Raw genomic sequence first — 139683 nt, 5'->3', positions numbered from 1 at the left:
TAAAATATTTTAGGTTTGCCCTTCCCTTTTATCGTCTCTCTTCTCCGTCTTTCTTCACTTCTTTGTTTGTGAATTTTGTCGTCTTTCTTTCTATCATATTCTTCTTTTCCTCTTATTTTTTTTCAAACTGTTATTTGGTTCAAGATCGTATATCAAATATAAAAGATCTAATTTTTTTCAAACTTTTATTTGGTTGTTAAAGATCGTGTACTAAATACAAATATAAAAGACTTGAAAAAAACTAATATAAACAATCATATACAAAAAATAATCAAATATAAACATTCGTGAACAAAAAATTCGTTTAAATTGAGGTAGCCAAATTTAAATGATCGTGTATAAAAAAATAAACAATCATGTAAACAAATCTAAACGATTGTGTACCAAAAGAAACTTAAACAAATTGTCTAAACGATTGTGTACCAAATCTTGAAAAAAAAATTGTTTAGATTTGACTACCAAAATCTAAACGATCAAGCCAAATCTTTTCTCAACTATAAAAGCTGTGTTTTGGCATGATGACCAAAGAACACCTACAGTTTACTTCAACTACAACTGCACGACCTTCATTTTTATAAATATATCTTTTCTCTTTTAGGGTTGAATCATGTGGGAAGCAGGGAGGCCAAACTGAAACTAATTTTTTTTCCCTATCTTTCTTGCATTTTTAGTTTAGATTTACATTTTATTTTGGGTTGTAATTAAGGATTGAATATCCTCGTCTTCCTCCTGTCCCTAAGATGTTGAAGTAATTTATATTTAGTTTTTGGGAGCAAGAAAAACTTGTACTTCTTTTAGATCTTTGTTAATGAATGAATGTAAATTGATTCATGTTTTCCTCGGAATCTATTTTAACTTCTAAATCATGTTTTTGTTATTGGTTATCTTTTATGAAGATGTGTTGTTCTTGCTAATCGATTCATAGATTTGTCACGTTTATTCTAAGATGTGTCTTACTATATTCGATTTAAGGAGTGATTAGTTAACCATATGTTCTGTAGTTTAGCTAGGAATGCATGTCTTAACTAGGTTAAAGGATAACTTGATTAGCTAAATTAGCGCTTACCATTAGCAAATCGCACAAAGGAATCCTAAAGATTAATGCACATGTCAAGACTTGATTGCTTTTTGAACCCAATAGGACTTGTTCTTAGCTAGTTGTTCATCTGTGTAGAGTTAGTTGAGTTTTATTTCCTATAACTCGTGGTTTTGTAAATGCTAAAACATATTATATTATTCAATAAATTTGTGATTAAGGTATTGTTCAATATAGTTATTGTTCAATTGGTGATTTAATTTGTTCATTATAATTTTGAATCTAATAAATTAAGGTCTCGTGGCTATAATATATGTACTTGAACTTTATGTAATGGCATAAGAGTTGATCAAGTTCGATATTATAATAGTCTAAACGGTCTATCGAATATGAATAAGATTGGTTGTCTTATTCTAGGGATACTATAGATATGACCGACTTTGTAATTGATACAAACGATGTGATCCTAAATCTTTCATGTAGATACATGCGAGTGAGGGTGTCCTATAAAAATATTTTGTACAAGATCGGACCATGAAATAATCACTTTTATTTTATAACACCATTTACTATTTAACATTTGACTACTATGAATTTGATGACCTAGGTAACTGATAACATGTAGAAATACAAGTTATTGTGGCCTTTTAGGTAAAACAATTGAGTCAAAACGCAAGATAAATGACCAAAACAATTAGCTTTTACTACAAATTTATAATGTTAAGAGAATGCACCTTACATAAGTCACCATCCCCAATTAACTATGTTTTTAAGTATTTTTACATGCATGATGGCAAAAAGGATAAATGAAACGAATTGCAATAATATCGCGTGCGAGAATTTAGTGATAAGCAAGTTGCTGGTGATTTACAATCATAAGGTGAGATGCCAACACATCACACGAGATGATTTGCTAAAAGACAAGAGTGGTAGGTGGAGTTGATATGACAAGAAATGACTACTGCTGACATTTGTAGGCAAGGACGAATGTGCAACATAGGAAGGACGGATGTGCAACATGCTGTAATTAATTTTACCGCCTAAATATGCTTATAAGTACCCCCCCTCTCTACCTTATACAAAGAGAGAGGCCCTTCCCCCTAGGGAGGCTGGTGGAAGGAAAGTTTTAGAATCCTTCTCCATCGATATAAGTCCTCTTCCTCCACCTCTTCTCCAGTTAACTTCTAAGTGAGAGCTTAGATAGAGATTAGAGAGAGAAGCTCGCTAACCATTTCCCTAACTTGTAAAAGAGCCAACGAATGCATAGTGCATTCTGCGGCTCAACACATTTCTATACTTTCCATTTTGTATCTTTTGATGTATTGTTTGACTATATTATTCTTATAGCCGAGAGACCTACATTTATGAATACAATGCATATTTATCCATTAGTATTCTCCCATCTATTTACTGTTCAGTATTTTAAGTAGTTTGAGTATGTGATTATGTGCTTGAGAAGGATTCTTTAATTATTAGATGCATCGTGTTTAGCCTGAGATTAACTCCATCGCTTGGTTATCTTTAATAAAAGGAATCAACTGCTCAAGAGAGTAAGTAGCAAAGGCCTCTCCAAACACATCCATAAGGAAATTTGGAAACAAACTTCATTCTGGCATTTTACTTTCTATCGTTTATGTCCTGAAAGATTCGAAGTTAAACCCAATAGAAGACAGACCTTTTTCTTGTTCTATTTCGTAATTGAATTACAAAATTAATTTTTGAATATATCATGTTAGGCTCTAACAATGCAACTTGAGTAGGCGACTAGGTTAGGGTTATGCGATAAAAGGGACATAATCCTACCTACATGTTGCTAACTTCGTCAATTCAACATTTTAGTACACGATTTCCTCTCTTGTCCAAATGTAAGCGAAAAGAGAGGTTTCTGGGTAAGCCACAATTGAACATAAGGAATTGGTGATCCTAATGGATCAATTACACATTCTAACCTTATGCAATATCTATATAGTATAGTGATATGAACAATATATATTTTATCCTATGTATTTATACTACTGTGCGATGAAGTAGCAAGATGGAGATGGTGATGAGATGAAATGAAATGTGAACTCAAGTATTGGGCGATGACATGTGGGAATGTTTAACTAATTAAGTGCAATGTAAGAATAATTAATGTGTTGAGGTGATACAAAATATTTATTAACTTCATAATTAAGGTGAGCAACATCTCGGTGCTTTCTTCATACTTGCTCGCCTTTTAGGATCCAAATAGTTAAAGTTAAGAGATGCTTTGTATCTAATCTTTCTTAATGAATTATAAGCAACCTATCTTATATTAAGGCGAGCAAACTCTCATTGCCTTCGCCACACACTCACATTTCTGATATGTATGTTAAGGATAAGTTTGGCAACAACATTGCATTGCTACAATCTTTTCACCGCCTATTTAGCTAAATCCGAGTCATCACGCACCAAGTGACAAAAATTAACACTTTGTTTTTTCTCTCGAATAGGACAAGGCATTAATGGTTGCATTTAATTAAACAAGACAAATAACACAGGCATCCAAGTTCTCTAGTATTAATTACGCCTTATATAATTCACAAATTACTTAAATGTAAATGGAGTGGTGAGATAAGAAAATGGAAGAGTAAAAGTAGAAATGCATCATATTTATAATCAAATCTTTAGGCCTCTCAGCCATGGAGTTTTCATTACAAACTAATACAACGAAATTACAAATGGAAATACACAGAAATGAGGTAAGCCACAGAGTATGATTTCTCGTACTTCTTGGCTCTGATTTTTTGTCTTTTACACTAAGAGAAAGCGGAAAGATCCTCTCTCTATTCTAAGCTCTCACCTAAAACAAAGGAAGGAAATAGAAGATGCAAGTCTGCTTTGCAGTGAAGGTTTTCGCGCACCTATTTTTTAAGAGATAGTCGCTATTTATTTATAGACGAGGTGTGATGAGACGTGACATGGTCAAGGCTTCATTAAAATTTCTAATAAAGCTACTCCATGCGGTAAACGTCCTTTTCATCCTTTCCTAACATTCGCATTAACCATTTTTGTCTACTAGTGCTTTAGAAGGCCTAGCTTCATTCTTCTAGTTGCCATGTTGGTCACGTTGTCTCCTCGCCTGATGTTTTGTCGCCAGACTACTCTTCTACTTTTCGCCTGAAAACTTGCATAAAGACATGCAAAACGCGATAAACAAGGATAAAGCTCTTCTGCACTTCGTAATGCGTAACCTAATCATTTTGTCTATATTACTATGCATTTTCTTCCTATTTTATGTGTTAAGACTTCATTATTCTACCTAAAAGGCTACAATAACTTATATTTCTATAAGTTATCACCTTTTCAAATGATGAAAAAAATCAATGACAATGCCTACCAAATTGATCTTAAAGGTAAATATGGTGTGGATGCTATTTTTAATGTTTTTTACTTAACTCCTTTTGAAGCAGATAACGAGCATGATTCAAGGACGAATCTTTCAAACAGGAGAAAAGATGATATGAACCAAGACGCCCTTGTGTTGCCTTCGGAACCAATCATACGTTCAAGAACCAAGAAACTACAGTCAACATTGAATTCTCACATTCAAGAGGAAGTGATCTCAATTGCGAAGAATCGAGCAACAACAATTAATAAGATTTATAATTTGAGTCAGTTGACACTACATGGAACCAATTGAGCTTTGTAATTTATTTTATTTTGCAAACACGTACCTTATTTTTTTGGTTTTTATATTATTAGACGATGCATATATGTTTATTTGGGTTTAGTTCCTTTGAGTTAGGGGTAGAATGGACTTTTTATGTTCTTTTTAGTGCAGTAGATCGTGTTTAAAGTAGGGAAAAAAATACAACACATTAGTTTTTTATATTTGAAGATTTAAGGTTTTCTATCATTGAAATTCCCTAGCAGATGATAGAGCCTCATCACTATTTTCTTGCAATTCTTGACTCAGTGTTGCATGTCAACAACATTCAGCTAAGTTTGATCACCTTGCTTGTGGAGTGTCCATGTCACACCCTCTCGAACTACCTACTAACTTAGACCGAAAGACGGTGCAAAGTTGATCGATATTGATCTCCTCTAATGATATCTGTCGACTCTGCTGAACTCTTTAACATGATAAACTTGCTAATCCAGTATATAAACTATTATATATGAAACACAACACAACGGAACATAGACTAATCATATACATACATGAAGTGCAGCCCAGAAAAAACTGATTTAGCAAGTAAACCTGATGGAGACACATTAACCAAAAACATAACCAACAAAGGTTTACACAATTGCAACACCTAGAGCTTACACAAACAGTGGAGTATCAATATCATATAAAGACATATACAACATAACAAAACAGACTTTATGTACATCTCCAACCACGTATTGGCAATCGATATGTGAGCTTCAGCAAACTAAGGCAGTCTATCAGGCACTGAGAGCTCGATCTCTACCTAGAAAGTGGGTAAAACATTTTGGATGGGTAAGCTATAAAGCTTAATGAGTGACTCAGTCTAAAACTGCAAATCTAAAGATAAAAGCTCATGAAAACTTTACACATATAAATCACTTTAATCAAGCTGTAAATATAAACATATACTAATAAGAATAGCTTTCTCAAATACTTAGCATGTACGTTATTAAAATCTAACAAGGAATATCAAGTATATCAAAACATTTTAACTAACATGACAAATTATGTTGTGTAGGGCACGCCCATTAGAACCAACATTTACAAGCTCAATGATGTAGTGAGGCTCGCTCAGCACTCTTATCGTGTTTGTCGTAGTGGGACTTGTCCAACACTCACGATAGCATCATTGTTACGGAGTACACAAAACGTCAAAAACAGAATCTAATCTGCATGCACACGGTACCATATAGCCTCAAGCTCAACATCTCAGTCATGTAGTTAACGGAAACATTAGAAAATCATACGAAAACATTAAAACATGTTTGCTATCTTTATCTTTCGTAAAGCTCAAGCTTACTCTAACTGTTTGTGGAAAACTAAAAATTTCAAAACAATACTTTCTTAAAATGTTTTGGTTTCAGCTACTTTTCAAAAAGTCGATAATAATGTGCTCATATATAAATTTCTTCATAAAACTTTTCGCTTGAACTATGCTCGAAACCATTCATAGAAATCATGTACTGTTCATGAAAATATAATTATAGATAACAGTTTAGAAACCGTTCACAGAAATCATGTACTATTTATAGAAATATAGTCATAGATAACAGTTTAGAAATCTATTTTGTCACTCACAGCCTTTGGCTAGTTCCCTGGAGTGTAGACTCGACTTATTTCCTTTTGGTTTGTCAAACGAACCAAAACCGAGCATCAAAACCTTAAATAGTTTGGTGATTTATACTAACTTTTGGTGACGCACAAATGATGACATTCAACTATTCTAAACTTAGGCATAAAAGAGTATTTCTTCTATTTCCCCAGAACTTTCCAGATTTAATAGCTTAACTTCAAACATTCATAACTTTCTCAACACTTCACCAAAATTAATGTACTTTATATCAAACTCTTTGTTTTTAACTATTCTACAACTTACTTGAAGGAAGGAAAGTAAGAATGCTAAAATATAGGTACAGAATTTGCCCGAAACAGAGAGAGTCCAAAAATTGAGTCTTCTGCTATCCCTTGACTTGCTCCTGAAATTAAGGTTACTTTCAGTCGTTTTTAGCTCACGCTTTCTTCATAAAAGTTGTAGAAAAATTCATAAACTTTTCAACCATACCTAATAAAGCTTCTAACACCATCTGTATAATCTGAAAAACTTTAAAAACCAATTCACGAATTCACAATCCAAATTTAAGATCTGAATGCCTCTTGGAAAAACACCAATCTAAATTCAAAATTTGCCCATACTTCCTTCACAAAACTTGTTAGAAATTAAATGAACTTCCCAAAAAAAAATAAACCTCACCTTCTAATTATTTCTGAGGTGTTCAAATCGATATAAAAAACCAGAAGATGTCTCTGTAAATTCAATCTATCCAAAAATTGAATTAAGCTTCGTGTTCCCCATCCTTTTCAACCTTCAAATTGCAGATATTTGCTTCCAAACTTTACAAATATTCTCTCAACATAGAGCTGAAACAGAAGAATCAAAAGTGAGGGAAAATGGGGGAAGAGAGATTGGTGGTGGAGAAGATGAATGAGAAGAAAAAAAAACAAATGATATTTTCTAACTTTCCTTCTTTCTTTTATTTATTCTCTTTTCTTCTTTTTTTTTTTTTAAACAAATATACATACATATATATATATATATATATATATATATATATATATATATATATATATATATATATATATATATATATATATATATATATAATTCCACCTTTGTTTTCTTTTCATTTTTTTAAATTTCAAATTGACTAACACAACTTGAACCAAAAGCTTTGCCATTTTCTTATTCAACAACTCAAATTGAACTTCTTATATTGTATGAAAATAGCAAAGAATCCAAAGAGAATCTCGAGTTTACAATCCAACTTTGAATGAGAAGCTAGTTCTTCTCATCTTCTGATCTTCGACTAAAGGGTAATCCAAATCTAATCCATTATCTTTGGTTGTTGTTAAATTGATTGGGAGTTTTAGAATTTGATATTAGGGATTCACTACTTGAATTCCTAGTGTTTCATATCAGTAACATTGTTATGTATATGGCACAGAGTATTGAGAGCTTCAACCTAAAAGTGAAAAAATAGAGCCTTAGCATGCAACGTAGCCTAAGCCATTTCTTGTAAGGTTCAATTTTTAGATTTCACAGTTCCAATTTGTTAAGGAGTAATAGGTGCAGAGAACTCATCACGAATACCTTCAAGGCTCTATTAGCTAGAAAACTAAGCATTTTCAAATTTTTTCCCATGAATCCATAGAATTCTTGTGATACGAAGGTTTTTCACCCTTTGAAGCTATAAAGATATAGTTCTAAAGGCATAAAAAGCATCAGACTTGTGCTAAAGGAATTACACCGACGCATATTTGAGAGAAGTCCTCAACACAAAGAAGAAGTTTTCCACCTAGACTTTTTACTTGCATTGACCCATGAGAACCATATGTATAAGTTCTAATATTCGTAGTAGTATGAGGTACTAGTTTGTGAGGGGTACATATTTTTTTAGAGGGGGGTGAGGAGATGAACAAATATGGATTTGTCGATATCTCCACATGCACCGCCGTCCGCTCAAATAGGTGAGGGAGGTGAAGAATAATAATATTACTTTTATTAAATGTTTATTTTAATTTTTTATTGAAATCAGGTGTTGAAAATTTTGTAATGCGTTGAGCAATACGGCCATATTGTAGTGTGATGCATTGAGACGCAATGTGTTAAGTCTTTGAGGCAAAGCATTGAGGCGTTACATTTTGACTTGACTGTTAAGCGTTATAGATCTTAGCCACTGCTCTTATGACTGTTGAGGCGTAAAAAAATCGTATTGCTATATATACCCCTCCACTATTCTCATATATATCATCTGAAAAACACTTCTCTTATAAATCATTATCAAAACTTCTCTCTATTTTCGTTTTTCGAGTAAAGTCATTCAGAGTGTATGTTGGTTTTCTAATCGATTTCAATGCAGCTCTGATCAAGTTTCTAGTTGTTTTATCTTGGGAACAACGTGACAATAATAAACTATGTGCACTCTATCAGAGTCACGAAACGTCTTAAAGAAAGTGTGATCCGTGACTCAGCCTTCATCTAATTGCTTTCTGTTTTGCAGTTTGGTGTTCAGTTCAAGCAACCATTAGTCTAGGTGTTCTGTCTAGGCGACCATCAATTAGGCATCCACCAGTTTAGTTTAGGCATTCTTTAGTCTTGGTGTTCAATAGTCTAGGCGATCAGTTTAGGCACCCATACCAGGTGATCAAGTTCCAAAAGTCATCTGATCTAGGCATCCAAACTTCCAGACGCCTAATTGTTGCTTCTTGTACATGCATCACCGCATTCTTCAGCACTTGCACCAACAGGGATTCACCATAGATTGTTTCAATTCATTTTCAACACATAGGAAAGGAAGGTCGATATTTGCATTTTTCAAGACGACTTTTTGTATGGATTTGATATAATGTTGTTTTCGACAAGTCTTCGTTTATGCTCAAATATGCTTATTGCCTTTCTAATATGTTTGATCGAAGCTAGATGATGAGAGCAGTACAATCACAAGACTTCTCCCTTAGGCCCGAGTATAAACCAAAAATGAGGTGTTCTCGGTTAGATATGAGGTCAAAGTTAAGGACTTTAGTAAAATAATAATATGATCTGCTATATAAATTATGGTTTATGCTTTATGTTCACTAGTGGGTTACAAGTGAAGGAAGGATGTTTTTTTTTCTTTTTGTTTTTGCATGAAATCATAAAAAAGAGAACAAGTAGCTAGTGGTAAAGGAAAAAGGTGGGTTGAAAGTAGTTTAACTTGCAAACAACTATTGTTTAAAGTGTGAAAAATCAAAAGGTAAGGTATGGGTTGAGATGAGTATTGAGTAATATTTGTTTCATTGAACATGTTCACAACCTTTAAAGTTCCACCTTTAGGTAAGTGAGCCACATATATAATATGTCTATGATACATGCTTAGTTTATTTGAAAGAAATGACCATGTTTATCTCTAAACACTTTTCTTACTTATCTCAATTATCCAAGATTACTTTCTCTTCTTATTGGTAGTTAACTCTAATCACTTGATTCGATTAACAAATAAAATCAAGAGTTGGATTTTAATACACATTAAGCCACAAGAACGTTTACTTGATCTTATTCAATGAAACAATATTCCTCTCATCCTAAACCTCTTAAATTTTACCTTTAATGGAGTGTTGATGAAAGATCTAGTATATTGAAATACTTAATTTTGTTATAATATGGTCAAATCTAAAGTGAGACAAGAAAATGGTAGCTAATGGTGGATGGAGATGAAAATGGTCGTCGAGGTAGTTTCCTATTGTTGACTGCTTGATGTTTGTTGCTTGTAAACTGTGGTGGAGGAGGTGGAATGTTAGAAGAAGACTCTTGAATTATTCTTCCAACTTCTTCTTCCCTAAACACGACTAACTAATGGACAAACTTAGAGAATGATCAACAACAACCTATTGTCAAAGTTCCTTGGTTTAGGTAGGCAATTTGGATGAGGGAAAATACAACTTGCATACCAACTTGCACGATCCACTTGCATCTTAGATCGACGGTAGATCTAATCATTGGAAGTAGGTAAACATCACTGAAAAGCATGTTAATTTCCCCTTCATGATGTGCTTTTTGCAGTAGACAATTGTTCCCTCCTACTCATTTAGTTACATTCTATTGCATATTTTCTTCAATGCATCTCTTCCTTTCTTACTAATGCAAGGATTCAACTTCTCGAATTTGACTTGGTTTCCTGCAAACATATAAAGTTTAATGATACATATTTCACAAGTCATGATTTGAAATTAATGAACGCATGAAAGTAATTATTTCTCCATTTTCCTACGCTTAAAGGGTTTCCACACCAATTCCTCTACATCCATCCTAACTCTAAGAGGCAATAGCTTATATAGAATACACATCACACCATCAAATTTAGAATAATGCTTGTCTTACAAGATGTCTTCAACCCTATTTCCTTTGCAAAATTTTCCGTATGTGTTGTGACACACCCCCTCCCGGGCTGCCTACTCTCAGCCTAAGAAGCGGTGTGAAGCTAGTAAATCTCATTTTTAGCTACTCAACAACATCTACTAACACTATTTTAACTAAACAACTAAGTCTTCACATGAATTTTACTAATCTCCAAAATTTATTTAGTGGGTCATTGTTACACACAATACTTTTATAGCATTAACATGTCACCAATATTAAGTTCCATTTTACATATTAAAGAAAACGTTATTAACAACTAAACAAACTCTATAAAATCCTAACACAAAAGCAACCTGAAAAACACATCAATAAGACATATGTAACATTCTCGTCCGTAGACATATTTACAACATACAAACTCAGCTTGTAACTACTAACCACTTGACGCCCAAGTGTTAAACACTAGGACTGGCACAACATACTATCGACAACAAGTTAAGCTCAGGGATCACAATCTCCTTTTGGAAAGTGGAAAACTTTTGGACAGGGTGAGCTAGAAGCCCAGTAAGTGACTATTTGAAAACATTTAGCTTAACAAACCATGTTTAAGAAGATTCGGTGAAACAATCATTAACTTGGAAGACTACTAAATAAAACATTTAAAAAGAAACTCTAACAAAGCTATCTTGCTGAATAAAATAATTCTCTATTCCTTTTATACCCTAAAGTAAAATTGGTCACATTAGCTTGACAACTTAATACTACCACGCCTGATAAACTTGGTCATGATATTATCATGCATAAACACGATCAAGATAGCAGAGTAAGATCAATACTATCCTACCTAAATACGGTTGTAGATGGCTAAGTGGTCAGCAAAGCCCCGTACCCTTGATACTCTGTGCACAGTGACCACTTATAACTCGGTGTATAGAAGGAACATGATTTTAAAATTTATTTATGCTTTAAACTTCTTAAAACTAGTAGCTCAATTCTCTTGCATCAGTAGCACAATTCAAAACTAACTATTCTTGAAACATAGATTTCAGATCTCGTGCTTAAATAAACACCTGCTAAAAAATAGCCCGTCAAAACATGCGTAGTGTAAACTTATTTATCAAACTCATGCTTGCAAAGTCCTCTCTAAAACAATAGTTAACACTACTTCAAAAATCTCAAACATTCAAAGAAATCATTTAACTAGAAACTTGCTTTCTTTCCAAAATCTAAGTTCATCCTTGAAAACTCAATTATGTAAACGTAACTTGTTCAAATATTCTTCTCAAAGCGTAATATAGAAACAACTTGGCAAAGCAAGTTAAGAAATCAGTTTGAAAATCATTGTCACTTATTGATGGTAGCTAAATCTTTGGCTCGTAAATTTGTCCAATATTTTCTAGTCCTGAAATAATGTTATTTAAGTCTATATTAACCCCTTACCTTAGAAAATATATAAACTCTACTTAAAAATGGAAAAAACATAAAAAAAGGCTAAAACATGCCCTTTGCAATGGTTGTTGCACAGGATGTCACGAGCATGCTTGTCCAAGGGGTTCCTGGGACAAGTTCGATCTCGTGATCAATCCCCCCATTAAGGAGGCAGTGTCTTTGGTAGTTCAGTTGGCATGATATCAACATATTCATTTAAAACTTTCTGGATCTCTATTGGGATAGTTCCCATTTTTATTTGCTCATCCACCAATGGGATGGCCATGAAGGTCGACTCTTCTCTGCTGAGCCCTTTTTCAGTTGTAGGGCTGAAATCATTATCACCCCACTCGATTGTTTGATTTTTGCTTAGATCATTGTTAGGTTACTGCTCCTTACTATCATACACTGAGATAGAGGCATGAGGATGACTTTATGTTGTAAGAGAAATTCCATACTGAGTACTACGACAAAGTCATCCATATGTCCACGTCTAAGTCAACATCTACTTTCCATTTACCTAATTTTAGAGATACCCTTTTTGATACACCAACAATGGGCAAGGCTTCAAAATTCACAGCTTTCAGCTTGCCTGTGCCCTCAATTTTTAACTCCAACTGATGTGCTTCTTGTTCAGAAATAAAGTTGTAAGTTGCAACTGAATCCACCATGGTGCTATTTGCGGTTTTAGACTTTATGACTGCATCGACAAACATGAGTCCCTTTTCAAAAGCATCCTTTTGGTGAGATGCCTTCTTTTGGATTGGTGATAAGAATTTTAACGCACCCATTCAAGGGGTGTCCTCCTCATCTTCCCTTTCCATTTCTGTTTCTACCTCCAAATCGTTAGAATACGGTAAGGAGGCTTGCAAAGCTATCAACAAGCCTCGAAGCGAGCATTCGGGACTCAATGGGGGCCTTTGCATAAGAAGCAAGAGATGGGTCTTGTTTGATTCGAATTTGATTGGTGTGCTCCTTGAGGAGTACAAGAGCTTGAGGTTTATGGTTTCTTATTGTTTGTGAAGTTTCTTGGGAGATTAGGCTTTGAGATCCTATTCTTGAGATTTAGTGTGGTCACATTCTTCTTTTGGGACTCTTGTTCACCACCATAGTCAAATAGTCTCTTTGTAGCAGCAAAAGCAGAGGTAAGATCTTGAACTTTCTATTCATATAACTTAGTCCTGGCCCACGTCTTGAGCCCCTCTACAAAGCAGAATACTTTATCTTTTTCCGACATGTCCTGAATATCCAACATAATACCAAAGAACTGTTTCACATACTCTTTGATGGTTCTAGTATGTTTGAGTTCCCACAGTTTTCTTCCAGCAATAAATTCAACATTTTCAGGGAAGAACTGAGCCCTTAATTCTTTCTTTAGATCTTCCCACGTGTCAATGGTACATCGACCATTCTGGACGTCGTGCACTTTCGACCTCTACCAGAGTTTTGCATCATCAGACAAATGCATGGAGGCTAATGTCACCTTGGTTTCCTCAGAATCGGTTCCACTAGTCTTAAAGTACTGCTCTATATCGAAGATGAAATTTTCAAGCTCTTTAGCATCGCAGTTCCCATTGAAGGCCTTGGGTTCCCAGATCTTGAGCCTACTCGAAATATTATATATTTGATTCAGGGTCTAGTTCCCCACTGCTTGCATCGTTACATTTACTTGCATTTTCATCTCGACCATCTTGGCCTTGATTATCTCGATTATTGCTCTAAAGTCATCTGACAGGCCACTAAACAACTTTAGCATGATCTTTTGGGAACAGTCAAGCTTTCAACGCGCTTTTCCATGTGTGCAACAGAACTCAAAAAACATCACAAGGATATATTCCAATGTATTTACTCCATGGGAACTTTTATATTCAAGTATGACATTTTTCTCATACACTGTATTTTTTTATGTATAAGGGTATCATAGCAATGACTTGCAATTGAAGCTGTTAGAGTACATAAATATTATTTGAATACCTTAAAAGATGCTAGTGAATACTTAGCATACTCACAATTTACCATCTCTATATATGATATCTACCATTTTCTAACAATCAATTTTTGAGAAATCTAAATTTTTTACTACATAGAAAGTTTTTGTTATATACTTTCACCAGTTGATTAAACCACCAAGCCAAAATTTGAAAACTAGAAAACAAGATTGCAACAAACTCCCCTGTAATAACGCCACATATATTTACAAGATTTTTGGGTTCTTTATATCTTAAACAATTTATTAACAAAATCTATAGTTGTTATTAAATAATACATAATATATATTTTTAATAACAATTTAAAATTATATTTTAGATTAGATTCCTTAATTTCAGCGCAAATTATGTTTATTCATATTTTTTATTGCTTTTTATTTTAAAAAATTCTATTTTGTTGGCAACGCAAATTACGTTTTGATGAAGAAGCTACTCAGCAAGAAAAAAAATCATTTGCTTTGGGCTGAATGTATGAAAGACTTTGAAGAATTTGAGGTTTTAAAGGGGATGAAGCTTTAATCTCCAATCTTTTCTGCAATTGGTGGAAGGCTTTGAAGGAGACGAAGGGTTTCAAGAATTTTTTTTATGGAAGCAGAAGATAGGAAAACCGTAATCTTTTTTGCTTTGAAGAGTTTCAAGGGTTTCAATATGTGAAGAAGGTTCAAGGGTGCTATTTGTTGGGTTTCAAGGGGAAATTAGAATTTTTACAGATTTTAATTGTGGGTAGGAAGTTTCATTTGATTATAGGGTATTTGTTTTTTATTGAATAATTGTATTTTTTGTTTTGTTATTTTATCAATTTAAATAAAAATTTGTAATTTCTACAAAGTAAACATTTTATTTTGCTATTCTTCTTGTCAGCAAATATGAATACCTATATAGTTTGTAATTTGTAATATTAATAATGATTGGAGGATGGGTTCTCAAATTCAAATGGGAAACACCAAGAGCTGAGATCGGCCAGATAGCATATGAACCAGCATTGACCCAGGGTAGATCAGGACCCAGAATGGTATAACAATTTCATGTTTTTTTTTATAATAGAACTGTATCAAAGACGGCTGAAATTGGTAGCATATAACCCGAACTGCTGCTAACAATTATTATATCTATCAACAACCTAAACAGTATCATTCAACCACTCGATTATTCACCTTTCAATGGACAGAGTTTGCCTTGGAATTATTATCTTGTTGTGATGCCTTGGAATTATTATCTTGTTGTGACTTCGGACTTGGGTGTGTTAAACATTAAAAAAAATGGAAAATTTTGAAGTGATATGGAATTGGGAGATTCTAAGAAGCAATCAATACGGCTAACGATTTCTTGGTTTACGAATTAACCAATTACTACCCACTTAACAAAATCTCTCAAAGCTTGGCTTCGATCGGATATGGGCCTCTGTTATTCAATTTTCAAAGTCAGAGCTGTGCTTGGCTATATCTTGCATGATATTCAAATCTGTTGAGCATATGCATTACATTACATTAAAATAACCAAACTATCAATGATTAGAAATCAATTTGTCTTGTAGACTTTAAGATGTGGAACCAATTCGTCTCCACTTTAAGATACATCAGATATATGCTTGCTGACGCTCAGAGTTCAAACAATATGAATATCAGTTATATTTATCTCATTACATAAAAAATAATTAATATATCGAATGTAAGAACTCGAGAACACTAAAACATTCCCCCAACCCACCATCATATCAAAAGGAAAAAAACAAAAAACAAAAAGCGTACATCAACTGCGGATTCTCCACCTCCCTAGCTTCTCTTATGTTTGTTAATAACATAAGAATGAGACGAAAAGGAGACAAAAAATGAGGGTAAGAAAAGAATTTCATATCTTTTGATTTCATGATATCAATGGTATGAATTGAGATGGAAAACTTGACAGCCGGGCTTGTAAGACTGCTTGGATGCTGCTTGCTTAAATTTCTTGGCAGCACCTTCGTCCTCTTCTAAGCTTGTTTGGACAAAAAATCGAATCCACCAAGACGAGCTCCGCATTTTCGCCTTCAAATATCAAGTAATATATATAACCCTTACCCTCTCAAAAATCAATATATCCATTACATTCATGAAATCACACAACCATATTATATTTCTTATCAAAACAAAGAATCATATTATCAGCCTCCAGTATACCATGTAAAACATATGGCTCTAACTACTTCCAGCCTTAATCCATCCAATTTGAGATCAAATCAAGATATTTACTTGCTGTTGATGTTCACTCCATGAAGGTATCTAAGCTTAAAGCATTCAGCAGAGATAAACCTCTTTAATGTACGATTCCTTAAATTTTACTTTACCCCTTTGAATTTCTTTTTCAATCATTCTTTATACATAAAGAAGTTGCTTCCGATGAAAAAATATATATATAATCCTCAAGCCCAAAAGTAAACATAAAAACCATGACTAGGCTCCTTATCCTCTAAACCTTGGGTTGTTCCTTTAAATTCTCACCTAGAGCTTCCAACTCAATTCAAACGTCAAATGTCTGAAACTCAGACTCTTCTATCTATATTTTTCCTCCAAAAAATATTGTCAGTTCATAAATTTATAAAGGTAATTTAACACTATAATTTATAAAAGAATTAACCCATACAATTTCGTTGGAAACAGCTACCTTTAGTTTCTTATATTATTAAGCTTAGTTATTAGCAATGCTTTAAAAATATGACAAGTATAAAGCAGATTATTTCTTTTCATGAAACCTTTCGTTAACAAACAATGAAAAGACAAAAGCAAGGGATATATCCAACCAGAAATCCAAAACAAACCGGAGCCTCCAACTAAATGATATTTAAAAAAGAAAAAACAATTCATTGACCGAAGCTAAATGACAAGGACACAGTGGATCCTCTACTTTCGAACTAGCCAAAAGTCCTTTTACTAGTGAAGATAGTTGTCCTCACTTATATATCTTTCTTTCCCAACCAATATAGGATTTTGTTTGCACTCCTAACACTAAAAAAGCTTAACTTGAAGAGAGATTACAAAAATACTTGTCTTTGGATAAAATGGGGGCACAGAAGTGAGTCAAGGGCAAACCAAAGGGAATACAAATACAAGCTTATCTAAAAAACAGATTATCGAACAGGATTGACGTGTAGGATAAAATTACTAGAAATTGATTGCAGTGTATATATAGTTTCCAAAAACATGAAAAATACAAAATGTACATCCTACAATCAACAGGGGGGCAATTTTTCTAAATTAAAACAACGCAATTCAATCTTAAATAGGCTATGATTTGAGGGGGGGCAATGTATAATTTCATCTAAAGATGGATTCCTCCAGAAATTGTGCAGAGGGGAAAAAAACTTGATTTGTACAGCTTATTGATTGCACTATGACTTAAACCAGAAATATGGCAGCCATATGAGTACGTTGTGAGAGCTTCCTTATTCATTATAGTTCCAGTAGCAATTAGATTGTGAATTCACATATAGGTAATACTTGGTTGCACCCCAAAATGCACTCATCTTTTTGCCTCCCTCTCTCACCACTCACACCAAACAAAGAATTCGAATATTTCAAAAAAGAAATAAGAAAAATTTATCGCATCGAAAATTATAATTGAACAATTTGGTGGGATCACTGGGATGCATAAAGCTAGGTGCTACCAAGGACGGACTTAAGTATTGTTCTTCAAATATTATCCATATTGTATATAATTTTATGTGAGAAACACAAAAACGTTTATGCATGAGCATATCCAATTAAGATGGCAAAAACAAGATTCAAATAACATGCAATAAGTAGTAGCTTACCGGTCGTCCAAACTTTGATAACTCATTTACTTTAGCTTTCTGTTGACCAGGGGAACCTAGACAAGAGAGAGACAGCAAAAGGTCAAGTTCATTATCAAATGGAGTAATATTAACATTGAATAAGAAATCCCTTTCCAGAGAAAATAACATTGAATAAGAAATAGTGAAGACCAGCATCAAAATGTTGTTAGCAAAAGGAATAGGAGAAACAAGAGATGCAATAGCAAAGACTCTTAATTTTATTAGAAGTTATTTTGTATCCATAACGTAGAAACAAGATCTATAGTCCAAATGATTGTGTATGATTGTTATAGTGACAATCAGCTGAAAGGAACTTTCCAATTGGTTCCTTTTGGGTCATGAAACGAAGTGAAACAGTTGAACATTAGTAGCTTCTTGTATCTCAAAACAAAGAAATCCCATCCTCAATGATGGCTCAACTGGAAAATTGTAATTGATTTGAGTTTTCCACCTAGATTCAAATCCTACGTACCCAATTTGTAATGTTAGTAGGAGCAGAGCATCCAACACTGGATGAGGACATTCACCACATGATTGTGGAGTTTCCAGAGTGACAGCGGATACACTTCAAAAAATAGTAACTAATAAAACAGAAAGTGCTTGGTAGTGAAATTATGGTGCAATGAAAAGAAATAGTTATGATGTTGCATAGGGCTTCGAAAAGTTACCAGTAAATATAACAAGACCATCGGAAGAAACCCTTGCAAATTCTGGAAGAGTTTTGTTCAGGTATTTGGGGGATAGATAGTCCAATGCATCTGACACAATAACGTGAGAAAATGACTTTGACCTATAGGGTAGAGGGAATTTGATATCTGCCACACGTACAATGCCTTTGTTCACAAGTGATTTGCAGTTTCCATCAGCATCTTCTATGTCGTATGGTTCTATGCCCCATGCTTCTGTTTCACCTTCTTTCAACAGCTTGGATACCACAGAACAGGTATCGGGACCAACATGCAAAACTTTGCGCATGCTATCGCCGAATGCTTTCTTTAAGATGGGTATTGCTCTTTGCAACTCCAATGTGCATGAAAAATCACCTACAGGTTCAATTTCAATCTATGTGTTCAAATACCTCCTCAGCCAACGAAACTATAATTTTGAAAAGTAAATGCTCATAGAAGCAATGAAATCTTATAGAAACATCACAAGGATTAACCGGTAAAATATTTCCATATTACAAATTGTAAGCACTTGCATATAGTAACTAAGATTGATCAAGATTATCAAACCACCATATGAAATTCTTAAACATTACAGCCTTACAAGTTCGTTAAAAATAAACCATCAAACAAGACATGAGAAATAGGAATGTGATAGCATCTGTCCCCAATGGATCAAGACATGGAGGAAAACAAACAGTATAAAATTGCAAAATTACCTAAGCAAGTTTCATATGAAATTGAAAATAGGCAAACTACATACAATAAGAAAACTGGTGCAAGAATATAAGAAATATCTATCTCCTCGCTTATTTTTCATTGGACTTTTTCAGCCACAACATACTTCACTGAAATAAATTAAACTAGAGCCACAATCCCAGGGTTGTTGGGAGAGAAGATGACTATGGAAGTTGGGCTCCTTGGGTCTTCCTTGGGTCATTTACCAGTCAAAAAATTCTTTGTTCCCACGGGACCTATGAACGGCTCTATGGAAGGTAAAATGTCTAAAAAGAGTAAATACTTAACATGAATTCTAAAGAAAGCGATTTAGCTATTGTTAATTTCAAATTGTTACGGGCTCTGTTTGCAAGCAATGGAAGATGAAGCTCTCTCTCTCTTTTCTTTTTTTCATTGTTCATATGGTTAAAAATGTTGGAGGCATTATTTCACCTCTTTGGATGTTCTACAATCTTCGATCTTACCCAGAGGAAAAAATGTATCAATTGCTAGGTAAGCATAGATTTGAAAACAAAATTAAAATTTTGTAGGTCAATGGAATCAAAGCTTTCACTGGAGGATTATGATATGAAAGAAATCAAAGAATTTCCAAATGCATAAGCATTGCATAAAAAAAATGATACGCCTGTTCCATAAGCGTCAAGGAGGTTAAAGAAAGAAAAAAAAAGCTCATTTTACCTTCAATCTTGCTGACTATCTTGGTGCCTCCAAATAAACCTGTACCCAATAAACCCCATTGTTCATTTCTTCTACTATGATCAAAGTCAGTAAAGATACCATACCAAGGATCCTATCACATGTATTGAGAAGTCTAATGTAAAATCGAATGCAAACCTGGTCCACTAAAAGCATAGACAAGTAGAAGAATTGCTCCCTGTGAAAACCCAGAAAAAATAGCCAAAATTCAAACTATATTTTTCTGAGTGGCAAAACTAACCACACTAATCTACAGAAAACGATATATATATATATATATATATATAACAAATGTGAAGAAAATAATTACGATTACCACAAGGACCAAGCATATAGATAGCAAGGGAGATGATTTTGATTTGGCATTGAGGGCCCCAGCAAATGGAAAGCTTCCATTGCGACGAGTCGAAGTGGGTTGCCTCCGTTGCATGATTAAGAGTTCAAAAGAATATGATTCTGCATTTAACAAGATAGTTAGATTGCATAGCCATTAAATACGCAATATGATTCCATGGAACCAGAACTGAGTTTAAAAATAAAATTTTTTTAAAAAAAAATGTTACAGAAAGTCACCGACACTCGGTGGAATTTTGAGATACTAAAAGTAGTAGAGACCTGGAAACAAAACACAAAGGTAAGAGACATTGAATGGGATCTTAAAAAATCACCTCAGATCAGATCAGAGAAGAAGGAAAGCAGCATTTAGTTTGTGAAAGTGTAGATCTTGGATCTGGAAATTAAAGTTCTCTTTTTGGGGGTTTTATTAGTTCGTTGTGGCGTAGTTACATCCAACAGGATTGATGGGAGAGAGGTAGAGACAGAAGAAAGTGCAAGTGGGAAATAGAAATACAAAGGAAAGGTAGTAATCTCAGCCGTTTGAAGTTTGATGTAATAATTGGAAATTGGAAACGGACAGCATTTCTGTCGGCCGTACTCGGCCCATCCAATACAAACGCACAGGGCCAAGCCCACATGCGTTGTCCACTGTCCCCTCGAAACAACTCTTCACTCCACTTTCATATCAAAATCCCTACCTTTATATAAAAAAAAATATTAATTCTAATTCAACGGACATTTCCCTCTAAATATCCATTCAATTCACTTCCCTTCCCTTCCCTTCCCTTCCCTTCCCTTCTTAGTTGTACAAGTTTATAAATTTATGTTGATAGAACAAAGATTGTTGGGAGCTACTTCAGCTTTATGTTTAACAATGTTTTCTTACACTGTGATCTCATTGAGAAAATATATATGGATCTACCATTAGATTACTAAGCATAAGCAACACACTGTAGATTATACAAAAATCAATATACGGTCTTAAACAAGCTTCTCGATCATGGTTCGACAAATTTTCACGTGTTCTCCCATCCTTGGGATTCTCATAGTCAAAACCTGAATATTCCCTTTTCACTCGCGGCTTTGGAAAAAGTTACTACTTTACGTAGATGATATTGTGATTAATTACTAGTGCATCATCTATTGACATTTCCAACTTAAAGTAACATTTGAATTTGGTTTTTAAACTAAAAGAACTTGGGTGCCTAAAATACTTCTTAGGATTTGAGGTAGCTCGATCCTCATCCAGCCTTTTGATTTTTGAAAGGCACTCTACAATTACTTAAAGACGGTGACCTTTTAGCTTGCAAACCAGCATCTCTATCAATGGATCCAATATTAAACTAAGAGTTGAAGGTAGCAAACTTCTTGAAGCTTCTTCTTCTCACAAACAACTTATTGGAAGATTATTATATCGTATCGTCAGTCAAATCAAACATTATGTTTGCAGTACACAAGCTCTGCCAATATGTGGCCCAACCAAGGCAATCTCATTTGATAGCACCTCATACCTTACTTCGGTATCTCAAAGGAATACCAAAACAAGGACTCTTCCGATTAGAGCTTTTAATGATGCTAATTTGGGCTCTTGTCTTGATACTTGTAAGTCCACAATGGGTTCCTGTCATATATCTAGGTGATTCGTCAGTTTCATAGAAATCAAAGAAGCAAGCAACTGTTTCAATATGCTCAACTAAAGCTGAATACAGAACCTTAGCAACCTTTGTTAATGAGGTTTCTTAGATTGCTCAACTCCTTAAAGACTTACAAGTTACTATACAAGCTCCTCCCTTACTATTCTGTGATAGCTCGGTCACAATACATATAGCATCAAATCCAGTATTCTACGAAAAAACAAAACATATTGAGCTTGATTGTCACTTAATCCAAGACCATGTAACAAAAGCAGACATAGAAGCTTATGACCATTCGAAGTAATTTCTGAGTTGGCTGATATTTCTACAAAGGAATTACCTTCATCTTCTTTTAACCTCTATAATCCAAGATGTCTTAAACATCCTGATAAGAAGTTTTAGGATATTGTTGTAATTGTTGCAAGCGTAATAGGCCCTCACAATACAAATCAAGAAACAAGAGAAGAAGACTGTTCTCTTATTCACACAATTTAGAAGAAATAAGAAATTGAATAATATTTCTTAAACTTCATATATCAATGTATTTAGTGATTAACTATTCCATGTATCTCAACTATTCATGCATATTTAATAATGTAAATTCATGTATTAAGTTTAGATTAATTTAATTTCAACATCCCCTTTAATCTAGACTTGAGCAACTCCAAGTTTTCCTCTGAATTTAACAAATAAGTCAAACTTGAGCGCGTTTGTAAATAAATATTTGTCACTTGATCTTAAGTCTTGCAATATTTTACTATCAGTTCTCCATCTTTAACCAAGTCTCTGATAAAATGATACATGATTCTAATATGCTTGTGTCTTCCATGGAAAACTGGATTCTTTTATAACGCTATGGCAGATCCATTATCACAAAGTAAAACAGTTTCACTTCTTTGAGTACACTTCTGTTGGGGTTAATGCCCTAAGTCTCGTGGTCTTGTAGTTTGTAAGTGTATATATTATACAAACTTTTTATTTATCTAATAAAATAAAGTGTTTTATTTTATTTGACATTTAGTTGCATTAACCCATAAAACCAATAAACTAACATCCAAGGTTATCTTCTATAACCTAAACATGTATGTGGAGACATACAAGTGGGTCATGTTTAAGTGATAACCTAAATGGTCTGTAGTAAATGGATAAGGTTGGATACCTTATCCTAGTGACACTACGAATACGACCTGCTTTGTAGTTGTTACAATTGTTCTAAAGTGCTACAAATGATTTGGTCCTAATCATTCATGTTGAGACACTAGAGCGGGGGTATTCTATACAAAGAGTTTTTATAAGACCGGACCATGAAATGAATAATCTCTCTTATTAACACCGTTATTAGTTGAGACTACATTTCACCAGGATGACTATAGGTGACTTGACCTGAATCTTGAGTGAGTTGTGAACTCCTGCCTATGAAGGCGATCCTTTGATTTGCATGGACAAGAGTGGCCTATGTAGCCGACTCAATATGCCTACCATTTTGAGGATTCGTCTGATTGGGGAGCTGAGAACACAGCTACACAAGAAGGAATCCACTCCTTCTCTATAGATAGAATAAGTAGAGAAATTGCTCTCTTAAGAGCTGATTCCAGGGCTTGAACAATGTGGCGCCACACCTTCTCTTGGTCTGAGAGGAGTTCAGTTATAGTAGGACTATAATTATTGTTCATTAGAGGAATCAATAGTACTTAATGAGTTAGATGTAACTACAGGGGCAAAACGGTAATTTTTGGCCTAGCTGTACTTACGAGCAATTTGTGAAGGGTCATTGCATTGTTGATTGGTTATATCTAATGGACACAAAAATATATCTACAGTAAGAAGAATGCAACTATTAGTTTTTAGTGGAATGACTAATAGTTAATGAATAGAGATTAATTAATTAATAGAGATTAATTTAATTAAAGAGATTAATTAATTAATCTCATTTCATCAGAGCTTCAATCTGTAGGTCCATAAGGTCCCCTTGTTAGCTCAATAAGGATAAATGAGAATAAAATTTATTTTGGTTTAATTTGAATTGTTCAAATTGATTAAAGGGAATAAATTATATATAATATAATTAATATAATGTAAAGTTTTTATGAGAGAAGTTAATATTTGAATATAATTCAAATAATAATAATAATATGAATAAGATTCATAAATAAACTCTAGGTTAAAATTAATATGAATTCGATTCATATTAGAACTATAGATTATATGAGAGATCTAAACCATTGGTTATATTATATATGATATAATATAAAGTTTATATTATATGAGATATAATATAGACTAATTAAATTTATATTAATTTTATTTTTTAATTTAATTAATATTTTTTAAATAAATAAATATAATAAGTCCACGTGGGAAAGAGGGAGGAAGTTATTTCCCTCCATATCAATATCAATGGTTAAGATTTGATATAAAAAGATAAGAGAGAAATTTTATTTTAGAAGCTCTATCTTATTGATCTCTTTGCATTCCAAAAAGAAACATAACTCTCTCAAGATTTTTTCCCTCACCAAAATTACAGAAGTCCACAACTCTCTATGATTCTTTACCTGGAGAATAACAAGGATGACCTTTGTGGTGCTCTTGAAAGCTTGGAAGTAGACTTTTTAAAGGTTCTACAAATGTTAGTTTATTTACACTTTTTCCTCCATAAGAAACATGCTTAGGTTTGAGTTTTTGTTTTTTCTCTGAATTGTTGTTTTTGAGTTTTACAAATTGAATTCCATTTGCACGACGTTCATACCCTTCCGTTTTGGGAATTCCATTTCTTCAACTTCAATTCATTTAACATCCACCTAAGCCTGAATGCTTGACATATATCTGCAGCTAACGAGATATATTCTGCTTCGGTGGTAGAAAGAGCAACAACAGATTGTTTCTTTGAAGTCCATATGAAAAAACACTTGAACCCATACTAAAAACATAACCAGATGTACTTTTATGATCATCCACATTACCGCCCCAGTCACTATCACAAAAACCAAACAATACTGATTCTGAAACTTTCTTGTAATAAATTTCAAAATTAATGGTGGTATTTCCATACGTAATGTTAAGAGGAAACATCTTATTAGCAATCATTTTTACCTTGGTAATAAGAATATCGGTCTGATCTTTGATTGCACATATATCACCTTCAAACGAAACTTTTAAGCTTCACTGAACCAGTTGGCCAATACTCAAAAGATTATGCTTTAGACCTGGAACATAGAACACATCTATAACTCGTTTTGTGTCTTTCTTTGTCTTCACAAGAATATCACCTTGGCCTTTGACTTGTAGTCTAGTATTATCACCAGTCTTCATTTCACTTTGGAAATATTCATCTAAAGTAAAAAATATACTTCTATTTCCTGTCATGTGGTTACGACATCCATTATTAAGATACCATGTAGGCTCTACAACATCGTCTTGAACACTACATGCAAGGAATATAATGTCTTCATCTTTTTTCTTCTGTTCCGTCTTCATCATTTTTCTTCTGTTCTTTATGCATATTCAGGGTGGTATTTCCATCTCCATTTTTTAGTGCTCAACAATCTGCTTGGAAACTACCATACTTTCAGCAATTAAAACATTGAATGAGAGAGAAATTACCACAACCACTTCCTTGGTTTCTGCCAAAGCCTCCTCCTCCTCCGCTTCCTCCTCCTTGAGATAAAGAAGAGCTTTCTTGTGAATTTTCAGAATTTGCATTGCTTCGATTATCATAATTTCTTCCACCTCCTCGTCTTCCACAACCACCACGTCTTCCACGTGCACCGCCTCTGAATGAAGTTTGCATTTGAAAAGCTTTCTTGAGGTTAACATCAAATTGTTTTAATCTAAGCTTATAGGATTGAAGAAAACCCATCAAGTTATTTATAGACAATGTAGACAAGTCTTTTGATTCTTCAATTGCAACGACAATATGTTCAAATTTTCTTGGCATACTTCTAAGAATCTTTTCAAGAACTCTTTGATTGCCTACTTCTTCACCATTTGATCTTAAACTATTAACAATTACAAGAATATGATTGAAAAATTCTTCAATAGTTTCAGTTTCTTTCGTTTTAATGCAATCAAATTCGGATTTGAGAGCTTGTAACCTTACAATCTTTACCTTATCTTCTTCTTGATAGGTAGATTGTAGAATATCCCAAGCCGCCTTTGCAGAAGTAGCTGTTGAAATTCTCTCAAAAATAAATTCATCAACAGCTTGATAAATGAAGAATAAAGCCTTCTTGTCTTTCTTACGATTTTGACTTAACTCAACAAGTTGTTAATTTGTGAGCTCACTTTGATTCTCAACTTCAGTGTATCCTCTTTCAACAATATCCCACAATTCTTGTGAGCCATATAATACTTTCATTTGAATACTCCATTGATTAAAATTTTTTCCGTTGAACCTTGGAAGTTGGGGTTGCAACATGTTACCATTTGAAGTCATATCTAACTGGAATTCTAATACCACTTGTTGGAAACGTAATAGGCCCTCACAATACAAATCAAGAAACAAGAGAAGAAGATTGTTCTCTTATTCACACAATTTAGAAGAAATAAGAAATTGAATAATATTTCTTAAACTTGAATTTCTTATTTTCTTTTTTACATACAAATGAGAAACCTTACATATTTATACTAGTAGAAAAGTATATTAAAAGTCATCAATAATAAATATCAATACATGTGGCTCTTCATATATCAATGTATTTAGTGATTGACTGTTCCATATATCTCAACTATTTCATGCATACTTAATAATGTAATTTCATGTATTAAGTTTAGATTAATTTAATTTCAGCAGTAATTAGTTCCAATTAATTATTTTGTTATTAGTGTGGTTACCTCCATTGGGTCTTTATATTGCCCTCTCCCATTAATAGAAGGTTAAAGCTAGGGGTGAAAAAAACCCACCCGAACCGATTCGGTTCGGTTTGGGTTGGACCGATTAGTAACAACAGTGTTACCGAATCGAACCAAACCGATTTGATTCGATTCGGGTTGGGTCAGGTCGGGTTTAAAATGAACCGATTAGGTTAAAATTATTTCTTCGTCTACAACTTCATTTCCTCTTGTTTCGACTCTTCTTCACCTCTTCGTCGTAGACTCGGCGTCGACATCATCTCTTTGTCTGCAGACTCGATGTCGGCATCATCTCTTCGTCTTCATCACTAATTAGCCACTCCATCATCTTCATCACTTCGCCATTCCATCGTCTTCATTACTTGAGTTTTTGGGAGGTGGGTGTGTTTACCTATTGTTTTTACCTTCCTTTTCGACCTTTTCTGTGTTTACCTAACCATGCCGGCCTCTGATTACAGCTTCCTCAAGCTTTCTCAAGCTTCCTCGTAACCTTCAAGATCTTCAGATTCTCAGGTATTGTTGGGTTTTTTTCTGTTTATTTGGTGTTATTGCATATTGGATGTTCATATAGGAACTTGGATGTTGGGTTTTTTTTTTTTAATTTTTTATTGACTATATAATCGGTAGACTGTGTTGTTTTCTCAATTTGTCATCTGGGTTCTCATAAATTTCTCAATTTCTCCAAGAAAACCAGAATGTTTTAACAGATATAGATTCCTCCACCCAAAGATTTGAACCTACTGCTCTTGTTTTTTCATCCTCAATTTGTTTGACCATCATGTGAAGTGGACCAACTGTATAATGATGAGGATTGGAGAAAGGGAGAGTGCTAGCCACTAATACATCCTTTTCAAGTTCATCATATGTGTTTAATATCATTGCAGTTGTTTGTTGGATAACAATATTATGAAGCAGCCAAATTATCGATTGTATGTCATTCACAAGTTGAAGTCAGTCCGCGTGCTTGATTTCAAGAAAGTCAGAAACAAGGTAACTTTTTTCTGCATTCAGACCTTACTATTTAAGGAATGGCTATAATTCTGTGCTTGTTTCTGCATTTTACATTAACAATCCTGAAACATTTAGAAGATAATTTCAGGTTTATTTCAAAAATTTTAGAGCCGATGGTGTATTTTGAAAATGTTGTAACTTTTAGTATTTGCAAGTATGTAGACCTTGAGTTTTCTTATTGTATTTAATATGATATTTGACTCTAAGTTGTGTTTTGATTGTGTTAGTTTTTAAAAAACCTTTAAGCTTTTTCTATTTTTAAAAATAAGTATATTATGCAATCCATGTTCTATTGTTTATTAGAGACTAAAGAGGACATGTTTCCTGCACATGATAAATGTGCATATGCTCTTATGTTAATACCTGAAGAATTCGAATGAATTCAGTTTTAATGTCCAGCTATTTATTATTAACAATCATGTGCCTGACAATTAATTTTTTGGCTAGAGAAATAAGAAGTAAAAATACTGAAGAAGTGTCTATAAATAGACTTGAACTTTATTCTATTATAGTAGAACATTTGTGGACATCTAGGATGTTCACGTGTAAGAGTCACTATTTTTGGACAAGTAGGGTACCACTCTACTTCATTCAACTCCGATTCGATGTGTATGCTTGGTTTAGAGTCTAATTTTATTCTTGAATCTAATTGGTGGTATATACAAAAATTTCCTGTTGTGACGGACTTTGGGTACTAGTTAACCAATGCCTACTGCATCTCTTCATTTCTAAATGTCGAATGACAGGAGAGATTGGAGGCTAAGAATTTATTTTCATCTAAGGAAGTTGAAGAAGAGGGAAAGAAGGAATCTGTGAAGACATTAATTTCAGGTGAGGTAGAGAAGGAATCCAAACCTGTGTGTACTTTATGAAAAAAATTTAAGTTCACCTGCCCTTTTGTTTGGAGAAAGGTCAAGTTCTAAAACTCCTAGGGTAAAGTGCACTTCCGGTCTAGAGTTCGGAGTCAATTTGCTAGAAAAAAAATTGCTGAAATTTCAAAACAGACATTTTAATTCATGAGGTCTAGTAAATATAGTTCTATATAGTCCTTGACATTTTAATTCATAATGCTTACATGTGAAAATGTTGATTAATCTTTTAAGTGAGATGGGGGGACGACAATGTCTACAGAAGAAAAAGGGAGAATGGAGATAAAGGAAGGGAAATAAAATGTTGCTTACTCATGTCATTTTTCCTTGGTCAATTAATAGTGGTCTTTCTTAAAACTCAAAAGACAAAAATTGTATTTTTCCGAACCTCTTTTGTTGACTACCATTTCCTCATCCCTAAAAGTATAACAAGAAATGTATTTTTAGGGATTAAAAATTCCAATGGTAAATAGTAACATTCCTGATATGGGATCACCTAATATATTAGTGTATGCCAACTCGATTGATTTGTTCTTGGACATTTACGTGACCTTTTCAAATACCAGGAATTAATTCCTTTAGTTTAATCTGGCATTGGTTTATTTGCACTCTGCTTTTAACATCACATGTTTCCTACAACATCTTCTGATCAATCCATTCTTTACGTTACAGGCGGCCATTGTTAATTCCCAAACCCTTGAAGAGGTTGCAAGGTTAGAATAGGTATGCTTCGTTTTTTGTCTTCTACAGTCCCTCCCTCCTCAAAAGGAAAATGGAGGAGAAAAATCAGAGTTGTATGAGAACTCGTAGTTATTGATTTGAGTGTTTTTTTTCTATGTGTTTTGTTTGATGATTATTAGGATGACTTCATTCTCGGTAGACGAGACTTCAAATCAGAGTTGTTCCACTCCAGTGTTAGGAAAAAGAAAACCGATTAAACCACCATCATCGATATGGGGACATTTTATAAAAGTAGAAGGATGTGATCCTAAATATCCTAAGGCTGCTTGTTAAACATTGTGGGGCTTCATATGCTTGTGATTCCAAAAGAAATGGTAGCACTAATTTAAAAAGACATTTAGAGAAATGTAAGGTGTATGTAAATCCATTGGAAGATAATGTTGAAGGAGAGGAAGATTCTGAAAGTAGTTTGATGGCAGCATCATTGACTCAAGAAAATTGTAGAAAAATGCTTGCTAGGATGGTTATCTTGGATGAATTGCCATTTAAGTTCGTAGAAACTGAAGGGTTTCACCAATTTTGTCGGGCATTAAATCCAAAGTTTGTGATTCCATCAAGAGTAACCATTGCAAAAGATTGTTTTCAAATGTATATGAAGGAGAAAAAAAAGTTAAAAAATGCATTAACTCGAAGCGGCCAAAGAGTTTGTTTAACAACGGATACAAGGACTTCTGTGCAAAATATTAATTATATGGTTATAACGACTCATTTCATTGATGATGATTGGAACTTGCACAAAAGAATTTTGAACTTTTGTCAAGTAGCTAATCATAAAGGAGATACCATAGGTAGAGCCATTGAAAAGTGCTTAGAAGGTTGGGGTATTGATAGGCTCTTTACTGTAACGGTTGATAATGCAAGTTCAAATGATGTAGTCATTGCCTACTTGGTTAAAAAGTTTAAAGGCAGAATGGTGTTGGATGGTGAATTTATTCACATAGATATTGTGCCCATATTCTTAATTTAATTGTTAGTGATGCCTTAAAAGATTTGCATGTGTCTATCATTCGAATCAGAAATGCTGTGAAGTATGTTAGGTCATCTCCTGCTAGATTGCAAATATTTAAAGATTTTGCTAAAGAAGATAAGATGTCAACAAAAAATTGTCTTACAATGGATGTTCCGGCACGATGGAATTCTACTTTTACTATGTTGGATTGAGCAATTAAGTGTCAAAAGACTTTTGAAAGATTGGAGGAGCATAACCCTAGTTATTTGCCAAAGGATGATATTCCTACTACTGAAGACTGGGATAATGCAAAAGTGTTTGTAAAGTTCCTAACTTTTTCAGAGGTAACAATGAAGTTTTCTGCATCTATGTCTGTGACTTCAAACATATTTTTTCATGAACTTTGTTTAATCCAAGAAATAATTCGTGAATACTCATCGTATGAGAATGCATTATTGAGTCAAATGACATTAAGCATGCAGACAAAATTCAACAATTATTGGGGTATAACTATAAGTGAGAATACCAATTTATTATTGTACGTTTATGTAGTTCTTGACCCTAGGTACAAGCTAGCTTATGTGAATTATTGTTTTAATGAATTTTTTGAGGAATATTGTGCAAAAATATGGACGAATAAGGTTGAAGAAGCATTTCGTCGATTGTGTGATGATTATTATATGAGAATATCAAAAGAAAAATATTCACAAACACAATCATGTACACCTATCGAAGGATTTGGCTTTCAAAGTCAAAGTGAAATACCTTCTATCTCATCTAGTGGATCTTATAAGGCACCTGCTACTGTTCATGATAGATTTAAACAAAGTAACAAAACATGTCTAGATGACGCTAAAACAGAGGTGGCTCGTTATCTGGATGAGGCTCGTATAGATTGTATGGGCGATGAATATTTAGATTTGCTAACTTGGTGGAAGGTGAATTCCTCTCGATTTAAGATCATTAGCCAAGTAGCTAGGGACATCTACAGTATTCCTATATCAAATGTGCTTTATGAGTCCGCCTTTAGCACTGGAGGACGGGTGTTAGATTCTTTTCGAAGTTCTTTAACTCCTCAAACTCCAGAGGCACTCATTTGTGCTCAGAATTGGATTCAATCTAAACCTTTGGATGACATGACTGAAGAAATTGATGGGACTGAAGAAATTGATGAAGGTAATATTCTTTTTGAAGTACGCATTTAAAATTTTCAATTATCCCATGTAAGCTAACTGTTTGTCATTTTGATCTAGAATTCATAAACATAGGAAAGGAGATGGAAGCTGCATTTGAGAATTTGAATAATGACTCTATGGGTTAAATCCCTACTCTCAAATCTTTATTTACATTTAAATTGTTAACTTGTTAATATCGAATCTTGTTTTTTTTAGAGTCTTGAAGCACAGTGATGGAAGCACTTTGGGTTATACGAACAAGGTGGTCTCGTGAAGATGTTCATTAATTCATACCTTCACAATTGTAAACTCTATTGTTTGCGGAAGGATTTGAAGGGCCAGTAGCTTCTCTACTATCAACTCTTTAATCCCGCTATGTGTGCCCTCAGAAGATTCTTAGTTTATTTTTCTTTGTTTTCTGTTTTCCATTTTTAAGTAATATACTTTATGTGCAGTTTTTACTTTTTATCCAAGTGTAGATATATGTTTTTCTCTCCTAGGTACAAATTAAAGAACTAACTATACTTTATTTAGCTTTTGATTAGAGATCTACCATATTTCCCTTTATGTTCCATTTCTTTTGTCCTTATATTAAGCACATGACAATCGGTAATCTCTTAGATGAGATTACTTAAGAGGAATGAGCAATTTTTGGTGCATACCTGTCTTTCATCGAGGAGAAAGATCTCTTGATATCATTTTGAAATTGTTGGAATTTGATCACTACATATTTTGTGTGGAAAATCATTAGATCTCTTGAAAAAGTGATTTGTTACCGTACGTTAAACAAACTTGAAAAGGTGCAATTCTTTATTACCATGTATTATTTTTTCGTAGCTTTGGAATAATGTTTTTGAATTATGTATTTGAAGAAGAAGGAGGAGGAGGGGAAAAAAAACCCAACCGACCCGAATGTGGGTCGGGTCGGGCTCTGTTTCAGAATTAATCGTACATTTCGGGTTGGGTCGGTTTTGAAGAAAACCTGACCCGACCCGACCCAATTACACCCCTAGTTAAAACAAGTTTTATTTACTCTGAAAGTTTGAATAATAACTAAATTTGATTAATTTAAATCTGGACTTGGGTTATGAACCGGAAGTGCATTCTCATCTTCAAAAACAAAGTACAGAATATGACGTATGTTCAAAGCTTTCTTATGTTGTCACAAACAGTCAATTTGTAACTAAAATCTGTCCATTCTTCCAACTACAATCTTTATATATATATATATATATATATATATATTCATTACTCATTATTAAATTTGCAATTTTTTTTTAAAAAAGTGTGCGTTAGGAGAGTGGTTATAATTCACTAATCTTATAAAAGAGATTTTAAGTAAAAAAGAGAGATACATAGTTAATAAAGTGAAATATAATTGTTTTTACAAGTAGCATGAAACTCTTTGATTATGTGAAATCGAAAGTAAATTTCATATCATTAGTTAAAATAAACTTAACAAAAGATATAGATATTGCTATGAAATTGGAACCAAAACTCAAAGACCACATTTTATTTTACTTACGTTAAGCTTGCCAATTAGAAATGAAGGTGATTATTTATTCTTGAAAGTAAAAATGGATAGAGGCGGCGGAGTTTCATATTTCTCTTTTAGTAAACTTTTATATAAGCATGTATTGTAATTGGTTAATTTGAAGGTTTTCACAGAGAGAAGAAAACAAAAGGCAATGGAGATAAATTAAAGAAGAAATTTTATGCACATATGTGTGCCATGAGGTGCAGAAGGGCGTGAGCTTTTCTAGCCGGAATTGTAGAGAGAGATCACTTTACACAATTTTAATTTCAGTGTGTTATTTTAGCGTGGCAATGAAATATTGAGTCGAGAGTTTTTTGGATGCGTTGCCATTCGAATTCAAATAGTTTTTATTGGATTATTTGGAAAGATAGATTTATAAGCTGTGTTTGGGATGTCTTTTCAATCTCCATTGTAGTAGATAGTCTCAAGTTTGGATTGAATTAATATATTTCGAGAGCTGTATCGATCTCTGTACTTTGATCTTATTATTTGCTTAGCTGATGCATCAAACTTTCACAGTTTCACTTACCTTTGTTAGTATTCTCGGTGAGAACAAGGCACGTAGCTTTTAGGCCAAGTTTACGTAAAAGGTTATATTTGTTTTTCACTAAAAAGCCAAATTTTTCAGGAAGGTCTCAAAAGTAATGTCATTGTACGCTTACTAAATGACTTCCAAAAAGGTTATAGTCATATGGTTGTTGTCGTAAAGAGAAGAAGAAAACCCCGAGAGTCTGTTGACCAAAGTTGAGTTGATGGTAAGCTTTTTGGGAGCGTGGGATGAACAACACAAATAAATAATTAACAAATAGAATTTGTGAGAGAAAGAAATAAAAAAAAAAAAAAAAAAACTTATTTGAAAGGCACCTAAATTAACACTTAGATTAGAGGACTTAGTATATTGCCACGTGTGATTTGATCAAAATTTTGATTTTTAAAACTATCATCCCATTCAATTGAATTGGATGCCTCGGATCTAACACGTGGCTTGCTTGGTAGGAGTAACATGAAAAGCTCAAAATTTTGGGTGTAGTCAATACTCCCATCCCAAATAAAAGGGAAGTTGGTCTATGATCCATTCAATAATAAATAGGAATTTTTAGTTCTACCTCGTGAAAGAAAAACTTATTTCTTTTGTGTATCATGCCTGAATCTGACTAGACAAGGAGATTTGTATTATTTTTCAAACGTGGTTGCTTTTTCAATATACCGTATCAATCCTATTTATAAGATTGTCTAGATCCATAACTTCACACTATTAATTACGTGTAACAATTAATTTCCTACTTAATTTATCAACAGATCTAATTTTAAATAAGCTCAATTAATATATAACTTTTGCATGTCTTAATTTTCAATTGACATTTACCTTCTTTCATTTCTACTTAACTTGGCTTCTTCACTTTGACGATGATATATATAAAACGAATACACATGCAGCAAAAGACAAAAGATGTGCAAGTGGACATGGATGGTGAAAATCAATAACAGAGAAAAGGTTTAAATAGCTAAAGATCACTTAAAGAGACTAAACACATTTGTTACACTATAAGCAATTTGGCAATTTTTTCTGACAAAGTAAAAGGATGTGAACAGAGATATGTTGTGCATTATCGTTTTTGTCGATGAAAGTATATATGTGGACAAAAAATTATGTGGTCTTAAGAAATTCTTTTAACTTGGATATATACAGATGTTTATTTTAGTAAAGGAGCTATTTCAAGAATAATAAAGAAATACAAACTATTTACACTCTACAACAAAAACCATTGAAGGACAAAAACTCATTATATTTGATTTTGTCATTAATTATAAATAGTTTACCAATTTTACCATTTTTATAATTTTCTTTTAGTTTATGGTCATGTATTGTATGTGGTTAGAGATTTTAAATATTCGTCAATGTAATTTATGTGGAAAAAAAACTTTTAATCCACGCAGTTCCTATCGGAAGATCTCTACCGGTAAGAAATGGGTCTAAAGACTTTAACTCAAATGTGTTATGATGAACCTGTCCAAACTCTCTGATTAGTGGGAAGCCATTGGCTTCATAACAATCGAAGATATCATTGAGGAGGTTTTATAGGTATAACACATTCTCTATCTATGATTATGTCTTTCTATCAACTCTTAATTTTTGTTCGCCTAGGAGGAAATCTATGATGAAGCAAATTATCGTACTTAGAGATCATTTGCTAAATGTCGACATGAAGGAACTCAGAAAAAAAAATTGAAGTAGATGATACGAGACATTTGATTTAACTAGATTATAATAACAATTGATATAGGTAATGTTTGATTTCTTCTACTAGAAAAGGCGAATCACATGTTACTTTAGACATGTTCATTTGAAAGTTTATACCTCACCTTTCTACAGACATATGTATAGCATTCGTTTCCTGTTAACCTTCACCACTGTGATCCTATTAGATTTGGAAGAAATTTGCACCAAAGAAAGAGACACCTACTTGGAAGATAGAAACTTTTGTTAAGAAAATTTACAAACAATGGACACCTTTGGAGAGAACACTCTTTTACTTTCAAAGCACTCACTCACTCACTTTCGCTCAAAGTTTTTCACTAACTCTCTTGCTTTCTTTCTTCCTCTTTTGGTTTACTTTGATTGACTTACTTGCTTCACAAATGAAGACACAACTCCTATTTATAGGTGTGAGATCCTTGAAGTCCAAACAAAGGGATCTCTCTAAAATTCTAACTATTCTAGATATTTCATAGTTTATTCTTATCTCAAGGAACTCTCTAGAATTCTTCAACCTAAATAAAATCTAGGTATTTCTAGATTGTTTCTTTTGAGATATTTTTTAACATCTTCACCATAATTTTAGAGAATCTAGTTTACATATTTAATACTTCTAGAACATTCTAGTTAGAGTGGCTACTTCATCTCAATTTCCTCTTGAAGTACATTTTCTCTAATGAAGTGATGAGGTACTTCTATATGCTTGGTCCTTGCATGGAAGACTAAATTCTCAACTAGAACTGCAGATGGATTGTCATAGTATAAAGTTACTGCATGATTACTCTCTTGGTGCAAATTCTTCATTAGTTGCTTTTCCAATATTCTCTTGTGCTACCACGACCGCTTCTTTATACTATGCTTCTACAATAGATAATGCAATTGTTGGTTGTCTCTTGCTACGCCAAGAAACTGTTGTACAACCAAGTTTAAACAAGTAACCAGTGGTGATCATGTGTATCATAATCTCCTGCATAATCAGTATATTAGATGTCTTCTAACTTGCAGTCTTGCCCTTTCTTATATAAAGGTCATATTCATTTTGAGATATCTTAAAATTCTCTAAACTGCTTCAAGATGAGGCTTCTTCAGTTTCTGCATGTTGACTTATGACTCTGACAGAATATGAGATATCGGGTTTGAAAATCCTAGATCTAAGAACCCCTAAGATTTGTGAGAACTTAATAAAGAAAGAGGAAGTTGGAGTTAGTAGAAATATTAAAAAGAATTCTATGGAAAGTTGATGGGTAGGTAAGTGACATGGTTTAAGTGTCAAAGTAGTCAAGGTTGTTAACAAGTTCAAAATGTGGCCAAGTGTTGTAAAGACATTTGGCATACCTCTAGGCGGCCAAAAGAAGGCATGGGAACCTCTAAAGATTAGGAATTGGGTGGCTAAAGGTTGAGTTTTTATGTGGCCGAGAGGTGTCAAGAAGAACCTCTAAAAAGACAAGGTACTTAAGTGTCTATTACTATGTGGGAGCATGGATGGGTGCACAAGGCTTTCTTGTTGGAAATGATTTCATAAGCAAAGTTGAGAAATTTTCAATTCTCTTGTCCCACAGTGAAATATTTAAAAGAAGTGAAATATTTAAAAGAGGTGAGAGAGTATAAATACTAAAGAACTTTAAGAGGGATATAAAGTATGTTAGTGATGATGGCATAACCCTGTGACATTGTTAACCCAGTTTGATGACACATCGCCTACGTCTGAGGGTTCTTGACCCAAAGCTATAGAGATTTTATTATTTTGATATAAAAACCATAACAACAACCTTATGATTGTTAGTACATAGTTTACACAATCAATTTCACTCTATACTTCAAGTGGTACAATTAATTATCTCTCAAACTTTTGATTAAGGTTTAATTCTTCATCATGATGAAACTTTCAATCTTTGTACTAATCGTTTTGATCACGATACTGACAGAGCACACAAAATTTCGACTAAGCACACTCACTTACTCGAGTCTTCGTTTCGATCTTGCTTTTTCAAAGGCTTTCCATAATGCTAGACTTCCTATAATGTGCATACAAAAGAAGATGCACAAAATAGGATATATATAGTTTTTCCACAAACTACCCTATTCCAAAAATATCGTGAATATAAAATCTTGCCAAATAAAATCTTTCCTTTTCGAAAATACTTTTGCAAGATAAAATAAAGTTCTGTAAGAAAATCTTCAAGATCGGAAGCTTCCTTAATTTTACCAAATAAAATCTTCTAAACTAATAAACAAAGGATTCTCGAAAATGGTCCCACTAAATATCCAACAAACTTCCACTTGGGATCCATTCCTTTATTTGTTCATACATGCATAGAAACAGCTGAAATCACTAGAAAACACATGGACTAAATAATTAGATATCATAAAGAGACATGAGCCAAAAAGAACAAGATCATCACAAAACCATTCATGTGCAAGAGAACCAAAATAGTATTGATCAACACAATAAAATAAACAAAATAAGTTAGTAAAGGACAAGCAACCATCGACTGTTGAAGAATTAGGAAGCATGTTTATACTAGTTTGGTGGATTATACTAGTTTGTAAGGAATTTCATGCGATCGAACCGTCGAGGAAGGATGAGATTGCGAGGAAGTCGAAATTGACGACGACAATGACGACGAAGCCGCAGAGTAATTGAATTTAATTATTGATTAATAGTTTCTTCTGGATTTTGCCTCTTCTTGCTGATGATATATGATCTGGTTTTTCATCTATCTATTGATTTCGGGAAGTTTCTTTTCTTCAATTGTTGGCGTTTTTTTTTTTTATATGAATATGATCTCAATGATCTCTCTTCTCTTTACAATGTTGAGTAGCAGAGAATTAAAGTTGTGTAATGATATATATGAATTGAAGATGATCTATATGATGAGTTTTTAACACGAGATTTGAATTTACAACTTGCAAATCATTATAAAAGAGAACACTAGAACAAATATAGCCTTTAATGTCGTTTGGGAAAAATGAAAAAAGACCATTGGTGTCGGTTTTGAAAAAGCGGATCTTTAATGTCGGTTCTCCACCGACATTAAAGACAAAGCTTTAATGTCGGTTTTAAAGCGACATTAAAGGTCCGCCATTTTGAAAACCGACATTAAAGGTCCATTTAAATTTTAGTTTTAATATTTTTATTTTTTGAATAAATTTAGACACTTTAATGTCGGTTTTCCACCGACATTAAAGGTCCATTTAATTTTTTTTTTAATAATTTTTTTTGTGGAAAAAATAACATTTCTCTCTCTTACTTTACCTTTTCGACCGTCTGCTGCTATACGAAATCATATTCGACATTCCCTCTCGTCTTCTCCGAACGATTCCCATCCATTTCTTCTCCGAACGATTCCCATCCATTTCTTCTCCGATCAACGCCACCATTTTCATCGACGCCACCATTTCTATCGCTGATACCATTTTTATCTTCTCCAATCGTTCTGTTCGCCCACCCTTGGAATCAAATTCGGCCGCATTTCTCTCCTTCTAAAGAAACTCATCCGCTCGTCCGCGTTCACAGCAACCAGCAACCAGGTTCGGCCACCCTTGGAATCAAATTCGTCCGCGTTCACAAAAAATATCCTCTCACATTCTCATTCTCCCTCTCACATGCGACGGTAAAATTTCCATCTTCTTTCAAGTGGTCGCGATTTTAATTTGGGGTTTTTAGCATGTTTTAATGTATTGTACTTGTTCATTCTTGTTCATCAATTCGAAATTTTAATGTATTAGTTTTAGGTTTTAGCTGTTACCAGGATATATATGGAAGATTAACAATGTATTAGTTTTAGGTTTGAGCTGTTGTGGTAATTGAATGTGTGTTTTCTTATTACTATCAAAAGGGCTTGCTCCGGAGATTCCTGAGGATCTTTACCATTTGATTAAGAAGGTTGTCTCGATTAGAAAGCATTTGGAAAGAAACAGGGACAAAGACTCCAAGGTACAGTACTCTATACCCACTTTATATAGTAATCAATTAGGGATTATAATGTAGATTAATTGAAGATGAATGGACATTAGCCATAGTTAGAAATGAATATATCGTCAGAGATAGGGAGATTAGGAAAACTATCAATTTTGTGATGAAGTTAGTGGGCAATTCTGTGAGCAAACTTGTCTCTCAGTCTCTTTCACCTTTCTGTAAGTGATTTCATGTAGGAGAGGAGAAATTTCAGTCTCTTTCATGGGATGTTTTTATTTTTAATTACCCTTCTTTGGTCTTTAATGGCGTTGTGTGTGATTTTGGTGGAGTTTAACTACAGCCACAAACACTTTTTGATGTTAAATTCAGTAGTCTGGATATAATAATCACTAGAACAAAAGCTTTAGATCATTTTGATGATGTTGGTCTCGTCTATAGGAGAAATTTTAGGCTAAATATCTCACACTGCTTTAGGGATAGATGAATTTTTATGTTTGATTTGTTGAAAGTTTTTCTTTTTGAATGGTAATTTACATTTACACTTTCTAGCATGACTGGTCTTTAATACTTTTGAATATTTGATCAAGGTTTGAATGATTCCATGGTTTCATTCTTGCTTGAAAGAGTAGGTTTAATTACCCTTCTTTGGTCTTTAATGGCGTTGTGTGTGATTTTGGTGGAGTTCAAAGTTTATATTCAAAGATAGATTAAGACAATTACTATATTATTAGACAGCAAGCACTCAATTATTCATAAAATTCATATTGTTTAGATATTCATTAAGTTCTGTTGGACTGTGCTGAGAAGGTTTCATGCTTGTATAGGTTGTCGGAAATGGATTTGAAGTATTGAAGTAGAAGGTCTCTTTGGTTTTTTTTTTTTTTTACCTTGGTTGAATTTATGAGAACGATCTCTAGACTGTCTCTACATGTCTACTTGTTGAATTCATCAAAATGTAGCCCATTCTGTGGGCTTGCGTGGCCTTTATTTTCTGTTGCCAGTGAATTTGTGTATTTACTCATCAGAGAAACATATTTCTGCATGTTACAAGAAAAAGTTTCATATTTGGAATACTTTTCGGTGCTATTCAAGGAGTGGTGAAAATCTAACCACTTTTTGCTCCCAACTTGTTAGACTTACAACTAAAGTTTCTTGCCATGATGTAACTGTTAAGTGATGGTTTAATATTGATGTTGATTTGGTTGACATATTTGGTTCTATTTTGTCCTGGAATTTTTTAGTCTACGGGTATTCTTTTGGGTATTTTACCTTTAGTCTTGAACGTTTTACCATTTTAAAGGGACAGGTTTTATATTCTGCTAATTTTCCGCATCATTGTATTGGACAATCGATCATTAGTTTAGGTAGGCTGAGCAGAAATATCTTCTTTAGAAATTATGGAATGCATTCTTCTCAACGGATTGGAATGATGGAATCATGTAATCAATTGACTCTTGAAAACATCAATGGCTATCTCAAATTTATTGTGTGCATCGTTAGTTTAGTTGATATATTTGTTTGCTACCATTAATTATTGTAGTTTTTCACCATTCTTTGTTCAAATATCAATAGAATACTAGAAATCTGTAATTGCATTGCTGTCTCTTTGAAGATTTTAAGTCAAATCTGTGGTTATTTTTGCTTGAGAAACGGTTCTTTCTAGTTTTAATTAGTCTATTAAACTAGGTAATCATTCTAGTATTTTCTTTCTTGATCTTTCCTCTTCATATTAAGATCAGTGAGGTTCTTTCTAGTTTTGATTAGTCAATTAAACTAGATAATCATTCTAGCATTTTCTTTCTTTATCGTTTCCATTCATATGAAGATCAGAGTAGTTGTATAGTTTGTATTGACCTGCCTGGAGTAGTTTATGTTCCTTCTGTTATAATTTCATAAAATTCATATTGTTTTTTACTAGTTTTGTGATACTTCAACCTTGAGAGGAATAGAAAGACATTTGGAGGGGCTGAGAGGTCTTGAGAGGATTTTTTTTCCTTGTCACGTTTAATTCATCTCTTTGGGTGTCGTTCTTTAAGAATTTTTGTTATTTGTTCAAAGTTAATAGTAAATACGATAGTAAAGAATAAGTGTAATCGTTGTTCACTCAATTATTTTTGTTCACGTGTTCCATTTTATCGTAACAAGTAATTGTTGTTGATTTTATGACTATTTAGTTGTTTTTCATTTTCTTGCAAAATATGAGATGAGAATATTAAAGTTTTAACTTTTGAGCTTAATATTATAAACAATATGTGTGAGATGAGTTATGCTTATCATTTTACTAACAATTTTAGTTTAAGTGTAATTGAAATCCTAACTTTGACACTTCCCTTATTTATTTTTCATTCTTTTATTCTCTATGATATATTTAGTTCAAAGAACAAATTATATAAAAATCATTGATCATTCATGTTGGATTCGCAACATAAAACCACAACAATAGTTATTAGTTTAGTTAACTTTAAAAAGTGATTAAAAAAATGATAAAAATGATTTTAATCATTTTTAGAATCATTCTCGAACATGCCTTATTAGAGTACTTAATATTATGTTTTATTTACTTATGTGATCTTTTAGCCATCTTATCGTAACAAGTAATTGTTGTTGATTTTATGACTATTTAGTTGTTTTTCATTTTCTTGCAAAATATGAGATGAGAATATTAAAGTTTTAACTTTTGAGCTTAATATTATAAACAATATGTGTGAGATGAGTTATGCTTATCATTTTACTAACAATTTTAGCTTAATATTATTGTAGTTTCTTTTCGGTTTATATAGAACTTGTTAGTTTTTGGAATGTGGGTTCAGTTTAAGTTTACTTAGTTTCGTTATTTTCTCGATTTTTTTTGTAGATTAAATTGCATCTTATATAATATGGATAAGTCGTGGATGCAAAAGAATAGAACGTCATCTGAGTATGCTTATGGGGTTGAGATGTTTATTAAAAATGGGTTGAAGCATTCAAAGACGTCGAATGTCATGGCATGTCCTTGTTTAAAGTGTGTGAATGCAAAAACTTTAGATGTGAATACAATTAGAGATCACTTGTTTTTTAACGGCATCGATCAGAGTTATCAAGAATGGATTTTTCATGGTGAATCACTACCAATAAATAGAAACAATGAAAGTGTCTTTAGTAGTGTAAAAGAAGAAATTGACGAGGATGACGTTGATGACACAATTGGAATGTTTGAGGCTGCACATAATTATTTTAATGACAAGTCAGAAAATTTTGAGGAAGTTGTAGATGATGCCAAGAAACCATTATATCCTAATTGTACGAATTTTACCAAAATATCTACGTTGATAAAGTTATATAATTTGAAAGCTAAATTTGGATGGAGTGATAAGAGTTTCACTGAGTTATTACAATTAATTTCTGACATCTTACCTACTCCCAACGAATGCCCTACTTCTACTTATGAAGCAAAAAAAATTTTGTGTACTCTTGGAATGAAGTACGAGAAGATTCATGCTTGTAGGAATGATTGTTGCTTGTTTAGGAAAGAACTGTCCGATGCAAATGTATGCCCCTCTTGTGGTATGTCAAGATGGAAGATTCCTAAAAATTCAAAGAAGGAGGTTAAGAATGTTCCAGTGAAAGTCATGTGGTATTTCTCTCCAATTCCAAGATTTGAAAGAATGTTTCGAAGCAAAGAAACATCAAAATTATTGACGTGGCATGACAGAAAAAGAGAAGTGAATGATCTATTACAACATCCAAAAGATGCATTATCATTGAAAAAAATAGACAATTTATGGCCAGAGTTTGGGTCAGAACCTAGAAATCTACGTCTTGCTCTTTCCACAGATGGGGTAAATCCGCATGGAGATCTTAGCAGTAGATACAGTTGTTGGCCAGTTATGTTAGTGACATACAACTTACCTCCATGGTTGTGTATGAAGCGAAAATTTTTGATGTTGACCGCACTAATATCTGGTCCCAAACAACCGGGAAATGAAATAGATGTTTATTTAGCTCCGTTAGTTGATGATTTGAAAATACTTTGGCATGATGGGGTGGAATGTTACGATGCATATCAAGATCAATGTTTCAGGCTAAAGGCTATTTTATTATGGACTATTAATGATTTTCCTGCGTATGGTAACTTGTGTGGTTGTACAGTCAAAGGATATCATGCATGTCCAATTTGTGGGGAGAAAACTTCATCAATTTATTTGCCAAAAGGAAGGAAGATGGCATATATTGGGCATCGCAAGTTTCTACCACGTCATCATCCATATAGGAAACAAAAGAAAGTTTTCAATGGTGCACAAGAATTAGAATTGGCTCCAGAACCATTGAGTGGGGAAGAAATTTTCATACAAACAAGTAAGTACAAACACTCATTTGGTAAGAGAACTATGAACGAAAAGAACAGTGAAATGAGTTCTTCAGGAACTTATTGGAAGAAAAAATCTATTTTTTTTTGAATTAGAATATTGGAAGTTTCTTGATGTGCGACATTGTTTAGACGTGATGCACATTGAAAAGAATGTCTGTGCAAATCTCATTGGCACATTGCTTGATATTCCCGGTAAAACCAAAGATGGAGTAAAAAGTCGATTAGATTTGGTTGAATTGAACATTAGATCAGAGCTAGCTCCTCAAGTAGGGGAGAAAAAGATCTTTTTACCCCCGGCATGTTATACATTATCTCGAGCAGAGAAGTTGAGTTTTTGTAAGACACTATCTGAATTGAAAGTACCAGAAGGCTATTCATCGAACATTCAAAGTTTAGTGTCACTCACAGATTTGAAACTGTATGGACTTAAGTCGCATGACCATCACGTTCTTATGCAACAATTGCTACCTGTGGCAATTCGTGGTATTCTACCGAAACATGTAAGACTTGCAATTATTCGGTTATGCTTCTTCTTTAATGCTATATGTAAGAAGACAATTGATACATCACAATTGAAAGGAATGCAAGAAGATGTAGTTGTCACTTTATGTCTATTGGAGAAGTATTTTCCACCATCATTTTTCACTATAATGGTACATCTTGTAGTGCATCTCGTAAGAGAAATTGAGTTTTGTGGACCTGTTCATCTAAGGTGGATGTATCCTTTTGAACGATATATGAAAGTCCTAAAAACTTACGTGCGAAATAGAAATCGACCAGAAGGATGTATGGTAGAAAATTATATTGTTGAAGAGGCTATAGAGTTCTGTTCTGAATTTATTGCTGGAGTTAGTTCTATTGGACTTAACTCATCTGTAATAAAAAAGAATTCAAACATGGATAGAGCATTATCAGCTTCTTCTTTTATCAGACCGAGTAAGGAGCAGTTAGATCAAGCTCATCTTTATGTCATTCAGAATGTAAATGATGTTCTACCATACGTCGAGTACGTGCTAAATCCTATCTATTCTCATTCTATATAAGTTGTTTATGTAATTAATTACTTAATAACTTGTTATTTACGACAGACAACATATGGAGAGTTTGCGTAAGCTTAACTCTGGTAAAGCTCGAAGTAAAAAGTGGATTCAAGAAGAGCATAATCGCTCATTCAGTCGCTGGCTGTCCACACGGGTAATCACTACAATCATACTCTTTTATGTTTGTTTTGGATCTAACTAAATCCAATATATTGTGTAGGTTGCACTTGCTCTCGAAGTACCTAAAAATTCTATCACGCCTTCTTTAAGATGGATAGCTCACGGACCTTCTCCAGATGTGGCCACTTATTCTGGTTACATAATTAATGGATATTACTATCACACAAAAAGGCGTGATGATATTAGGAGAGTTCAAAATAGTGGAGTTAGTATAACCGCTACTACGATGCAAGTCTCTAGTTCTAAGGACAAAAACCCGGTCATGTCAGATATGACGTTTTATGGTGTAATACGAGAGATATGGGAGATTGATTACCATCAATTATCTTTTATTTTATTTAAGTGTGATTGGGTTGACAATTGATACATAACCTTGGTTGTGATAGGAGCATTCAACTAGGAAGGATGTCGTATACCCTTCAAATTATACTGACGTTAACGGCATTATTAAGCTTTTAAATAGACATGCCATGAAGAACATGGAGGATGTAGACATGATTCGCATCCCAATGAACGAGCACATATTTGGAAGTGACAAATTTGTTTATTTAGCTCGTGAAGATTTGTTGCATTACTGCGGCATGGTTGAAATCGGCTATATGTGTATACTAGCGTATATTACGTAAGTAGACAACTTATACTCATCTTTATCTCCAATACCACTTTTGTAGTTAGTTTGTTGATATTTTAACTATGGTTGCTTTTACTTAGATGTCTTTGGGATAAATGTGACTGTGCAAAGAATTTTTTTGTCATTGACCAATCAAAAATATCGTCACATATCAAAGATCGTGATCTTCGATCCAGAAATTTAGCCAACCAGCTAGAAGCAGTTAACTTGGAACAGAAAGTGCTAATTCCATATAATACCGGGTAAATAAAGAAGAGAAACACATTAATATATTTCCATTGAGCTTAAATGTGTACTCACATTGAAGATGTTGTTTATTGTAGTTTTCATTGGATGTTGCATGTTATCGATCTTCGTGAAAATTGCGTTTATGTTTTGGACTCTCTTCGGAGTAAAGTCAATGAAGACATTCATGGAATCATAAATGTGTAAGTGTATTTACTTTATTACTTCTTATTTAACTTTCTTGTCTTCTAATGTTTAAAAATATTTAGAGGGTTGAAGACATGGCAAGCGAAACACGATCTACAACGCTATCGATCAACTCCAAAATGGAGACCTGTAAAGGTAATTTGCATTTACAGGTTATTACTTTTTATGAAACATAAGATTAATTTGTATTCAATTGATATACATGCAGTGCCCTCGTCAATTGGATTCTGTAGGGTGCGGGTACTACGTGCAAAAGTACATACATGAGATAGTGCATAATTCTAGTACTTCTATTACTAACCTTGTAAGTTTCTACTTTAACTTTTTACATATTACAATTTGTGATCCAAACTCATACTTTCCATATCTTTCTCTTTGTGTGTAGTTCAATACCAAAAATGCATATAGCCAAGAGGAGATTGATGAGATTCGAACTGAATGGGCAGCTTTTGTTAGCAGATTTGTGTAAGTAGTTGCTTTTTGTAGTTAGGTTAGTAGTTGATTTTTGTAGTTAGGTTAGTAGTTGATTTTTGTAGTTAGGTTAGTAGTTGGTCGAGTTAAGTTTTTGTAGGGGACGGCAGTCCTATAGTTTTTTGAAGGGCATGTGGTCCCGTACTAATTGTTGTTTGTTAGATAGTTTGTACCTATACTTTAGTTAGTGAAGGAACCTTCTATTGTGTTTATAAATCACGATCTTATATATTATCTTTAATGGCGTTAGTGTGCTTGTATTTTAGTGTTGGATCTTATGCATTGTAGGTGTTTACTATTGGTTTGCCATGGATGGTAGGATGTGTTGTTTGATATGTGTGATTATGTATATATTGGAGGATTTGGAGTAGTTGGACTTATAGTGTTGAATATAGTTGTGTTTATAATATGTAAGTGTTGGATGATGTGTATTTGTTGTAGTTCTATATGGAAGTGTGGAAAAGTGTGCTTGTATTTTAGTGTTGGATCTTATGCATTTTAGGTGTTTACTATTGGTTTGCCATGGATGGTAGGATGTGTTGTTTGATATGTGTGATTATGTATATATTGGAGGATTTGGAGTAGTTGGACTTATAGTGTTGAATATAGTTGTGTTTATAATATGTAAGTGTTGGATGATGTGTATTTGTTGTAGTTCTATATGGAAGTGTGGAAAAGTGTGCTTGTATTTTAGTGTTGGATCTTATGCATTGTAGGTGTTTACTATTGGTTTGCCATGGATGGTAGGATGTGTTGTTTGATATGTGTGATTATATATAAGTGTATATATTGGAGGATTTGGAGTAGTTGGACTTATAGTATTGAATATAGTTGTGTTTATTGATATGTGACTATATGTAAGTGTTGGAAGTGTATGCTGGAATTTTAGGTATTATTGTGTGCATTGCAGGTGAATTAGGTATTATTGTGTGCATTGCAGGTGAATTAGGTATTATTGTGTGCATTGAGTAGTAGGCATTATAGCTAGTGTGCAAGCAATTTTTTTATTTTTTACAATATACGATGACGAACATTTCCGGACGTAGTTCGACTCAAATAATATCGGTTTTGCCGTCATAAAAACTATTATAAATACGACATGAAATGAATCTTTAAAAACGACATTAAATGTGTCTTTAATGTTGGTTTAAAAAACGACATAAAATGTGTCTTTAATGTCGGTGGAAAAACGACATTAAATGTGTCTTTAATGTCGGTGGAAAAACGACATTAAAGATGTGCACTAAGCAACATTAATGTCGGTTTAAAAACGACATTAAAGACATCTTTAATGTCGGTTATAAACCGACATTAAAGACAGCTTTAATGTCGGTTATAAACCGACATTAAAGATAAACCGACATTAAAGACCTTCAATAACACCTTCAAAGATGTCGGTTTATAACCGACATCAAAGGTCTTTAATGTCGGTTTATAACCGACATCAAAGACACCTTTAATGTCGGTTATAAACCGACATTAAAGCCCAACCGACATTAAAGGCCTTTAATAACGCTCACAAAGATGTCGGTCGCCAAGTGACATTAAAGGCCTTTAATGTCGGTTTTAAACCGACATTAAAGGCCAAATTTCTTGTAGTGGAATTAAGAGTTTTCAATTGAAAAATACTTAGAATCGATATTTAATTAGTGGTATTTCATTCAATTTTCTGATCATCGTTAAGCAATGATTTTCTTTATTGTTTGTGATCATTAATTAGTGTGAAAATGCACACAAAATATAAAGATTTGTTGGGGAATTATCATATCTTTGAATTTCCATTTGGCCTCTCACCCTTCTTTAATTTTTCCAACCTGTTCGTCCATAGGGGATTTTAGTCCCATAAACACTATATCTAATATTGTCTCTACCATTATTCAAATGATGTATCTGATGATTGATCTCCTCTTTAATTGTCATTCTCTTCAACACATATTTCTTTCTTAATTTCAAAGTAATTAATTGTCTTCCTCTCTTTAAAATACTCCATATTTTTCTCTTCATATTTTTGTTCTCCACTTTTTAATGTGGTTCGTCCTTTTGAGTCTACCATGAATTATTCTCTGTTGGAGTTATGAATTCGCTATATTTGTTTAAGAGCATTTGGTGGCTGTCTTAGAATATATCTCACCGAATGTTGATTATACAAAAGGGTAGTTGTGATGAATAGCAACTGTAGGAATGACAAAGTGTACAACTACATTTTTAAAACATTGTAAATATAGTAAAGTCTACCTTGTCTTGCTAGGGTAGCCTTGTGTTATATGAGAGATGATATAGCCTTTATGTGGCAAAAGAATAAACCTCTGTGTTTCGAGAGTTCGAGAAACAAGAATATAGTTAGTACTTAGTGGCTCGTTTTATTGTTTTTCACACTTAAGGAAACCTAAGTGATCACTAATATTAGCATGCTTAGGGGAGCAAGTTAACCCAAGGGTAATTTTCTTAGTCTTAGCTATAATGTCTATATACTCCATTTGTTTGTTGTTGTTATTTTCTTTTCTCTTTTTTATTTTATTAGTTACTACGAGTTTAATTTTTTTTCTCAGTCTTTAACATTATATAAAATGCCCTGAGGCTTACCATGGAAACACACTCCAAACTGCCTGATTCTTTCTTATATGCAACCATATCAGCAGGTGAAGCATAGCTTCACTTTATAGTGTTTCCTTTCTCTCTTTATCATTTTAGATTCTTCTTTCTAAACATTTGATGTTTGCAGTCTCCAATTTTCTGTTCTTGGATTTGCCCTTTTGATATTTATGGTGGTCTCTTGGATTTTGGCAAAATATTAGGAGTGCAATTGTCCTACATCAGAAAGATTGAAGAAAGTGATGGGCTTTAAACACTATAAAAGGAGCCTATGCCTTTAGTTTCGAGTCGTCTTGGTGAGAAACACTTTAAGCTTAGGTGTGTTAACTCTATTTAATTGTTTTAAAGTTAAATTCACAAAGCCTTCGGGAGTCTAATCTTTGAAACCAATTATGAATTAGCAGGAACATGATAGCATTGAATTAGTTGCTACTTAATTTTTGCGAAACTTTGACATTCTCAGTCTTATTATATTCATATTCTTTTATGGAGTCATGCACATTATTTTAGATATTTTTGCAACATCTGTCCAATTTACGAAAATGTTTCCATCTATTTGTCTTGTGCATTCTATATAGTTCACATTTCATTGGAATCATTTTGAATCATTAGAACATTGGAAACTGATTTCTTTTCTTTAGTGTTGAATATTAGACAGTGTGATCATCTTTAATTTTATAGTTTAATCATGAGTTTGAGTAATAAATTAGTAGATATGTACAATTGTTATTTACTTAATTCGACTTTTCTTTTCCTGAAATACTAGTCTATATATATCCTATGTGCTTCTATTTGGTATGCAGATTAATATATATACTGTTGTTCTAGTAACCCAAAAAATAGTGGTGTTACTTAATCTCCCCTTCAAAACTAAAGTCTATATGTTTATTGGCTGTAACTTGTGATGTAAATTTTATGCTCCTAATTCATGAATATTAGAAAGGCTTAGATCCAAAACAATAGTAGTGGATAAAGATTGCTTTCTTTGGAACCACATATCCTCCTTCGATCCGGTTAGTTCTTCAAACATCTGCATTCTTTTTTGTTGTTGAATTTTTGGATTTTCTGTTTACTCTTCGTTTGCAGATGAAACTAGTTTTAGTTAGAATTTGTGCAAGTATTTGTCTAATGCAACGATCATATGGTTGAAACTGTACGGCTAATATGGGTGAAGAAGGCTATGGATGGTCCCCAATTGAGGCTCCTCTAGATGTCCAGAAAGAGGACCACTTGAGGCATTTCGACAACTCTGTTGATGCCGTCTCTTTTGGGTTTGTTGCTACTGCCATTCTCGTCTCAATGTTTTTGCTCATGGCCATCTTTGAAAGGTTTTTGCGACCTACTCCCACTGCTTTCTCTCACGCCGGAGGTTGGACCCACCTTGACCCTAAGGCTCAGATGTGGTTTGCTGGAAAGCTTGCTCACCCATCACCCAAAGTGAGTTCTCCCAATTTGTTTCTCATCGGTTTTTGTTCTCTCTGATTTTTTAGTTTTGCTGTTTTGAAGTGAGCTTCCTTATCTGGATTGTTGGATTATCGGGAGGAAAACTGAAATGAATTGGGTTTAGATTTCTGATCTTGTCTCGTCTATTTGTGTTGCTTCTTGCTCATTGATGCCAAATTTCTGTTTTAAGTTGTCTATTTAAATATTTGGAATTTGTTCATTTGCGTCTTTGTTCTGCATAGTTTAAAATCGAGGTTCTTTCTTCGATATTCATCTCTCTATTTTTTTTATAGTGTCCACTACAAGTCGGGAGTACCGAGTGTGGATACTATGTCATGAAGTTTATGAGAGAGATTGTAAATAGGGGAAGCATTGTCATCTTGAATTCGATATGTTATATATCAAACTATTTCTTTTAATTTGCGGGTATAATGATTTTCATGAATATTAATTTATTTATTTTGCATGTTTACAGATTGATACACGAAAACCATACTCACAGGCCAAGTTAGATGAGGTGCGGGTTGAGTTAACTGATTTTTTGGGTTTGTACATATGATCTACGACTTATTTGTGATTCTGAAGCAAGAAACTTTTTTTGTGGCTGATTTTTTGAATTGTTCATATGGGGGGTTGATTGATATACTTTTAAGACTTTGTTGTGGTTTAGGGTATAGGTGAATTGTTCATATGTAGGGGGTTGCCATTATGAAACTTTATGTATGGAGATGATATACTTTTGAGTTAGTTAATTAGATGATGTTGAGTTGAATTCTTGGAAATTTAATGGAATTGTTTATATTAGTCTTGTAAATGATATGAGTATGATGCAACGTTTTGGAAATGATATGAATAGATGATGATGAGTTGCCATTTGATGAATATTGTCATTTATATGTATTTAAAATGGAATAATTGTTGGACCACTATACAGGACCAATGAGAGTATAATACAGGAACAAAAATATAAATAAATTACAATTAAAAGATAGAAAAATGCTTGACGGTTTTGAAATGTCATGAACAACAATTTTTTTAATGGTTTTAAAATGTTGTTTTGACGATTTTAAAATGTCATAAATATTCGTATTCTTGACGGTTTCTGTCATGCATACTCGAATTCTTGACGGTTCTAAACTGTCATTAACACTTAAACTCTTTGACGGTTTTAAACTGTCATGAAAAATTGAATACTTGATAGTCATAAACTGTCAACGTTCACTATTCTTGACGTTTTTACCAAAGTCCATCCTCACTAGGCTCGAGGTGGTGGCGTAAAGTCGATTGACATCATTCTCCTTCTAAGGATACCTATCGACCTTGAGTAACCTCAACTTCAAACTATCTCTTAAAAAATCTAGAAAAAATATATAAACTTCATAAATCATCTTCAGATTCATCTAACCAATGGATAACCTGTTAAACGAGTGCTATACAGACATAAATAAATCCAGAGTCTCAGCAACACAAAAACTAAATCCAAACAAGTAAAAATCAAGACATCTTTACTAGTCTATTATAGACACGAAGTACTAGTACTTTACTAATTATCTATAGACAAAAAATGCATGCATAAAAATGAGCCATACGCAAAACTAATAAACTTCTAGCAGAGTAGGCGAAATGTGGTCAGACACAGAACCATGATCTCTACCTGTAAGGAAAATAAAACATTGAAGAGTGAGCTATAAAGTCCCGTGAGTGATAGCTTTTTTGAAACAAAACATGTTTATAAATCTATGAGTAATAAATAAACTTAGCAAAGCAAACTCATTTCCTCGAAGCTTATCTTTTAAATTTTCCTATTTTCTTTCTTGTCATACCCTAAACTTTCTGTACAACAACGAGATGATACTTTAAGCATCTATAATGCCCTATCTCACTATAGCTACTATGAGATGAAAAATCTACGCGTCCACAGAGATCCTCTTCTCTACCTAATTCCGATGATGGAAACTTGAGGTGCCTACTAAGCACCCTCATCACGAATGTCTGTGCACATGATAACTCCCCCATAAAGCTACTAAGATTCAGTAGATCGAGGGTATAGATTAAAACGTACTCATCAATCTCATGATAAACTTTAATTCAACTAAAGCAGCATGCTTATATAGATCTCTTACATCAAACAAGTTTCAAATCTAGCTTTGCTTAAACTATTCTTTACTTAAATATACTTTAGAAACTCATCATTTAAATACATATTCATAAATCTCATCTTTAAAGAAACATTCCTCAAACTTGAATGCTTTAGAAACTTAGCTTACATGCTTGCTCATAACTCATTTATAAACTCGAAACTAATTCTTTGTAAGTCATTTATAAATCTAGTATATTCAAAATACTTCAACTCAAAGCATGCTATAAATATTAGTAAATCAAGCTTTGAAATTCATTTAAAACTCATTTTTGTCACTCACAAACTGTTGGCTAGGTCCTTGATCTATGGATTTGCCTTATTTCCTCTTCACTTGCCAAAACAAACTATATCCGGGTATCAAAACCCTAAGTTTCCTAGTCATTCCACGCTGTACAAACAATGGCATACAAAAGATGTCATTTTCGACTTCCAACTTAAAGAACATAATTAAACTCTTCACAACTTTAACATGAAATTCCAAATTCAAAATTCTAACTTTAGTAGCTTATGGCTTAGTCAATTCTTAACCAGATTAAGTGAAATTTATGTCAAACTCTTCATTTTCGAGTTTTTTGCAACTTATTTGAATGAATAAAGACCTAAAACTCGACGTATTTGCCCACAATTCTCCTAAACTAGAGACAACTTCAAATTTTGCGTTTTCAAATTGTCATCAGCTTCCTTCTGCAATTTCAACTATTTTCAATCATTTACAGCTCAATTGTTTGTTCACACGAGATTTTCAGAGAGAATTTAATTCATGGAGTTGAACTTGTGTTTATGTTGCACTTGTGTAGATGAGATGAATGTGGTTCGATCTCTAGTATTTAATTCTCTAATTCGCTCTCAGTTGGATGCCTACACTTGATTTGTGGAAGCGAAACACATGATGTTCTAGAAGTTGGAAAATTTATGTATCTTCAAAAGAACTTCGAGGTGGTTGGCTTGTGGAGTTAGGGAGTCTCCCAGCTTTTGGGAGAATTCTCTCTAGATCTTTTGGAATTCATGTCCCCACAAATGAAGAAAACTCCTCTATTTATAGAGTTCTCTAGTAGGCTTTATGGGCTTGAATCTGGTTGGTCCATAAACCGGACCCATGGACTGAACCATATGGATTTAAGTCATACTTAACATTCGATCTAAATTAAACTTAGTTATGGGCTCAATTGAACTTTAGCACAAGTAAATAATATCTAATTGAACCAAAATAATTAACTTGATCCAATTGTCATAATGAAAACATGTGGCATAATTAGAATTGACTAATTTATGTCTTCAATTTTAATTTGGGATACATGTCAACTTTTAATTAGTCTCAAATTCAATTATTTGTATTTTTTCATCATTAATTTGGTAAAATACGTGACAATTTGTGATTGGTCCAAATTTTCTTATTTAACAAAGGCCCCTTTTTGAGATTTATGCATGTATATGGGTGGATGAATCTCGAAAAAGATAAAGTTGAATTCAAATGATGAGCTTTTTTTTTTTTTGCTCAATTCAACATATCAAATTAACCAAACTATGAATTTAATACATGAGTTTGATTTGAATTTTATATAAGGGTCAAAATATGGCCTAACCTTAATTTGAGACAAGCTTAAACTTTTATCCACAATTTGATTTGAGGATAAAAATATTTGAATTTGAATTTGGATAAAATTTGGAACATAACAAATTCTTAATTTGAGATAAGGATGAGGTTTCAACCATACCCTAATTTGTGTTAAGGATGCACAAAAAAAATTAAAATGACCAATTTTAATTTTGAGATAAATAAGAGGCCTCAATCTTGCGATAAAGTTGGATTTATGGCTCCAATTTAGAAAAAAATGAAGGTCATATATGCAAGTTAATTTGACTTGGTCTTTGAAATTTCGATGAAATTTGGAATAAAATTTGTGGTACAGGGATAAAATCTAAATTTTGAAAGATTTAAAGATTTTAATTATCTGAAATGTGAAATTTGAGATTTATCCCTTAGATCCAAACCTTTTTGCATTCCTTGCACTACTCATTAGATTCAAGCTTCTGAAAATCTCTAGAAATCATAGGAATTCTCTTTATTCTTTCTTAGATGATCATAAAGTAAAAGCAGCTTCATAATGGTCGAATTTTACCTATTTAAACCTTTTCGGTGGCCTTCTCCATACAAAAATGATGACTGCCCGATAATGAGAGTTAGCCAAAGCCAAAATGTCATGTGTTACTGCCATCTCATTATCCTGAATTCAACTAGGCAGCAAGGTCAAATGAGTTCACCAGTCTTCTTATCCAAGAATGACGTCAACTACTTTATGGTGAAGTAATCTCATATCGCAGAAGAATCCTCACGTAATCTTTTCTCATCACATAGTAGTTCTAATGGCATAGATGGTCTTCGTCACATGGGCTTCTATTGCGTAAAGTCAGATGGCGATCAAGGTCTCACAACTTGATCCTCTCATTTTCTCTCGGTTGAATATGTGCACTTAATGTGTAAAAGTGGAGCACTTGATGTTGTTGAAGTTTGAGTTTTAGAAGAATATTTGTATCTCCAAAGAACTAGAGCTTCAAGGAGTGGTTTAGTCTTCAAGAGCTATAGAGTCTTCTTGCTGTAGGAAGAATTCTTTTCAAGCTTTCTCGAGTAAAAATGTCTAAAGCTACAAATGAAGAGAACTCCTCTATTTATAGAGTCCTCTTATGGACTTCATGGGTCTGGATTTGGTTGGTCCATGGATCAAACCATGACTTAAACATATGGATTTGGGTCTTATTTAACATTTGGGCTAAATTAAATCTAATTTTGGACTCAATTGAACTTTATCCCAAATAAATAATATTTAATTTAACCAAAATAATTAACTTGTCACGATGAAAATGTCATAATAGTGGTCAATTTTGTGTCTTTCAATTTTAATTTGGGACACATGTCAAAGCAATTGCTCCAAACTCGTGATTTTAGAAACCCTTCATCTTCTTCCTGAATATTAACCAATTTCCTATCAGCTTTGGCTCACATGATCTTCAACAAAGTTGTAGACAATTGAATAAACTTTCCGATCTTACCAAATAGAGCTTATTCCTCTTCTACGCTTCTAATTCGCATAGAGATACAGTAAGCTGACTTCTCCATCAATTTTGAACTACCTAACATCCGATTTAGCTCAAGCATGCTTCATAAACTTTGTTATAATTTGTGTTAACTTTCAAACTTGATAGGTCTCACCTTCTGGTTCTCTTTGTGTAGCTTACAGTCAACAACAAAGATGCGTTGGATGATTCGAAACTGCCAAAGATAAGCTTTCAATTTGAGTTCCTCCTATCTTCTTTAGCTTACTACTTTTCTAGAATCCTCTCTTCTTCTTGCCTTCTCTCAGTCTCCAGCTTGAAATGCTTTAAAGAATTTGATGGGAAATGGATAGAAAGTGGGTAAGAAATGGGTTTGGCGGTAAAAAATATATTGCACTAAATCACCATTTCAATTCTCTCTCGGGTCTCCATCTCTCTTTCCACTTCTCCTTTTCTTTTTTTACATAAAAATAATAATGATCTCCCATTTTCATTTTTTTTTCTTCTTTTAGTTACAAATAAAATTAGCTTTACTTTTGCCACAAACAAAAATTCCTTTACTTTCTTCCCCTAACTTCAAGTATAAACTTGCTTCGGCCATTCTCTACCTAAAAAATTCAACAATAAACTTTACTTCTATTTCTTGAAATGAACAAAGATTAGATGAAAGTCTCGGATTTACAAATGTCGCCTTATGCATTAGTGTTTGGGAAGACATGCCACTTGCCAATGTAGTTGGAACACAAGGCTTTTTACACGTGCAAAAAGTTGAACTTTCATCATAACGTTGTTTGGACCTCATAAAGGAACTTGATACTAGACTTAATAGATGTAGATTTTTGCTCATGCATATTTCACCATTCTGGTGTGATGTGGCCACATCACTTTTGGCGTAGAGTTTGAAGGGTTGAAGTATTGTTAGCCTCTGTTCATTTGCCTTTATTGACTATTTCTAACTTAAATTCGTGCTCATTCACAACATAATTTCTTCTGGTTACCCTCGGTCATGCTTTGTTTACAATCTTGAGTAAATTATTAAATTATTGGTAGTCTTGTGGATTCGGTACTTTGGAATACTCCAAGATTACTACTTCTTCAATAGTTCATGCTTGCACTTAGACCTAGTTTGATGTGAATTAAACCATAAAACCTTTTCATGTGCACGAAGGAGTAATTAAAAGAAGCAAGATAAAGAATATTCATGAGACTTTCACACTGCACCTTCAAAAGCTAGCAAATTCACATCAAGCAACAAATAATTTTGAGCTGAATATTATATACAATGTGATTTCAATTGTTGGAAAAAACCAAGCACTAGGGACATGCAACAGCGGAATCTAAAGGATCATGCTTTACTCTATATGCATCTAAACGATTTAGAATTTAACATGCATCTACTAAGCGATGGACTTACACGAAAAGCCAAAAGGTAAACGATGTTCTTACCTTTGTAGTTTTGAACTTCTTTAATCCAACGCTTCTTTGCTTGAATATCACGAACAAGGACAACCACCAAGTTGACCCACTATGCTCAGGACCAAGAACGGAGTTGTGGGACTCGGTTATGTGAACTAAAAATATTGAGAGAGATGGGGAGTGTATCATTTAGGTATTTTTTTTTAGAGAAAAACTCATCATTTTCTCATTCGGTAATGAGAAGTTTTATATGAAGTTTACATGCAAATTGCATGTAAATTATTTCATATCTTATCAACACCTAATCAATTCATTAACTCTTTAATGAAATTAGTGGCTTCAAATTCATAATAATTTGTCACATTTTCCATTAACCGTTAATTAATAAATTAATTAGTCAAAGGGGCATTTTGGTCATTTGACAAACTTAAGTCAAAGTCAAACTTTGACTTTTCTTAGTCAAAAGTCAACTTTTGACTTTTTCACTAATTTTTTCCTCTTGACTAATTCTAACCTCCTGAGTATGAATCCGTATTCATTTCTCTAAAATTCAAATCATATTTGAATATAAATCCGGTCAAAGTTCAAAGTTAAAAGTCAACATGTTGACTTTTACAACTTTAACCGTTTTTAAACTTTTCAACCTTTTAAATATAAATCTATATTCATATTTATTTAAATCATATTTAAATACAAAGCTTAAAGTTTATATCTACCGACTTATATCTAATATATTTGTCGGTTTCTCTCTCTTATCTTTATTCGAACAATTCGAATTACTTCAACATACTTGTTCTTAGTTGAATCCATATCAGCTAGTAGGAGAACCTAATGGACCTATAGATCATGTGCTCCAACGATTCGAGATTAACTGGCTAAACTCTTTTAGACCAAAGTTATACAACATTCGTTAACTAAAGAGTCATTCCACTAAAGACTCTTAGTTGCACTCCCCTCACTATACATATATTTATGTCCATCTGATATAACCATAATGAGTAAGTCGATCCTTCACAGGTTGTTCGTAATCTCGGCTGGATCAAAAATACCGTTTTACCCCCGAGACTACATCTTGTTCCTTAAAACCCACTAATCCACTATTGAACAATTAGTTTAAGGTCCAACCTATAAATCAGAATCCTTCTCGGACCAATGAGAAGGTGGGGCCCTTGTTCAAGACGTGGATTCAGTCCTTAAGGGAACAACCTATCTACTATCCCAGAAGTGGGTAGGAGTGAATTCCATCTTGCACCCTATGTCCCTAGCTATCCACTCGGTCTTACCCCTAAAATGAGAGGCTTAGGGTCAGCGATGTTGAGTTGCCCTCACCTATGCAGATCTAAAGATAATACCGAATGAACAGAAGTTCATAGTTAGCTCAGGATTAAGATCAAGTTACCTAGGTCATCATAAATGAAATAGTCAGTTTATAGTTTATGGTGTTATAACTAAAATTGACTATTTCGTGGTTCCAGTCTTATGCAAACCATTTACATAGAACACCCCCACTCTCATGTCTCTACATGAACGATTCAGGATTACATCGTTTGTACTTACTACGGAGCGGGCCGCATCCATAGTGTTTATCTAGAATAAGGTGCCCAACCTTATTCATACACTATAGGCCATTTAGGCTATTAACTTGAACTTAATCCATGTTTATGTCTCTACATGAAGTTCAAGTATATATGACAAACTAGTAAATAGCCTCGGGACCTTAATTTATTGGTTTTAAGATTATAGCATTCAATAATAAATTATATTGAATCAAATAACAAAGTACGAGTTTTAGGACACAAATTCCAACATCAATGAGTCTAGATGAGAATGGATTAAAGATGGCTTGAAAAAAGGTTCAACAGTTTGGAAGATGGCATGGAAGATAAAAAAAATTGTGCAGATTTTGTGAAGAAGATGTCGTCAATTGTACACTACATGGGAAAACGTGAAGTCAAACCACGTCAAATGTGCACATCTATAAAACACGCATTTTAATATAAGGGTTTCTTGTAAATTAATTTTTGAAGTTAGCAAAATTAAGCTTGAGTTGGTATTCTAAGATAACGCGAGAAAAGAATAGGAAAGGTAGGGAAATCATATAATGTGTAATGAAGTTAGGCAACATGCTAAGACAAGATAATACGAGAAGGGAAGACGACAATGAATACAACCAATTATCAAGTGACGAGCTAGGCGAGGAGGAGTTGACTAAATGTTAAATCTAGAAGATTAGTAAGTTAAACACATATTAAGTTTAAGTGAAGCATGGATTATGTAGAATATTAAACTAACATGTTTAACGCCCTAAGTAAGAGTTGTCGAGATTTCAAGAGAAAATTCTATCAAAGGAGTAAAAGGTGAAGCTTTATTGTAGGACTATACGACAAGAGGAAAGAAGAGTTAGGCGATAAGAAGGAGACAAAGGAAAAAAGAAAGACTTGGCTGAATGAGTGAACTTCAAAGGAAAAACAAGCTTTTGAAAAATGTTTTTGGTTACAAAGTCATGTTGTTGTATTGTTATGTTGCTAGATATGCTCATGTTGTAATCTCATATATATTTATAAAAGAACATGACCAATTTGAAGCATGTCTATGTGTGAGGTTGTATTGTTGTGATGCTTGTATGTATACAAAACCATTAGTTTTATTCCTAATCAAAATCTAGCTACTATGTGCATATAAAAGTAAAGGTTGTCATGTGTTGAGGGATCCACTAGGTAGAAGAGTGGCTAAATGCGTTGCGTGGTCCATGTTCAAGTCAGTCTCCAGAGCAACTGGTATTGAATGAAGGTCTGTAGGGATGCTTATGATGAAGTAGTAACCATCACAGTAGTTCTTGCATTGATGAAGTTCAATATCTAGGCATTAAGAATAAGTAGAGGCTAATGTGACTATTGTGTTGTATAATGTGTAGTGAGGCATTGAGATGTTTTTTTTTTTTTTAAATAAGAAAGATTTTATTTTGTGCAATTCTTTTTCCTAAAACATATTTCTAAATCATGTCCACACTCGGTACACAATGGTCACATTTCGAGTAGGGGCGTGAAAACATCAATGTTGCCGCTTTCTTAAGAAGTTATTTAAGGCATTTTGAAGACTTTCTACATTTTTAGTTTTTCAATTTAACTTATAATTTAGTATGCAATCTTGTTTTAAGTTCCTAAGTCTTATTTTCTTCAATAAGTGTATTTGGATGACTCTTGAGCTTCCACCCAATGCACGACATTTAACCTACAAAATGGCTTGTAATGCTCATGAAAATTTTGAATATCAATATTTAAAAGCTTGTGCTTATTCAACCCTTTTTGTGTTGTATTATCTTTTCAAACTTTGCTTTAGATTTGATGTTAAAATCAATTAATAGGATTATTCTTGATGAAGCTAACTTTGAAACAAGTTGTCTAAGGATCTAAGAGTGACCATCATAGGTTCTAGGTTCGATCCAAGTGAACTTTCTTTAGAGTTTGTGATTTTGATTTTGATGAACTGATTTCTTGCCTGATTTTAAATCAAATTTTAATCATTCTATTTACTTTAAATTTGACATATCAATAGTATATCTAATAACAATCAACATGTCAAGTGTATCAATAATAAATCTGACGACAACCAACATTCAATTAGTGACATATTTTGAAGTAAAACATACATGTTGCTTTTTATAAGCATGGTATTTTAAGTGTATCAACAATATATAATATATAAAAAATGTGTATACCACACATCAATAAGTAAATACTTAAATTAAGACCTGAGTACATTCATAGTATATCTTGAAAAAAGGAATTCAGTTAATAAGGTGCTTTTAGCACTTACTTTAGTTAATAGTTGATGCAACAACTGAGAGAGCAATAAGTATAAATGACTATCAAAATGCCAAACATTGTTAACATAGTTTGATGACACAACATCTATATTTGGAGGGTCCTTGACTCATGATAAGAGGTTATATATTACCTTGCGATATAATTCATGTTTACAGACTTATGACCAACAGTACAGACATCTATACACATTTTTAACATTCTATACTTAGTGACACATTTTACTGACAATTGAATCAGAAGAACATTCACTAATGTTTATCATAAAGGCAATAAAAGAACCACTCCCCTTTAATCAATCATCACCATGCAACCAATCAAGCAACACTTGATCTTCGATAATTTCAAATCTATCTTCTAATCATTGACCAGAAAACTTCATGTCATAAATACTTTTTCACTCAACCTGGGAGCACATGGACTTATCTCTTCCTCTTTTCTTCTCGAAAAATACATTTTTTCTCAACACCATCCACACGCACACGAGAGCGAATAATAAACGAAACCAATGGCTTTACAAAATCATAAAATTAGGACAGAATCTCAACAACCTACACCAAAGAAAACAATTTAAACCTATATATTAAATAAAAAGATTAAATAAATGAAGTGGGACGAAAAAAACACAACAAATTTGATAGCAATCAACATTTCAAGTGTAGCAGGAGTATATCTAACAATAACCAACATTCAAATAGTACCTTATTATTTCAAAGTAAACCATAAGTTCCACGTATAAATATGATATTTTGAAGTGTATCAAGGATATATCATATACAAGACTTGAGTGTGAAAGCATGAATATGCATCAACAAAATATTTGACATCAATTAACATTACATGTGTATTTATCACTATATCTAACAAGAGTGAACATTCAATCAATATGTGAAAAGATAGAACAGTAATATTATTATTATTATTATAATTAACAAGAGTGTATTATTATTCTTATTATTATACCGTATAGAACAATTTTAAAAAAGAAAAAAATCGACAGACCCACAAAATGAAATAACAAATATACTATCGCAATTAATCGGTCACAAATATATAGTGTGAAAAGATAGTTTTGTACCCAGTTTAAACGATCTCGTACCCAGTCTAAATGATCTCGTAGCAAGTTTATAGTATAGGGATAAAGTTGGGTACCTTATCCGAGTAACACTATGAATATAGCTCACTTTTTATTTGATACAAACACAATGATCCAACGCGTTGGTGTAGGTGACATGCAAGTGAGGGTATCCTATGCAATGAGTTTGCGTAAAATCGGACCACAAAATAGTAACCATTAGATGTAACTCCGTTAACTAGTTAGGTTTCTATTTCATTAGAATGATATAAGTAACTTAGTCTTAATCCTGAGTATATTATGAACTCCTATTCGCGAGGGATTATCCTTTGATTTGTACGGGTGAGAATGACCAAATTGCTAACTTAAGTTAACCTAAGGATAAAACAGTAATTTGATCCAGCTGCTTTTACGAACAACTGTGAAGGACTAACTTACTCGTGGTCTATATCCATAGACACATAAATATATCTACAGTGAGAAGAGTTCAGCTGTGAGTCTTTAGTGGGGTGTACACACAGTTAAAGAATATTGATTAATGTGGTTAATAAGTTTAACCAATTAATCTCATGCCGTTGTAGCTTCTAATCTGTAGGTCCATTAGGTCCCCTTCCTAGCTCGTAAAGGGTAATGAGATTTAATTATATTGATTGTAATTTGAAATGTTTAAATTTACTTTGAAAATTAATATAATGTATAGTGATACATTATAATAGTTTATATTTTAGGATATGATTCAAAATTAATTATGAGAGGATAAAATATTTGAATGAGTTCAAAATTAATTTCATGTGAACTAGATTCATGTTAAAATTATAGGTTAAAATTTAATGTGTATATGATACTCATTAAAACTATAGCTTATGAGAGATTTATATTTGAATATGATTCAAATTTGGATTAAATTAAATATAAGATATTTAATTTTGCAATTAATTAATTGAAGGATTAATTAATAATTTAGCTTAATTTGATTTAATTAAATTAAAACTATAGGTTATATGAGAGATGTTCATTTAAATATGATTTAAATGAAATATTAAATAAATATGATTTATTTATTTATTTATTTTAATATTAATATTAATTTATTAAATTTATAGGGAACGTGGGTGGTTTTTCCAAGTTTCCATTTTCTCTCAACTTCCCTCTTTTTCAGACTGAAGAAGAGAGAGATATTGTACCCCTTAACTTAGTCTAAACGATATTGTATCAAATCTAAACGATTTTGTACCCATGTACTTAGTCAACATTTTCTTCTTCATGATGTAACCCTAGCTGCCACACACCTTCTTAGGTTGACATCTGTTGCATGAACAGATCATCGATCGTCTCTCCCTGTTACTCAGACGAAGCCGTCTATCGCAGCTTCATCGTCATTCATCAATCCAAGTTGCACTAGTCTTTCCTTGTTACGGGAGATGAGCACTCGTTTTGTTGACTTTCAGTTTTCTTCCACCTCCCGCCATTCGCATCCAACTCAGCCAAGCCTTTGCCATCTTCCGTCCACGTTCAACGTAACCTAATCGCGATCTCTATCACGACGCCTCTCTATTTTTGTCTTAGTTTGAGCCATGTTATTGCATTCGAAAGCCAAAATTTCCATTCGAGTCGTTATTGAGCTGATCTCCTTCGTCTCCTAGCTGTGAGTCGCACACGCTCCTTTCGTCCAAGCCATTCTCTTCTTTCAATTGAGCTCTTCTTCTAGCCATGAGTCAACTCCTCTCTTAAGCCAGTTGTGCCAAGTTGAGTCATTTTGGTTTTTAGTGATTATTTGATTGGGTTTTAGGTATGCCCATCAAATATTAATTTTGTCCTAAATAATTTAATTTTTTTGGATTAAAGTGATTAAAGTGTACTATTTTCCTTCGAAGGATGTTAGCTAAATTTGGAGCAAATTGTGGAATTTTCTCGACGAATTGGTTTCAACCTCAGATTTAGGTAAGTTTGGAAACCTAAATAAATAATTAGATGATTATGATTGACACAATTATTAATTTAATTTTTTTTATGTTTAGGATTGGTTTATTTGGGTTTTGATTGTCAAGGACTTTAGCAAATCTCAAGGTAAAAGATTTCTACTACTAGTCCTTAAATTGAATTTGAAATGTACCATGTGTGATGGTTTGACTGTTTATGCGTAATGATAAAATGCGTAGAATTGAGAGGTTTTGACTGAATTGTGTAATGGAATGTCTGACATCGACATATGAGTGAACTTTCGAATATCTAGTCTGTTTACGCATAGGTTTTGATGTATTGATGACTTGTTACATTGTTGGCTGAACTAAGATGCGTACTAGCATGCTGATTTTCAACTGGTTATGTATTGAACTGAAAAATTGTTGTTAGTTTTAAGCGCTTCTTGATTTAAATTTCTTAGAATGCTTAGACTGGAAAGAACTTATTTGGACTGAGGGGAGACTGTTAACTTTAGCTATGGGATAGTGTACCTTGCAGGCATAGTGTCCAACGGAATCACTAGACTGATTATGTGCATCCTACGGGATCACTAGATTGATTATGTGCATCCTACAAGATCACTAGACTGATTATGTGCATCATACGGGATCACTAGACTGATTATGTGCATCTTACGGGATCACTAAATTGATTATGTGAATCGTATGAGATCACTAAACTAATTATGTGCATCCTACGTGATTACTAGATTGATTATGTGCATCCTACGGAATCACTAGACTGATTAGGTGAATACTACGAGGTCACTAGACTAATTGAGGTATATCCTACGGGATCACAAAACTGTTATGTTACTGGGTATCTCCTAATAGAAAATTAACAATTTTTACCCCTGACGAGATCAGTAGTTGTTTCCTTATTGGGTATAATTTTATACTCATCCTTTTCATGTTTAACTTTTTTAAGCAAATGTAATTTTCTACTCATGATTTCAATGAATGGAAGCTTTTCTCTGATTTTTTTAATTTGAACTTTAAAGTATCTTTGGATTAAAATAATGATTTTGGCTTAGTACAAGGAGCTGGATCATTACACTAATATACTAGTGTAGTAATTGTTGGAATTTATGTCATAAAACTTGTTGTTTGTAGTTGAAATTATATTCTATTTAATAAAGTGGTTATTGAGGACTAATTAGTAAAAATAGAATACTATAATCTTGAATCAATCAACTAAGGTCCCGAGGCTATCTAGTGTAGACTTGAACTTTATGTAGAGACATAAATGTGGATCAAGTTCAAGTTTATAGCCCAAACGGTCTATAGTGTATGAATAAGGTTGGGCACTTTATTCCGAAAACACTATGGATGCGACCCACTCTATAATTAGTACAAACGATGTGATCCTGAATCGTTCATGTAGAGACATAGGAGTGAGGGCATCCTATGTAAAGAGTTTGCATAAGACTAGAACCATTAAATAGTCACTTTTAAGTTATAACATCGTTGACTTTATAAATTGAGTATTTCGATTATGATAACCTAGGTAACTTAATCTTAATCCTAAGCTAACTATGAACTTCTGTTCAACCGGTTAACCTTAGATCTGCATAAGTGAGGGCAGCTCAACGTCGTTGGTCCAATAAGCCTCCCATTTCAGGGGTAGGATCGGGTGGATGGCTAGGAACATAGGGTGCAAGACGGAATTCACTCCTACCCATTTTAGGGTTAGTAGATAGGTTGTTTTCTTAAGGACTAAATCCAAGTCTTGAACAAGGGATCTCGCCCTCTCATTGGCCTGGGAGAGATTTGGTTTATAGGTTGGACCTTAAACCAAATGTTCAATAGTGGATCAGTGAGACTTAAGGAGCAAGATGTAGTCTCAGGGGTAAAACTGTATTTTGACCCAGCCGAGGTTACGAACAACCTGTGAAGGATTAACTTACTGATCGTGGTTATATCAAATGGACACAATGTTGGGTTTTATGTCCTAAAACTCGTAGATAGTAAATATAATCAATTGACTGCCATTAATAAAGTGTTTTATTATTATAATTTCAATAAGTGTTATTGATTATATTATTAGTTTTGTCTTAATAACCTAAATCCAATAAACTAACATCCTAAGTTGTTTGATGAGTCTTGAACAGTATGTAAAGACATACGGGGATCAATGTTCAATATTAGCTTAAAGGGTCTATAGTATAGGGTTAAGGTTGGATACCTTATCCTGTTAACACTATGGATATGGCTCACTTTGTATTTGATACAAACACATTGATCCAATGTGTTCATGCATGCGACATGCGAGTGAGGGTATCCTATGCAATGAGTTTGCATAAGACTGGACCACGAAATAGTAATCACTAGATGTAATTCCGTTAACTAGTTGGATTTCTATTTCATTAGGATGACCTAGGTGACTTAGTCTTAATCCTGAGTGTATTATGAACTCCTGTTTGCGAGGGATTGTCCTTTGATTTGTACGGGTGAGAGTGGCCAAATTTTCGACTCAATATGCTTATCATTTTGGGGACAAGGCCGAGTGGGGAGCTGGGAACATAATCACACAAGATGGAATTCACTCATTCCTACCTTTAGGGTAAGTAGATAAGTGTTCCTTTAAATGGTGTGTCCGGGACTTGAACAAAGGGCCCTACCCTCTCTATGGCACGAGAGGAGCTTCTATTTAGTGGTTGGACCATAAACAGGTTGTTCATTAAAGGAGCACTGGTATTTAAGGACTAGAGGTAACCCAGGGGTAAAACGGTAATTTGACCCAGCTGGTGTTACGAACACTTGTGAAGGACTAACTTACTGGTATTGGTCTATATCCGTGGACACAGAAATATATCTACAGTGAGAAGAGTTCAGCTGTTTGTCTTTAGTGGAGTGTACACACAGTTAACGAATATTGATTAATATAGTTAATGAGTTTAGCTAATTAATCTCATATCGTTGTAGCTTCTAATCTGTAGCTTCTAATCTCATATGATTCAAAATTAAATTACGAGAGAATAAAATATTTGAATAAGTTCAAATATTAGTTTAATTTGAATTAGATTCATATTAAAACTATAAGTTAAAATTTAATGTGTATATGATACATATTAAAATTATAGGTTATGAGAGAAATTTATATTTGAATACGATTCAAATTATGGATGAAATTAAATATAAGATATTTAATTTAGAAATTAATTAATTGGAGAATTAATTAATAGTTTAGTTTAATTTGATTTAATTAAATTTGATTTAATTAAATTAATTAAATTAAAACTATAGGTTATGCGAGAGATATTCATTTAGATATGATTTAAATGAAAATATTAATTAAATATGATTTAATTAATTATTAAATTAATTATTTATTAAATTAAATTAATTAATTAGTTTAATATATATATTAACTTAATAATTATTATTCAGTTAATAGGGAACGTGGGTGGTTTTCCCACGTTCCCACTTATTATCTCCAACTTCCCACTTCTTTCGTCTGAAGAAGTGGGAATACTTTGCGTAACAAGGAGTGAGTTCTACGAAGAAGTTCTGTGAAAAATTTTGCTCTCCCAATTCTCTCTGACCAAAAAATATTCTCTCTGAAAAAAATTCTCTCCATTCCCTTATTCCAATTTTTGGTTCCCACAAACCATCTCTTGAAGAGAATAGGAAGGTTTCCAAGTGGTGGTGCCCAAATTGGTGATTGGTAGATTGAGAGTCGTCAACGAGAGTAAGTTTTCTTCTCTGTATTTTTTATTCAAAGCATGTTTAACCATAAAAAATTATTTTTATAATTTTTTGCCAATGTATTGGTAATTTTAAGGTTCTAATTAAAATTGAGTTTATGTAATTTTTCGCTGTAAAGGGTTTTCATCCCTTTACACAAATATATCTATGTGAGGGGAGTGAAATTATGAGACTTTAGTGGAATAACTCGTTAGTTAGCGAATATTGATTAGCTCGGTCTAAAAGAGTTTAGCCAGTTAATCTCGGATCATTGAAGCCCATGATCTATAGGTCTATTAGGTTCCCCTGCTAGCTCATACAGAATTAACTTAGAACAACATGTTGGAATAATTCGAATTGTTCGAATTAGGTAGAGAGAGAAAAACCAACGAATATATGTGATATAGCCATCAATTATAGAGCTTTATAGTTTAAATGTGATTTAAATATTAAAAATATAAATAGGAATTCATGTTTGGAAGCTCGGAATTGATGAAAAAGGTCAAAGTTGTAAAAAGTCAAAGTGTTGACTTTTGACTTCGAAAAGTCAAACTTTGACCGGCTTTATATTCAAATATGATTTGAATTTTAGAAAACTAAATGCGGATTTATGCTCAGAAGGCCGGAATTAGTCAAGACAGACAAAATGGTAAAAACTCAAAATGTGAACTTTTGACTTAAAAAAGTCAAAATTTGACTTTAACTAGAATGATCAAATAACCATTTTGCCCCTTGACCAAAGTTAGTGGGAAAATACAACATTTTGTTGGATAATCCCACTAACTCTTAATGGGCTATGTGGAAGCTTATGGTGATGACACCATGCCCACTAAGAGATAATGGAATAGTGATTAATTCAACTAAATGTTAGTGGAATACTAGGTGTTGAGATTTAATAAACTAATTACATGCAATTTTGCATGTAATTAGTCTATTAAAAAGTAGGTGTACGTTCTTCGTTATGTTGTATGCAAAATTGAAGAATACAGAAGGGGAATCCATGGAAATAGTAAATATGAGAATAGAAAATAGAAAAATAGCAAACTGTTATTTTTTTTTTTATTTTTATGATTTATGGCAAAACTAACTGCCATAAATATTTTCTAACTTTTTTGCCCGAAAATACCTCTCCACGGATGACAATTGTCCATATACAAATATAGTGTATTTGTTGAGATCAAAAAATCAAACAAAATATCACATATCACGAATACAGTATATTTGTAAACACACCCACTTATTATAATTATTAACTAAATCAAAAAATTATTATATTGTTTCAGAGATCCTTAAACATATTCAATTGGTTTTAATATCCCCTAATTATCCCAATAAAAATCAACAAATTAACGAAAAATAACTTCAAATATTCAATTTTTTATTTTTCGAGTTATAGATTCAAAATTATATAATGCAATAATTAATTATTAGGATAAAAATTAAGAAATTAACAAAAAAGAATTTCAAATATTCAATTTTTTCCTTTTTGGAATTATACATTCAAAATTGAATCCCTCTCTAAAATCATGGCAAAGATTATGCAATAATTAATTATTAGGATAAACATTAAGAAATTAACGAAAAATAATTTAAAAGATTCAAATTTTTTACGCACCTAAGATACCAATCTTTCCCTAAAATCATGGCAAATATAATGCAAATAACTGTCTTTGGTAAATTAGTTAAGTTTAAATTCAAATTCAACCCTCCCTAAAATCATGTCAAATACAATGCAAATATTAGTTATCTAGGATAAAATGCCGGAATTAAGGGAAACTAAATTAAAAGATTCGATAATTAATTATTATGATAAAAATTAAGAAATTAACGAAAAAGAATTTTAAATATTCAAAATTTTCCTTTTTGGAATTATAAATTCAAAATTGAATCCCTCCCTAAAATCATGGCAAAGAATAATGCAATAATTAATTATTAGGATAAAGATTAAGAAATTAATGAAAAATAGTTTAGAAGATTCAAATTTTTTACGCACATAAGATACCCATCCTTCCCTAAAATCATGGCAAATATAGTGCAAATAATTATCTTTGGTAAATTATTTAAGTTTAAATTCCAAATTCAACCCTCCCTAAAATCATGCCAAATACAATGCAAATATTAATTATCTAGGATAAAAGTATCGGAATTAAGGGAAACTAAATTAAAAGATTCGATGGGAAGTAACGCTGGAAAACGATATTCACAAAATAGAATCTAACCAAATTATAATTCTTAATCTTAACATTTTTATTTTCTAAATTATTTATGAAAAATCATTAAAACTTTCCTAAGATTAGATTCATAAGATTATGTCATATACATCTTCTTCCTTCGCCCTAGTCTACCATATCTTCTTAATACCCGACCGCAACATCAAACTAAAACGTAAGGGCTACATAAAAAAGAAAAACAGATACCCATTATTTAACCCATGAAGTCCGTATAATATATGAAACAATAGACTTTTTCCAAATTCAGAACTTTTATCTCTAGGTTGACCGTTTACTGGACTGATTTGCAACAATTCGAACCTCATTCGGATTGTTGATGATAAGGATGTGTCTTGGATTATGTTAGTCATATCAAAATTCCCCAACAATTATCTACTTGTTATCGTTGACACTGTATCTTTGCTATTGATATTCGAAATACTCCGTATTTGAGTAGTGAATTACCTAGAACTGATATTGGATATACCCCGTATTTGTACCTCCTCAGAAGAACTCGACAGACTTTGAATTTCAGTTGGCAATCGTTTCTTAGAACCAGTGATCCCCGCGTCTCTTGTTTTGACCTCTCCCTTCCCCTTTTTCATCTTTATATTCTCTACAATTTATAAAAATTATTAAGGACAATATATATTTATAACTATACAACAAATCCCAATTAATCTTCCTGAAATAAAGGACATATATGTTCACATTTTATGTCCTTTATTTTAGGAAGATTAAATTAAACAAATAAAATATAAATATGCCTATCTATAAATTTAACATTTAAGTGGAAAAAAAAGTTAGTACTATATTTTCAAAATAGAAGAACACCAGTCAAGAACAAAATCGAAAACAGATGCCGGTGGAAAGCGATTTGAAAATTTGAAGAATGTTAGAATCGGGAACAAATCTTAAGAAGAAAATTTGAGGACTAGGTATTTTTTATCTACCTGCAGAAGATGTGAGAATAGAGAATAAGTCCAAAGGTTGAAGAATGAACAGAAGTGTGAAAATGAAACAACTCACCATTAGTTGGCAATCTACATACAGAAAAAGAACAGAAGGTTGAAGAACGAACATAAGGGTACAAACGAACGAAGGCCGGTGGAAAGAGATCTTAAAAGGGAACGGTGGAGCGATCTTAAAAGGGTCGGTGGAAAGTAATCCTAAAAGTCACCGCAACATGAGAGAACAGAGATTACTACGCGTATCTTAAGTGACGGTGGAAAGCGTTTCAAAAAGGAAAGGAGAAAACGATCTTATTTTTCGAAGGAAAAGAGAAGGTTCAAAAAAATTATAGGATTTTCTTGAAGAAGTGAAGTGCTTGCATGTAGAAGATGTGATGTTTTCCAGAATATGGTTTTTTTTTTTTTTTTGAGAAAATTAAAATATTCAAGAGTGTGCATAGTTTGTATTAATTATAAGGTATTTGTGTTATATTTAGAAATTTAATTTGTCAATTAGGTAGGGACATTTAAGGCATATTTGTCTCATTTATTATTTAAAAATGAACTATTTTGCTATTTTGCTAATTTAAAAATAAAATTGTCATTTATACAAAGTAGACCTTATATTTTGTTATTCTTCTCGTCGTCCCTATTTTTTTTTTAAGTTTCTCATTTTAAATTGAATTGGGTCGGCTTTACTTTGGGAATCTTGCAAAACAACTAATGTGATGACACAGGCCTAATTTTGCAAACATGTTATGCTAATTATGGAATTGCCTTTATTCTTTGAGATGATGAGTAGAAAAAAATAGCTTTTTAATAATAATAATAATAATAATAATAATAATAATAATAATAATAATTGAGTAGTGGGAGGTGGCGGAGCATGAAGTGAGGAGACATAAGAGTTGAGTTCCCTACTAGTCTACTAGCAATGAGTGGAGGAGATAGTGGGAGAAGGAATTTAATTGGTTGGATGAGATTACGAGAGGTGTTGCACAAATGTGTGGAAAAGACAAAGACGTGCAGTTTTCCTACTCTTGTGTGTTGACCAAAAAGTTGACTTGGCTGTTCATTAGACAAATCAACAACAATAATGGTAAGTTAAATAAGGATTATTATATTATATTGTTATATTACTATGTTTGGGATCATTTTATTAAAGGGTGTCGATGATAAGGTGTACTCTGTGCTGACATACACACTGTTATTGTTCATGGCATCATGGGTGTTGGTTTTGGTCTTCACTTGCTTCCTCGCATCACTCCCTCGAAATTCTTCTGAATCTATTACAGATCCTTATCAAGGTTCTCTCTCATCTTTCCAATTTTTTTTCCACTTCTTTTAAGAGAGAGAAAAAAAAAACCCCAATAATGCCTGAGAAAATTGAAAAGGAGAAAAACAAAACAGAACTATACCTCACAAAAAGAAAAATATCCTAAAAAAGGAAAAGAAAAAGTACAAGTAGTAAGGTGGGTGGATTAGAACACTTACAAGAAGAGTGCTGATGGCTGGATAATACTCGTTGAGAAGGATTAATAATAGTGTTAGAGTAGGGATTGTTTTGAAAGGAATTCATTCATATCTTTTTCTACTTTTCATTCTTTTTCGCCTTTTAATGCTTTTATCCCTTTTATTGTTTTTAGTTTAGTTTTATTTTTATTTAAGATGTGAATATTTTATTTAGATTTAAAAAAATACGTTGAATCAAAAGTAATTTCAATTTGTATGTCTGATTGTTTTTTTTTTTTTTTTTTTTTTTTTTTTTTTTTTTTTTAAATTTTCTTTCGTTCCTTTTCCTTTTCCTTTTATTATTATTTTTTAATTTAGATGACTAGAATATTTATATGTTCTGAATTACAAATGTTTGGTATCTTTACATAATTATTTTTGTTTAGTATAAATATTTGTGTATGTATCTAGAAATATTTTAATAATTGTATTTGTTATATGTGATTTCTATTAAAAAAAAAAAGGAAAAAAAAACTTAAATTCTAAGAGTATCCTTAGAACTATATGTTTTAGGAGGTTGGAGTCTTGTTTTAAAATTTGGAGTTTGTACGTGTTTGGAATGTAGAGTTATTTTGTTGTTTAAATTAAAAGATCCAATTTTGGAATGTTGGATTGAATTATGAATCAGGTATCTATACAAATTTTATTCAACTCAAATAATCTATTTTTTAGTTACTATTTTCTTTTTTCTTTTTAAATTCTACCCATCTCTTTTTTCATGGGGAGTTTAGAAAGATAGGGTTTATAGTTTTGTTTTAGATGATGCCTTTAATTTTTTCTTATAAATTTGTGCAGGACGTTTCTAATGGGTGGAATTTTCGAGTATAATATGCACAAAAGTAGTATATCACAAGGGATTTAGGAGTTTTGTTATGACATCTATATGAAATTGTAAGTTAGAGTTTATTATACGTGTATGTTAGGAATGAGATGAAAGACACATTAGTTAGATAAAGAGGTGATTTTGAGTAAACAAGGGGACAACTATCACCAATATTATGAAGCATTTTGGGTGAAACTAAAAGTAAGATCACAGAGGATGTAAACAGAATTTATAATTTCAAATTTATATTGATACAATACACTTTCATCAACTAAGTTTTTTAAAGTATAGGATCGCTTGAAATTGGTGGTAGTTGTGACTAGGTAGCCTTACGGTGCCTTGTAATTGTTATTAGGTCTCTTTGTTGTTCTTTTTGTAATGTACTCATTGGGCTGAAGTGTTAAAAGCCTAATAACTAAAACTCTCGTTTTTACTCAGTAACCGTAGCACCAGTGTGTGTATTGGTGTAAAACCTAAAACTGTCATGCTATGAGAGCAAGGCATTGGACTCCACCTTCACCCTTTCGTCTTCACCTTCTGACCAAGAATGGATAAAAAGTGAATCTACAACCTCTGACAATGCCATTACCGCCAATCTACAAACACAAGCAAATACACAGTTAATTCCAATAGCCATAGCCACATCCATTCACCCATTTGGCAATCCTCCGTCTGCTATTCTCACAGTCAAGTTAGATGGCAAAAACTGCATGCTGTGGAAAAGAAAAATGGTATTGTCAATACTTAGAGGCCAAAACTTAGGACATGTTCTTGGCTCAAAGGCTCAACCCAGTGAATACGTTGCATCCACGAATCAAGAAGCGAAAGAAATTAGAAGTTCTTCCTAATTATCCAGCCTTTGAGAAAAGGGTCGCTCTTGATCAAGCTTGCTGTGGATGTATGGGTCATGGCATGTGAGATCATCGACTACTCTAAATCTACGCAGGTATGGAAAGCTCTAGAGGACTTATATGGCACTACCAACAAGGCAAGGAAATAACAACTCAAAGCTACTCTCCAAAACACAAGAAAAGGCACGATGAAGATGAGTGAGTATCTAACTATTATGAAACAAACAGCAGACAACTTGGCCCTTGCAGGTGCTTCAGTTGATATAGGAGATCTTACCTCCTATGTTATTTTGGAGCTTGATGCTGAATACTTTCCAATCACGTTTCTTTTCAACGAAAAGAAAGAGATGACTTGGCAAGGCTTGCACTCAACACTTGTCACATTTGAGAATGCTCTCATCAACAACAATGTGGTAAATTCAAACACAGAAGCTGCTAACATGACAGCCAATTTGGTCTTCAATAGGCAAAACTCTTTCAACCAAGATAATCATCAAAATCAATACAGAGGACAAACTCAATATAGAGGACAGGGTAGAGGAAACACAAACTACAACTACAGAAGAAAAGACCTCAAGGAAGAGGCGGACACTACAGAACAATGTTTACAAACTTAACGAAGTACTTTACGGACTAAAGCAAGCCCAAAGAGCTTGGTATATTGAAGGCAACACTTATTCAGCAAAAGTTTCAGAACTCAAGGGCTGGCAGCTCCTTATTCTATTTCCACAAAGGCACACTTACTATTGTTTTAATCTATGTAGATGACATTCTTGTCCCTGGAAACAACAAAGATGTCATTGGAAAGTTTGTGAAAGAACTAAACAATAGGTTTGCTCTCAAAGATTTCAGAGAAATTAGATACTTCCTAGAAGTTGAAACGAGGAACAGTAGTGGAATGTATTTGACACAAATTAAGTATATCTCAGATCTTTTAGAAAGACTTCATTTATCTCATGTAAAACTATTGAAAGTAGTGTTAAGAAAGTGCTTTATGATTGAAACATGCTCATGTGTGTTTATCTTTGTTAAGTTAATTTAGTCCAAGTTTGTTCCTATTTCTTAGGAATTAGTCATTCATGATTTGTAATCATGGAGAAAGTCTAGGGTCATGTTGATTAGTGGAGAAAGTTTAGGGTCATGATGTTAGTGGAGAAAGTTTAGGGTCATGATGTTAGTGGGTAGTTATTTTTAAGACTTTAAATACTGTATTTTTCTTTGAATGTAATTGAAATGAATTTGTCTTCAATTTTCCATTGCAATATTTATTTTTACTCTAGAAAATAACAATTGGTATCAGAGCTCTCTTCTTAAGGGATCTGTGAGTGTGAGTTGTTGTGTCATGGACGCCATAACAAGTTCTAGTTTCACTTCAATTTCTCCATTGATATTTGATGGAGACAACTACCAAGTTTGGGCAGTTCGTATGGAAGCTTATATGGAAGCTTTGGATATTTGGGAAGCAGTGGAAGAGGATTATGAAATTCCTGCTCTTCCAGACAATCCTACCATGGCACAAATCAAAGCGCAAAAGGAGAAGAAGACAAAGAAATCCAAGGCAAAGGCATGTCTGTTTGCTGCAGTCTCATCTACTATCTTCACTAGAATTATGACTCTGAGATCAGCATATGAGATATGGAATTATCTCAAGTCAGAATATGAGGGAGATGAAAGAATCAAAGGAATGCGTGTGCTAAACTTGATTCGAGAATTCGAGTTGCAGAAGATGAAGGAAACAGAATCAATTAAAGAGTATTCTGTTAGGTTATTGGACATTGCAAACCAAATCAGATTACTTGGTTCTGTGTTCAAGGACTCAAGAATTGTAGAAAAAATTCTTGTATCAGTGCCTGAAAAATTTGAGGCATCTATTTCTGCCTTAGAAAATACCAAAGATTTGACTCAAATCACTCTTGCAGAGATACTCAATGCTTTGCAAGCGCAGGAACAAAGAAGAGCCATGAGGCAAGAAGGTGCTGTTGAAGGAGCCTTGCCAGCGAAGCATCATGAGAACGTTAGGAACAATAAGAAGAAGAAGTTTTTCAAGAAGAATCAAATTTCTACTAGAGAATCTTCAACTTACAACAAAGCAGGAGTCAAGAAGGGATCCTATCCTCCCTGTTCACATTGCAATAAACAGGGTCATCCTCCTTTTAAATGCTGGAGGAGACCAAACGCCAAGTGCACCAAATGTAACCAAATGGGGCATGAAGCTGTAATTTGCAGGAACAATAATCAACAACAAGGTGTAGAGGCCAAAATTGCTTATCAGGAGGAGGAGGAGGAGGATCAATTGTTTGTGGCAACATGCTTCGTGGGTGGTGAGTCAAATGAAAGCTGGCTGATTGACAGTGGATGTACCAACCATATGACTCATGACAAGGAGTTGTTTAAAGATCTGAAGCCAACAAATATCACCAAAGTCAGAATTGGCAATGGAGACTACATCTCAGTCAAAGGAAAGGGGACTATTGCGATTGCCAGTTGTAAAGGTACAAAGCATATACAAGATGTTCTTTTTGTACCTGACATTAACCAAAATTTGTTGAGTGTGGGTCAACTTATTGAAAAAGGTTTTAAAGTTACTTTTGAAAATGAATATTGCTTGATTAAGGATGCAGCAAATCAAGATATTTTCAAAGTAAAAATGAAAGGAAAAAGTTTTTCACTTAATCCTTTAGAGGAGAAGCAATCTGTTTTTGCTCTCAAAGAAGATGAAACACAGCTTTGGCACAAAAGAGTCGGTCACTATCATCATCAAGGGCTGCTACAACTAACGGAGTTGGCACTTGATTTTCCCAAGCTTAGTGAAGAAATCTCAAGCTGCAAAGCGTGTCATTTTGGAAAGCAAAATAGGAAGTCATTTCCCAAGTCATCTTGGAGAGCCACTCAAAAATTGCAGCTCATTCACACAGATGTTGCAGGTCCTCAGAGAACACCTTCTTTAAAAGGTAGTCTCTATTATATTGCTTTTATTGATGACTTCACCAGAATGTGCTGGATTTTTTTCTTGAAGTTTAAATCAGAGGTTGCTCATGTCTTTTGGAAGTTCAAGGCAAGAGTTGAAAATGAAAGTGGTTGCAAAATTCAAATGGTAAGGTCTGACAATGGGAAGGAGTATGTTTCGGCAGAATTTGACAAGTTTTGTGAAGATTCAGGCATAAAACATCAACTTACAGCTCCTTACACTCCTCAACAAAATGGAGTTAGTGAGAGGAGAAATAGATACATCATGGAGATGACAAGATGCATGCTGCATGAAAAGAGTTTGCCAAAGAAGTTTTGGGCAGAGGCAGCAAATACAGCTGTATTTCTTCAAAATAGGCTTCCCACAAAAGCATTGAAGGAAAAGACACCATTTGAGGCATGGTATGGGTACAAACCATCATTGAAATTTCTCAAAGTATTTGGTTGTTTGTGTTTCACTCATGTTCCACAGAGCAAGCGTGACAAACTTGATAGGAGAGCTTCACCGGGTGTCTTTATAGGCTATAGTTCTATCAGCAAAGCCTATAAAATTTTCCAACCACAAACTGGAAAGATTGTCGTGAGCAGGGATGTTCACTTCGAGGAAGATGAAGAGTGGAACTTTGATGATGCAGAGAAGAAAGGTCAGACCTTGGAAAAGATGAAATTCAAGTTTTTTGATTCAAGCATTGAAGAGGAAGATGACAGGCAGAATGAAATAGTAGATGATGCTTCCGTGAGAGGAACAAGGTTGCTTTCTGATATTTATGAAAGGTGCAATGTTGCTGTGTGTGAACCTGCAAACTATGCAGAAGCAAAGAAAGATCAAAGGTGGATAGCTGCAATGGAGGAGGAGTTGTCAATGATAGAGAAGAACAAAACTTGGATCCTTGTTGACAGACCTCAAGATAGGAAGGTAATTGGAGTTAAATGGGTGTTTAGAACCAAGCTTAATGCTGATGGCTCGATTAACAAGCACAAAGCCAGGCTTGTGGTTAAAGGGTATGCTCAAATCTTTGGTGTTGATTACTCTGATACTTTTGCTCCTGTTGCTAGAATGGACACAATCAGGTTACTATTTGCAATAGCTGCACAAAAGGGGTGGAAATTGTATCAGTTGGATGTCAAATCAGCTTTTTTGAATGGTGTCTTACAAGAAGAAATTTATGTTGAGCAGCCCGAAGGATGTGAGAAGCAAGGTGAAAGAAATAAAGTCTATCTTCTCAAGAAGGCTCTTTATGGTTTAAAACAAGCTCCAAGAGCTTGGTATAGCAAAATTGATGAACATTTACTGAGCTTGGGATTTTTGAAAAGTCTATCAGAATCAACCTTATATGTTAAGCACAATGGTACTAACATTCTTATTGTTTCACTGTATGTTGATGACCTACTGGTTACAGGAAACAATGCAGATCATATTCAAAATTTCAAATGGGAGATGATGAAGATGTTTGAAATGACAGATCTCGGGCTCATGTCCTACTTCCTTGGCATAGAGATCAAGCAAGGGCAAGGTGAAGTTTTCATTTGCCAGAAAAAATATGCAAAGGAAATACTAAAGAAGTTTAAGATGGATGAGTGTAAGGCTGTAAGCACTCCAATGAATCAAAAAGAGAAGTTGTGCAAAGAAGATGGTGCTGACAAAGTTGATGAAGGATATTTTAGGAGTTTAATTGGTTGCTTGATGTATCTCACAGCAACAAGACCTGATATTTTGAATGCTGTGAGTATTTTGTCTCGTTTCATGCATTGTGCAAGTGAATTACATCTTAAGGCAGCAAAAAGAGTGATACGATATGTCAAAGGCACAAGTGATTTTGGTGTTAAGTTCACTAGGGGCAAGGAGTTCAAACTGATTGGTTTTTCTGATAGTGATTGGGGAGGTTCCATTGATGATATGAGAAGCACTTTAGGTTACTGTTTTACTCTTAGCTCTGGTGTTTTCTCTTGGAGCTCGAAAAAGCAAGAGATTGTAGCCCAATCCACTGCTGAAGCAGAATTTATTGCTGCAACAGCTACTGCCAATCAAGCTTTATGGCTGAGGAAAATTTTACTTGACCTTGATCTGGAGCAGAAGAAAAGCACGGAGATTCTTGTTGATAACAAAGCGGCTATTGCTATTTCTCATAATCCTGTGTTTTATAAGAAGACTAAACATTTTAACATCAAGTTATTTTTTTTAAGGGAAGTGCAGAAAAGTGGAGAGGTGATTCTTGTCTACTGCAAAACAGAAGATCAAGTTGCAGACATATTAACTAAACCGTTGCCTACTTGCAAGTTCGAGTTTCTAAGGTCAAAACTTGGTGTTTGCAACTCCTAAAGCAAGGAGGAGTGTTAAGAAAGTGCTTTATGATTGAAACATGCTCATGTGTGTTTATCTTTGTTAAGTTAATTTAGTCCAAGTTTGTTCCTATTTCTTAGGAATTAGTCATTCATGATTTGTAATCATGGAGAAAGTCTAGGGTCATGTTGATTAGTGGAGAAAGTTTAGGGTCATGATGTTAGTGGGTAGTTATTTTTAAGACTTTAAATACTGTATTTTTCTTTGAATGTAATTGAAATGAATTTGTCTTCAATTTTCCATTGCAATATTTATTTTTACTCTAGAAAATAACAAGTAGAAACAAATGATACACACTGGTTTATGTGAAAACCCGAATATCGGGAGAAAAACCACGATATTTTGTTCTTATTATTTTCTGATGATAATACAATAAGTACAAGAGAAGAATAAATAAAAAAAATACAAAAAGATAAAAAAGGAAAAATATTTAGGGCAAATCTCATAATGGGCTAAGCCCACTAATTCTAACACTCCCTCTCAATTTGAGACGTAAATACTAATGAGGCCCAACTTGCTAACACAAAAGTCGAAGTTTAGTTTGAGAAGCTAGCTCTTTGGTGAGGACATCAGAAACCTATTGGCTCGAAGGGATGTACGGAATGCATATGCTCCCACTGTCAAGTCTTTCTTTGATGAAACGCCAATCAATCTCAACATGTTTACTTCTATCATGTTGAACTGGATTGTTAGCAATACTAATGGCGATTTTATTGTCACATAAAAGCTTTATTGATGTCTCACACTTCTGATGAAGATCGGATAGGACTTTCTGGAGTCAAATTTCCTCACATATTCTCAAACTCATAGATCGGTATTCGGCCTCAACGTTGCTCCTAAACACAACATTTTGCTTCTTACTCCTCCAAGTTACAAGATTACCCCACACAAAAGTACAATATTCTGTGGTAGACTTTTTTTATCAACAATAGATCCTCCCAATCAGAGTCAGTATAAGCTTTGACACATCTTCTGTTAGTCTTCCTAAATCTCAGACCTTTATGAGGAGTTGCTTTTAAATACCTCAGAATCTTGTTAACTTCTACCATGTGATCCTTAGACGGTGCTTGCATGAACTGACTAACGGTACTCACAGCATAGGAGATGTCAGGCCTAGTGTGAGATAAGTAAATCAACTTTCCCACAAGGCGTTGATAGAACCCTATCACTAAATTTTCGAGTTTGGCATTGAACACAATGGACATATCAGCAAGATGACATCCTAGCATACCTGTCTAAGCTAATAAATTAAGGTTGTACTTTCTTTGGGGTACTGAGATGCCTTCTTTGGATCTAGCAATCTCTATCTCGAGAAAGTACTTCAGAATTCCCAAGTCCTTTATTTCAAACTCAAACCCCATCTTCTTTAGTTGAACGATTTCATCAGTATCATCCTTAGATAGCACAATATCGACATGACAATCGATACTGCAATTTTTCCTTCTTTAGAGACTTTAGTGAACAAGGTGTGATCGAAATGCCCCTAATTCTGTAACCTATACCATGATATATCCTATAAATGGAGGTGTGTGGTGCCTTTGTAAGAATACTTTCTCTCCTATTTTGTTTCATTGTGCTTGTTAATAATGCAACCAAAATCCTCCTATGTTGTTAGATTAGACGGATGAAATATGTTATGAATATGCATGTAATTGAAAAGAATTAACTCCATTAATGTGCGACCTTTTGGAATGGATGATGGGCAAAAGAATTTGGAGAAAAGTTAAGTTACAATGTAGGAAAATATCTTGTATATATGTAATGTTGGCATTTTCTTTTCTATATGTTTGATTTGATACTTGATATGATAATGGATTTTTAAGGGATGATGATGTTGTGTATGCAGAGCAAACTCTGAACTCCATATTTAGACAATGGAATATATTTGCGCCTGGGACGAGGAATACAAGTAATGTAAGATTTCAGGGTTGGAATATTAGCGGCAACCTCTGCACTGGGACTGCTAAGGATAACAGTAACATCGAGGATTCAACATACAGTCCTTTGATCAAATGCGATTGCTCCTACAACAATAAATCTACTTGCCATATAACCCATCTGTATCTCTCCCTTTTGTTCTCTTCAATTCAAGCATTTCATTTTCTCATATCCTGCTTTGTTTGTTAGACTCAAGTTTTGATTTTTCCAATTCTTTAATGGCTTTTATAAATTGCATAGGTAGTGATTAATTGAGCCAACACATGCCCTACTTTCCATGCTTTGAAAAACTTTGGCTGTTTTTGTTCATAGGATAGCGCAATTTAAACTTTTTTGTTATTGGGGTGAGAGATGGAGGTTGTATTGAATAAAGCAAACCAACTTTAGAAATGAGCTATGTTGACTTGTAGAATTGAAACTAACTTTAGCTTCAAATGTGGAAGCTGCTTTTGGAGTTGCTTGAAATTGGTGACTGCACCGTTAGAACATTGCATTTTCTTTAAAAATGAGGGGAATACAATGCCCTGCATTTGTTCTTTTATTCAAATTCTCTGTTCATTTTGTTTATATAACTTTGCAGGAAGGTTTCAGGATTGAATGTTGCTGGAGTAATCCCTCCCAAGCTATGGACACTGACTTCCCTCACCTATCTGTTTGTTTCCTTCCTCATTCTTTGCTTGGTGTTTCTTGTTCATTTTTATTTCCTATTGCAGCATGAATGTTCATGTGACCTATATTGGAAATTTTCTTGCAACATATATCCGGTAAAGTGAACCGAGATTCTTTAAATTTCTCACAGGAATTTGGAGAAAAATTTATTGTCAGGGACACTGTCGCCTTTTGTTGGTAATCTAACGCAATTGCATACCTTGTAAGTCAATCCAAATATTGGTTTTCAAGACCTTTGTAGCTAACCATTTTCCCCTTTTCTTTCTAATCTAATCTATACCAAATTTTGGTTAGGAGCATTAGAATCAATAAATTATCAGGAAAACTTCCAAAGGAACTCGGACATCTTGCCAACCTAAGATTCTTGTAAGTTTTCATTGTTTATGTACTTTGTAAGATCTCTTTTTAGTTTTCTAAAAAAGAAAAAGAAATTTATGAAGAGTTACCTCCATCACTATTTAATAGATCCCCAATTAATAAGGTGGATTCTATTCACGTAAGAAAAGAAAAGAATAAGAATGGCTGAGCAAGGGGTATCTGCCTTGTTTTGGTGGGACCCAGCATATCTTGTTTGTTAGATTCCGCTGTTGGTTGGTTTTGTGGAGTCTTTTTCTTTTCATTCCTTGGTATTTATGTTTTCATTTCATCAACAAAGTGTTGTTTTTTAGGGAGGGAGTGGTATTGTATGGGAGAATTCTGTGACTTAAAAATGGGAAGTAAAATCAATGTAATATTATACCTCTACATTATTGAACCAAATACAAAAGACCAACAACAAATAAGGAAAAAATATCGACATAAATAAAAAATAATAATACAGGAGAAAAATAAATTCAACACTTCCCCTTAAGCTGGTTTGTAGATATCATCCATAGACAGCTTGCTAAAACATTTATCAAATTGTCTTTTCGAAAGACCTTTAGTTCTGTCGTAAGAAGATAAGATATGCATATTACATCTGCATCAACTTTCTCCTTTATAAAATGCTTGTCAACTTCAATATACTTTGTTCTATCATGTAGAACTGGATTATGAGTTATAGTAATGGCAGCCTTGTTATCACAATAAACTTGTATAGGTGTCTTTGGAGACACTTTCAGTTCTTCAAGGATCCTGTAAATCCATGTACCTTCACAAATTTTATGGGCTAAGACTTTAAATTTTGCTTCAGCACTACTGATAAACGGAACTACCTCAATCACATTTGAGAACTCCCCTTATCCTAGGTGAACCCCCACAACAGTAATAAGAATAACTCCGATTAAACAATTAGTTAACAACCCAAGAAAGCTAAACAGATTTGGCTTGGAAAGATTGATCAAAGATTAAGAAGAAAGGAGAACATGTTCCTAACTTCAAGATTTCGAACTCTCTACAATCTAATTGATCAAACTAGGTTAAAAGTCCTAAGCATGCATTCTAACACAAGAATACAAAAGAAAGCATAAAACTTGAGAGAAAACACTATGAGAAAATTTCATTCAAATTCAAGTTGTGTTCAAAATGTGGAAACTACAACCCTATTTATACTAGTTTCAAATGTTATATGAAAGGACACAACATTTAATTTTATGCCTTTTCAACTACCTTATAAATAAAAGTACATTCCATTAAATAGGTACATATTAAGGATGTGAACGAACCTAAAATGCATTAAAAATGTAAATGAATCTAGAAATGTATTAAAGATGTGAATGAATCTTAATTTCTAGATTCATTATGACTCTTGGGTGTCCAAGCGACTCTTGAAGTTTCAACTCTTTATTAAAGACCAAAAATTTAGCTTGTAAACAAGCATTTAATCCATCTTGAAGTCTTTTAGCTCTAGCTTTTGTCATTGAGCCTTGAGTCATAATGATTGCCTCTTGATTGGTTTGACTTTGAATGTTCTGTCATGAATTTACAACATGTGTTTCATTTTCCTCTCCATTTGAGTTGGTGTGAGCTTTACTGGTCAACATCTTATCATTCTCCCCCTCTTCGAAAGGATTCATCCTCAATTCAAAGTTACCTACATCAAACAAGGATAAGTCAGCGACATTAAATGTAGCACTCACATAATACTTACCCGGGAGATCAACTTTGTATACATTATCGTTGATCTTTTCTAAAACTTGAAATGGTCCATCTCCCCTTGGATGTAACTTGGACTTCCTTTGGTTTGGAAAATGCTCCTTTCGAAAATGAACCAAACCCAATTTCCTGGTTTTAAAATGAGTGGTATCCTTCCTTGATTCACTCATTTGGCTACCTTGTCATTGTGCTTTTCAATTCTCTCTTTGACTTGCTTATGAAGCTTCTTGACAAATTCAGCTTTTGATTTAGGATCAAGATGTACAAACTTGTTAGGTGGCAATGACAATAAATCAAGAGGTGTCTTAAGGTTAAACCATAGACTATTTAAAAAGGAGAATATTTAGTTGTACTATGGATAACCCTATTATAAGCAAACTCAACAAAAGGCAAAATTTCCTCCCACATGCGAAGATTCTTTTCAAGAATTGCCCTGAGAAAAGTTATTAACGTTCGATTGACAACCTCAGTTTGGCCATCAGGTTGTGGGTGACATGTGGTAGAAAACAACAATTTAGTTCCCAACTCTCTCATGGAAAGCATACGAACGCAGCAGAATTAAGTATCAGATTTTTACCCTAATTGCAACTAAACTTAATTTAGTGATTAACATGCATACTAAACACAACCCTAATTACATTAAATTAGGGTTAAACGAATTACTTACCTTTGTAGCTTTCCGAAGCTCCAAATCTTCTCCAAACCAGACCATTACTAGAATTGATCAGCTATTCTCTGGACTTGGAATCGGGTTGTAGGACCCGTTTAAGTGAAAAATTAGAGAAAGAGATGGAAATTGGAGGTAAAAATTAATGTGAGATTTGGGAGAGAATAAGGTTTAATTTTGTAATTCAAAATTACAAAATTGGCAAAAATTCTTCTTCCATTTGAAAATTTCCGCTTAAATAGACAAATTACATGTAAATTTACATGCAATTGGACCACCAAAGCCCAACACCTCACAATCCACTAACTATTAGTGGATTGATTCTGAAGGGATGAAAACCCTTTACAACAAAAAATTATAGAAACTCAATTTTAATTGGAACCTTAAAATTACCAATACATTGGCAAAAAAATACAAAAAATAATTTTTTATGGTTAAACATGCTTTGAATAAAAAATACAGAGAAGAAAACTTACGCTCGTTGACGACTCTGAATCTACTAATCACCAATTTTGGGCACCACCACTTGGAAACCTTCCTATTCTCTTTGAGAGATGGTTTGTGGGAACCAAAAGTTGGAATAAGGGAATGGAGAGTATTTTTTCCAGAGAGAATATTTTTTTGTCAGAGAGAAATGGGAGAGCAAAATTTTTTGCAGAACTTCTTTGCAGAACTCACTCCTTGTTACGCAAAGTATTCCCACTTCTTCAGACGAAAGAAGTGGGATGTTGGAGATAATAAGTGGGAACGTGGGAAAACCACCCACGTTTCCTATTAACTTAATAATAATTATTAAATTAATATATATATTAAACTAATTAATTAATTTAATAATTAATTAAATCATATTTAATTAATATTTTCATTTAAATCATATCTAAATGAATATCTCTCGCATAACCTATAGTTTTAATTTAATTAATTTAATTAAATCAAATTTAATTAAATCAAATTAAACTAAACTATTAATTAATTCTCCAATTAATTAATTTCTAAATTAAATATCTTATATTTAATTTCATCCATAATTTGAATCGTATTCAAATATAAATTTCTCTCATAACCTATAGTTTTAATATGTATCATATACACCTTAAATTTTAACTTATAGTTTTAATATGAATCTAATTCAAATTAAACTAATATTTGAACTTATTCAAATATTTTATTCTCTCGTAATTTAATTTTGAATCATATCCAAAATTAAATTTATATAATAAAGTCTAATAAACTTTATATTATAATGTATCAATATACATTATATTAATTCCCAAAGTAAATTTGAACATTTCAAATTACAACCAATAAAAATAAATCTCATTACTCTTTATGATCTAGGAAGGGGACCTAATGGACCTACAGATCAGAAGCTACAACAATATGAGATTAATTAGCTAAACTCATTAACTACATTAATCAATATTCGTTAACTGTGTGTACACTCTACTAAAGACTCACAGCTGAACTCTTCTCACTGTAGATATATTTTTGTGTCCACGGATATAGACCAATACCAGTAAGTTAGTCCTTCACAAGTGTTCTTAACACCAGCTGGGTCAAATTACCGTTTTACCCATAGGTTACCTCTAGTCTTTAAATACCAGTGCTCCCCTAATGAACAACATGTTTATGGTCCAACCACTAAACAGAAAACCCTCTCGTGCCATAGAGAGGGTAGGACCCTTTGTTCAAGTCCTGTAGACACCATTTAAGGGAACACTTATCTACTTACCCTAAAGGCGGGAAGGAGTGAATTCCATCTTGTGTGATTATGTTTCCAGCTCCCCACTCGGTCTTGTCTCCAAAATAATAAGCATATTGAGTCGGCAATTTGACCACTCTCACCCGTACAAATCAAAAGACAATCTCTCACAAAAAGGAGTTCATAATACACTCAGGATTAAGACTAAGTCGCCTAGGTCATCCTAATGAAATAGAAATTCAACTAGTTAACGGAGTTACATCTAGTGATTACTATTTCGTGGTCCAGTCTTATGCAAACTCATTGCATAGGATACCCTCACTCGCATGTCGCATACATGAACACATTGGATCAATGTGTTTGTATCAAATACAAAGTGAGCCGTATCCATAGTGTTAACAGGATAAGGTACCCAACATTAACCCTATACTGACCCTTTAAGCTGATCTTGAACATTGATACCCATATGTCTTTACATACTGTTCAAGACTCATCAAACAGTTTAGAATGTTAGTTTATTGGATTTAGGTTATTAAGACAAAGCTAATAATGTAATCAATAACACTTATTGAAATTATAATAATAAAATACTTTATTAATGGCAGTCAATTGATTATATTTACTATCTACAAGTTTTAGGACATAAAACCCAACAAACTCCCACTTGGACTAAAACTCTAGTTTGTATGGGATGTACATAATAAAGTAATCCTCAAACATTGGAAATGGTAAAATGTACAAGTATATTACATAAAACGTATATATACAAATACAATAAACTAGGGCATCATCATACTCATTACACATCTCCCACTTGCCCTAGTTTACCTAATGTACATATCTCGTAGACCTAGACTTTCTAGATGACCCTCGAACACTTTAGTCGTGAGAGTCTTCGTAAATGGATCAGCAATGTTGTGCTCCGAAGCGATCTTGGTGACGATCACATCCCCTCGTTGCACAATCTCCCGTATCAGGTGATACTTCCTCTCTATGTGTTTCCCTCGTTTATGGCTGCGAGGTTCTTTAGAATTTGCTACTTCCCCACTGCTATCACAATATAGAGTGATGGGCAAATTCATGTTTGGAACAACTTCCAAATCATGTAGGAATTTCCTAAGCCAAACTACTTCTTTTGCTGCTTCACAAGCAGCGACGTATTCAGCCTCCATTGTAGAGTCTGCAATGCATCCTTGCTTGATGCTACGTCATACTACAGCTCCCCTATTTAAGGTGAACACTGATCCCGACGTAGATTTTCTAGAATCCTTATCAGTTTGGAAATCAGAGTCAGTGTATCCTGTAAGGATCAAATCCTTAGCTCCATACACAAGCATGTAGTCTCTCGTTCTCCTAAGATACATGAGAATAATTTTAACTGCCGTCCAGTGGTCTAACCCTGGGTTGGACTGATACCTACTGACTATTCCCACTGCATAACAAATGTCTGGCCTAGTGCAGAGCATAGCATACATTAAGCTGCCCACAGCTGAGGCATAGGGAATACGTCTCATATCCTCAACTTCTTGAGGTGTCTTAGGACACTGTTTCTTAGACAAGTGAACCCCATGTCTGAAAGGTAATAAATCCTTCTTAGAGTTCTGCATCGAATATCGAACCAACATTTTGTCGATATAGGTTGCTTGAGACAGTGTTTTGTTCTTACGATCCCTTATGATTTGGATCCCAAGAACATATTGTGCCTCTCATAAATCTTTCATTTGGAATTGAGCTGCTAGCCAAGCTTTAACGTCAGTAAGGTATCCCACATCATTCCCAATGAAGAGGATATCGTCCACATAAAGTACTAAGAAAGCTACTTTTCCTATGTTGATTTTCTTATATACACAAGGTTCATCAACGTTTTGGTCAAAACCGTAGGATTTGATCGCACTATCAAACCTAATGTTCCAGGATCTAGATGCTTGTTTCAACCCATAAATGGATCGATTCAGCTTACAAACTTTTTGCTCTTGACCTTGGGTTATGAACCCCTTGGGCTGAGATATAAAGATACTCTCTTCAAGATTGCCATTCAGAAAAGCAGTCTTGACATCCATTTGCCATATTTCATAATCATAAAAAGTGGCGATGGACAAGAGAATCCTTATAGACTTTAACATAGCAACAGGAGAAAAAGTTTCCTCATAGTCAACCCCTTCCCTTTGGGTATACCCTTTTGCTACAAGTCTAGCTTTGAAGGTCTGTACCTTCCCAGCTGAATCTCTCTTTCTCTTATAGATCCATTTACACCCTATAGGTTTTACCCCTTCAGGTAGATCTACAAGCTCCCACACTGAATTGAAGTACATAGACTCCATTTCAAGGTCAATGGCTTTGACCCATTGGTCCTTATCTACATCATTCATTACCTGATTATAGGACAATGGATCCTCAACACCATCATCTGGTATGACAATGTGAGTTTCAGTTAAACCCAAATAACGGTTAGGTTGTGATACAATCCTCCCACTGCGTCGAGGCATTCTCAACGATTGAGAAGGATGAGATTGACCTGATGTGGTGGTTTCATCAACTCTTGATGAGGGACCAAATTCATCAACAACCCTTGTTGATTCATCAGTAGCTTCATTTAATACTAATTTGCTTCGTGGTTTATGATCTCTCGTGTGGTCTTCTTCTAAGAAAGTAGCATTTGTCGATACAAACACTCTATTTTCTTGTGGATCGAATAATAGACCACCTCTCGTCTCTTTAGGGTAACCAACAAATTGGCATAACCTTGAACGAGGTTCCAACTTCTTGGGATTTGTCACTAACACGTGTGCTGGACAACCTCAAATTCTGAAATGACTTAAACTAGGTTTACGTCCTCTCCATAACTCGAAAGGTGTTTCAGAAACACTCTTCGAGGGAACATTGTTCAAGATATGAACTGCAGTCGCCCCAAAACGAACTAGGCAATTGAGTGTAACTCATCATTGAACGAACCTTGTCTAACAAGGTCCTATTTCTCCTTTCTGATACACCATTTTGTTGAGGTGTACCAGGTGCTGAGAGTTGGGATTGGATTCCATGTTCTATCATATAGTCCTGGAATCTCAAATCCATGTACTCTCCACCTTGATCAGATCGAAGTATTTTAATCTTTTTACTTAATAGATTTTCAACTTCAGCCTTATACTCCTTGAACTTTTCAAGAGCTTCAGACTTATGCTCCATTAAGTATAAATAACCATACCTTGAATAATCATCTATAAAAGAGATGAAGTATTCAAAACCCCCTCTAGCTTTTACATTCATGGGACCACAAAGGTCTGAATGTATAAGTTCTAAAGGCTCTTTGGCTCTATAACCTTTTCCAGTAAAAGGTCTCTTTGTCATTTTTCCTTCGTGACAAGATTCACATGAAGGTAATGAATCATCTTCTAACTTGTTTAGAAGTCCATTCTTTATCAATCTCCCGATCTGATTGAGATTTATGTGACCTAATCTTAAATGCCAAAGATAGGTATTGTTATTTGGAGAAATTCTTTGCCTTTTATTTTGAGTATTAGCAGTTCTAAACATCTCATGATTTAAAACTGCTTTTGCTTCATTAGGTCTTAATACATACAAGTTGTTTTCAAGCTTAGCCGAACAAATATGTACACCATTCTTAGAAATGAACGCTTCATTCATAGAAAAATTAATTGAGTACATATGTTCAATAAGACAAGAAACGGAAACTAAGTTCCTTTTAATTTTAGGAACTATGTACAAGTTTTCCAAAAACATGTATTTATTTCTGAAAAACAACTTAGCATCGCCCACTGCACGAGCTGAAATGACATCTCCCGTTCCAACCTTGAGTGTCATCTCACTCTCCTCAAGCTGCTTGAAGGAACTAGTTTCTTATAAAGAAGAATAAACATGGTTAGTGGCCCCTGAATCAAGTATCTAGGCATTTTGGTCATTTTCCACTAAACATGTTTCCAAGACAAGTAAATCATATTTACCTTCCTTTTCTTTCTTCTTAACAAGGTACTTAGGGCAATTTGTTTTCCAATGCTCATCAACATCGCAATGGAAACATTTCCCTTTGATGACTACCTTAGTCTTCCCTTTGTCCTCAACAGCAATAGTAGGACCTTTCCCCTTCCCTTCTTTCCTCTTCTGAATTTTCTCAGATCCAGATGATGAAGGTGAAAACCTCCTAGAATGGGTAACATTTGCCTCTTGTTTGATCTGAATGGACGGTTGCCCAAACATCTCTCTAAGAGAGTCCATGATCTGACGTGCAATGACCATGATCTCATGTTTCTTGCTCAATATGTCAGACATACTAGCCAAGATGTGGAGGTGAGCCTTGTCATTGGCCTTTGTCCAACGGCCATATGCATCCCTAACACTTTGGGATTCATATTTAGTGGGGAAAGGAGGACATTTCTCCATTAAGACGAAGCGTAGATCACCGATAACTAGAATCATATTTAGTTTCGATTTCCACGTCGCATAATTTTCACCGGTTAATTGATCTTTTTTAAGCAATGCAATAATTGAGGAAAACATGCTGGAATAGCAAACAATTGACCGTATTAGTTTAAATTTGTCTTAACCCATTACATAAAACAATCCAATCAATTCAGCAACAAACAATCAAAGAACCCTAATAAAACTAATGATTTAGTTTTTACAACGATACTTCAGCAGTTTGGAGCAACAATCACCGAAGGGTGATCAATTACTCCTCTTCTGAATTGAGACGATCTCAACTAATTATTAATACCAGAATAACTCTTATTCCTATAGTTCTTAGCTATCGTTGTTCGGTCAAGGATTCATTAACTAACTTAATTCATCCCGTAAGTGTGACCCTACAATTTTCAGATCCCAGAGGTACGCTTCAACAGGCTACCGTTAGGAAAGACAACTGTTGAAGATTAACCTAAGAAATCCTATCCATTTCTGGAGTTTGCGATGTTTCGACTTATATGATCAAGCCCTCCGAAGGGATGGTCGCTCCAGAACAACACGCAGGCGGATCATAGAAATCTCACGGTGCAACCTAATGGAGGAGACCGTAGGATACGTTGACACTCGTCCTTCTCCCACTTACTATGAACATTTCTCCTATTAACCTTGTTATTGACCCATACAAACACTTTCCGAAGGGAGGCCGCGCCCAGGGCGACACGAAGCCGAGTATGGATCTCACGTGTGAACTCTTAGGGACGTGAGAGCAAAAAAGTTGATATATCATATATACCATTTTTCTCCCACTAAAATGTTCTATTAATTTAGGGTTTAGTTGCACTTAGCTAAATTCCGGCTAAATGAATCTAACTAAGTCTATTCTTATTATAACACTTATAATAAAACTTTACACTAAAGTTTCTAGGTGTATTAAATCATTTAATTACCTAGTGACATCTTATGCTAATAGGAATAAGGTTAATTCAACGCCGGTTCCGGGTCAGTTCCCAGGTAGGAGGTGTTCCGTAAACCGTCAACTTAAGTACCCCCAGCCTTAGACAGAACTTTACCGGTGGAGTTCCTTATAACCTTAAATCCTATTTGTCCTACTTAGTTTCATTAAACTAAAAATAAGACTTAATTATAATCCTATTAGAATTAATGTGATCTTAGGTCTATTTAATTTTAAACAATTTAAAATTAAACCAAATCAATCCTAAGATCCTATGTTTGCATGCAACTCTTTATTATAGGTTGACGGTTTCTAATAATCAAATTTTATAACTATTATAAAATTAGTTAATTAGCCCTATAATCATGCATACTATAGTTTAAATAATTAAAATCAAATTATAATTAAATAAAACCATATTACATGCATACATTATATTAATATAACAATTATATTAAACTATGGATGTAATATGCACAATGCAAATTAATTTTCATCTTTTATTAATATAACAATTATATTAAAAAATATGAAAATCAATACATTAATTTAAATATAACAAATTATATTTAACTAAGTAATGTCATGCATCATGCTAACTCAATTTCATATATTTAAAATATCAACATATTTCAAATTACTCATGAAATTCATAATCATGCATTAAAACCATACATTATAACATTTATAATATATAAAAATGCATTAACATGCTTAACCTAAGGTGGGATTTATCTAAATGACATCCATAAAGCATTTAAATAACAATTGAACCTGTAAAATTGCTCTTAAATGATTCCACGAAAGCACCCCTAACAAAAAGAGATTTGACCTCACCCTTCAGGGAACTGAGACGGATGCTATGATAAAATAAAGCAAAAATTACAATAATAAAGCCTTAAATTTATCCTAAAAGTGCTTCAAAAGCTCCAAAACCGGGCCCAAAAACCTTCAAACCGGCCTTTACATTTTGATCTTATCAAAACAGTAAATCTATGGCCAAAATTACAGAAACATTCAATTGCAAAAACTACATTCATAATGCAGAGATCCCACCTTACCAATGCAAATTTTTAAAATTCTCAATTAAAATTGAGATGGCTCTGATACCAATAGAAGGGATGAAAACCCTTTACAGCGGAAAATTATAAAAACCCAACTTTAATTGGAACCTTAAAATTACCAATACATTGACAAAAAATTACAAAAAAAAAAACAATTTTTTATGGTTAAACATGCTTTGAATAAAAAATACAGAGAAGAAAATTACGCTCGTTGACGACTCTGAATCTACCAATCACCAATTTTGGGCACCACCACTTGGAAACCATCCTATTCTTTTCGAGAGATGGTTTGTGGGAACCAAAAATTGGAATAAGGGAATGGAGAGTATTTTGTTCAGAGAGAATATTTTTTTGTCAGAGAGAAATGGGAGAGCAAAATTTTTCGCAGAACTTCTTCGCAGAACTCACTCCTTGTTACGCAAAGTATTCCCACTTCTTCAGACGAAAGAAGTGGGAAGTTGGAGATAATAAGTGGGAACGTGGGAAAACCACCCACGTTCCCTATTAATTTAATAATAATTATTAAATTAATATATATATTAAACTAATTAATTAATTTAATAATTAATTAAATCATATTTAATTAATATTTTCATTTAAATCATATCTAAATGAACATCTCTCGCATAACCTATAGTTTTAATTTAATTAATTTAATTAATTTAATTAAATCAAATTAAACTAAACTATTAATTAATTCTCCAATTAATTAATTTTTAAATTAAATATCTTATATTTAATTTAGTCCATAATTTGAATCATATTCAAATATAAATTTCTCTCATAACCTATAGTTTTAATATGTATCATATACACATTAAATTTTAACTTATAGTTTTAATATGAATCTAATTCAAATTAAACTAATATTTGAACTTATTCAAATATTTTATTCTCTCGTAATTTAATTTTGAATCATATCCAAAATTAAATTTATATAATAAAGTCTAATAAACTTTATATTATAATGTATCAATATACATTATATTAATTCCCAAAGTAAATTTGAACATTTCAAATTACAACCAATATAAATAAATCTCATTACTCTTTATGATCTAGGAAGGGGACCTAATGGACCTACAGATCAGAAGCTACAACGATATGAGATTAATTAGCTAAACTCATTAACTACATTAATCAATATTCATTAACTCTTCTCACTGTAGATATATTTTTGTGTCCACAGATATAGACCAATACCAGTAAGTTAGTCCTTCACAAGTGTTCGTAACACCAGCTGGGTCAAATTACCGTTTTACCCATAGGTTACCTCTAGTCCTTAAATACCATTGCTCCTCTAATGAACAACCTGTTTATGGTCCAACCACTAAACAGAAAACCCTCTCGTGTCATAGAGAGGGTAAGGCCCTTTGTTCAAGTCCCGGAGACACCATTTAAGGGAACACTTATTTACTTACCCTAAAGGTGGGAAGGAGTGAATTCCATCTTGTGTGATTATGTTCCCAGCTCCCCACTCGGTCTTGTCCTCAAAATGATAAACATATTGAGTCGGCAATTTGGCCACTCTCACCCGTACAAATCAAAGGACAATCCCTCGCAGGAGTTCATAATACACTCAGGATTAAGACTAAGTCGCCTAGGTCATCCTAATGAAACAGAAATCCAACTAGTTAACGGAGTTACATCTAGTGATTACTATTTCGTGGTCCAGTCTTATGCAAACTCATTGCATAGGATACCCTCACTTGCATGTCGCATACATGAACACATTGGATCAATGTGTTTGTATCAAATACAAAGTGAGCCGTATCTATAGTGTTAACAGGATAAGGTACCCAACCTTAACCCTATACTATAGACCCTTTAAGCTGATCTTGAACATTGATCCCCGTATGTCTTTACATATTGTTCAAGACTCATCAAACAGCTTAGGATGTTAGTTTATTGGATTTAGGTTATTAAGACAAAGCTAATAATGTAATCAATAACACTTATTGAAATTATAATAATAAAACACTTTATTAATGGCAGTCAATTGATTATATTTACTATCTACGAGTTTTAGGACATAAAACCCAACAGATTCACCATTCCATTTTCTCTTAGTGGGCTTGGTGTCTTCACCATAAGCTTCCACATAGCCCACTAAGAGTTAGTGGAATTATCCAACAAAATGTTGGATTTTCCCACTAACTTTGGTCAAGGGGCAAAATGGTCATTTGACTATTTTAGTCAAAGTCAAACTTTGACTTTTCAAGTCAAAAGTCAGCATTTTGACTTTTTACCATTTTGTCCATCTTGACTAATTTCGACCTCCCGAGCATGAATCCACATTTATTTTCTTAAAATTCAAATCACGTTTAAATATAAAGTCGGTCAAAGTTTGACTTTTCAAAGTCAAAAGTCAATATTTTGACTTTTCACAACTTTGACCATTTCCATCAATTTTGAGCTTCCGAATATGAATCCATATTCATATTTTTAACATTTAAATCACATTTAAACATAAAGCCCTATAATAGACGACTATATCACATATATTTGTCAGTTTCTCTTTCTTTACCTAATTCGAACAATTTCAATTATTCCAACATATTGCTCTAAGTTAATTCTGTATGAGCTAGCAAGGGAACCTAATGAACCTATAGATCGTGGGCTCCAACGATCTGAGATTAACTGGCTAAACCCTTTTAGACCAAGCTAATCAACATTCGTTAACTATTGGGTTATTCCAAGTCTCGTAGTTGCACTCCCTTCACTATAGATATATTTGTGTCCATTTGATATAACCCTGATCAGTAAGTTAATCCTTCACAAGTTGTTCGTAACCTTGACGGGGTCAAAATACTGTTTTACCTCTGAGACTACATCTTGTTCCATAAGTCCCACTAATCCACTATTGAGCATTTAGTTTAAGGTCCAACCTATAAATCGAGTCCCTCTCGGGCCAATGAGAGGGCAGGATCCTTTGTTCAAGACTTGAATTCAGTCTTTAAAAGAACAACCTATCTACTAACCCGAAAGCGGGCATAGGTGAATTACGTCTTGCACCCTATGTCCCTAGCCATCAATTCGGTCTTACCTCTGAAATGGGAGGCTTATTGGGCCAACGTCGTTGAGCTTCCCTCACCTATGCAGATATAAGGATAATACCGATTGAGCAGAAGTTCATAGTTAGCTCAGGATTTAGATTAAGTTACTTAGGTCATCATAAACGAAATAGTTAGTTTATATAGTCAACGGTGTTATAACTTAACAGTAACTATTTCATGGTTCCAGTCTTTTGTAACCTCTTTGCATAGGATGCCTCCACTCTCATGTCTTTATATGAACGATTCAGGATCACATCGTTTGTACTAACTACAGAGAAGGCCGCATCCATAGTGTTTCCAGAATAATGCGTCAAACATTATTTAATCACTATAGACCATTTAGACTATATACTTGAACTTGATCCAAAATTTATGTCTTTACATAAAATTGAAGTCTACACTAGATAGCCTCGGGACCTTAGTTATTTGATTCAAGATTATAATATTTTTTTTACACTAGTAAGTACTCAATAACCACTTTATTGAGTAGAATATAGTTTTAAACTACAAACTACGAGTTTTAGGACATAAATTCTAACACTTTCCCCATAAAACTTTCCAAAAATGACTTAAGAACTTGACATCTTGATCACTAACTATTGAACTTGGAATGCCATGCAACCTTACAACTTCCCTGAAGAATAAATCAGCAACATTCTTGGCATCATCAGTTTTATGACAGGCAATGAAATGTGGCATTTTGCTAAAACGATCAACAACAACAAAGATGCTATCATGTCCTTTCCTAGACCTAGGAAGACCAAGAATAAAATTCATAGACAAATCAACCTAAGGTGCATTAGGGACAGACAAAGGTGTGTACAATCTATGTGGCCTACATTTAGATTTAGCTTCTCGACATGTAATGCATGTACAACAAACTTTGTGAACATCATGTTGCATATGTGGCCAATAAAAATGACTCTAATGACTCTTGAGTGTTTCATATGTCTCAAATTCAGAAAAATTACCCATTAAACCACCCCCATGTACTTCCTTTACGAGCAATTCTCTGTATGAACCCTTTGATACGCAAAGTTTATCTTTCTTAAACAAAAATCCATCAAAAACATAAATATTATTTATTGTTGTTCCATTCACACATTAAGAAAACAAATTACCAAAATCATCATCATTTTCATACATTTCTTTCAGAAACTTAAATCCCATTAATTTAGAAGATAAAGTGGATAGCAAACTATATCTCCTAGGTAATGCATCAACAACAACATTTTTCTTACCACTTTTATACCTTATTACATAGGGAAATGATTCAAGGAATTCCACCCACTTAGCATGACGACGATTTAACTTATCTTGTCCTTTGAGATGCTTCAAACGCTCATGATCAGTATGGATAACAAATTCCTTTGGCCATAAATAATGATGCCAAGTTTGTAATGCTCTTACCAAAGCATACAACTCCTTGTCATAAGTTGGATAGTTCAAAGTAGCACCATTCAACTTCTCGCTAAAGTACATAATAGGTTTTTGTTCCTGCATTAAAACTGCTCCAATCCCTATTTTTCTAGCATCACACTCAATTTCAAATGTATTTTCAAAGTAAACGACTACAAATCTTCCTATGTACTCACGCAAACCATGATTCATGAGACGCATAAATGTACTAGGTGCATTGGTAAGACCAAAAGACATAACTAACCACTCATACAATCCATGCTTAGTCTTAAATGTAGTTTTCCATTCATCACCAACTCTCATCCTAATATGATGATATCCAGTAGGGGTGTAAGAATAACAAGAGCAACCCAACAACCCAGACTATCCAATCCATACTATATGGCTTTAGGTTGGGTTGAATTTTTTTTTTTTTTTTTTTTTTTGGGTTGAGTTGGGTTGGAGGGTTGAAAAATTCAAGTCTGGGTTGTCGGGTTGTATTATTTTTGTTTTATTTTTTCGTTTCTAAATTTTAATGTTTGTAAATAGAAATCATCAACCATAAATCGAATATGTTTTGCCTCAAGTTAAGCAAAAAAAAAAAAAAAAAACTCTCGGAACCTAAGATTGTTTAACTTTTATTAAATAAGTAAATAATAATGAAATATAATATTTATTTATATTATTATATTAATTTGGGTTGGGTTGGGTTGGAGGGTTAAATTTAAGTCAACCCAACCCAACCCAAATTAATATAATAATATAAATATAAATATAAATAAATAAATATATATTATATTTCATTATTATTTACTTATTTAATAAAAGTTAAACAATCTTAGGTTCTGAGAGTTTTTTTTTCTTTAACTTGAGGCAAAACATATTCGATTTATGGTTGATGATTTCTATTTACAAACATTAAAATTTAGAAACGAAAAAATAAAACAAAAATAATACAACCCGACAACCTAACCCAACCCAACCCATATTTTACGAGTTGGGTTGGAAATTTAATTTGGGTTGGCAACCCAACCAACCCAAAAATATGGGTTGGGTTGAGAATGTCTCCTAACCCAACCCAACCCATTTACACCCCTATCCAAACTTAATATCAATTTAAGTAAATAAAATAGATCCATGCAATTCATCTAACATATCATCAAGTCTAGGTATATGGTGACAATATTTTACCATATTCTTGTTGATGGCTCTACAATCCACGCACATTCTCCAAGCCCCATCCTTCTTTGGAACCAAGATGACGGGAACGGAACAAGGACTTAGACTTTCCCTCACATATCCTTTTGCAAGCAACTCATCTACTTGTTTTTTAATTTCTTTTGTCTTGGTAGGGTTAGTTCGATAAGCTGGCCTATTTGGAGTGACAGCTCCTGGAAGGAAGTCAATTTGATGCTTAATTTTCCTAAGTAGTGGAAACCCACTTGGTATGTCTTCATGAAAAATGTCATTGAATTCCTGCAACAAACTAAGAAAAACACTGGACAAAGAAGTATTTGAATTACTAGATAGAAAACAAGGGCCTTTGCACAAAAGTTCAAAGACTATTTTTTGTGGAAAAAACAAAGCTTTTCTAACCTCTCTACTTCTAGCTATTAGACTCTTTAGTCTTTCTATTCTCTCTTTTGGATGTTTTTTTTTCCACTTATTTCTTTTTCTACACACTTATTTTTCACATTTTTATCAATAAAACTATTTTCTCTTTTGCTTTTTCCACTCAAAGTATTTTTTTTCCTCTTTCTCATTTTTTTCAAATTCCACTCTCATTTTCTCTAACTTGCATTGCTCATCATACACATCATTAGTGGACAAAGGAAGAAGAATGATTTTTCTATCAAATAGCCATGGCCTTCCCAACAAAATTTTTCTAGCGTGCATAGGTGCAACATCACATAAGATACTATCATTGTATCTTCCAATCGAAAAAGTCACAAGACATTATCTATTCACTCGCACTTCCCCACTATCGTTCAGCCATTGAAGTTTGTAAGGTCTATGATGTGGTGTTGTTGACAAGCCCAATCTTTTGACAAGTAATGTACTAACAACATTAGTACAACTCCCACCATCAATGATTACACAACATGCCTCTCCATTCACATGGCATCTGGTATGAAACAATGTTTCCCTTTGCTCCTCAACTATATCTTCTTTAACTTGAGCACTTAAAGCTCTTCTAGTTACCAACACATCTCCAACTATTGGTTCTTCGAAACTTCCATCACTAGCCTCTCTTACTTCAACAATTTCTTCCTTACCCTCTTCATTTTCACTCTCCTCTCCCTCAGTTACTACCTCACCATCTTAAATTGTCATTGTCCTTTTATTTGGACAATCTCTAGCGATATGACCTAACCCTTGATATTTCCAGCACTTAATATCTCTATTTTTCTCCTTAGACTCTTCGAACTGGGACTTTCCTTTCATAAAAGACTCACCTTTTTCTTTAAGACGTCCACACTCACAAACTTATCTCTACTTCTATATTCACTTTTGTTCTCATTTTTCCATGATGATTTAAAGGAAGAAGAAGGTTTAGAAGAGTTGTACCTTGTTCTTCTTGTACTCAATTGTTTTTTCACTTTGATGGCAAGATGCAACATCTCCTCTATGTCAGAATGCAAATCAACCTTGTCAGCAATTTTCTTGTTGAGGCCATTAAAAATTCGTGCCATGAGAGTTTCCATCTTCTCATCAAGATCAAGTCGATTCATCAAAGTGTCCATCTCTTTGTAGTAGTCTTCCACCGACTTGCTACCTTACCTCAATGCTTGAAGCTTTTGTGCCATGTCTCTTTGGAAATGATTTGGAACAAACCACTTCCTTATAGATTCTTTGAATTCATACCACGAATCAATCGGCGTTTTAAGATTCCTTCTCCTTTTAGACATTAATTTGTCTCACCAAGTCTGAGCATAGTCCTTAAATTTAGAAACACAAAATCTAACATTTTGCTCGTCGCTTAAATTATGGCAAGCAAACACATTCTCCACCTCTTTTTCCCACGGAATGTACTCCTCTAGATCAGTTTTCCCGAAGAACTTTGGAATATAAAATTTAATAGCTCCCATGTTACGCTAAAATTGAGGTGCTTCTTGTTGAGCTCTCCTTTGGATATTTTGATAAGCTCTCCCCTGACCTCTTCTCCTTGAGTCATAATGATTGCCTCTTGATTGGTTTGACTGATTGGTTTGACTTTGAATGTTCTCCCAAGAATTTCCATCATGTGTTTCATTTTTCTCTCCATTTGAGTTGGTGTGAGCTTCACTGTTCAACATCTTTTTATAGGGCAAGACTTAAAATTTTGCTTCAGCACTACTCCTGGCCACTACATTTTGTTTTTTTTACTACGCCATGCAACTAAATTTCCTCTGATAGATGAACAATAGCCAGAAGTAGATGTTCTATCAATAGTACTTTCAGCCTAATCACCACACTTCAACTTGAAATTGATCATGTTTTTTAAACAATATAACTTTACTTAGAGTGCCTTTCAAGTATCTCAAGATTCTATACACTGCTTTGAAGTGAGTAGGTTTAGGTAAGTGCATAAATTGACTTATCGTACTTACAACAATAGCTATATTTGGACGTATGTAAGATAAATAGATCAATCTACCTATAAGCCTTTTGTATCTACCTTTGTCCTTGAATTCCTTAGGATTTGCATCTTGTAATTTCAAATTTGGCTCAATAGGTGTTTCTATTGTGCAATAGCTAAGTAAACCTGTTCTTGAAGCAAACCAATAACATATTTCCTCTAATTAACAAAAATCCCTTTCTTAGACTTTGCGAACTCCATCCTAAAAAATATTTTACAAGTCTTTATTTTGCTTGCAATCTTGCTCTTAAGGTCAACCAAACCTTCATCATTTTTTGTAAGAACAATGTCATTAACATAGACGATTAAAATAGCAATTTTATTTTTCTCATAATGTCTATAGAAGATTGTATAATTTGCTTAACTTTGTTGGTATTCGTAACCAGTGATTGGCTTTCCAAAGCGTTCAAACCATGCTCTTGGAGATTGTTGGAGACTATATAATGATTTCTTTTATCTGCAAACCTCGTTATTTCCTAATTCTATTTCAAATCCTTATGGTAAACACGTAAACACTTCTTCTTCTAAATCACCATTGAGTAAAGCATTCTTAACATCCAATTAATGAAAAGACCAATCCAAATTAGTTGCAAAAGACAATAGGACTCTAACTGAGTTGATTTTTGCAACCGAAGCAAAAGTCTCTAGATAATCAATTCCATAATTTTGAATAAAGCCTTTAGCTACTAGTTTGGCCATGTATCTTTCAACACTATCGTTAGCACTACTATAAACACCTAGCAACAATTGGACATGCTTTGACAACAAATTGCGGCAATTGAAGCGATGTTAGGAGCCACTTCTACCAACCCTAGTCCTAGCTTTTGTTAGTCCTATCGATGTATTCTGAAAATTCGATATCGTTCCCCTTTTTATCCCTTCCTATATGTCTAATATAATGGCACAGTCAGCATGATATTTTTTCTGGAGAAAAGTTGAATGACCAAAACTATTTTTTGAGCTCCCAATCTATCAAAATGATTCTTGATGGGCGCCATAAGTTTGGCTTTCTGACAGGTGAGATACCTCGTCTTCCACCGGGAGACCTTCAGGAATGGTATTGGACAAGAGAGGATTCTCTTATTTAGTCCTCATCGATTAATAGTATGGAACCACAGATAGACAAGCCCTTACTATATGTCGAAATTGTTAAGAATATTTGGGACACAGCTCACAAGTTGTATTCCAAGCATCAGAATGCCTCTTGGTTATACACTTTGCAAAAATAGGTTCACAAATGCAAATAGGAGACAATTGATGTCACATTCTTTTTTAACAAACTCTCCCTTATCTGTAAGGAAATGGACTTATGTAGAGAAATTGTTTGGAATTGTCCCAATGATGGCATACAGTACTTCAGGATTGAGAGGGTTGACAGGATTTATGTTTTTCTTGCTGGTCTCAACCCTAAGTTCGATATTGTTTGCGGCCAGAGATCTAACCCTCCTTGATGAAGGTTCATTCTAAGATTTTACTTGAGGAGGATCATACTAGTGCTATGAGTAGTCTGACAATCCTTGCCATTCATTATGTTGCCTTTAGCGCGAAGTCCCCTAGTCATGACAGTAAAGGGCACAATGGGAAATCGAACTCTATTTGTGAGCATTGCAAGAAAGAGTAGCATACCAAGGAGTAGTGTGGAAGTTACATGGTCGTCCCTTCAGAGGAAAGAGACGTTCTCCAAATACAAATAGAACTTGAGATGGGCTTATGTGAGTGAGTCTGTCGGCCCTTCTCAGCCACTTGGGGATCCAAACCCAACTACACTAGAAGCTATTGCCTAGACTGTTATATCTTAGTCCTTCAATTTTATTAGTGTTGATGGGAAGAACCCTAACATTTTGGCTCTGGTGCCACATATTATTTGACATGGTTTTATGAGCATTTTATGTCCTATATTCTGTGTGGTAGGAATGAGAATAAAAATTGCAGACGACTCCTTGGTTCTCATTGCCGAGAAGGGGCAACTTCTCTTTTTGAAGAATTAACCTTACACAATGTGTTGCGTGTATCGTGAATTTTCTTTAATCTTCCGTCAATAAGCAAGATTACTAGTGGATTAAACTGCAAAGCAACATTGTTACCTGATTCTGTTTCTTTTTAGGACTTGAGCTCATGGAGGTTGATTGGCACTAGCCGACACAGTAGAGGACTCTACCTACTTAATGATGATGCCTCCTCTAGTAGCATTTCTAGGATGAGTCTTTTATCTTTATACTTTGCTACTTCTGAAAAAGATTGTATGTTGTAACATTTTCAGTTAGGCCACCTCTACTTTCAATATATGAAGCACTTATTTCCTCACCTTTTTTTCTAAAGTTGATGTTTCTTCTTTAACTTGTAACGCATTAGGGCTAAACAAAATCGAGTCTCTTTCCCTCACAACCATACAAGCCAACCTAACCTTTCACTCTTGTTGATAATGATGTTTGGGTGACCATCCAAGGTCACTACCTCCTTTGGAAAACAATGGTTTGTGACCTTTATTGATGACTATACCCGTGTTACTTGATTTTTTCTTATCTCTGACAAATCCAAAGTCACTTCCACATTTTGGGACTTCTATTACACCGTAGAAATGCAATTCAATACAAAGATTGCAATCTAATGAAGTGATAATGGTCTTGAGTTCCAAGTCCATACCTTTAACGAGTTTTTATTGTCTAAAGGAATTGTTCACCAAAGTTCCTGGACTTTACACCCTAACAAAATGGGGTTACTAAGTGAAAGAATCGTCACATTTTGGAAGTTACCCGTTATCTTATGTTGTCCACTTCCCTTCCTTCCTATCTATGAGGGTGATGTTCACACTACAATTCATCTTATTAACCAAATGCCTTTCCATGTCCTAGACCTCTAGTAACCCTTAGACTGTCTCAAGGAATCCTACCCCTCCACCCATCTCATCTTTGATGTTCCCCTTCGGGTGTTTGGGTGCACAACCTATGTTCATAGCCATGACCCTAACAAACTAAATTCTTTCCTTGAGCTCAACTTGCGTGTTTATTGGGTATTCTTGACATCAACATGGCTACAAATGTTTCCACTCATCTTCATGTAAGTGCTTTGTTACCATGGATGTTATCTTTCTTGAGGATTGTTCTTTCTTTCTCGTTTGCCTACTTCAGGGGGAGAGTGTGAGTGAAGAGTTTAACTATGTGGTTCCTTTAGACTCTACTTATCCTACTTTGGTTACCTTACTCCTGACAAGAAATCAAGTTCCATGGAAAACCTACTTTAGGAGGAATCTCAGAAGGAAGTTGGGTCTTTTGCTGTTTAGCTAACTCTAGTCCAAGATTCTTAACTTTTTTTAGATCAAGATATGACTGATTCTTTTGACTCACGTATTAATAACAGGAACAATGAGAATGACAAGTTCGAGAAGGAGTCCACTAACTCATATATTGACAGTAAAGTGGGTGAGAATGTTGGGTCTAAGAATGACAGGTCTGTGACAATTGTCCCTAAAATTATTGTCGAAAAAGGTAGTGCTGATGAAGTCATTACAAATAATTGTAGAATTTACTGTAATTGAATAAAAGCCAAACAACAATTCTGGAAAAAAAGGATGGGGTTGATGATAATAAGGTCATTACAGAATTTACTGAAATTGAAACCAAAGTAAAACCATCTAGGAAACATTAATAAGTATGATCCATCCCTTGATCTTCTTATTGCACTGAGGAAAGTTACTAGGTGTTGTACAAAACACTTCATTTCTAATTATGTTTCGTACGAGAGTCATTTACCCCAGTTCAGAGCCTTCACTAGTAGCCTTGCCTCTATTACAATACCCAAGAATATCCATTTTGCCTTAAAGTACCCTGAGTTGAAAACTGCTGTCGTGGAAGAAAAGAGAGCCCTTGAAGAAAAAAACCTGGTATCTTTGCACACTTCTCAAGGGACACAAGATCGTGGGATGCAAATGGGTGTTGGCAGTCAAGTGCAGAGCAGATAGTACCTTGATAAACATAAGGTCAAGTTAGTTGCGAAAAGGTTCACTCTGATTTTTGGGGTTGACTATTCTGTGACTTTTTTCCTTGCCAAGTTAAATACTGTTAAAGTCTTGTTGTCTATTGCTATAAATAAAGTATATCAACTTGATGTTAAGAATGCATTCTCGAATGGAGATTTAAAAGAGGAAATGTGTATGAGTCCTCCTTCAGAATTTGAAGCTCAATTTGATAATCGGGTTTTCAAGCTACAAAAGTCTTTGTTCAGGTTGAAATAGTCACCGAGAGCTTGGTTGGACAGGTTTACCACTTTCGTCAAGTCTCAGAGATATGATCAAAGACACTCCAATCACACTTTGTTCACAAAATTCTCCAAGGTTGGGAAGATTGCAGTATTTATTATCTATCTTGATGACATTGTGCTATCTGGGGATGGCACCCTTGAGATCATCCAACTAAAAACGAAGATGGGGGATGAGTTTGAAATTAAAGACTTTCAAAATCTGAAACACTTCCTTGGGATGGAGGTTGCTAGATCCATAGAGGGCATCTCCATGTCCTAGAGACAGTACACCCTTGATTTATTAGCTGAGACAGGTATGATGGGATGTCGTCTTGCTGATACATTGAGTTCAATGTCAAACTCAGAAATTCAAGCGACAAAATTCCTGTTGATAAAGAGAAATATTAGCGCCTTCTAGGATATTTGATTTACTTGTCTCACACGAGGCCTATATTCGAAGATGTGGCTGTATGAAGGCCACATGAAGGCAATTAATAGAATTCGAAGGTATTCAAAAGCAACTCCTTGTAAAGGGTTGAAATTCAGGAAGACTTACAGAAGATGTATTGAGGACTATATTGACTCTGACTAGGAAGAGTTTACTGTTGATAGAAAATCTACCTCGGGATATTGCACCTTTGTGTAGGGCAATCTTGTTACTTTGAGAAGTAGCAAGGAGCCATGGCTCGAAATAGAGTTGAAGCAGGATACAGGGTTATAAGTTTTGGAATTTGGGAAGCAACTAGCTCCAAAAGGTGTTGTTTTGAACTTTGTTTGGATTATAAGGTGCCTACGAAACTGTTCTGTGTGCCATTAGCATTGCCAATAACCCAGTCCAACATGAAAAAACCAAACATGTGGAGATTGACAGACACTTTGTCAAAGAGAGACTGGACAATGGTAGCATCTCCATCCCTTACATACCCTCAAACCAATAGATTACAAAGGGGATCCTCAGACAAAACTTTAATTCATGTGTTAGCAAGTTGAGTCTTTTTGACATTTTCGTCTCAACTTGAGACGAGCGTTACAAATAGTAGGCTTGAGTCTTGTTGAAAGTCCAAAGGTAGTTGTGATTTACTTTGCCCCGATTTCTTTATTATTTTAATTAGGCTCGTGTTGCCTATAAATATTTTCCCTTTGTACCTTTATTATTATTGGTGGTTTTTCTCCCTATACTAGGGTTTCCAAATAGACTTACATATTCTTTTTTCGTCTCTATTTTTCAATAAAAGGCAAAAAACAATTCTAGAAAAAAAGAAAAACCAGAAGAATGAGAAATCCGGTAGCAGCAGTACACAGTGACTAGCGGCCAAATGTGGTTGGACATGGTGGCGGTGGCTAATACATGGGCAGAAAGAAGAAAAATCCTAGAAGGACTCGCAAAAAAAGGGTAAAAAACATCTTAAACTAACAAACTTTGAAGGCCCAGCGACGGAGGAGATCGGTGGTAATTCTGGCAGAGACATGGCAGTTGGCAAATTCTGAATGGCCCGCAGCGACAGTGGTGGCAGAAACTAGGATTTTATTTTCTTTTCGTTGTTAAGAAAATTAGGGTTTTTAAGGTTTCAATGTTATTTCTTCTTTGCTACCAACTTAAAAATGGGAAGTAAAATTAATGTAATATTATTCCTTGTCTTCTTATATAGAGAAATATCAACAACAAATAACTAAAATATAAATAAAGAAAAATTATCGACATAAATAGAAAATTATAATACAAGAGAAAAGAAAATTCAACACTGTGAACAAGAGAAATTGGAAAAAAGAGAAAAGCTCTCAAATCTTCGGTAGTTCTTGTTGATAAATCAAATTGTTAGCCAAGCACTACAAGAAATCTGGCCTTTAATGTCGGTTTAAACCGACATTAAAGGCCTTTAATGTCACTTGGCGACCGACATCTTTGTAAGCGTTATTAAAGGCCTTTAATGTCGGTTGGGCTTTAATGTCGGTTAGGCTTTAATGTCGGTTTATAACCGACATTAAAGATGTCTTTAATGTCGGTTATAAACCGACATTAAAGACCTTCTATGTCGGTTATAAACCGACATCTTTGAAGGTGTTATTGAAGGTCTTTAATGTCGGTCCATCTTTAATGTCGGTTTATAACCGACATTAAAGTTGTCTTTAATGTCGTTTTTAAACCGACATTAAAGATGTCTTTAATGTCGCTTATGACACGTCTTTAATGTCGTTTTTCCACCGACATTAAAGACACATTTAATGTCGTTTTTATACCCACGTTAAAGATACATTTCATGTCGTATTTATAATAGTTTTTATGACGGCAAAACCGATATTATTTGAGTCGAATTACGTCCGGAAATGTTCGTCATCGTATATTGTAAAAAATAAAAAAATGGCTTGCACACTGGCTATAATGCCTACTACTCAATGCACACAATAATACCTAAAATTTCAGCAATGCACACAATAATACCTAGTTCACCTGCAATGCACACAATAATACCTAAAATTCCAGCATACACTTCCATATAGAACTACAACAAATACACATCATCCAACACTTACATATAATCACATATCAATAAACACAACTATATTCAACACTATAAGTCCAACTACTCCAAATCCTCCAATATATCCACTTATATATATAATCACACATATCAAACAACACATCCTGCCATCCATGGCAAACCAATAATAAACACCTACAATACATAAGATCCAACACTAAAATACGAGCACCACTTTTCCACACTTCCATATAGTACTACAGCAAATACGATCATCCAACACCTAAAATATCAGCACACCTTTCCACCCTTCTACATAGTATTACAACTAGAGACTTGCATCGTAGTAGCGGTTATACTAACTCCACTATTTTGAACTCTCCTAATATCATCACGCCTTTTTGTGTGATAGTAATATCCATTAATTATGTAACCAGAATAAGTGGCCACATCTAGAGAAGGTCCGTGAGCTATCCATCTTAAAGAAGGCGTGATAGAATTTTTAGGTACTTCGAGAGCAAGTGCAACCTACACAATATATTGGATTTAGTTAGATCCAAAACAAACATAAAAGAGTATGATTGTAGTGATTACCCGTGTGGACAGCTAGCGACTGAATGAGCGATTATGCTCTTCTTGAATCCACTTTTTACTTTAAGCTTTACCAGAGTTAAGCGTACGCAAACTCTCCATATGTTGTCTGTCGTAAATAACAAGTTATTAAGTAATTACATAAACAACTTATATAGAATGAGAATAGATAGGATTTAGCACGTACTCGACGTATGGTAGAACATCATTTACATTCTGAATGACATAAAGATGAGCTTGATCTAACTGCTCCTTACTTGGTCTGATAAAAGAAGAAGCTGATAATGCTCTATCCATGTTTGAATTCTTTTTTATTACAGATGAGTTAAGTCCAATAGAACTAACTCCAGCAATAAATTCAGAACAGAACTCTATAGCCTCTTCGACAATATAATTTTCTACCATACATCCTTCTGGTCGATTTCTATTTCGCACGTAAGTTTTTAGGACTTTCATATATCATTCAAAAGGATACATCCACCTTAGATGAACAGGTCCACAAAACTCAATTTCTCTTACGAGATGCACTACAAGGTGTACCATTATAGTGAAAAATGATGGTGGAAAATACTTCTCCAATAGACATAAAGTGACAACTACATCTTCTTGCATTCCTTTCAATTGTGATGTATCAATTGTCTTCTTACATATAGCATTAAAGAAGAAGCATAACCGAATAATTGCAAGTCTTACATGTTTCGGTAGAATACCACGAATTGCCACAGGTAGCAATTGTTGCATAAGAACGTGATGGTCATGCAACTTAAGTCCATACACTTTCAAATCTGTGAGTGACACTAAACTTTGAATGTTCGATGAATTGCCTTCTGGTACTTTCAATTCAGATAGTGTCTTACAAAAACTCAACTTCTCTGCTCGAGATAATGTATAACATGCCGGGGGTAAAAAGATCTTTTTCTCCCCTACTTGAGGGGCTAGCTCTGATCTAATGTTCAATTCAACAAAATCTAATCGACTTTTTACTCCATCTTTGGTTTTACCGGGAATATCAAGCAATGTGCCAATGAGATTTGCACAGACATTCTTTTCAATGTGCATCACGTCTAAACAATGTCGCACATCAAGAAACTTCCAATATTCTAATTCAAAAAAAATAGATTTTTTCTTCCAATAAGTTCCTGAAGAACTCATTTCACTGTTCTTTTCGTTCATAGTTCTCTTACCAAATGAGTGTTTGTACTTACTTGTTTGTATGAAAATTTCTTCCCCACTCAATGGTTCTGGAGCCAATTCTAATTCTTGTGCACCATTGAAAACTTTCTTTTGTTTCCTATATGGATGATGACGTGGTAGAAACTTGCGATGCCCAATATATGCCATCTTCCTTCCTTTTGGCAAATAAATTGATGAAGTTTTCTTCCCACAAATTGGACATGCATGATATCCTTTGACTGTACAACCACACAAGTTACCATACGCAGGAAAATCATTAATAGTCCATAATAAAATAGCCTTTAGCCTGAAACATTGATCTTGATATGCATCGTAACATTCCACCCCATCATGCCAAAGTATTTTCAAATCATCAACTAACGGAACTAAATAAACATCTATTTCATTTCCCGGTTGTTTGGGACCAAATATTAGTGCGGTCAACATCAAAAAATTTCGCTTCATACACAACCATGGAGGTAAGTTGTATGTCACTAACATAACTGGCCAACAACTATATCTACTGCTAAGATCTCCATGCGGATTTACCCCATCTGTGGAAAGAGCAAGACGTAGATTTCTAGGTTCTGACCCAAACTCTGGCCATAAATTGTCTATTTTTTTCCATGATAATGCATCTTTTGGATGTTGTAATAGATCATTCACTTCTCTTTTTCTGCCATGCCACGTCAATAATTTTGATGTTTCTTTGCTTCGAAACATTCTTTCAAATTTTGGAATTGGAGAGAAATACCACATGACTTTCACTGGAACATTCTTAACCTCCTTCTTTGAATTTTTAGGAATCTTCCATCTTGACATACCACAAGAGGGGCATACATTTGCATCAGATAGTTCTTTCCTAAACAAGCAACAATCATTCCTACATGCATGAATCTTCTCGTACTTCATTCCAAGAGTACACAAAATTTTTTTTGCTTCATAAGTAGAAGTAGGACATTCGTTGGGAGTAGGTAAGATGTCAGAAATTAATTGTAATAACTCAGTGAAACTCTTATCACTCCATCCAAATTTAGCTTTCAAATTATATAACTTTATCAATGTAGATATTTTGGTAAAATTCGTACAATTAGGATATAATGGTTTCTTGGCATCATCTACAACTTCCTCAAAATTTTCTGACTTGTCATTAAAATAATTATGTGCAGCCTCAAACATTCCAATTGTATCATCAACATCATCCTCGTCAATTTCTTCTTTTACACTACTAAAGACACTTTCATTGTTTCTCTTTATTGGTAGTGATTCACCATGAAAAATCCATTCTTGATAACTCTGATCGATGCCGTTAAAAAACAAGTGATCTCTAATTGTATTCACATCTAAAGTTTTTGCATTCACACACTTTAAACAAGGACATGCCATGACATTCGATGTCTTTGAATGCTTCAACCCATTTTTAATAAACATCTCAACCCCATAAGCATACTCTGATGACTTTCTATTCTTTTGCATCCACGACTTATCCATATTATATAAGATGCAATTTAATCTACAAAAAAAATCGAGAAAACAACGAAATTAAGTAAACTTAAACTGAACCCACATTCCAAAAACTAACAAGTTCTATATAAACCGAAAAGAAACTACAATAATATTAAGCTCAAAAGTTAAAACTTTAATATTCTCATCTCATATTTTGCAAGAAAATGAAAAACAACTAAATAGTCATAAAATCAACAACAATTACTTGTTACGATAAAATGGGTAAAAAATCACATAAGTAAATAAAACATAATATTAAGTACTCTAATAAGGCATGTTCGAGAATGATTCTAAAAATGATTAAAATCATTTTTATCATTTTTATAATCACTCTTTAAAGTTAACTAAACTAATAACTATTGTTGTGGTTTTATGTTGCGAATCCAACATGAATGATCAATGATTTTTATATAATTTGTTCTTTGAACTAAATATATCATAGAGAATAAAAGAATGAAAAATAAATAAGGGAAGTGTCAAAGTTAGGATTTCAATTACACTTAAACTAAAATTGTTAGTAAAATGATGAGCATAACTCATCTCACACATATTGTTTATAATATTAAGCTCAAAAGTTAAAACTTTAATATTCTCATCTCATATTTTGCAAGAAAATGAAAAACAACTAAATAGTCATAAAATCAACAACAATTACTTGTTACGATAAAATGGAACACGTGAACAAAAATAATTGAGTGAACAACAATTACACTTATTCTTTACTATCGTATTTACTATTAACTTTGAACAAATAACAAAAATTCTTAAAGAATGACACCCAAAGAGATGAATTAAACGTGACAAGGAAAAAAATCCTCTCAAGACCTCTCAGCCCCTCCAAATGTCTTTCTATTCCTCTCAAGGTTGAAGTATCGCAAAACTAGTAAAAAACAATATGAATTTTATGAATAATTGAGTGCTTGCAGTCTAATAATATAGTAATTGTCTTAATCTATCTTTGAATATAAACTTTGGTTTTGTCTATAATCTGAAATTATTATGTAGCATGTTGAAGTTGCTTAAAATTTATCTGTTTGCAATTTTTTTTTTATAAATAAGCTGATACCAACTTCCGTTGAGAAAAATGAAAGAATACAAGGGTTGTTTGTGTGTGTGTATAACAAACAACAACAAAAACAAAGCCCTTAAAGGGAACACAAACACCGTAGAGAAGAAAGGCTCCAATCTAGCAAAATGGGACCTGACAAATAATTACCAAAGGAACTCGTGACTGAGACCCAAAGTGAAATATTAAATCAGAGAAGGAACCAAACATCAAGAAATTCTCTCTCAACCCCTCTAAAAATTTTATTTATCTCTCACAAATACTCCATAACAAAGCACACCTCTGCTGGAAAAAAAAAACACCCTTCCCCCTAAATGATAAATGGAGAAGGAACTCATCAATCATATCACTAAAAGCTTTGAGTCGAGCTATCTGAAGATCAAACCCTCCAAAGTAGTTTCAAGCCGAACAATTATATCATAATTCCAAACAAATTATCCAAATCTTCCTCCACACTCCAACAAAGGATACAACCAAAACGCCCAACCAAAGACGAGAACTTCCTCGAGAGCCTACCCAAGGTATTGATTCTACCAATAACCTAACAGACAAAGAACTTCACTCTTTTTTGTGATTTTTACCTTCCAAAGAATCGAGAAAACACTGCCTAGAAGGAGAGTAGTTTATTAAGTAATAAAAGAATGATCTACAAGCAAAGCTCCTAGAAGGGCTCGGACTACCAATACAAACATCCCTTCTGTCATATCTAAGCTCGACATCTCTAAGGAAAATAAAGAGTCATAACTCTTTGTTGTTTGCCTATCAAACAACGTATGAAGGAATCCGAAAGAAAGGATACATTTGTTTAAAAGGAAAAGAAAAAAGTGTATAGTTTGGGAAGAAACAAAAAGAAAAGAAAAAGAGTGTTTAAAAATGATAGAATATATATACAATAAGATAAAGAGCAATAGCTCCAAAATCTCAAATAATTATCGCAAGAGGTCATAAATAGTCATTGCACCAAAGTCTTAACCATTCTAACTAGATGCCACTCTTAAGAATTTTTCTTAAAATCAAGCCAATGACCTAACAACACATATGAATAGGATATATATATATATATATATATATATATATATATATATATATATATATATATATATATATATATATATATTCATTTCTAACTATGGCTAATGTCCATTCATCTTCAATTAATCTACATTATAATCCCTAATTGATTACTATATAAAGTGGGTATAGAGTACAATGTGTACCTTGGAGTCTTTGTCCTTCCTGTTCCTTTCCAAATGCTTTCTAATCGAGACAACTTAATCAAATGGTAAAGATCCTCAGGAATCTCCGGAGCAAGCCCTTTTGATAGTAATAAAAAAACACACATTCAATTACCACAACAGCTAAAACCTAAAACTAATACATTAACATATACTCAATCTTCCATATCTATCCTGGTAACAGCTAAAAACTAAAACTAATACATTAAAATTTCGAATTGATGAACAAGAATGAACAAGTACAATACATTAAAACATGCTAAAAACCCCAAATTAAAATCGGTACCACTTGAAAGAAGATAGAAATTTTACCGTCGTTGCTGTGAATGTGAGAGGGAGAATGAGAATGTGAGAGGATGTTTTTTGTGAACGCGGACGAATTTGATTCCAAGGGTGGGCGAACCTGGTTGCTGGTTGCTGTGAACGCGGACGAGCGGATGAGTTTCAAAAAACCTGGTTGCTGTGAACGCGGACGAGCGGATGAGTTTCTTTAGAAGGAGAGAAATGCGGCCGAATTTGATTCCAAGGGTGGGCGAACAGAACAACAATCGTGGCGGCGATAGAAATGGTGGCGACGATAAAAATGGTGGCGGCGATAAAAATGGTGGCGTCGATGAAAATGGTGGCGCCGATCGGAGAAGAAATGGAGGGGAGTCGTTCGGAGAAGACGAGGGAGATGTCGAATAGATGGTAGAATGGTTTCGTATAGCAGATGGTCGAAAAGGGTAAAGTAAGAGAGAGAATGTTATTTTTTCACAAAAAAAATTATTAAAAAAAAATTAAATGGACCTTTAATGTCAGTGGAAAACCGACATTAAAGTGTCTAATTTATTCAAAAAATAAAAATATTAAAATTTAAATTTAAATGGACCTTTAATGTCGGTTTTCAAAATGGCGGACCTTTAATGTCGTTTTAAAACCGACATTAAAGCTTAGTCTTTAATGTCGGTGGAAAACCGACATTAAAGGTCCGCTTTTTCAAAACCGACATTAATGGTCTTTTTTCATTTTTCCCAAGCGACATTAAAGCCTATATTTGTTCTAGTGAAGGCTTTCAACATGCTTGTTGAAATGCAGTATTATAACTTCCACAGTATGAAAAGTATTCGAATAGAAGCTTCGTTAGTGAACCTTTTAAGGATCCATGGTGCGAATCAATATTATAACTTTTCATTGTGGCATTTTTTTTCTGTAGAATTCATTTGGTTTTCGGTCCTTTCTTGAAATTGTAGGGCCTTTGGGACCAACCATTTCTCTGGTACCTTGCCATCAGAGCTTGGAAATCTTTTTGGGCTAGAGGAACTGTAAGCTTGAAGCTTCATAATTTACTTTATCGCTTCAGTAGTTTCTAATTGAAAAGTTGAAAATACTGTACTGTGCTTAAAAAATGGAATTCATGCATTTATTTCATAATATTGGGATTTACCTGATTGGGTTTTATTAAATAATATTAAAAAAATTCAGTTAAGACTTTTAATTATCATCTTTATTATGATGGACTTCGTCAAGTATTGAATATGTTGCTTCTTAAAGGAAATTAGGGTTTAGTCTTATTTAATATTTTCCATATTTATATTTTTTTTTATTAGTATTTTGTTCTCTATTTATTCACTAATGTAAAATGTTTATTACGTACTTTGGATTTATTCAATATACTTTATAAAATTATCATAGTATCATAGCTTTGTTCAATCTCTCCCTTCTTTGATCATTCGTGCACGAAGATATACTCGAGTATAGTTGTTTCGTCGCATCTCAGCCCCTAGATTTTCCACTGCATTTTGTCTCCCGTAGCCCAGATTTGCATTCGTTGTCGCCCATATATGTGACTCCCAGCCGCTTCCTGAAGGGAAAAACACTAAATAGCATGCAGCAGCGGAAGGAAAAGATCATGCTTTACTCTATATGCATCTAATCGAATTAGAAATTAACATGCAACTGCTATGCGATGGACCTAAATGTATAGTGTAAAAGGTAAATGATGAACTTACCTTTTATAGTTCTCAACTTCTTCTTCAATCCAAAGCTTCTTCTTTGCCTAAAAATCACGAGCAAGAACAACCATTATGTTGACCTACTAATCTCAGGACCAAGAACGGAGTTGTAGGACTCGGTTTTTGAAGTAAAACTTAGAGAGAAAGTACGGAGGTAGGTGTATCGCTTAGGTAGTATTTTTGAGCAAACATCATCTTGTTCTCATTCTGTAATGAGAAGTTTATATATAAAATTTACGTGCAAATTGCATGCAAATTATTTCATATATTCTCAACACCTAATTAGTCCATTAATTCTTAATGGAATTAGTGGCTTCTAATTCACAATAAGCTGCCACATTGCCCACTAACTTTTAGTTAATTAAAGTAATTAGTCAAAAGGGCAGTTTGGTCATTTGACCAATTAAGTCAAAGTCAGACATTGACTTTTTTTTGTCGAAAGTCAACTTTTTGACTTTTTGCTATTTTATCCGTCTTGACTAATTCTAACCTTTCGAGTATGAATCCACATTCATTTTTCTAAAATTTAAACCATATTTGAATATAAATTCGGTCAAAATTTTGTTTTTCAAAGTTAAAAGTTAACATGTTGACTTTTACAACTTTGACTGTTTCAAAACTTTCCAAGCTTCTAAATATAAATCTATATTCATGTTTATTTAAATCATATTTAAACACAAAGCTTAAAGTTTATATCTACCGACTTATATTTTATATATTTGTCGATTTCTCTCTCTTTTCTTAGTTAAAAAAAATTCGAGTTACTTCAACATACTTGTTCTTAGTTGAATCCATATGAGCTAGTAGGGGAACCTAATGGACCTATAGATCATGGGCTCAAATGATTCGAGATTAACTGGCTAAACTCTTTTAGACCAAGCTTAATCAACATTTGTTAACTAATGAGTCATTCCACTAAAGACTCATAGTTGCACTCCCCTCACTATAGATATATTTTTATCCACCTAATATAACCATGATGAGTAAGTTGATCATTCACATGTTGTTCGTAACTCGGCTAGGTCAAAAAATCGTTTTACCCCCGAGATTACATTTTGCTCCTTAAGACCCACTGATCCACTATTGAACAATTGGTTTAAGGTCCAACCTATAAACCTGAATCCTTCCCGGGCCAATGAGAAGGTGGGGCCCCTTGTTCAAGACTTCAGTCCTTAAGGGAACAACCTATCTACTATCCTAGAAGTGGGTAGGAGTGAATTCCGTCTTACACCCTATGTCCCTAGCTATTCACTCAGTCTTATCCTTGAAATGGGAGGCTTATTGGGCCAGCAATGATGAGTTGTCCTCATCTATGCAAACCTAAAGATACTACCGAAAGAACAGAAGTTCATAGTTAGCTCATGATTAAGATCAAGTTACCTAGGTCATCATAAATGAAATAGTCAGTTTATAGTTTATGGTGTTATAACTAAAAGTGACTATTTCGTGGTTTCAGTCTTATGCAAACCATTTACATAGGACGCCCTCACTCCCATGTCTCTACATGAACGATTCAGGATTACATCGTTTGTACTAACTACGGAGCGGGCCGCATCTATAGTGTTTTTCCAGAATAAGACGCCTAACCTTATTCATACACTATAGACTATTTGAGCTATTAACTATTTGAGCCTAACCTTATTCATTCAAACAACACTATGATTTTCTTTATAAAATCCTTTGCCTTTAAGTCTTGCAATTAATGAGCTAAATACTTCTCCAACTAAGATGAAAAGGAGGGGGTGGAGGCAGTGGATCTCCTTGTCAAACTCCCCTTGCGGCTAGGATCCTCCCTCTAGGCCTTCCATTGATGAAGATTGAAAACTTTGGATTATTAATGTTATGATATATATATTTATATTATATGTTCATTATCGTAATTGTACATACAGTCTAGGGTTCCTTTGTTCTCTATATATATCACTTTACTTTGACTTTATATGAATAAGAAATATACTTTTCTTTGAGTTCTTGAGTACATGGTATCAGAGCCAATAAGGTTTCGAATTTCGTAGTTGGTAACTTCTTTCTCCATTAGGGCTTAAGTTTATGTTATCTTTGAGTGGCCGTTTGTCGACACCGTCCAGCTTAGGAGAATCACCATCGCCGTCTGCCGCATTTTGTTGTCATCGATCGTTGAGAAATGCCGCGTGTGAGCGTCACGCACCGCCAGAAAGTTACTGTATAGCCGCTATGCACCGGTGCTTGGGAGCTCGTGAAGCTTTTGTTTTGATCTCCGTCTTCTGGGCTTGTCTCGAATCCTATTTTTCGATCAGTCTGTGCAGTTGGGTCCATCAAAGATCATTCGAGTTTGATGAAAATTGAAGATTACGACCTCGTTCTAGGGTTTGTGTTTGGTTTGCTTCCAATCTTGCAGCTGTTTGGATTGATTTGTTTTATTTGTGTGGACTACAATCAGTGTGTGTCTCCAATATGGCCGACATAAAGAATTTGGTAGTTTCTAACATTATTCCCTTAGCCTCTAAGATGATTGAACATGAGTTAAATGGATATAATTATTATGATTGGTGTCGGACAATCTTGTTCTATTTGAGAAGTACTGATATGGATGATCATATGACCAAAGATCCTTCCGAAGATGCAAAGAAGGATTGGCTTCGTGATGATGCCCGTTTATATCTTCAAATCAAAAATTCCATTGAGAATGAGATATTAGATTGGTTGATCATTGTAAATCTGTTAAATATCTTTTGGAGTTTTTAGATTTTCTCTATTCAGGTAAAGAGCAAGTATATAGAATGTTTGAGGTTTGTATGCAGTTTTTTCATGCTGAACAAAAAGTGGAGTCTGTTACCAGCTACTTTATGTACCTTAAGAAGATAATTGCTGAGCTTTCTTTGTTGTTACCCTTTAGTCTTGATGTTAAAGTTCAACAAGCTCAACGAGAAAAGATGGCTATTATGATCTTTTTTGAATGGACCCTTACCTAAATTTAGAATGGCAAAGGCACAGATTCCCTCTGACTCTAAGATTCCATCATTAGACGATGCTTTCACTCGTGTCCTTCGCATTGAAAGCTCTCCAACTGGTGTTATATTTCTCAATCCAATAGTGCTCTCATTAGCAAGAATAGTAACTCCCGGGCAACTCGAGTGATGGATGACAATGTTCAAAGGAATAGTTATGATCATCGGAAACCATATTCTACAGAGATTGTTTGTAACTATTATCGTAAGCTAGGCCATATAAAACGTGATTGTCGGAAAATATTTTATAAGAATAGTTAACAATCTCGACATGCTCAGATAGCTTCTACATGTGACATACCAGAGACGTTAGTTACGATTTCTGCAGATGAGTATGCTAAGTTTCAGAACTACCAAGATTCATTACAAACGTCATCTTCTACTCATGTTGCATCCACTGTTGCCCCAGGTAATAAGTTAGTTTACTCTTATATTTAGGGTCCATGTCCAGTTGTATCTCAAACAGGCTTTTGTTATTTTGTTACATTTGTTGACGATCATTCTTGTCTAACTTGGTTATGTTTAATGAAAAATTATTCTGAGTTATTATCTTCCTTTTGTGCCTTTCATGCTGAAATAAAAAATCAGTTTAATGTCTCTCACAAAACTTTGTGCAATGATAATGTGGGTGAATATTTTTCTCATACTCGTGGCTCTTACTTATGTGAACATGACATTATTCATCAGTCTTCGTGTGCTGACACTCCATCTCAAAATGGTGTTGCAGAACGAAAAATAGGCATTTACTTGAAATTTCCCATGCTTTATCGTTTCAAATGCATGTTTCAAAAACCTTTTGGGTAAATGTTGTGTCTACAGCTTGTTTTTTGATTAATAGAATGCCTTCATCTATTCTTAATGGTAAGATTCCTTATCGTGTTCTTTTTCCTACCAAGTCTCTGTTTCCTATTGCTCCTGAGATATTTGGTTGTGTCTATTTTGTTCGCAACGTTCGTCCTCATCATACTAAGTTAGATCCCAAATCCTTAAAATGTATCTTCTTGGGTTATTCGCTTGTTCAAAAGGGGTATCGTTGTTATTGTCCTACCCTTAAAAGGTACCTTGTTCCGCCTGGTGTTGCTTTTTCTTAGGGTACACCCTTTACTTCATCACCATCGAGTTCGTGTCAGAGGGAGGATAATAATCTTTTTATATATGAGATTACCTCTCCCACACCATCCTCTTCCAAGTGGTACTCCGATGATGTCAAATCAACAACTTGTTAAAGAAGAAAAATTATGTAAAAATTCTGAGAGATATAGGAGATTAGTTATGAAGTTGAACTACTTAACAGTGACTCGACCAGACATTGCTAATTTTGTAAGTGTGGTAAGTCAGTTCATGTCTTCCCCTACAGTGGATCATTGGGCTGTAGTAGAGCAAATTCTGTGTTATTTGAAAGCTGCTCCTAAACGTGTGATCTTATACAAAGATCATCGACATACGAGAGTCGGATGTTTTTCTGATGCTGATTGGGCGGGATCTCGAGAGGATAGGAGATCGACTTTTGGATATTGTGTCTTTGTAGGCGAAAACTTGGTATCATTGAAGAGAAAGAAACAAAATGTTGTTTCTCATTCGAGTGTTGAGTCAGAATATAGAGCTATGGCACAATCTGTGTGCGAAATAGTATGGATTCACCAATTATTATCTGAGATAGGCTTTAGTATTACAGTGCCAGCTAAATTGTGGTGTGATAATCAAGTTGCACTTCACATTACATCTAATCTAGTATTTCATGAACGAACTAAACATATTGAGGTGGATTGTCACTTCATTCATGTGAAAATCCAAGATGGGTTGGTGTCCACAGGATATGTGAAAATTGGAGAACAATTGGGAGATTTTCTGACCAAAGCTATTCTACATATATATATATATATATATATATATATATATATATATATATATATATATATATATATATATATGTAATTTTACTACTTTTGGTCTGACTTCTTGAGTACAATTAATACCTCCCTCCATGTGATCCACTTCAAATCAAACTCCTTCCCCAAAAGGACTTTTCCTAGGAAATCCCAATCCACTCTTCTTCATGTTCAACTTCAAAATCCACCCTTTTCTCCTTTTAGCACGATAATCTTCCATGACTTAATTTGCTATAAGGATCGAGTCTAGGATTTGTCTTCCTTCGAGGCATTTTAGGAGGGCACAATGATCGAGGGCGTAACCCTTTTAAGCCTTTCAGTCAAGACTTCTGCCACCATTTTGTAAGGGATGTGAACTGATTGGTCTAAAATATTTGACCTTCAGGCTTCACCGCATCCTCCTTTGGAATTGAACATATGAAATTTTCTCTAACACGCGTTGAACTTCCATTTCGATGAAATTCTCAAAGAATTGCAGGCCTTCCTCTTTCATATACGTCCACAACTTCAGAATAGCTTCAATCGTAACCCATCAGGCTCAGGAGCTTTATGGGCTGTATGGGCCTCCATTTATCAATGTGGGTTTAGGTTTCCATAACACTAACCCTTGTTTGGGGTCCAATTTATGGAAACCCTAGTTTTAGGGTTTCCATAATTCTCCCAAATCCTTTTCACACTACTCCTTCCCTCTCTCTTTGCCTCTAAGTTACCCCTTGAAAGGGGAAGAGATTTATGTGTGATTGAGGTGTTTTTTGTTCTTTTCTTGATTTTTTTTTTTAGTTTGAAAAACTAAAATCACTCTCTGATTATACATATGGAGTTTTAGGAAAAAGGTAACTAAATTTGTATCTAAAATGTGGATTTTGCCTCCTCTTCTTGTTCTTGGGATTGTATTTTCTTCTTTTTTTTTTCTTTTTTACCTTTAATTTTTCGGGTTTGATTTTGAAATATTAGATGATAAATAACATTGGAATTTTGCTATATTTCATCAATTTCTGCAATGAGTGTGTAGAATTAGTCATTAATTGACACTAATCTACTTCAAAATGACCTTTCTTCGCAACATGTTATACTTACCTTAATCAATTTTTATTTAATAAAATTCCTATTTGTCATTTTCAACTTTTCTTGGTCTAAATAAATTTTGATTCATTCATTCTCTTTTTGTTCATTTTATTTACAAAATTGTTTGAAAAGGGCTATAAAATTAATTTACTGAACCATCTCACAATTATGTAATAAGAAATGCATAATTTAAAACAGTCTCATAATTATGTAATAAGAAATGCATAATCGATCGTTAATTTTCTTGATTGCGAAAGAAATTTGGAAAAAATGTAAAGAATGAAGTTATGAGTTATTGTTTTAATTATATATAATATAAAAAAACATAAAGCTGAATTTAACAAATGACATTGAGAACTTAATGAAAAAATTAGATTAAAAATGTGAATGGGAGAGATTAAATTAAAACAAAATATATACAAATTTCATTTTGAATAATGAGATTGTAACATTTATAATATTGATAAAAAAATACATTTCTCTTGAATTAACGTCAATAATGTAGTCATTAAGAAAATTAAGACAAATGATTTTAAGAAAAATAAGATTATTTAATAAAATAAAATTATGAAATTTGTATATTGAATCTACATTATATATTTAAAAAATATATATATCATAACACTATCCACCTAACCCTTCTTCCAAACATATTTTATCATAAAATCTCCATTAACTCTTCCCACCTAACCCTTCCCCCAAACACATATTATCATAAAACTACATTTCTAAACTAGTTTTATCATAACACTAACCCTTCCATAACCCAACCCTTCCCCCAAACGCATCCTTATTCTCCAAGATTCTTTAATGCCAAAACAACTTCCTCTTCCGAAAACTGAGCTGTAAGAGAAATGTTCTGTAAGGAGTTCACTTCCCCCAATTTGAATCTGCTGTAAAAGCCCCTGCACCTACTGATTTTGTGTGGAAAACTGTGTAAAATTTCATAATCAGCTCTTCTATCTTCCAAATGACGAAAGAATACTTCCATCCTCGTCTATCAACTTCGTAATCAGATTCTTTCTCTTCTTTGCCGCCAAGAAATGATAAAAGAAACTACTGTTCTCACCACCAAGCTTCAGCCAATTCAATTTGCTTTTTTGGATCAAGTTCCTTTCATCAATCATGGACCTTTCCAATAATTCTACCTTTAATGACACACTCAATTGAGAGGTCAATCAAACATCGGTTTCTCCCCGTCCCCATCAAATCCTTCCAGCCATTCCAACTGCACAAGAAATACGCTCCTCTCTCTCATTTATTTTCGATTTACTGTGTGCTTGCCATTCTTTTAATGCTGCTTTTAGCTTCCTTAGTTTGGCCGATATGACAAAACCAGTTCAGTTATTATTAGATTATGGCTTCCCATATTCGTTTCAATTTCTTCCTCTGTCATTATCTACATGAACACTCGAATTAGCATTTGGATTTGGATTCATCGGGGCATTTTAGCAATCCAGTCTTCATATGCCTGATTGGGTTAAAGGGTTGAAGAAGTCCTAACCGTGGCAGAAACTGGCAGCTGAGAATATCGCTTCGAGAGAAAGATTCCAAAAATTCAGATGGGTTTGGGCTAGAGCCATGAGGCATCAACAAATCCGAGAAGTTTGTGCACTTTTAGAATTTTGTGAAGATGAACTTTCCAGATAACGTAGTTGGAAGAATCCAATTGTACAGAGACCAAGCTGCAAATATTTGGAAGCCATGAAATGGGAGAATGGACATCCCAAGAGCTATGAGCCATGGAGAAGAAAAACAAATCTTCAAGAATTCACGAAAAGCTGAGTAGAGTGGAAGAGCATGAAGAATCAGAGTAACGTGAGTCAGAAGGGCCAAAGTGAGCTTAGCTCAGGGGTATTGGCATGATATCCGTCCCTTGAGCTTGAAGGTTCAATCCTCCAATCGTGGTACTTAGTAACCTGGGTTAGGAGAATCTGCTACCATGAAATCATCTTTCATAAAGATTTGTAAAAGAGCTCTTTTATTCAATAATCTGAAAGCTTTATAGAAAGATACATATATTGGCAAAAGTATAACAAGAAAACTGAAATTAACAATATACTAACTGATTTATAACAAGCTTTAACAAAATAATAACCAGCTCAGTTGCAAATTTAATTAAACGTGACAATTTCCTAGGCTGTTGAAAATAATAGTTGTGATTATGTTCTTTCCTTGACATTCATGTTCAGTTGTTGATTATGTTTGCCTGAAAGGTACTTAGATAGTTCTGGAGTTCAGGGTGACATTCCCCCAACATTTTCAAATCTTACAAATTTGCAGACAGTGTAAGGGAATTGTCCATCTTTGTTTTCTTCTAATTGTTCAAGAAAATTTGTAGGAACTAGAACCCATGTATGCGTTGTTGAGATACATTGTTTCTTTTTTGTTCTGGACAGATGGGCATCAGACAACAAACTCACAGGAGAAATACCTGGATTCATTGGGAGTTGGCTAAAACTCAGATCATTGTAAGAATACTCTCTTTCCCAGCCACTTTTTCCAACTAGTCAAAAACCAGAGAATGAGAGTGTATGATTTCTTTTGTTCAATGGAGGGATACAGCCCTGTTACACTAGATTTTACAAGAAAGAAAAAGTCGAGAATGGAAGGGTCGAAATCTCCAAATTCAAAACGTAAAGTGGGTGAATTCTAAGATGCAATTTGTAGCCTTGTACAGGTGGAAGATCATTTATTCATATTCCCATCGATGAAGATAAGCAAGAGTGGAAAAAATTCAGCAAAATGCTGGAAGATTTCAAGGACAGCCATGAGTACAAAATCTGGTTCTCTTCCTAGGAGAAGCTCTCTGCTCTTGGATAACTCGTAACTTATCCTCATCCATCCTAATCTTTTCATGCTTGATAATGTTACTCAGGGAGTTGATATGCTTTTGAGAAAAAGCACACTTCTTTATCTTAACATATAGTTAATTTTGTCGTAGCTTGTCAAAGACCAGAGATGAACCTAGTTCTTTCAGACTGGGACTGAAAATCATAATGGCATTGAGATAAACCACCACAAATTGATCAAGGTACTCGTGCAATACTTTGTTCATCATGGTGCAAAAGGTTCCAATAGCGTTTGTCAAACCGAAGGGCATTACGAGAAACTCAAAAGCTCCATATCTTGTTATTCAAGTAGTTTTTTGTTCGTCCCCTTGCGCTATTCAAATTTCATAGTAGCTTGATCGAAGGTCGATCTTCGTAAAGTATCGAGCTCCATTTAATTGATCAAACAAATCGGTTATGATCGGAAGGGGGTACCTGTTTTGAACCGTAACTTCATTTAAGGCCATGTAGTCAATACACAGTCGGAGTGTCCTGCCTTTGTTCTTCTGAGATAACACATATGCCTCAAAGGGTAGTTTCGCTAGTCGGATGAATCCTACAATCAACAACTCATCAGACTGTTTTTTGAGTTCAACTAGCTTAGGTGGAGCCATTCGGTAGGCATTTTCGCTGGGGGTTTGGCTTCTGGGACCAATTCAATCTCATGATCAACACATCAAGGGGGCAATGTCTTCAACAGCTGGGGTGACATAATATCAACATATTCGTTTAGAACTTCCAAGATCTCTAATGAGACAAACCTAATTTGAATTTGCTTATCCACCAACAGGATAACCATAAAAGTAGGCTCTTCTCTATTGAGTTCTTTCTTCAGTTGCAAGGCTAAAATCATTCTGAACCATTAGGATGCTTGATCTTAGCTTGAACCACTGTTGGGTTACTACTCGTTACTACCGGGTACTGAGCCAGTTTGGGTTGTGACCTCATGTGCTTCTTCCATTTGTAGCTTTTTCTTTGTTTAACTGTATCTTTATTCCTAGTCTTGTTAGAATTTGGTTATGTGTTTCCTATTGAGATGTATTGGTTGTGGTTAGCCCTCACTTAGACTTCAATTGTGTTTGAATATAACGAGGATGTTAAGGGGTGTCAACCTAGTTGAAATGTCCGAGTGCACCTCTTGATCCTTGTTTGGTTTTGTTTTGTTTGCTCATTATATAATCCTCTTGTAGAATGAACTTTCATCTCATTGTTTATTAATAAATGAGAATGACTCTTTTTCAAAAAAAAAAAGGAAAGAAAGAAAAAATAGGGTACTTGTTTTCTTGTATTCACAACTTTAAACGTCAATGAAATTCTCTCATTTCATATACACCAGTTCAATTCTCAAGATTTGAATTTTTGTTTAAAGAAGGGTTGATATCATTCTCTTAGGATTGACCACTTTTCCTTTAAAATATGATCATCATATATCAAATCTAAATGATCAACTTACTCTTGCTGTCTTACAGGAGGTTCCAAGGAAACTCTTTCACGGGACCAATACCGTCGACATTTTCAAAATTGACAGCAATGAATGATTTGTATGTTTACTAACTTCTAATTTTTGGTTTAATTTTTGCTTTATCCATAGGTAAGTATTTTATTTATACGAAAGTTAGCTTCTTACATAAATAAAATACGACAACCCAAGAAAAAGGTTATCCACGGCTAATTGTGTCATGTATGTAATTGATGAAGGAGAATTGGTGATCTATCAAATGGGGAATCTTCCCTAGAATTCATCAAGAATATGATATCTTTGAAGACCCTGTAAGTTAACAGCTGCCTTTGTTTGATTGCTCTTTTTTTAAAATATTAGATATAATATTTAATTTACCTTGCTTTTGGATCAATTAGCGATTTAACTTGGTATCAAAGTAGAAGGTCCTATGCATGTTCAAACTCTTCCCATGATATTTCTTCTCCGATTAATATTGATTTCCACTTAGTAAATTTTCTTTTCTTATATTGAATTTTCCTTACCTTCAACCATTAACTTAAGCTTTTGGGTCTGTAAAACATTTTAGGGGTCGTTTTGTCCAAGAGTTATCACTTTTGGGTTGAGTTATGATAACCTAACCCTCGTTTGGGAGAAGGGTTTAAGGGTTATGATAACCCCTCTTCCCTCTCTCTCATTCTTCTTAAACCCTCTTCAACTCCCACCCTATCTATTCAACTCTCCATACCCCTCTTCCATCGTTTTTCTTCTTTACTCGTTTTTTCACTTCGATTTCTTTCCATCGTATTTCTTCTTTTCTCTTTTTTTTTTTGCTGCGATTTCTTTTTATCGTCTTTCTTCTTTTCTTTTTCTTTACGCGTTTACATTTGGGTAACCAAATCTAAACGACTATGTATAACATTGTGTACAACAAAATAACAAAATTTAAAAATCGTATATAAAGAATCTTTAAAAAAATCATTTAGATTGGAGTAGTCAAATGTAAACGATAGTGTAATAAAAATAAAAGATTGTGTATAAAGAATCTCGAAAAAAATCATTTAGTTTGGAGTAGCTAAATGTAAACGATCGTTAAAAAAAAAAGTAAACGATCATATAAAAAAATAAAAGATCGTGTATAAAAAATATTGAAATTTTTTTTGAAAAAAAATCATTTGGATTGGAGTAATCAAATGTAAACGATCGAGTAAAAAAAAAATAAACGATCGTCTAAATAAATCTAAACGATCGTGTAAAGAAATCTAAACGATCATGTACCAAAAGAATTAAAAAAATCCTGTACCAAATATAAAAAAAGATCATTTAGATTTGAGTCCCCAAATCTAAACGATCGTGTAACAAATTAATTAAACCATGAAATTAAAAAGATAAATTGTAGCCATATATAGACGATCACACATAAATTGTAGTTATATCTAACGATCGCGTTGTAGCCATATCTAAACGATCGCATATAAATTATAGTCATATATTTTTTAGGTTATTTAAGGATTCAAAAGTAATGATAATCAAAAGTATTAATTTATAATACAAATTTTTTTAAAAATTAATAATTTATTGGCACGTAACAATCTCGTAAAATACGTTAAAAATGGACGTCACATTTAAAAATATACGAAACTTGTGTATTGGATTTAGAATACGAATTTTAAAAAAATGTATAAAAAAATAAATTTCATAATATAGTTACATAACCCTCCCTCAAACAGATATTATCATAACAATATTATAAACCTATCCACGTAACTCTTTCCTCAAACACATCTTATCACAAAATTATCTTTTTAAACCCCCTCCAAACACATGTTATGATAAAACTAAGTTTATCATAACACTAACCCTTCATAACCCAACTCTTCTCCCAGAATCAAGATTACTTATTGCATTCACTAAAGAAATATATATACAAGGTACAAGAGTGACGAAAGAAGGAAAATGTAATTATGTAACAAAGATATTTACAATAATAGAACCATGGCAGGCTCAATTGGCGATTTAACGGTCTTGATTTCTTTATGTTGAATTTTCCTTACAATTTTTTGAACATGACAATGTTATTTATTATTATTATTATTTTGCAGAGTTTTGAGGAATAATGGTATATCAGATTTTATTCCTTCTTACATTGGAAAGTTTGAAGAATTGACGCTGCTGTAAGATTTAGTTGTTTATGGGTCGATTAAGTGTGTATATTTTTCTGGTAGTGAGCTTGGTTGGATATGTTATGGACCTCATGGCTGCAAACCAACTGAGCTTTTTAGACATTTTGAATAGTGTTTTTTTCCACAACTTTTTCCTTTTAATTTAACATTTAGTTTTTAGCTTTTATGCCTTTATATTACTCTTTGGTAGGATCTTGATGTCAGTCTTATTTTTCTTGCAGAGACTTGAGTTTTAACAAGTTAAAGGGAGAAATTCCAGAGTGGCTTTTCAACATGACTAAGCTGTCAAACTTGTAATGTCCATCTTTTAACGTTAAACTTCGATCATGTTTTCTATTAAATTGATTCTGTATTCTTGTTCTTGTTTCCAGGTTTCTTGGAAACAACAAGTTAACGGGTGGACTACCTCAAAATAAGTCTGACTCTCTCCATGTTATGTAAGTTCATCTCGTAACTGTTGATTGCTGTAACCACAGAATTGGCTTGTCCATTGGAATCACGTTTCAATTTTAAAATCCTAATGTCTAACAATGTGATCAAACTGAAGTTGAATGATTCTCTTGATTAGCCCATACATTTGTTATGGGCATCGATGTTTGCCTTATGTATTGACCCCTTCCACATGGTTCTTGCAGAGACTTATCATACAATGTTTTATCAGGGATCATTCCCGAATGGGTCGATGGTTCAACCTTACAATTGTAAATTATATACTAGTCTCTCTTGTTTATTTTTATTTACAATGATGCAAATATACATTCCTTAAATCCTTAACTTATTCTTGTGAACCTGGAATAATGGTATGTTTCTTTCTCGATAATGATTTGCAGAAATTTAGTTGCCAACAACTTCCTGTCAGAACATGTGAAAGAGAGGTAATTCAGTGAGTTGATGTATTATCTGTAACTTTCATGTGTACAAATTGCCGCTTAAACAAGGTAGATAAACATTTGAATGTGTCGTGTTGTATTGCTTGTATAAACACATTTTTCTTTTACTTTTTGTTTCAGCCATTTGCCTTTGGGTTTGGACTGTCTTCAACGAGAATTTTCTTGTATTGGAACTTCTGGAGGTTCTAGTTTGAGTAAGTGAAAAGTTTCTTTTTTTTTGTTACAAGGGAGGGGATAAACTTATTCAGGATTGTTTTAATTCAACTTCATACAAAAATACATCTCTCGAACTATAAAGAGCTAGGGGGTGTATTTCTCCATATTTCTTTGAGTTGCTTAATGTAGTCTACATCCTTTTTTGAGAAGGTAACAGAACTTTTCATTAAGGAAAAAAGAGAAAATGTAGCAAAACTTTTCATTGATAGAATGAAAAGAGTCTAATACTCAAAATTACTAGACCCTCCAGAAAAATAAGATAAAAACGTACCATGTATATTTCTCCCAACTTTTCTTATACATCTTGCAGAACCTAGTTTTGGGATCAACTGTGGAGGTCCAAAATTTCAGAGTAACTCTGGGAATGAGTATGAAAAGCAAAGTGCGATTCTTGGTGGAGCTTCATATTATGTTAGTGACTCAGAAACTTGGGCTGTTAGCAATGTTGGATACTTCCCTAACAACGAAAACTCTACTAGTTATAACAGAGGCAATGACATAGAATATATATTTGCAAATAGCAACGACTCAGAACTTTTTTGGACACAACAATTATCTACTTCATCATTGAGATTTTACGGACTAGGGCTTAAAAACGGGAACTACACTGTGAACCTTCAGTTTGTCGAACAAGCTTTCACAAATTTGTCGACATGGAGCAGCCTCGGGAGACGGTTCTTTGATATATATATTCAGGTTATCTTTCTTGCCATTTAGTTTATTTTACCATAGATGTTATGTGAGGAGTCTCCTACTGCTTGGCAATGGAAAGAAGAAAATTGTTATCTCAAATTTGATTTAAAACAAAAGATTTAGTCTACCGTAGACACTGGTTCTCGAGAGTATTTTAAATGCATATGATCGTATTTTCAAGTCTAGTGCAATTGCTTAACGTTTTTCTTTAAGAGTCATTCTAAACGACCGTAGATTTTAAGAGAAACATTCTTTTTTACTTGAAAGATTAGAATATGAGTAAGCTGTCCTTTGTCGTTTATTACTTTTAATACAAAATACACCTTCTTAAATAGGAAAAAAATTGGACAATCTAACTCAAAATAATAGCGAATCTAACACCGTCTAAACTTATTTGTAAACTTCTATTGGTACCTAACTTGTGTAGAACTTCTTGGTAGAGGATTAGATTGAATGGAAACTATGATACTTCATTAATGAAGAGGTCAAAGCCTTTATAGGCAAATTACAACAAGGCTCTCAGCCAGCCAACTAACAAACTTAAAACAAAATACTAACTACCCAACTTAGAATAAGCCTACATTACATCAATTTCACCCTCCTCAAAAGAAACTCGATTGAGTTTATACAAACAAGGTATAATCATCTTGAGCATAATAAGGAAAAATATCTGGTCACGTTGAATGTAGAGCTGATGTTCATGGAGGATGGGAGGTCCACACAATAGACATTTTTCCCGAACTTTTCCAATGTAGGGAAAGGTCCACACGAGTCTTCTTGATATGGATTATAGACCATGACAAAATCTCCAAGGGAAAATTCTACTTGAGCCTTGTATTTTGAGTTGGCAGCTGTCAATTGGTTGATGATTTCATCATGGATTTTTTTGAACATGATCCACCATAAAACCAACATTTGACTGAGATGTTAGAAGTAGTGGGCTTAGCCCATTGGGAGATTTTCCCTAAATGTTTTTTCCTTTTTTACCTTCTTGTATTTTTCTATTTATTCCTCTATTGTATCAATTGTATTTTTTTCAGGAAATAATAAGAAGAAAAATATCGTGGTTTTTCTCTCGGTACTTGGGTTTCCACGTAAATGTTTGTGTTTTTGTCTCTACTTTTAATATGGTATTGAGCGGAACATTGAACACACCCTAAACAACATAACTATGATGGAAATCAAACAAAAGAGACAACCGCAGGTTTTAGCGCCACCGTCAATGCTCAAATCCATGTTGCCATGTTCGAATGGTGAAGTCGCCTTCAGAAAACGCCGGAAAACATAACTACACAGATTTTCTTGTCGTTCGCACCGCTAGAAACCACCTATGCACTGCTACACGCTGCTGTTGGAAGTCCAGACGCCACTGCAGGAGCTACACGTGCCAGCCCATCCTATTCAAATGCCGTCGGCCGACCTAACCGTGTCCCCACGTGCCGATTCATGTGTTGCTGCTACCTAATTCTAGCCGGCCACCACCGCTTTTTGAGTCAAATCTGTATGCCCTGCCACCCACTGACCTTAGTTATCATTCCGATGTTAGGAACCCTCAAATTCACTTAATATTTGAGGTTGGTGAATCTTCGGCACATTCAAACCCTAACGTGCAAGCTTCCTCTTCTTCTTCAGGAATAGCTTAACAGCAACTGAAAGGGCTTCAACAACATATTGCGGGAATTGAGGCTACTCTAGGGACGACATCCAACACTTCTGTACCGATTTATTCTGAGAATTCGGTAACCTCATTTCCAACTTTATCCTTATCCTATGTGAATGAGAATGCTAGTCCAACCACGCTTGAAGCTATTGTCTAGTGAGGTGTACCTCAGTCCTTTAGTCTCATTACTATTAATGGTAAGAATCCTTGGATCCTGGACTCTGGTGCCACAGATCATTTAACCGATTCCTCTTAACACTTTGTGCTTTACATTTCGTGTGTTGGGAATGAGAAGATAAGAATTGTTGATGGCTCCTTTTCTCCCATTGTCGGAAAATGGTAGATTTCTCTTTTTAACGAGTTCTCATTACACAATGTGTTGCATGTGCCACAAATTTCATATAATCTTCTGTTGATTAGCAAGATTACTTGTGAATTAAACTGCAAAAAGCAACATTTTTACATGATTCTGTTTCTTTTTAGGACTCGAGCTCAAGGAAGATGATCGACACTGCCTGGTACAATAGGGGTCTTTACTTGTTTCATGATGATGCCTCTTCTTGTAGCATTTCTAGGATGAGTTTTTTATCTTCCTATTTTACTACTTCTGAAAAAGATCTTATGTTGTGGCGTTTTCGTTTAAGCCACCGCAACTTTAAATATATGAAATACCTATTTCCTTATCTCTTTTCTAAAGTTGATGTTTCTTCCTTATCTTGTGATGTGTGCATACAAGCTAAACAACACCGAGTCTCGTTCCCTCGCAACCCTATAAGCCAATCAGACCTTTTACTCTTGTCCACAATGATGTTTGGGCACCATCCAAGGTCCACTACCTCCTCTGGGAAACATGGTTTTTCACCTTTATTGATGACTATACTCGTCTTACTTGGGTTTTCCTAATCTCTGACAAATCTGAAGTTACCTCCGTATTCCGGGACTTCTATCACACCATAGAAATGCAATTCAATACAAAGGTTGCAATCCTGTGGAGTAATAATGGTCGTGAGTTTCAAAACCATTCTCTTAACGAGTTCTTATTCTCTAAAGGAATTGTTCACCAAAGTTCCTATGCTTATAACCCTCTAACAAAATGGGGTTGCCAAACGAAAAAATCGTCACCTTTTGGAAGTTGCTCGTTTCCTTACGTTATCCACTTCTCTTCCTTCCTAGGAAAGAGAAGTTGCTCACTACCGCTCATCTCATCAATCGCATGCCCTTTTGTGTCCTTCACCTCTACACACCCTTAGATTGCCTCAAAGAATCCTATCCTTCCACCAGTCTCATTCCTGATGTTTCTCTTCGGGTGCTTGGATGCACAGTCTATGTCCATAGCCATGGTCCTAGCAAAACTAAATTCACTCCTAGGGCTTAGGCTTGCATGTTTGTTGGGTATCCCCTGCACCAACGAGCTTTTAAATGTTTCCACCCATCTTTTGGAAGTTGCTTGTTTCCTTACGTTATCCACTTCTCTTCCTTCCTAGGAAAGAGAAGTTGCTCACTACCGCTCATCTCATCAATCGCATGCCCTTTTGTGTCCTTCACGTCTACACACCCTTAGATTGCCTTAAAGAATCCTATCCTTCCACCAATCTCATCCCTGATGTTTCTCTTCGGGTGCTTGGATGCACAGCCTATGTCCATTGCCATGGTCCTAGCAAAACTAAATTCACTCCTAGGGATTAGGCTTGCATGTTTGTTGGGTATCCCCTGCACCAACGAGCTTTTAAATGTTTCCACCCATCTTCACGTAAGTACTTTGTTGCTATGGATGTCACCTTTGTTGAAGATCGTCCTTTCTTTCCCGTTAGCCTACTTCAGGGGGAGGATATGAATGAAGAGTCTAACTATATGCTACCCTTAGAGTCTACTTGTCCTACTATGGTTACCTTACTTGACCCTAGCCCTCACAATACAATCCTACTTACAAATCAAGTTTCTTGGAAAACCTACTAGAATCTTAGAAAGGGAGCTGAGTCTCCTATTGTTCAGATGACACCAGTCCAGGATTTTGAACCAATAAGAGATCAATGTATGACTGATTCCATAAACTCACTTAGTAATAACAGAATGAGTGAGAATGACAGGTAGAGACGAATTCAACTGACTCACATACTGATAGAGAGGCAGGTAAGAATGACGGGTCCAAGATAGCTGTTTTGGAAGATATGGATGAGCAGAGCAGTATTGATGGGGTCATTATAGACAGACTAGACAAGATTGATGAGAACGATGTTGTTGTTGAACATACTGAAATCGAAACTAAGTCAAAACCATTCTGGAAATACTAGTAAGCTCTTGATCTTTCTATTGCACTGAGGAAAGGTACTAGGTCCTGTACAAGGCACTTCATATTCAATTATGTGTCATACGAGAATCTCTCACCATAGTTCAGAGCTTTACTCCCAGCCTTGACTCTACCATAATACCTAAGAGTATCCACCTTGCCTTAAGAGTGTTCAAAGTGAAAAGTTGTTGTCATGAAAGAAATGAGAGCCCTAGAAAAGAACAAGACCTGGGATCTCTGCACACTCCCTAAGGGACACAAGACTGTTGGATGCAAATGGGTGTTTACACGCAAGAATAGAACAGATGGACAAATATAAGGCCAGACTAGTTGCAAAAGGGTTCATTTTGACCTATGGGATTGACTATTCTGAGACTTTTTCTCCTATTGCAAATTTGAACACCATTAGAGTTTTGTTATCTATTGTAGTGAATAAAGATTGGTCCCTACATCAACTTGATGTTAAGAATACATTTTTGAGTGGGAATCTTAAAGACGAAGTATATATGAGTCTGCCTCCAGAATTTGAAGCTCAATTTAATAATCAGGTTTGCAAGCTTCTGGAAGTCTTTATACGGTTTGAAACAATCACCAAGAAGAGCGTGGTTTGACAGTTTTTCCACTTTCATCAAGTCTCAAGGTTATAATCAGAGGCACTCTGATCACACCTTGTTCACTAAAGTCTCCAAGCAAGGAAAATTGCAGTATTGATTGTCTATGTCGGTGACATTGTGCTATCTGGGGATGATATTGATGAGATCGTTCAACAAAAGAAGAAGATGGGGTTTGAGTTCGAAATTAAGGACCTGGGAAATCTGACGTACTTTCTTGGGAAGGAGATTGTTAGATCCAAAGAAGGCATCTCAGTGTCTCAAAGAAAGTACACTCTTGATTTATTAGTTGAGACAGGTGTGCTAGGATGTCGTTCTTCTGACACACCCATTGAGTTCAATGCCAAACTCGGAAATTCATGTGACAGGGTTTCTATTGATAAAGAAAAATATCAACGCCTGGTGGGAAAGTTGATTTACTTATCTCACACTAGGCTTGACATCTCCCATGCTGTGAGCACCGTTAGTTAGTTCATCAGGCACCTTCTGAGGATCACATGGAAGCAGTTAACAGGATTCAGAGGTATTTAAAAGCAACTCCTCGTAAAGGTCTGAGATTTAGGAAGACCGACAGAGAAGATGTGTCGAAGCTTATACTGATTCTGACTGGGCAGGATCTATTGTTGATAGAAAGTCTACCTCAGGATACTATACTTTTGTGTGGAGCAATCTTGTAACTTGAAGGAGTAAGAAAGAAAGTGTTGTGGCCAGGAGCAGCATTGAGGCCAACTACCAAGTTATGAGTTTGGGAATATGTGAGGAAATTTGACTCTAGGAAGTCCTATCTGATCTTCATCAAGAGTGTGAGACACCAATGAAGCTTTTTTATGATAATAAATCCGCTATTAGTTTTGCTAACAGCCTAGTTCAACATGATAAAACTAAACATGTTGAGATTGATTGGCATTTCATCAAAGAAAGACTTGATAGTAGGAGCATATGCATTTTGTACATCCCTTCGAGCCAACAAGTTTCTGATGTCCTCACCAAAGAGCTTCTCTGACCAAACTTCGACTTTTGTGTTAGCAAGTTGGACCTCATTGGTATTTACGTCCCAACTTGAGGGAAAGTATTAGAATTAGTAGGCTTAGCCCATTGGGAGATTTGTCCTAAATATTTTTTGCTTTTTTATATCTTTGTATTTTTCTATTATTCCCCTCTTGCACTTATTGTATTTTTATCATAAAATAAGAAGAAAAATATCGTGGTTTTTCTTCCGGTATTCAGATTTTCACGTAAATTTATGTGTTCTTTTTTTCTATTTTCAAATCAACGACAAAAGGGGGATTAGTAAGGTTGAAGTTTAAACATGGAGGATGATAATAAACTACCTCAAATGGACATTTCCTTGTTGATATGTTATGCATGTTGTATGCGAATTTTGCTTGAGGTTAAGCAAGGTCCCATTTTTTGTGTTGGTCTTTGCTAAGGCATCTAAGAAGGCTTCCCAAGGTTGCATTTGACACTTCCGTTTGATCATTCGCTTGAGGATGACTTGTTGAGCTAAACTTGAGTTTAGTATCGAATTTTTTTCATAAACTTTTCTTGAAAAGAACTCAAACTTGATATCTCTATGTTAAACAAATACTCTTATGAATACCACGTAGAATTACAATCTGTTTGAAAAAAAAAAAAGAGCAATAAAACCCTAAACCTTAAAAAAATGAGCAATACTCTATTAGGTGCGTAGACAAGAGTATTATTATATTAGTGCTAAAGGGTACAATCCATGGATCCATGGTCACCCAAATGTTGTAGGGTCAGGTGGGTTATCTCGTGAGACTAGTTGAGGTGTGTGTAAGCTGGTTCGAATGCTGTAGATATTTAAAAAAAAAAGTATTAAGGGGTATAATTGGGATCAGATGGAAAGTTCGTTACTAGATGTTGTATACATAGTAAAAGGGTGCGTGAGTGAAGGTTGGATTATTTTGTAAAGTGAACTAGGTCCTGGACGAGAGCATTCAAGAGGGAGGTTCCAAGTTCCTTTATTTTGAGTTATCTTGTAGTTTCTTCTTTAATTCTCAATATATTTTAGTTCTTGATTCTTGTTAGGAAGTGTTCTAACATACTCATGTTCTCAATTCAAGCTCTTTGTAGATTAGTCTATTCAGGATATGTGTTTAATTAGAATATTTTTGTTCAATCTATATAATGAACTTTTAGATACTTATGTTTTTATTTTTTTAATGGAAACGAGCTTCTTTATTAATAAAACAAAAGAGACTAAAGCTCAAGGTACAAGAGAATTATACTAAGAGCAAAAAGGACAAAAAAAGAAATAGCCTATGTTCGAGTCAAGAAGGAGCACTATTACGATGACACCCCTCAAACGAACACAACCAATGATCCACGAGCTATACCAAACCCTCTAAAACCCAAGCAACAAAGGTGTTGCGAGACCAAAATCCTCACAATTCCGATTTTTTGAAGGTAAAAGATTCCTATGCCAAGCTTCTTCATCTTCAATTAGGCTAGACATTCAGAATGCAAAAAAGAGTACCTTAATGATAGAATTGATTTTAGATCAAAATCCTGATTCTTTGGAGGTATATTGAACACATACGCAAGTTTCTTCTCTTTCAACTGGATTCAGCCTCTCAGTTTAAATATTCTGTTTTTTCCTTACTTTCCTCAAAAGCTACCCTTGGCAAACTTCGGGCCTTCCTTCCAAAAAGAAATGCGATACAACTTTTGACTCTCCTTTTAGTGTGAGTAGGGAGGAAGTTGATCATTTGATGAAGTTAAATGGGCTGGAGGATCATTCTTTGGAGGACCTTTCAGAAAGTGATCTTAGCGATTTGTTTCAAAATGAAGAGGAATTGAATGTTGAAAAATAAACCCCTAGAAGTCGCTCTCAATCTTAGCGTTAACGATATTCCAACCCACTTCTTTTAAACGGAAACAAGTCTCTATGAATATTAATAAGAAAGACTAAAACTCAAAATATAAGAGAAATATACCAAGAGCAAAATAAAAATAAATAAATAAAAAATAAAAGAAACCGATACAACATAAACCGAGATAAGAGAGAACATAATAAAATTACAACGAGCTACACAAGATCCTCTAGAACGAAAGCAAAATAAGAACTAGATACAAAGAAAAATGAAAATCTTTCAACAAGGAGCCTCAAAATAATTGAAAACTTGGAATTGCTTAAAAAATGAATGGAAAGGAAAACACCAAGAAAAGGCAACCTGTTGTGTTGCTTCAAGCTTGATTTAAAAATACAATCCTATGCCGTGGAAGACTTACTGACATCTTTCATCACATCTTTAGAATTAGTGGGCTTGGCCCTTAGGGTATTTATGGAAAGATTATGAAAATCTTTACCCTAATTTCTTTTTTCCTTTTCTATTTCTTTGTGTATTCTATTTATTCTCCCTCATTATACCTATTTTATAATTCATCAGAAAATAATAAGAACAAAATATCGTAGTTTTTCTCCCGGTACTCGGGTTTCCATGTAAATTTGTGTTCTTTATCCCTACTTCCAATATGGTATCAGATAGGGATATTGAACAAACTTTAGACAACATAACTAGTGATGAAAATCAAATAGAGGAGACAACCGCCAGTTTCAGTGCCACCGTTGATGCTCGAACAGTACTGCCATGGACGAATGGTTCCGTCGCCTTCAGACAATGTTGACTAGTGCATTCCCATCGATTTTGCCGTCGTCCGTGCCGCCAAACACGCTTATGCACCGCCCACACGCTACTCCATCCTCCTCAAACAGTGACGACCATCCCATCTATGCAACCCTCTTCTTCATCCATAGCCTATATTGCTCCATGCCCCAATTCATGTATTGTCACCTAATTTCGATCGGCTACCACCGCTTCTACCGTCAAATTGTATGCCCTGCCATTCACTGATCTAAGTTATCATCCTGATGTTAAGAATCCTCGAATTCACTCAACATTTGAACCGACGGCACGTTCCAACCCTAACGTGCAAGCTTCCTCGAGAATAGCTCAACAACAATTGGAAGAGCTTCGACGAAAAATGACATGCAATAGGAAGAATGACTAAACAAAAAACGACATGCAAGAGGAAGAATGAGCGGAAAGGAAAAGAATGCATGGCAATGGAAAAAATGACGGAACATAAACCCAAAAAAATAGAACATGCAAGAGAGAGAGGGATCGAACATGCAAGAGGAAGAATGACTAAACCCCCAAACATTTTCAGGAAGGGAGGAAAGATGAATCGTCATAGAAAGATGGTGAAATGACTGATGAGATATCACCAAAATTTAAGGAAATGTTTCCTTTCTTCTTGTCATTGATTTCTGTTGTTGCTGGAAAGAACCCACAAAGGTTTTCTTTGACTTGAATTTTGGCGTCTGATACATTTAAAAAATTCCATGGAGATGTCTACCAAACCCCGAAATAAGCCCCCAATAACTTCAAATGTCTGATTATTCCAGTAGTTTAAAGGGAGGTTCTTAATCAAAATCCATCCACCATATCCCTTTGCATATAGAGGTCTGCTATGTGCTTGCATATCCTACCTTTTGAGCTTTAGATCAAAGGCGCCAAATTTTTGCCATTTCACAGGTTGTTCGACAAGTTCTTCTCATGATCCTTGATCTATATCAATTATAGCATTCTCTGCAACCAACGGATTGATGATAACTCTCGATTGAAAGTATGTTTTCAACGTTTCTTTAATCTCTATCCAACTATTGAACTCAAAAAGATGAGTGACAACCCATAAAATATTAAAATCTGTTTTGACGACCTTTGAATTCTTGATAATTCACGGATGATGAGTGCTCTGTTTTATCGGGTCCAAAACAGAGGATTCCTTTTTGGGCAGGACCTTGTCCACATAGCTATCCATCTTCTCTTTTGCGGTTTGTTTGCATATTCAGAAAGGCACATTTTCAGCTTGCTTTGTTCTGAATACCACATTATGCAATCATGCTTTGATTTGAAGCTCTTCAACTTGTTGAAAAATCTTTTCCATCCCTGTTTGTCCACGCCTGATAGAATGTGTATGAATGATCTTCCACTTGTTCGAGGCCAAAAATTGCATCCTAGCACTCGTTCTTTCTCTGTTCTGAATCTTAGCTTGAGACTTTTGTTATGCCAATGCCTATAATTTTTTTCTTGTAGAAATATTGATTTTTGGCACTCTGACAGAGTTCCTCGATGGCCTCTTGAAACCAGCAGAGTTGAGAGCTTGATAATGACAGGATTTTATTCGCCTCCTAATTTTCAACTTGGAATAAACCACTCGTGCCATATGCAGTAGGGAGAGCTGAAGAGCCTGTAGCTTTCTACTTCCATTCCTTGCTTTCTCGCTGGAGAAATAGATATCTAAAAATGTCAAAGGGGAGAAAGGGGAAAAGAGAGAGGAGAGAGAAGAGAGATCTTACCTTTTGCAACTAAATTTCTCCAATTCCAAAGCATTTAAAGTTGCTGGTAGACTAGTTTAAAGTTGCTAGTAGATGAATGCAGACTAGTTTTCGCTTAAGATATGATTTTAGTCTCTTTTTGGTTCAACAATTGGTTACATTGGAATATGTATAGCGGAACTTGTGTGGTTTGAAGGTTGCAGTTAAAGAGACCGGGATTTAAGTGTCTTGAAACACTTAATTCGGAACTTGTACTCTCCCAAGAATCAAAGCTTGGCTCAAGAAATGTTCCTTCCGGTCGAACAACTATTGTTTTTTTAGCCGATTTGTGGCTTCATCATAGTGAAGTTTCAGCAAGGCTGGTTGTTGTCCTTTTGGTGTTCCCTCTTCACTTATCTCCAAGCATTTTGTGGGCAATATGTCAACTTATTTTGGGTTCCTTTCGACAAATCTGTTTTAATTACTTTGTACCTAGTTTACATTCCAGATTCCATTTGTTGTTTCAGGTTAGAGGATTTTGATTAGTTCGTTGTTATTGCTGAGTTTGTTTTGGTTATTGTTTGTATCTGTTTTAGCCCTTT

At 34.1% G+C, this 139683-nt stretch overlaps 2 protein-coding genes and 4 long non-coding RNA genes across 7 annotated transcripts; 4 read left to right on the top strand and 2 right to left on the bottom strand.

The window, feature by feature from the left end:
- Nucleotides 1-15532: 15532 nt before the first annotated feature.
- On the bottom strand, nucleotides 15533-20790 carry LOC103502767 (probable pectin methylesterase CGR3). Its single transcript, XM_008466837.3, has 7 exons — nucleotides 20600-20790; nucleotides 20248-20387; nucleotides 20070-20109; nucleotides 19914-19952; nucleotides 18501-18875; nucleotides 17812-17867; nucleotides 15533-16048 (listed from the first exon to the last, which is right to left on the bottom strand). Exons 2-7 carry the CDS (start codon nucleotides 20359-20361, stop codon nucleotides 15896-15898), a joined length of 777 nt encoding a protein of 258 aa, XP_008465059.1. The 5' UTR covers nucleotides 20362-20387; nucleotides 20600-20790; the 3' UTR covers nucleotides 15533-15895.
- A 6185-nt stretch (nucleotides 20791-26975) lies between these two features.
- LOC127151147 (uncharacterized) lies at nucleotides 26976-29584 on the top strand. Its single transcript, XR_007823909.1, has 5 exons — nucleotides 26976-27126; nucleotides 27208-27262; nucleotides 27634-27739; nucleotides 28507-28591; nucleotides 29302-29584. It is a non-coding gene; the product is annotated as an uncharacterized LOC127151147 (long non-coding RNA).
- Nucleotides 29585-45813: 16229 nt separating this feature from the next.
- LOC127151146 (uncharacterized) lies at nucleotides 45814-46400 on the top strand. The gene is made up of 3 exons (XR_007823908.1): nucleotides 45814-45973; nucleotides 46047-46142; nucleotides 46224-46400. It is a non-coding gene; the product is annotated as an uncharacterized LOC127151146 (long non-coding RNA).
- Nucleotides 46401-49230: 2830 nt separating this feature from the next.
- LOC103502769 (uncharacterized) lies at nucleotides 49231-51158 on the top strand. 2 transcript variants are annotated; one of them, XM_051090563.1, is made up of 2 exons: nucleotides 49231-50338; nucleotides 50638-50811. In XM_051090563.1, the coding sequence occupies exons 1-2, from the start codon at nucleotides 50066-50068 to the stop codon at nucleotides 50761-50763; spliced, it is 399 nt and encodes a 132-aa protein (XP_050946520.1). In that variant the 5' UTR covers nucleotides 49231-50065; the 3' UTR covers nucleotides 50764-50811. The 2 variants fall into 2 exon arrangements, with proteins under 2 accessions (XP_050946520.1, XP_008465061.1); XM_008466839.3 differs by lacking the exon at nucleotides 50638-50811 and adding an exon at nucleotides 50820-51158 and having other exon boundaries at nucleotides 49541-50338.
- Nucleotides 51159-60792: 9634 nt separating this feature from the next.
- Nucleotides 60793-72620, bottom strand: LOC103502771 (uncharacterized). Its single transcript, XR_540646.3, has 3 exons — nucleotides 72153-72620; nucleotides 70174-70324; nucleotides 60793-61326 (listed from the first exon to the last, which is right to left on the bottom strand). It is a non-coding gene; the product is annotated as an uncharacterized LOC103502771 (long non-coding RNA).
- Nucleotides 72621-129188: 56568 nt separating this feature from the next.
- On the top strand, nucleotides 129189-136826 carry LOC127151145 (uncharacterized). Its single transcript, XR_007823907.1, has 2 exons — nucleotides 129189-130680; nucleotides 130812-136826. It is a non-coding gene; the product is annotated as an uncharacterized LOC127151145 (long non-coding RNA).
- Nucleotides 136827-139683: the final 2857 nt, after the last annotated feature.

The sequence above is a fragment of the Cucumis melo genome, chromosome 10 (assembly GCF_025177605.1).
Source record: "Cucumis melo cultivar AY chromosome 10, USDA_Cmelo_AY_1.0, whole genome shotgun sequence".
In the NCBI taxonomy this organism is placed as follows: Eukaryota; Viridiplantae; Streptophyta; class Magnoliopsida; order Cucurbitales; family Cucurbitaceae; genus Cucumis; species Cucumis melo.
Note: the sequence above shows the minus strand (reverse complement) of the source record. Positions and strands in the feature narration are given on the sequence as shown.

Bases quoted from the DNA above. Each gene is read 5' to 3' on its own strand.
- LOC103502767 (XM_008466837.3), bottom strand. From the start codon at position 20,361: ATGCAACGGAGGCAACCCACTTCGACTCGTCGCAATGGAAGCTTTCCA. The intron at 18,876-19,913 runs GTAAAATGAGCT...TTGAACCTGTAG, and splicing joins GATAGTCAGCAAGATTGAAG to GTGATTTTTCATGCACATTG. The intron at 17,868-18,500 runs GTAACTTTTCGA...TCTCTTGTCTAG, and splicing joins TGGTCTTGTTATATTTACTG to GTTCCCCTGGTCAACAGAAA.
- LOC103502769 (XM_051090563.1), top strand. From the start codon at position 50,066: ATGGGTGAAGAAGGCTATGGATGGTCCCCAATTGAGGCTCCTCTAGAT. The intron at 50,339-50,637 runs GTGAGTTCTCCC...TTTTTTTTATAG, and splicing joins TTGCTCACCCATCACCCAAA to TGTCCACTACAAGTCGGGAG.